The 101695-nt window shown below is 42.4% G+C and overlaps 1 protein-coding gene across 2 annotated transcripts; it reads left to right on the top strand.

Moving 5' to 3' along the window:
• Nucleotides 1–16148: 16148 nt before the first annotated feature.
• Nucleotides 16149–96340, top strand: TGFB2 (transforming growth factor beta 2; the record flags this gene model as incomplete). Of its 2 annotated transcripts, XM_079698405.1 has the most annotated exons (8): nt 16149–16494; nt 30853–30936; nt 67421–67584; nt 89528–89660; nt 89784–89894; nt 91423–91600; nt 92959–93112; nt 96182–96340. In XM_079698405.1, 8 exons carry the CDS (start codon nt 16149–16151, stop codon nt 96338–96340), a joined length of 1329 nt encoding a protein of 442 aa, XP_079554531.1. The 2 variants fall into 2 exon arrangements, with proteins under 2 accessions (XP_079554531.1, XP_079554532.1); XM_079698406.1 differs by lacking the exon at nt 30853–30936.
• Between the last annotated feature and the right edge of the window lie 5355 nt (nt 96341–101695).

The following is a 101695-nucleotide window of genomic DNA, read 5'->3' as shown; positions in this document are numbered from 1 at the left end:
ATTTAAGAAACATCAAATTTCTACTTTTATATTATTTCCTTTTATATGCTAAGTAATACATATAAATAATGGCTTAGACTTATTTTAAGTGTTAGGTTATTTTTGTATGAGAGATTTACTGAGGTGGAAAATCTCATATTTAACTTATGCAATGAGGCATAATTTCTTAGGAAGCATATTTGACATGTTCTAGTTTCTCTTATTTTCCCTAAATATTTGAGTTAGCTTAAATTCTTTTTTTATGGACTGGCTGACCAGTGAAATGGTAGTTAGACAACAGATAATCTGCATCAGATACTGCATCTGATTTGAGACTTGACTCCTTATAGTTGTCTTAAAGATTATTAAATTGGATGACTTTCAGAATCTAGGTGTTAAACAAAAAGAGAAGAGAAAGCAGGGCTATTTAATATCATTCCAAAACTTCTGTGAAACTGGGCCTAAGATGCAAACTTTGTAGGGGAATTATTTAATAAAAGTGATCTGTTCTTTTTTAAAAGGGTCCATCCCTTACTCCATCTTTCCATAGTAAAAATAGTTCCCTCCTACTACCAAATTGCACATGCTTGCATCTGTTATATATCGAAGGATAATCCTCCCCTCAAAACTGTGCTAGAGCAGAGACGTTTATATTTGCAAACCCATTTGAGTGTTACAAGTATTATGTAACCAAAGTTAAATTAGTCCATGGCCTGGTATTTGTTACCCTAAAGGAAGGTATACATCTAAGATATCAAATGATTAAACCAGCAGAGCTCAAAGTACATTTTTGTATATATCCAAACTTTTGAAATTTAGTGTCTTCTTAAATTATAGAACTGCTATTTTGTCAGTGTAATATAAGTAAATGTGAACAACTAGTCCTCAGTAGTAACCTGAGCATGCTAAACATCTCAGTATAACTTAACACAGATAAATATTTCAATACAACCTCACACGTAGATAATTTTGAAAAACAAATTTGCAGCACCTAAAAACTTTTATCTTCTCAGAATTAAAGATTTTACTTTTTTTTTTTTGCTATTAATCTGTTTCTGAATCATATTCAAGCTTTGCAAAAATTCTTCTGAATAGGACATCAGGTGATAGAAATGGGTAAATAACTTCTTGTTTAGTAAAAAAGTTGTTTTTTAACATAAACTCATCGTATAGTCATTAGTTTAATTTAGAAAAATTGAGCAAGATTTTCAAACTGAAAGGAAGGAAGAGAATATTGGCAGATTTTCTTCTTTCAGAAATCATTTTATTCCAAAATAAAATTGAGTTGCTGCTATAAGAAAAAAAAATGTATCACTTATGTTAGAAGGTGTAAAGCATATGTAAATCGCACGAAACAATTTTTATCATAAAGATAGGATGTTTTATATGTATTAATATTTCTGCATATTGGCAATCAAATATTTAAGCAAAATACCACCATATATGAATCTAAGGATGAGCATATTATTTTAAAAACTCTGTATCTTTAGATGGATATTTAAAATAATCTAGCTCTGTCATCTCTACCCTAAATATTTTACCTACATTTATTTATTTATTTTAAAATTTTATTTATTTATTTATTTGCTTATTTATTTATTTTTGGCTGCGTTGGGTCTTCGTTGCTGCATGCGGGCTTTCTCTAGTGGCGAGCGGGGGCTACTCTTTGTTGTGGTGCGCGGGCTTCTCACTGTGGTGGCTTCTCTTCTTGTGGAGCACGGGCTCTAGGCGTGCAGGCTTCATTAGTTGTGGCTCGTGGACTCAGTAGTTGTGGCTTGCGGGCTCTAGAGTGCAGGCTCAGTAGTTGTGGCTCACGGGCTTAGTTGTTCTGCGGCATGTGGGATCTTCCGGACCAAGGCTTGAACCTGTGTCCCCTGCATTGGCAGGCGGATTCTTAACCACTGCCGCCACCTGGGAAGTCCCCCTACAACATTTAAATTCTGACATCAATCAGATAAATAATTCTGCACCTAATTTCTGATATTGTCTTTGAGTTCTTTATGGAGGGAAAAGAGAAAGAACAGCATTACTATACCCCTCCCCCCCATAGTTATCTAAATATAACAATATTTGGATTTTATTTTTGGTAACTATTTAGGGTAGTAGAGTAATAAAAAGATTTTATTTTTGTTTGTTTAAAAAGAACAATGGAAAATAGTAACCAGGTAACCAGTACCTAAGTATTATCTTATTCACTTATCTGGATATTCAGATGTCTAGGGTGAATGTTCTCAGTATTAGCATAGTTTAGTATTGCTTACTTTTTGCTTTTAGGCGTTGAAATCTCACAAAATTAATATCTGTTATAGACTGACAATAACTTAGAATCACTACAGTAGTTTAGTACTTAGAATACTGAATTTATTTTCAAGTTACCTAGACTTCTACATAGATTAAGTATTATTCTACTCATTGAAAAATATATCTTGGAAACGCTTTAGATGGACTAATTCAAAGGCTCTCTTTCAGTACTTAGAACCTGAAATGACTCCATAGGAAGTTCTGGAAGATTTATTTGAGGGTAAGTCCAATCCTTTAAAATATTTTGTCTTTTATAATATGAATAAGTGGGTGAAAGGGAATGTTTAAATTTTGGAAAACCTCTTAAGGCTTTCGGTCACTGTGTTTTGCACATATGAACATACTTAATATTCAGTGGCTGCCAACTAAACGAATCCTTCCTCCCGTGCTGGTCTTTAGGACATGTAAATACAGTACTTAACCATAAAGCCATTTAATTGCAGTTTCTAGACACCTAAAGAAGTCCCAGTTAACATATAACAGCAGAGAAGTCCTAAGGTTGAAGTGTGAACAGAAACATGGACAAACTGAGGACCTTGTAAGGAATTATAAGACCTGAGAGAATGCCTATAAAGGACTCATCATAGAGCATAAATATTTAGAAGAAATAGGAGGAGGTCAAATAAGTAGGTTGATATTACATCTTTTGGATAACTTGTTTCTTCCCTATACGGATTTACTTATTTTATGTTATTTTATTATAGATGTTTATTAATATAAAATTGTATTAATTTTAATGTATATAAATATTATATTAATATAAAATTATATAAAAGAGTCATAAGTGAAATGGGATGGAAGTTTTATTTTTTCAGTTTTTTTAATGATCACAAAGTACCATTATTGCACTTAGTATAGTGATATATTTGTGCCATGTGAATTTCACTTTTAAAACATACATTTGAAAAATCAGTAGATACTTTTTAACATTTGTAATTTCTTAAGGAAGTGTGCACGTGTGTGTGTGTGTGTGTGTGTGTGTGTGTGTGTGTGTGTGTGTGTGTGGTGTCTTAGTCCAGGACATTATACCAGATACCATAGACTAGGTGGGAAAAACAACAAATATTTATTTTCATGGTTCTGGAGGCTGGGAAGTCCAAGGTCAAGGTGCTGGCAGATTTGATGTCTGATGAGCACCCTCCTCCTGGTTTGTAGACAACTGACTTCTTGCTGTGTCTGCTTGAGGGAGACAGAGATCATCTTTCTCAGTGTCTCTTTTATAAGGGCCTCATGACCTGATTACCTCCTAAAGGGCTCCACCTCCAATATTATCATATTAGGAATAGAGCTTCTACATATGAATTGTGGAAGGTGGGGGATCAAAAATTCAGTCCACAGCAATGCATAAAATAGCAAATGATACATTTTTAACTTAGAGGTGAAATAACTTTAGCTACCATTGATCCTTTTTTTTAATAAATTATTTATTTGTTTTTTTTATTTTTGGCTGCGCTGGGTCTTCGTTGCTGTGCGCAGGCTCTCTAGTTGCGGCGAGTGGGGGCTACTCGTTGTGGTCTGCGGGCTTCTCGTTGCCATGGCTTCTCTTGTTGCGGAGCATGGGCTGTAGGCGCGCAGGCTTCAGTAGTTGCGGCACGTGGGTTCAGTAGTTGTGGCTTGCGGGCTCTAGAGCGCAGGCTCAGTAGTTGTGACGCACGGGCTTAGTTGCTCCGCGGCATGTGGGATCTTCCCGGACCAGGGCTTGAACCCATGTCCCCTGCATTGGCAGGCAGATTCTTAACTACTGCGCCACCAGGGAAGCCCTACCATTGATTCTTGACTTAGATTCCCTACTAGAATTAGAAAGTTAAGTGAAACATTTATCTGGCATTAATTGAGCACCTGTTCCAGGAACTGTACTAGAATCATTGGAGTGATATTGTTTATGGAAAAATAAGGGGTAATTTTGCTCCTGTAAAAAATCAAAAAGTCAAATCTCCTGTTCCTTTTTAAAGTCGACTTCCTTCAGTACGTGCCCACTGTATGATTTGGATTGTGTGGCGATTTGGATTAACAGTGATAACTTGAAATAAATCAGTTATCTGCCGTGACTTAAAAAATGTTTATTAAAAAATAACCTTTTAAAAAGCTATTATAGTGGAATCTAAGTTGTACATTAAAAAAACTACTGTAACAGAATTGTACAGTAATTGTACAGTCATAGGAGTCCTAGAATAATGAAGCTTGTTGAGGGGTGTGAAGAGGTTAATTTGTCGGTACTCTTGTCGATGTTAAGTTCATTTTTACTTGGAAACAGTTTTCAGTTGAAGGAAGCAGAGTTCTTAGTGCTCCTTCCTTAAATTTATCTATTAGGATCAACATGACTGATGTTTGTCTCCGCTCGGTCTATCTGTGATAGGTAGTGAGTCTGTTGAGCCCTGCAGATATTATGAGGACGAAGACTATTTGAGGTGAATTGGCAGTTAGAACAAATTTTGGAAAAAGGAGAGAGAACTCCTCCATGCCTACAAAAAGCTCTCTCATTCCTTCCCCAAGAAAGCAGGAGTCTGAATTTTGGCCAGCTGGATAGATGAATCTTACTGACTATTGCAGCAAAGGTAGGCCTCCTGGTAAATTTTTTCTCTGTGTGAGCTTTTCAGAACTTGATTAAATATATCAATCAAGAGGACCAGTGAACAGATTTGGAAGTAAAATGGTGTCTGAGATAGGTGACAGGACATGTAGAGTAGTGATTGGTGGTTAACAAAATACTGAGAGTTAAGAGTGGTAATAAATCTAATCAGAATTTTGTAGTTTGAGGATATCGTCCAACAATTCTTAAACAATTTTAGATTCTCTAAAGGATGTTTTCTAGCTTAGAACCACATTAATATTTTTCATCTGGTCTACTGAGTATACTTTCAGGGAGTTTTGATTTAGGGCTATTTATCTAGGTGTGTGATGAAACTTTTGTATTCAGAAGAGTTGTCCTCCGAGACAGAGTTACAAAATATGTTTCATTTTGCTTTGTTAGCAACATCTGGTCCAACACTGCTCACCTCATTCACCCACCCCTCCACCATAGCAGGAGTACATATTTAGCTTTCTGTCAAATGCTCTTTGGTTTTCATTCGAGTAGTTAAACAAGGGTATATGTTAGAGAAGTGGGCCTGATTCCTTATAATTTTAGTCTCTACATCACTACTGTCCAGTAGGACTTTCTGTGATGATGGAAATATATCTCCACTGTCCAGTATGGTAGCACAAGTGGCTATGGAGCATCTCCAGTGTGGCTAGGGAAACAGAGAAGCTGGATTTTTCATTTTACTTAATTACTTCAAGTTTTAAAAGCTGCACATGGCTAGTGGTGGTCTGTCTACCTAAGAAGAGAATAAAGTCACAGAGCATATATTTAGTCTAATAAAATACCAGTAAATTTTGGAATCATAAGTCTATCTTGAATTGTTCCATAAACATTTACGGATACAATTTAAGTATATACAAATACTGGTGTGAGTTTTATTGACTAAATTATGGTTGATGTCTTTTTCACTATTTGTATTTTTTAAAAGCTATATTAAGTTGCTTTATAATTATTTCCTGAGGTATAACTATTGTCCTTACATGTTAGGACACTGTGTATGACACATACCATTTGCTTTTTTAGTAGTATCACCTGCAGCTTTCAGAATGAACACACTAAACTTTAAGTCTCAGTGCTGTACTGTGAAACAATAGGTTTGTGATGCACGAAAGGGACATGCTGAGGACTGTCAGAGCAGCAGACAGCAGGTGCCATCTAAGCCAGTGAATTCCAGCGCTGGGGACTTCTGCCGGGAGGGAGCCTCCTTGTTTAGGAGGTTTCCTGAGGAAGCGCCTTGAGTGGCAGGGCTCCCGAGGTATCGAGCAGCTCCGATCTATCCCAGCACACACTCGACATCCTGCCAGAGCAAATGGAGGTTGCAGATTTGGGCAAAAAACCCGAAAACACAGAGCACCATGAGCGTTATTAGTACAGCCAGTTTAAAATGATGAGGTGTTAAACCACATTTGTATAAAGAACAGTTTCTCTAACCCCAGAATCATTACCCTGCGTCTTTAATACAGTCGGTTCATAAACATCAAAGCAGCAACACCAAATTTGTATGGGGTCAAGACCAACTGGGGCTCTGAATGCAGAAACAGCTGAGAGCCGTGTCCTTTGTGTGGGTGGCCTTGCAGCTGTTGATTCACCCTGAGGCTTCTAGACAGTTGCCTCTGCGTGCTCGCAGAGCCAGACTTCAGTCTTCGGTAAAAATGGAACCCCTCCCGTGGGATGGACATAAACAAGGGATTGACATCAGCTCTCAAAACATCAGCCAGGCAGCCAGACACAGCAGTTACCCTGAAATACTGAGTAGTACCAAGCACAACATCAGGGCTGTTTCTACATAATATTTGTCTTTGTACAATAACACTGGGATCTCTTAAGTGTATTATAAATAGTGAAAGCTCAGAGTCCAAAAGGTTCAAGGTGACATTATCCTTCTCTACAAATGGTAGGAATGATAAGAATATCTATTGCATGACACAGCTGCCATATTTTGGTCCTTACGAGGACTCCCTAGTACACTTTTTAATGATAAATGAGGTTATATTTACATGGAATATTTTTAGAAATATCAGTATTCATTGTTAGATGACAGAAGGCAAAATTTTGGAATCAGAACTGAGTTCAGAGTTCAGTTTGGACTCACATTAAGCCACGTGTCATTGCAAAAATGTCTTAAAACTTTTTAAGGCTAGCATGTACCTCAGGCACAGGGATATGTTTGTGTATATTGGAGGGACTGGAATAATGCATGCACAGCGTCTGTCTAGCACAGTGCCTACTCTGCTATGTAGTAGGGAGGGTCTCAGGAAACAGTATTATGTATTTGGAGGTTTAGATGCTGTGCATGTGGATTTGTTATTCATTTCTGATCTCTGTAATCATAAACATTCCTCTTCTAGATAATGAGTTCCTCCCACAAAAGTTTAAAGTCTGGCAGATAGTAAAATTTGTGTTCACCCAGTAATTCTACTTCTAGAAACCCTCCTCAGAAAAAGATCCTAATTACAGAAAATGCTGTGTGAACAGTATAATAGCATTATTTTTAATAACAAATTCTATACAGCCTACAAGTTCAGTGACTTGAGGACACACACAGACGTCAACTGTGGTACTTCCACTTTTGTGCTCCCATTTAACATGATGGCGTGAAGACTGGTGAAATCACGTGTCAAGAATTGCATGTAGACTGAAAATGTAAGATTAAAAAATTATGGATAGCATAAGTAAAATCTTCAAATGCCAGAAATTCATTAGATGAATAGAAGAACATAATACATTCTTTTTTTAAGAAAATAATTTTTGACGGCCTGAAAAGTCGAGTTCACACTGAGTACCAAGATCCTGACCTGTAATGAGAAATTAAGATATATTTACTGTCTACTTCAGCTGTTCCAGAACCAAAACTCTAAATACTGTCTTAATAGAACACTCCAGGGGGTTGACATGGAGAGGTGCAACTGATAACTGCATGAAGGTCAGCCCATCAACCAGTCAAGTATAAGTTGGACCAGAGCAAGTCATAAGAACAGCAAACATTTATACAGTAATTATTGTGTGCCAGATAGTATTTAACAGTTGATAATGCCCTTAACTCATCCAGTCAGTCTTCCTATGACCCTGTGAAGTAGGTGCTGTTATTGTCCCCAACATATAGTTGAGGAAACAGGCAATAGGTTCAATAACTTGCCCAAGTTCACAGTTATTAATACAGTTGAGTCCAAGCTCCAGTCATAGAGCTGTTAAACACAATGGTGATTCTTCACATTGTAGATGATACTAATGTATAGAAAATGACATTCTAGAAATTATTAAGGTCTTATAGAACAATGAGATTCTAGAAATTGCACTTTGCTCTGGGAAAAATAAACAGGCATATGACATTTTTTAGTTTCATTTACTCATGACACGAACCTATGGCCAGTGGAAGGTGGGGGAAGATGGCACATATCAAAAGGTGAACATTTTCCTGGCACTAGCAATTTAAAGGTAGCTTGTCAGCTCAGGCTTTATTTTGGTTGCTACTGTCAGTTTATTATACAGTGTACTATTGGAGAATTTATTATAGATCTTGTTTGAGTATGTCTGATAATTAAAACTTTGCTATTTAATTATCTTGATGCTGCAGAAATGGAACTACTACTAAGTACTGGAGTAGTGTCCAATAGTTTTGTCTATTGGAACGTGACTAGCTCCTTTTATACTAAGATACAGTATATTGCCCATAGCTCTGGTTGTTACTTAATGACTTTAGATGGCTCATAAAAGTGTAAGTGCTGACATTTTTGCTATTAAGAATTTAGATATTCAAATTATGCTTTGTAAAAATGAAGACTAGATTTTAGTTTAGAATGTTATTGGCTAGGAGATAACAAGTAACTAACCTTTATTTTTCCTCTGGGGAAAAAAAAGTCAATGGAAAATATTCTTGAGGTGAAAGTTAATTACAGTAGTTAAAAAAAAATTACAGCCAGATGATATTGTATCATTGTTTAATAGGCTGTGATGAAAATACCCAGGGAAATTGAGTATGTTAGTTTTCTCCAAATAGGAAGCTGTAGGACATACCACTTTTCTCCTCTAGGTGGCACGATTTAGGCTATCATTGAATTAAAGGATTCCCCTCCAGCCCTCACACCAGGCGAGGGACTAGTTTCTGAACAATCAGTACAACCGGGGTATCGATTCCATTTAACCGTTATAACTGGTCAAATAACCAGATTGACCTTGCAACAATCTGTTGTCTAGTGACCTTAAGTAACTTAATTAACAAAGACCTCTTAAAAAACAAAAGCTTATCTCTAATAACCAGGTAGCCAAAATCATTTTTGTGTATTGCTGAAATCTCTTTGGGTCATAGCACACGCCCATTTATGGATTTATTTCTTTGGTTTATGGTAAACAGCTTGCCATTTGATACTGACTGTAAAGATACTGCCTTTGTACTTGAAAAGACACATAGAGATAACTGAAATACTCTAAAATGAAACCAGAACTGTAGGTGACATTAACTTCCCAGGTGTCCCTGGTTTTGTTGCAGCCTTCACTGTTTACTAAACAGGGAAGATCAACATGTAAAAAGTCAGTATTAGGTGACCCGGAAGCAGCAAATGACAGAAACATTCTGTTCTTTCTGTACACTAAAACAGGAAGAGGACACTTTATTTTTACCTTTCAGATTCTTTTATCTATTGTTCACTTTCTAAAATTTAAAAATGAATTTGGCTGTACCCAGAATACATGAAATACTTGTTAATCCCCATTTTCATCTTCATCCTCTTCTTCCTGTCTGTGTGGGGGATGGGCTTTCATGGAGCTCAGAAGAATCTTGACCAGGCACCTCTCAGGAACTTCATTTTGGGGGTGGTGCATGTTTATGTAAATGCTAAAAATCGTACAAGTATTTTCAAATTATATATATTATAGCTCTGATAGTGATTATTAGAATCGGTAGCATAGGCACAGAAAAAAAAAGGCTTGGAAATACGCAACATATATCATACTGAACTGAGAAAAGGTGAAAAGTTAATTGATGCATTGTTACAGATTCCGATTGGGAAGTAGCTTCATTTTAGGGTGACAATCTGGGACAGTCCTGGTTTACCCCTGATGTCCTGTGTATTGATGAAAAGCATCCTCTTCACTCTTGAAAGTGCTCAGGTTTGTGTGATAAATTATATGGTCGCCCTTGATGTAAGAACTAACTTTCTTTTCTAAGTCTTGAAACAAACATCAGGAAAAGTTTGTGGCCCTCAGTCTCCATTTTTACAAATCATAACTACCGATACAGCTTTGTTGTCTAAAATACGTATTAAAAGTATAGTTACACTTTGCTTTTTAAAATACGTATTTACTAGTTTTTCCTTCTAACATTAAAAAAAACTACATCCAGGTTTTCTTTTTATCTGCAGTTGCTATTGCCTGTTGGTTTTTGTTTTATTTTCATTTTTTAATTGCAGGATAATTGAGGCAGCAGAAAGGCAAGGTTGTTTGAAATAGAGGTTGGTAACTTTGCTCATGGAAATTTACACATTCAGAATTTTCCACAATCTATGAAGCCCACTGAAATGATGACAAATTCATTTAAAGACTATATATCTTAAAAAGATAAAAATTCCACTTTATGTTGTCATACTCATTTTAATTATAACATCATTATGTTTTTCTCTTATCCTTCCTCATCTTTGAATTTTTACTTTGTTTGTACTTCTCTGTCTCCCTTTCTCCCCAGCATCCTAATTCCAGTCTCTTGCTTTGTGAAGTATCTGGGGACTGCTGGGCTGGTGGGGTCAGTGAAGTAGGAGCAGAGATTCTGTAAAGGCAAGTGTCAAACCCTGCCCTAAAAACTAAGAAAAACTCTGCTGCTGGCTTCTTTTGATCAGCATTAGCATTTTATCAAGCGTGTCTCCATATTTTAGTGTAAGACAGCTGTCCCCATAATGTTCATTTATTTATATCAATCACCAAGTGCTATTTTAGTGGCTGAATTTCACCGGGGGTAAGAAACCAGAATCTCTGGCTGATTTCAGTAGGCAGTGACAGTATCCAGGCCTCCGGAGGTTGCCCCCTGTTGGAAATCTCATGGAGCTGAAAATATAGAGGTGGAAGGGCCCCAAAGCCACCAGCAGTAATCCATCAACTAATCGCAATTCCAGAGGGTAAGATCAGTGTTCCCACAGTGTATCATCAAAGTGTGAGGAGTTTATCACTTTAAAACCTCACAACCTACTGATACGTCTGCTTTTCCCTGTCTCCTGAGTTCACCCCTTTATCTTTCACCACCTGTGATCTTCTCTTTCAGCCTTTTCCTCCCTGCCAGTGTGCCATCCTTTGTCCTTTATCACATCTTTCTTGGATAAACCTATAGATACAGAATGGAGACAATATTTGGATGATTTTTCTTGTGGAAATCACTAAACGTTTTCATTTCATTATTCTGAGCAGAAACTTGCATAAAAATGCATACAGAACATAAGACAAAAAGTGTTATGGACCAAACATTGTTTTTGAATTGTGGTATCAAAGATAAAATTACAAGTAAGAACTTAAAAGGCTTTTGGTATATTTTCACATTAAAGGGTTACTTTGCGTGTATCAAGTGTAACTATTGAGCGTATCTCTGTATATTTATTTTCCCCACCTCCTGGTTTTTGAGGCTTGAAACCATTGTGGAAAGCTTTCAAAATTGTTACAAATGAAGTTTTTATTTCGCCAGACTTAGGAAGGACCTATTACATTATAAACTCTTGTCTGTGATCCTTAGGGGTAAAACTTCGGGACAGGGATGAGTAGTTGTTTGGATATCAAGCATTTGTTTAGGCTCTTGTAGGACCTGCACATTAGTTAAGTGAATATACCCATTAATGAGCAGAGAAGGGCTAGCGGTGGAAACGGCTGTACCCTCTCCCACTGATCTGGAAAACAAAGAATTCCATTTTAGGGTGTTAAACTGGAATTTGGACTTAACTGGATTTTGATAATCATTTAGAGTTCTATTCACCAAAAGTGGATCTTCTTGCCCTTTCTTCCTACAATTAGTAGGGGCAAAATACCATAATGTTTAAAATAACAATGAAAATGAACTTACAGAAACTGCTAGGAGGCATAACCTTGAAGCAAATTCTAATTAGCATCTTCCCTGGCTTTTTCATTCTATTTATGTTGGAGAAAGAGCTGACAGAAATGAAGAAGTGAGAGGATACCAGAATGGTCGCTAACATTTAATGGGCACATATTAAGTGCCAGGTTGTGTTAGAAACTCTCTTGGTACCTTGTGTCATTTAATCCTCACAGTAACCTTAACTTGTTGGTACTATGTGTTATGCCCATTTCATAGATGAAGAAACTAACACAAGTGTCTGAGTAACTTAGCCAGGATCACAAAGCCAGAAAGCGATGGATATTTGAACCCAAGAAAACTTGAGTCTGGAACCTGCCCCTTTTACACGGTGCTCACCAGCCTCCTTGAGCTAATCAGGATGGTCTCTGTGGGTGAAATCCCCTCTTACCGCATGGCTTCGGTAAACCAGGGGGACAGCTCTTGAAGTCTTACCTGTTGCATCTTCAAAGGATTGCTCACCTGAGAGGTAGAAAGGGGCGCCTCCGCTCCTGCTACACTCAAGTCACTCTCCTCAGCCACACGAGAAGAGTTTACCATCCCCTCCCCTGTCCTCGCTTCCTGGGCTTTGGGGAAATTAAAAGTAGCCTCTTATGAACAGGCCAGGAGTCTGAGGGGTTGTAAAGTAAGCAGTACGTGTTCATCAAACTAAATACCATGGACAAAAGTGTGTGTGTTTATGTTGGGAAGGGGGTTGTCAGAAGGATTTATGGCTTAGATTGCTTTCCTAGCAGTGATGGAGATGGACTTTTGCTGCTTTACCCACACTCTAATCTGAATCCACTTAACCTCAGGTACGTTTGTGTTTCTATCTAGAAGGTAGTCTCCCTAATTTGAGGGGAGGCTGAGCCTATGTCCTTGGCAGAGCACGGTGCCTAAGGTTACCAGCCACCTTCCAAAGCCACATCTTCACTCAGTAGCTCCTGCTTTATTTCCTATAATTGCCCCACGTGTAGGAACAGTCACTTTTCCCCTTTGTGTATAGCTAGATTAGTGCAGTTCTCAAACTCAACTCAAAAGGGACGAAAACTTGGTGAAACTACTAGCCCCATAGCAGCACCTCTTGAGTATATTTTGCTTTGGCTATTGGAGTTGTAGCTGGTTGTCTAACTGCTTTCAAGTTGCTTCAATTTGAAATTGACCTCCAGGAAAGGAACGTGCTAATGCTGATTTACACATAATTTTCAGAATTATTCAGAAGGTCAGAGTTTTCTGATGTGTTTTCATAGGAAAAAATCCCATGTTCAAGGGAGTTCAGGATATGCTGGGTTAAAAGGGTTAAACAGTTTTATTTTCTGTAAGATTCTCAGAGCCTTTAACATGATGGAAACTATGAATCTGTAAGAAGGCAATAGAGTACCCAGTATCTCTCAAACTTAACTTCACCACACAATCCCTGTTTGTCAGACCTATTCTGGTACCAGTGCTTCTTAGAAATACGTAGTGGATAAGAACATAGACAGTACATTCTGATTGCAAAATCCAGCTCTGCTTCTTACTATGGTCTTGAACAAGGTACTTAACCTCTCTGTACCGCAGTCTCCTCGTCTGCAAAATAGAGATGATAATAATACCTACTTTAGAATGTTGTTGTGAAGATTAAATGACCATATATATACATCTGTCGATCTGCCTCACATTACTAAGTGTAATATGTGTTAGCTACTGTTATTGTAACTATTTACCCCTCTATTTACTAATGGTATAGGCCCCATACACATGGAAAGTGTAAATTCCAAAAGTTGAGAAAGTTCTTTGTGACCTTTCTATAATAAAAGGAACATCTGAACTAGGGAATGATATAGTGGCTTTGAGTTTGGGGGAAAACTCAACAGAGTTTCCAGTTTAAATCATCTGTCTAGTCGGTATGGCTACCATCATGATGAAATGAAAATGTTGACTTTGAGTAACTAAAGGTGAAAGAAAAGAAAAAGTGTACAGGGGCAAGAATTATTTTTGTATTTATCTAATCTGGACTAGGTTGAAATAGAAAATGTCAAGTTATGAGTAGTGTATAACAGCGACATCAAACACTTAAAATCCCAGCTTCCTGGATATATGCTGTGGAAAGAATGAAGCTGATTGCTGAGGTCTAGCTGGGGAAGAAGGTGAAGAGAAAGCCATGTCAAGATGTGGCTTAGGCAGCAAATTAAGAAGATAGCCATTCATTCAAACAGTAAAATAACTAGAATTCATTCTCCAGGTGCAAAAGAGAGAGCTCTGTTTTCAGCCGTTCACAGTCAAATGCAGAACTAGGCTGTAAACAACAAACCATAATAAAATAAGCTTTAGGATAGAGGTACCAGCACGGTGCTATGGAATCTCAGAAAATGATGCCACTAAGAAGCTAGGAGGTGGAGCTTGGATGACCTATCTCAGGGCTGGCCTGGCGCAGAGTCAACTGTTTGATGCTCATTTGCATAAGAGAGAGAGAGAGAGAGAGAGAGAGAGTGTGTGTGTGTGTGTGTGTACAATACAGGAGGGAAGACTTCCATTCTAGAGCAAGTGATCCCAACTGGGAGGCTGTGAGCCAGCGAGCCACACGAAGTAAAAATGGGAGGCTTGATCGCATGTCCTTCACCAGACGGGTCCAAAATGACTATATAAAGTAAATAGCATAAATCACTGTTGTCAGGGCGCACACCACCTCCTCCCTCCCTTCCCCACAGCCGTCCTCATTTCCACACCCCCTCAACGGTTCAGGGAGAGCTCGTGGTCTAAGTAAACGAGAGGACTTCTGACTGTAATCCTAGCACGTCACTTCGTTGAAGGCAAACACGTGGTTCAGAGAGAACTTATAAATCTCTCCTCCCAGGCAGGATCGTGATGTTATCTGCTGGCAGCAGAAGGTTCGCTCCGAAGGGAGCTCCAGAAGCTCCCGACCAGAGAGAGAGGGAGAGAGGGAGAGAGAGAGGCAGGCAGAGGCAGCGGGAGAGATACAGAGAGACCGAGAGAGAGGCAGAGAGAGAGACACACACAGGGAAGGGCGAGAGCGCAAGTGAGGGAGGCCTGGCGAGAGGGATGGAGAACCTAGGATAACGGTCTAGGGAGCCATTCGGGGGCAAGCCGAGGGGCTGCCTGGCTGCAGAAAAGAGGAAGGAGAGGATCTACTGCAGGCTGCCAAGTGCCTACTGCCCTCAGCGAGAAAGCCCAAGTGGGAGAGAAACCAGGAGTGGGTGGGCAGGGGTGGGAGTCCAAGGGGACCCCTTCGCAGCCCCCTAGGAATAAAACTCCCCTGTCGGCGCGTCCCGGGGCTGCCGCTGCGGTCCGCGGTGGGCGAAAGCCACGGCGGCGGCCGCCGCTCGTCTGTTGCCGGGTTGGCGTTTGGAGCGAGAGGAGAAGGAGCAGAAGGAGGGAGCTGGAGGCCGGACGCGTTCGCCAGCGGCGGCGGCGGCGGCGGCGGCAACGTTGGGTGACCGGGCGGGTCGGCGCGCCGGCCGGGGTATCGGCCCCCGCGCGCACCTCCGGGAGCAGGATCCTCGCCGCGGCCCCCGCGGCCCCCGCCGGACGCGGCCGAGTCCCGGGCGCAGCGCGAAGCGCTCCCGCCTCCCCGCCGGGGCCGGGCTCGCTCCCAGCGCGCGCACACGGGCGCGCGCGCGCGCACACTCACACACACACTCACACACGTGTGCGCCCCTCCGCTCCGGAGCTGCTGCTGCTCCTGCTCTCAGCGCCGTAGTGGAAGGCAGGGCCGCGCCGCTCCTTCTTTAAATATATAAATTGGAGCCGGCCGGCCTCGGCCGCCCCCCTGACAGCGCCGCCCGCGGCCCTCCCGCCGGCGCGCCCGCTGCCAGCCCCGGGACCTTTTCATCTCTTCCCTTTTGGCCGGAGGAGCCGAGTTCGGATCCGCCACTCCGCACCCGAAACTGACACACTGAACTCCGTTTCCTCCTCCTAAATTTATTTCTGCCTAATAGCCATTCGTCTCTTTTTTTGTCCCCATCTCGTCGCTCCAAGAAAACTTTTGCTGACTCCCCCAAGTGAAGCTTCCCCCTTGCCCGTCGTGTATTAATATTTCCACTTGGAGAACGACTTGCCTTTTCTTTTTAAAGGAATTCAAGCAAGATAGCTTTTTCGCTCGGACATTGACTCCCGATTGTTTGCAAAAGTTTCGCATTAAAAAAAAAAATCTACCTGATCCGTACTTTGAGAGTTGTTGGTTTCTTTTTTATTTTTCTTACTTTTTTACTTTTTTAAAAAAATTTTTTTCCACCTTAAAAAAAAATGCACTACTGTGTGTTGAGCGCTTTTCTGCTCCTGCATCTGGTCACGGTCGCGCTCAGCCTGTCTACCTGCAGCACGCTCGACATGGACCAGTTCATGCGCAAGAGGATCGAGGCGATCCGCGGACAGATCCTGAGCAAGCTGAAACTCACCAGCCCCCCAGAAGACTACCCCGAACCCGAGGAGGTCCCCCCGGAGGTGATTTCCATCTACAACAGCACAAGGGACTTGCTCCAGGAGAAGGCGAGCCGGAGGGCGGCCGCCTGCGAGCGCGAGCGGAGCGACGAGGAGTACTACGCCAAGGAGGTTTACAAAATAGACATGCCGCCTTTCTTCCCCTCGGAAAGTAAGTACCGCTCCCCGCTTCCACTCCCCGGGGCTTAGCGCTGCCCGAGGCTTCCAGAAGCGCAGCCACTCCAGGGATCGCCCTGCCCTCTCCGGGTCCCCAGCTCGCTCCTTCCCCTGCTCCTGTCCTCCGTCCCACCCACCTCCTTGCCAGTTGTGTGCTTGAGGACGTTAGGCTTTAAAACGTGGACTTGCGACTTTTAATTTTCTCCATTTCTCCCTTCCCCCAACGCCCCCGTCTTTTATAAGGCGTTTTTCTCTTTTTTTCTCTTCCCTGGAATTCTCAACTCGGCCACCGGCTAGGAGTCAGCCCTCTGTCAAACTTGGAGGCGCTCCCTGGGGCCGCGTTAAACCGGGAAACCTTGGTGGGTTTGTTTTCTTTGCTCCGATTGGCCTGAAGCCCGCCGAACTGGTGCACGAGGGGTTAAAAAAAAAAAAAGTGGCTCAAAACTAGCCTCTCCGGAAGGCGCCCCTTTCCGTGCCGACCTATCAGCTGATTCCCCAAGCCTTCCCTATTGTCTCTAACTCCCCGAAAAATGTCAGCGTCGCCAAGACAAAACCCGATCTGGAGACCCCTCCAAAAACCTACCTCCAACCCCTCAATTCTTGAATCTCCTGCCTCGGCGAGGTGTTTACATTCCCCCCAAGGCGAGATCTTGTAACCACGTCCCCTTTTGATTTCACCTGGAATGGTAGAAAGGACAGCTTCGTTGCTGACTACGTTTAAAAGGGTTTTTCCTTCACGTTATTTTTTTCAGAATTCACTCAAACCTGCCTCCTTAAAATCGCCGGTGTAGCAGATCCTTTTTCTTATGCGTTTATCGTTTATCTTTCTCACTCTTGAGCCCGGTGTTCCCTGCCCTTTCATAGGCTTCCTGCAGTCACTTCGTTGCATTCCTAAATCTCAGCGTAGAAGACAGCCGATTTTTTTTTTTTTTTAAACTGGCTTCTCTGAGGGCAGTGTCCTCAAAACCAGCTGGCATACAGTAGCAACGGGAGCAAATGATTTATTGTTGTGTTCTTTGAGGGGAGGGGAAGAGGGCAGTTAGCTTAGAATGATTTCCAAGTTCTTTAAAAAAAGAAAAGAAGAAGAAGCATATATTGATGCCTGAGAGGGTTAAATACCAGGAAGAAGAAAAAGAAAAGAAAAGAAAAAAAAGAGCTCCAACATTTGCCTATTCCAAATCCCAAGTCGTACACTTTTCATTGGTTGCCCATCTCTCTCCTCCCCTTTCCATGCCCTATATACTCCCTAGCAGCCTTCACGACGTCTCTGTGTCTTGCCTACAGAGATAATATGGCCATCTTGGTAATTTTATCCTAGAGGTTCTAATTGCAGGGTGGTGCTTTTCTTTTTGAATATTTATATTTAGTTTGACAAGTCGTAGTTCCGGGACTTGCCATGTCTTGTATTTGATGGTCTCAGATTGTCAGCTGAAGTATCCAACCCCAGGCTTCCTGGCGACCTCAGTTTTGCTGCAGCATCATCTCTTCTTGTTTAAGAGCAGAGCTGAGGCAGGAGATCCTGGCAAGCGGGATGATTTTATTATTGTAATTACGTCACCATACAAAACAATGGTGATAAATACACTCCACCCTGGTGATTCCCCCTCGGGGAGTGAAGGAAAGCTTTCTACCTGGGGTGGAGCCAAGGAGATAATTAGGAAAGAAAGTTCATTGTAATTAGTCCAAAGTCATTGAGACCCAACAGGGAGTTGAGTCAGTGTGCATTCTCTAGCACGTGCAAGTGCAACCGTTCTACTGGAATTTAGGCAGGCGGGCAGTTATGTAGAAGCAGAACAAGCCAAGCCTTCAGTGTTTACCTGCAACAGCTCTTATGAATTGCTGGCACTTTCATAACAGAGAGGAGGTCTGATCCCTTCACGAGATGGGTGTGGAGAGAGCAAACTACCCAAGAGGGTGTTCATTCTTTGTTCTTCAAGCACTCTTCAGTCTAAAGAACTGAGGTGATCTCACGCAAGATTATCATCATCACCAAATTGGAAAAAATTCTCAAATTATTAGGATCTCAGAGCTTGGCATCTCAGGTGCGTGTGTGGATTCCCTTCTGCTTCCTCTCCCAGCTACCAAAGAAATGAAAGCCTCTGATCAGTGCAGGATAAAGTATAAATGATCAGTCTTCCTACAAAGAGTACAGGCTTCTTAAAGCCTTAAAGGAAGTTTAGGAGCAGAAAGCCTTATTAATAGCAGATTTGATACTACTGTGATAGGACTGTGGATAATTTTATAGAAAGTAGGTTAACTGATTTTCCAGTACTTTCTAGTTATACTGGAATATAGTGAACCCTTCCAAAAAAAAAGGAAGAAAAGAAAAAAAAAATCACTCCACCATATTTTTAAAGGGCAAACTGAAAGGACAGCATTGGCTTATATACCAGCTTTCCATCTTTAGGACCTTTCCGCCTAACTTTTAACTCGGTCCTCCCTGAAGAGATGGTGGGGAGGAAGTGTGCCTGTCATTTCTTGAAGGGAATCTGCGGCGGGTCATAATCCCCAGAGATGAAGGCATGGGAAAGATCACTGGTTCACTTTTTACCACCAACTTATTAGCGTTCAGGGAGTGACTTCAGCTCAAATATTACAAATATGCTCTAATCATACTCAGTGAGCTATATATCATTACAGATTGTTGGTAGCCCTTTGCAGGACATTTTATACAGTTCAGACAAAATGTTTTTAGCAATGCAGAGTTTTAAAAGTAAAAATATAAGAGATATTGTATATGCCTTCAGGCATATTTTGTCTTAAATATTATCCTTGGCCCAGCATACTATATAAATACAGTAAATATGAATAGAACTGGCCAGGTGCCAATCTCCTAGGATGAATTTTAGTCAAGAAGGTATTTATGGGATATAAATAATACTGTGTCAACATTTGAAGAAGGGATCTGATTAGTTTTGAATTTATTCGTATTGATCTTTTCACATGCTGTTAGTTTAAGGCTCAAAGTGGAGTTATGCTAAGGTTTACCCATACTTTACCCAGTGGGAATTAGTGGACTTCTCGTCCTTTTGACAATCCACTTGAACTTCAAGCACATCTATTCAAAAGACACCGTACGGGGCTTTAGAAATTTAGAAAGAGTGATTCCACATAACAGAGTAAGAATCCAAATGATTAACAATTAAAATATGTAGACCCTTCGACAGTCAAAAAAAAGGAAGAGACAAAAAGTTTTATTTTCTTTCTTTCCCCTCTCTTTTCCATGTAACAGATCAGGCACGTGTTGTGGTTCTAACTGTGGTGATTTTGTCCCTTCCCCCACCCACACCCTCAGGGAACATTTGGAAATGTCTGGAGACATTTTGGGTTGTCATGATTGGGAGTGGAAGGGCCAGGGATGTTGCTCACCATTCTAGAATGCACAGGAAAGGTCCCTTTTCCACCCGCCACCCCCATACATCAAAGAATTATCCAGCTCCAAATGTCAGTAATCCCCACGTGGAGAAAGCCGGTAACCCTGGGATTTATTTGCAGTTGCTGAATTCTGCTAGTAGTACCATTTCCAAAGTAATAATCTGAAAGTAAAACATCTTTATCATCAAAAGGACATTAACATGGAATAGAAAGATAATCAGAAACTTTTCTGAAGTAAGTGGGATGATGAACTTGACTCTTTGGTATGGTGTATACTTTATTATTATGATCTTAAAGGGCCTAAATTAGAGGCATAAAAGCTCCCATTCATTTAGCCTAAGTAAGGGTGTCGCTCCACCCATCTGTAACTTCAGTCAGCAGCAATGTGTTGTTAGTCAGGACAGAGAAAAAAGAAGTGAAGGATTATCGTGGATTTTCCTTGCAAGGAAAATAAGCAGCTCATGTTAAGGAAGAGTGGAATCTCCAAGCTCGGCAACGGAAGAAAGTAAATCATCATGTTGGTTTATTCTATCGTATTGAATTAGTTAAACTAAAATATACAGCCTGAGACATTACGGTGAGGTTTCCTTTGTAATTGTTTCACATAAATGCTAAACATTTAATACCAAGCAATCTCTTTTTCTATTTCCCCTGTAGCTTTCCAAGTGAAATTGAGGAAGATAGAAAGAATACCAATAGCACTATGGTTTGGGGGGGGGATGCAACTTAACATTCTATTCATGGATATATCTTTCTGTGTACACATTGCTGGACTATCAGCCAATTGCCCGATGAAGGAAAATATTAGCAGTTGCTGGAACATAGTACTATTTTTGCTTGATGTTCAGGGATTTTTTTTCTGTTTCTTAAATTGAACTATAGTTGATTTACAATATTGTGTTAGTTTCAGGTATACAGCAAAGTGATAGGGATTTTATTTTTCAGATTCTCTGTGGATGTGTGAGAAAGAGAGACACACACACACGGGGTGGGGGGGAATTCTCTCTGGATGTGTGAGAAAGAGGGACACACAGAGAGAGAGACAGACTTGAACCCCTTCCCTAGACTTCCCCAATGATTGAGTTATTAATACACAGCAGACCCAACTTTAATTTCCCCACTTGTATTGCATCATTGCTTGTACTAACTCTAGTGCCTAATTGTGGTCGCGTTTAACTTTAGGCTACGTTCTCTTCCAGGATTTTCTCTCTTTTACTTTTCAAAGTCTAGGAAAACTCCTCAAAGAGATCTACTGGTTATAACTGAAGCAGTTGGGCCGTCTTTGTTGCCAAGGGAGGCCGGTCTCCTCTCCTGAGGAGACCCCCCTGGATGGAGGCTGGGCTTTGTGAAGCTGGAGGGGTAGATGGGGACCAGCTGACCTGGCAGAGGCTCCGGGAGCCTTCTGTGTCTCCACAGCGACCCCTGGGGTCTACTCAAGGAGCTGCACTTTCTGAACGATGCCTTCTCCCTGGTGAAGAGATGCTGATGTAACCCAGTCACAGCATCTTTCATATAAAAAGATATGAAAAAATGACAGATCCTGTTTCCTAGAGGAAACTGAGATGTGAGAAAAGGGCTAATGACTCACTGTTGATCCCATATCAAATCTGGGTTAGAACAAAGGAGGTCACTGACTCCTAGGCCTTTGCCCAGAGATTACAACACACTTCAAGCTGCATTTTTAGAAGGTTAGGGAAAATAGAGTGGAAGAGCCTGGCCCTGGGAGAGACGTACAAGCTGACCACGGAGGTGGGATTCTGGGGAGACTCCTCCCTCCCCACCGCCACCCCCAGCCCTTTACAGGTTCAGGATTAAGGTGAGCCGGGAGCAAAGAGCCTGCAGGGAAGAGCTCTGGAAACAGCCCTGTCAGCTCTCTTGATGTAGCATTTCCGGTCCTGAGGGATCCTGGAGAGAGGATGTGGATTTGCCAGATGTGCTCGCTCTCCTTAGGCAGCCCGACTGCCTGCCGAAGGGTGGATCCACTTTGCAGATTCTGAACAGCTTGATGAAATGTGCCTCTGGCCGAGATAAACAAACGTTTCCATTGTCATTTTGAAACCATATGGTGTGCTTTGGGTTTTTAATATTTTTTAAACAAAGATACTTTTTAACCTAGGAATTCAGTGTTCTCCAGGTAGTTTCAATTTAATCACATGCTAAGGATTCTCTGATGGGTTTGTTTAGACTGAAAAGCTTGTTTCCATCCTATGTTGGGGAGAAATTCACCTCATGCTGCAGTCACAAGTGGGTTTTGGTGGTTGTCATTGGTTTTGTTTCTTTTCCAACCTCTGATAGGTTAGAACTGCACTGCACTGTGACCACCACCTTGCTTCCGGATTGGCTTGGTGGCCTTGACTCTGCATCAGCACTCCCCCTTGACCAATTCCCCACAGGCTCTAAATTGCCTTCTTGTTCTTCTCTCTTCTGGAATATCTGTGTGTAGGGTGGTGAACTTCATTCAACCATGGCTCCATTTCTTCACTTGTAAAGATGAAGAAGATGCTGGCTTCCTAGGGTTGCAAAGGACTGACCATGACCTGTGTAAAGAAGTCCTGAGCTCTGCTTCTGGCACTTAGTAGACCTTCTTTGCATGCCAGCTGTTAAGCAGTGATTCTTAGACACCATCAATTTTAAGGTGCACTGTTATTTTATGTGCCACAGAGAAAGAAATATCACTGACAATTGACTATAATGTGCCATTGATTATGAGATATTAAAAGGAGATATTTAGAGATATTCCAATATGATTAAAAGTGATGCCCTGGGGACCACTCCCACCAGCAGCCCGGGATGTCTCGGGACCAACAACTCGCTCATTTCCTAGTAAGTTCCACTCAGTGGATCTGTTTCCCTGGCTCACTCAGATTGGTCCTTAGGTGACCTTTGCCACCTAAGGGGCTGGGAACAGAGATTGGCAGGGCTGGTAATCCAGCATGCCCAGCACTATCTAATCCTCATACAGGGAGGCCTTGAGAATTTAGGCTTCGTAGGTAAGATCTCAGATGTCTTAGATAATATCCAAGACCTTTCAGGGTCAGGCCCCTCCTCCTTGCTCAGCAGCCCCCCAACTAAATCCCCCCAAGAAAACTACACTCCAGCCAGATCACCCTCTTTGCCTTTACCCAAATGGGCCCTTTATTTCTGTGCCTCCCGCCCTCTGTTTATGTCATTTCTTCCACTTAGAGATCCATCTTCTAACACCTTTAAATGTCCTTCGAGGTTTAGTTCGTACCATCTCCTTATGAAACCTTCGCTGATGTTCTTTGTCCTATGTAAGTAGCTCTTCCTCTGCACTCTCACAATACTGATATTCATCTCTAGCTCAGCCTCTTTTCTTTTGCTGTAGGTAAAATCTAGCTGTGTCCTGACCTGTCTTCTTCGTTGGTTGTAAACTGCCTCAGAACCCACTCTGACTTACCTATGTTCTTACAGCACATTGTTGTTGCTCCATCAATGCTTAATAAAGGAATGAGCATTTCCCTTTAGAGAATAAGATTGAGTTACCAGAAGAAGGATCAAGAGTTCAAATCATTAGGACCAGGAGATATGGAGAGACAGAAATCGACTCACCTCCGTTATTGGGGACAGCGTTCCTGATGGAACTTGTCCCTGTGCTGAAGGCAACACAGGCTTCTCAGAACCATTCAGTTCCTGTTTCCAGTTTTGCAGATAAAAATGAAAATGATGGCGATAATGATGATGATGAAAGCTAACCCTCATCGGGTACATACTATGTGCCAAGCATAGTTTTAAATATTTTACATGCGTGCACTTATTTCACACTCAAAAGTGACCCTATACGGTCCAGACTGGTATTTTCCCTGTGACGTATGAGGACATGGCTATAACGATTTCTATCAGCGATGTCTTACTGGAAGTCAGACTTTTAGGTACCACAAGTAATAGAGGCCCCAAATAGAGACCAGGAAATGGAGAGCATGACTTCTCCTGCCCTCTTGCAAAATGATACAGCCCCTGCATGAAAGGGTGGTGACTGTCCTCACCTGGCAGGAATTACATCCATAGAAGCTCTGCATTCTTTCCCTCCAGAAGGAAATATACTTCAGAAGCCTTTCCTACCACCCTGGGTCTCTCTTCTTGCCTCTAACACATTCTTCCACTTTTATCTCTGCACTTGTTTGATACAAAAATTGTGATTTCTCAAGTCTCCTGGTCTTGATCTTGAACTGCAACCATTTGCTTCACAAAGTGTTTATAAATTTGATTGATGGGTGATTCGTCTTGTCTCTCACAGAAAATTAATTTATTGAGGAAGGCAGGATGGTGTTGTACAGTGAGCACAGACTTGAGAGCCAGACAGCCCCAAGAAGTAAAAGAAAGAGAATAAATAAAAGGGAATTGCACCAGAGGAATCTCAGAGGCTGAAAGGGGAGAGGGAGCATCAAAGACAAGAAGTCCTACTCCAGGCCAATGGCAGTTGTTAACACGTGGTCTTGTTTGGGTTAGCAACTTGGCTGTCTCCGTGCAAGTTATTAAATCTGCCTCGTTGACATTTAAGCTGCTTCCTGCTGAATTCAGGTCTTACCTCTGCCATCACTGGCTTGGTGACCAGGCTGAAGCCCCTGCACTTAAGCTGATCTCAGTTTGTTCACTTGTAACGATGAAGAAGATGATATCTGCCCCTAGGGTTGTAGAGGATGGATGATGACATGCAGAGAAAGGCCAAGTGCAGCTGCTTCTGGCACTTAATAGGCTTGCTTTACACGGCAGCTGTCATTCACTGAATCTCAAACGCTGTTGATTTTACAGTGCACCATTATTTTATATGCCACTTAAAAAGAAATATCATTGCCGATTAATTGTAACGTGCCATTGATTCTAAGAGGGCACCAGGATTTGAGAGGTATGAAAAATATGTAAAATCAGTGAAGTCACATAAATATTTGTGGATTGGGAGAATAGCGGTCCACGTGCATGTAGCAGAGTGCTATGTCCTAGAAGCACATCGAAAATAAAATTAAGTGGGAGCATGATATCTGCCCTCAGAAAACGTTTCTATTTAGTAAACTTTAAGAGCCTCCGACAGGTAATCGCCACCTCTGGCACCAGAAGCAGGAGGTCCGCACCATGGATTCCTCCCAGCTGGAGTGTCTGGCTGTGCATGCTCAGTGCATTCATATCCAGTTTTGATTTTTTTTTTTTTGACATCTCAAGATGTTACCAGTTGTTTCAAAGGGCCTTTACATTTCTAGGGAAAAAACGTTTAAATTTATTTTAACGGATCTCTCTGAGTACATGTATGAGTCACATAGCACTCACCTCTTTATCTTTCTGGGCCTTAAAGGCTGAAATCCAACAAAGGATGGGGGGAGGGTATTGGTCAGAAAAGTCTAACATGCAGAAGGGACTTGTGGGCAACGTGCCTCTGGGCTGGCGCGGCCCCTCCTCCCAGGCCCCCTGTCTCACCCGCTCCCCTGGGGAGAGGCTCTGTTGAGAAGGAAGCCAGGACGTTTGGACCTCCCTGCATCTCCATGACCAGGCACCAGCCACAGCAGTTTCTTCGCTGTCAGGCGACTCATTTAAAAACAGACTTTAGCAGCAAAATGCCATTAGGGGGTAGAAGTCTCCCAGAGGAGGATGGATGGGAGGAAGGGGAGAGGGTAGTGGAGGAGTCACCACAGAGGATTTGAGGAGGAAATGAAAACTTAGGAGGTGATGTCAGAGAGGAGAGGCCGTACTAGGTCCAGGGTAGCTGTTAACAGAGCAGAATGCTCTCTGTGTGGGGTAGCATCCTGGCTTTCCCGGGGCGACCGAGTAAAACCACTTCGTTGGTATGAGAAGACGTTGCCGTCCAAGAGGAATTGAGTTTACTGGATTTAGCATCTGTTACAAGGAGGGAAAGACTGCTGGTGCCCAGAAAGCTCCTCTGTGTGGACCAGCCCCCATCCCTTCATTCTCAAAAATGAGCCCTTGGATTTGGTTCTGCCTGATAAGTCAAAAATGTGGGGCTTAGATGTTCCTTTAATCACAACAACTTGAGGAACTTAAAGCAAATGGAAAATGCTTTCTGGATGTTACAAAGCCCAGACCTTCTGAAAATAGTTCAAATGCATTTCCAACCTCCCCGGGCAGCTGTTTGCTCTCACACTGGCATGCTGCACACATCTCTGTCCACAGAGAGACTGTCACTCTCCCTTCGGGCCTTCCTCGCGGCCTCCATGTCAGTAATTAGGAAGCAGGACGTTCCTGAGGGAGAGACGTGGTGTTTCTGAAAGGAGAGTCATGGGGCAGCTGTTGGAGAGCAAGGCTGCTTTTTTGGAGATGTTTGTTTCAGGAAGTGCTGTAGCATCTTTCCAGTCTCAAGGAAGAAAAAGAAAAATGTTGTGACTTTGACCTTGGCGCTCCGTTCATTTGGCTTTTGCTATCTAACCCACACCACACTGACAAATACCACATCTGTCTTGACAAGCTAGTTCACAAATAACTGCTCATTCATAACTTCAGGCTGTTGTAAGAATCCTTATTTGTTACTTCAGCTTGTGAACGAGAATGCACAGTTCGGTTTTGAGAAAGACATTGAAACGATCAGAAGTCCACTGGTCTTTGCAGATCTCGGGGGAAGCACTATCTAAAAGAGAAGACCATATTTTTTAATACATTTTAAGAGCGCTAAAATATATTATTGCCCATAAGTGGGACTTTTCTGGGAAATTTAATGTTTAAGTTTTGGAGTCATTTCAGTATTGGGAATTCAACACTTCTTAGACCAAATTCATCAGGGGTTTTTCTCTCTAGACAACATGTAGCAGTCCCTTTGTCATTCCTTCCACTGGGGGGGTTTCTTCTTATAGGGTCATTTATTTCCCTATCCATTGACTTAATCTCATTTTCACAACTTAATGACCATGCCATTGAAGTTGTTTCTTCTTACTTTATAATAAACTCCTATAACTCAGTTGCTGGCTGAGAAAGGCCAAAATGGGGGCTGGCGGCGGAGGGAGAAGGTGGGTGACTTATTCTGATTCGACTTTAGAAGGAGAAAAAAAAGGAAAATCACAGACTGAGGACACTTCTTTGTAGAAGATGGATGATTTGGTAAAGGAACTGCCCACTTGGAGGTCTGTCAGGGTTTTCGGTTGGGGAAGTGTTTCTACATCCAAGTTCACACCTTAGCATCTGGGGCTCTGGAAGTTAAGGAGAGAGAAACAGAGGTAGGAGCTTTTACCCGGAAGTAGCCGGGCAGAACCAAAGGAGAATCATGGCTGTCACGTCAGGTTCTAAGGCAGCAGTTCTCACCCCGACATATGTCTATTACACAGTCATTTTGATCTGAATAGTATCTTAGTCATTCATGTGTACCTCCCCGGAGTGTCAAGCTTTAGGTTGTTAAGCGTATTAGTAGAGTTCACTGGTCACATCCGTGAACCAACCCACTCCTGAGCGAACGCTGTTTCACCTACTCAACTTTTGCTTTTCTCCTCCATGGAATTAGGTGGCAGGTGCTGGTTTGTCTTGTAGAGAGAAATATTTCAGAAGGATTCCACTGTCAGAAAACATCACCATCAATAATGAAACTATGTGTATAAGGTCATGTCTAATGTCATTCATTCTTTGGCAATTGTATCAGGATTCTAGAAAGAGGGTCTTGAGCCAAGCTGACCCCGAGTCCTTAGACACTGGGGATCAACGGTTTGCCCTTTCTCAGTAACATTTGCTGGGAATTCTCTAAGTGGAGTAGAAACTCATGGTCGTCCAGTGCTGGGAGGAAATGACAGTACCCACTTCCGGAGTTGCTGTTATCAGAGAGATGGTGTTTGCGTGGAGGATGTTTGGGTGAAGGGCTGGGGAGGGGTTGAGGGGCAGGACCAATGTGATGTGGAGTTCACTGCAGCATTTTTAATGACACTTAATTCTGCTTAAGCTATCATTGCGTTAAGAATGGCTTTCTCTCTGACTGAGAGACGCTTTCACGCTACATAAAACCGTTACTCAGAACAGGCAAATCTTAGGAGAGAACGGTTTCTCTGTGATCCACCTGGTTGGCTTGTTTTGAGGTCAGACGAGCTTTTTGTAAAAGGCCTTTCTAACCTCTAAGTCACAAAGGCCTATACCAATGCTTCTTGAATTTTACCAAGCAAAAGAATCACCTGGAGTGCTATGTGCGGGTTCCCAAACCTTTGCCTGCTACCCTCCATCCAGATTATTATTCAGTAGTTTTTCTTTGTTTGTTTTGTTTTTCTTGGCCGCGCTGCACTGCTTGCGGGATCTTAGTTCCCCGACCAGGGATTGAACCCCGGGCCCTCGGCGGTGAGAGCGCGGAGTCCTAACCATTGGACCGCCAGGGAATTCCCAAGATTATTATCCTGTAGTTTTAAGGTGAGCTCCAGACAACTGCCTCTTGACAAGAAGGCCAGGTGATTCCCAAGCAGGTAGTTCAGAAACTCACTCTGGAAACACCGTGTATTGGGGTTTTGTTGCTTTATTTCTTAGCTGTGTCATCACAGGCAAAAATGAGTCCCAACGCTTTTAGAGTTAGCTTCATTGTTTCTTAGTTATTTTGTAAATGACCCATGCAAAATTTTAATTCCAGGACTGTTTTTCTCTTATGACTTATGTGAGCCATACGAGTACCCCATTATTCATGACCAAGTGCCCAGGTCATTCTAAAAATTTTTATTTCTCTAGGACTATTCATGTCTCAGATTTTTCATAGGGTTTCATCTTTTGAAAAGCATTTCACATGGACGCCCAACCTTACTGATCTGAAAAAGTTTATGCATACCACAGTGCCACTTCAAACACATAGATGATGAAAGTTGATTTTTACGAAAACTAACAGTTACTTTCTTTGGCCTAAATCATCCCTATTCGCATCATTTATCTGCATCCAGTTCATGGGCTTAACTTCAGAGGCACTGGATCAGCACCAGAGCAGCCTGTTCTTTGGCCCTGCTTAAAAACAAACAAACCAACAAAACAAACAAACAGAAAAAGGAAGAGGAGGAAAGAAAGCATTTTAATACTGTAGCTTGATGGCGGAGAGAGAGTAAACCAAAGGTGCATACCTGAGGGCTGCAAGTTGGAAACGACAAATGATGACAGTTAGCTTGCCTTGTTTCCCCACAGACTTCTGTTTGACCCCGGTGACCTGGGGTGATTTCAGGGATCTGGATTCCAGTAATAGAAGCATCCCTCTTTGGCACCACAACACCCACTGGCCTGAAGAAGGTGCTGTTTCCCAGGAAAAGGAGTGAAATCCCCCCAAGAAGTGCACAGGGCCCTAGTCTGAAGAGAAAGCATTGCTAACCAAGCAATGCTTTGCGTACCCTGCCCGTCTCTGGTTCCGTTCCTTGAGATTTTTATTGAAGATGACTTCAGCATCTCTTTTTTAGAGGTCAGATCTGAATGAGAAGACATTGTGTGCCTTGCTGATCTTGTGACAAACAGTTTATACCCAGTCTGTAGCTTCCTGTCTTTGCTGACGGGTGATGTGAGGGAATTTTCTCTCTGTGAGGCTGTGGAGAGGGCTCTAAAAATAAACAACATGGTTACTTATTGGTGAGAACATGTGTGAGCAGATGTCAGCTGGTAACAGCATATGGTGGCAACATGATAGCAGCGTGTTACCAAGACCTGGGTGTTGGGCCTTCGTCTTCCAGGCCATTCAGGCCACGCAGATGCCACATCTCAATTAAAGGGGTTTTGACTGGAAGGTGGAATCCACACAAGTGTGAATATAGGTCCCTGGGATCTTGTTAGTGGGCTGAATATTGGAGATGGTAAGTTACAGGCCATGGAAAAAGTCTTCCTTATCTGTTTTAAAGTTGAGAGATAAAAGTACAAATCTGGCAAAAAAAAAAGGGGGGGGGGTGTGTATGGGGAGGGAGGGAATCCAAGTCAGGTATAAATAGTGGCCATGCTACTTCTAGAAGACATGCCCTAGGTGAATGGAAGGTGCAGGGACTTTAAATTGGTGTAAGGAGCTGGGAAAGAGGTATATTCATGCAGACCTAGAAGGCCGTCAGGGGTTAATCTATTAAATAAGTTAGATAACTAATATTATTACATCCCTTGAGCATCTTTTATTTCTCAGTTTCTTTTAAATATCTCATTTCAGTCTTTCAAAAACCCTCAGGGGTAACATGAGGTCAGTTTCATTTTATAGCAGCAGAGGCTTGGGTGCATCAAGGCACTTGTCCAGAGATTCCCAGGAAACTAATGACAGAGCAGGGTGTCCATCCACATCTTCTCATGCAAAAATCTGATATTTATTATTGACTCTATCACAGATAGGATAGCCTTTGAACACTCAGCAATGTTTTTAGCTGGAGGTATTTTTTGGTGTATTTTCGTTTATAAGAATATGGTGGGCAATATACAAGATCTAGTTGCTCCCTTTACTTTAAAAAAAGCAAAGTTCAGAATTTCAGGTTGTCAAAACTATCACGGAAGATATTTTCATGCATTCCAAGGAGCCCTAGATTTTTAAACTGCAGCTAAGCAGCCCCAAAGCAATATACACTCGGATTTTTGTTCACTGGAGAAGAAGTTTTCATGTGCGGGTTAGAAATGATGACAGGTGGTCTTAAGAAAACTGAAATCGAGGCCAACCAAATGAAAATCAGAGTTTTACTCTTAATAGGCAGTCTGTCTTTTGTCAAAGAGGTCAAGGCCTTTCTTATTCATCTTTAATGTAAGTCAAGGTATTTATTTTACCATTTCCGTATATAAATTGTACATTGCTGTTTTAGCACTAGAATGTGTGTTAAAGGGAACGCTGAATTCAGGAACCTGACTGCTGGTTAAGGGATGCCAAAAGATCTGGGGCGAGAATCCACAATCCTCCAAAGATCCCTCCTGCCTAGTCCCCTGGCCCTGAGTAGGGGGAACCTTCTATTTCTGGGGGAATGATAAGTAAGTTCATTGAGTCCCTCTTCTGCGTTGAATCTTTGTATAGCTCTGTACAAGGCTTCTCCTCAGTAAAATAGCTAATGACTGTGCTTTTTAAAACTCCTAGCTGTCTGCTCAGTTGTTACAACACCCTCTGGCTCAGTGGGCAGCTTGTGCTACAGACAGCCCCAGGTGCTCTGTGGGTACCTTGGTGAGTACACTCGTCTGCTTTATATACCTCATTTGACGTAGTGATAGCCAGCCCATCTTTAGTGTGTGTCTCCTGGGGGGAACTTGTCAGAGGCAAAATAGAATTCTGAAGTGCAGCCTTGTAGCTGGACAGTCACCCAGGTGCCCCCAATTTTGTAGTCAGAGTTTCTATGAGAAAGACTCATGAATGCTTTGAAGTGATATGTTGACTTGATTGTAGTATGGGGAAGAATGGATTGTGGGTCAATGAGATGTGTGTGATCCAGGGGTTAATGAGGGATTTGACAGATTGATCTCTTGACCCCCTGGGAGGATACTCTCTGGAGGGTTGAATGGTATGGCTAGAATGTCAAGGGTCCTTTTTTGGTATCTTATTTGAATCTATGTTCTTGTTTCTGGCACATAGCAATGGCTCAATTAATGTTTCTGGTACTGAACTGAAAGGGAGGAAGGAGATTTTCTCTCCTTTGAAGTTCTAGAGGGAGGCCTGTGGGAAACATATGCTGATCATTGTGACCTTTACATTGCCATTAATGGGTTGCATGAGAGAATGCGGTGGTCATGGTCAAGGCTTCAGTTGACTGAACCTGGGAGCTTGCCACTTCGCCCTGACCCTCAGAACAAGTGCAGACTCCTCGGAGCTAGGGCCACGTGTTAGGTCGGGGGCCACCGAAGCCGGAGGTCTCACCCCTTTCTGATTTGGAACATTAATCAATTTATCCAGCTTTGATTGAGTGCCATCTTTTATTGTATCCTGGGCCATGAGACCACAGCAAAGAACAGGTCTTAGATGATCTTGACACTCAAGAACTCTGGCCCAGGTTGTACCCTGATCCATTCAGGAAGGGAGGAAATGGACTTGCCACCCTGGCATTGGTTCCCGCTGCACTTTTGAGGCCCTGAGGAAGCATGGATTATATTGATTCTAAATGCAGGTGGAGGTCCCAAATAAGGACAAGAGAAATGTTTTTATTACCCCAGTAGATGTCTGACTCACTGGGTTATCCTACCATGAACTTTACCATGCCTAACCTTGCTTCTTAGGAATCAAGGAATCAAGAAATGAAATAGTTTATTTACAGTGGCCTAAGCTGGGCTTTCCTAAAAAAAAGAAAGAAAAACAAAAACTGATTCTATTGAGAATATACATTTATTCTAGTATAGAAGGCCTCAGAGTGGCTAGAAGCTGCCATGTGAATCAAAAGAGTGAATGGCTTGATCCATGCTTTTTTTTTTTTTTTTTTTGCGGTACGCGGGCCTCTCACTGTTGTGGTCTCTCCCGTTGCGGAGCACAGGCTCCAGATGCGCAGCCTCAGCGGCCATGGCTCACGGGCCCAGCTGCTCCATGGCATATGGGATCCTCCCAGACCAGGGCACGAACCCGTATCCCCTGCATCGGCAGGCGGACTCTCAACCACTGCGCCACCAGGGAGGCCCGATCCATGCTTTTAAAGTTCCCCTTTTTGAGGCAGATTATGTTTGGTTTTCCATCTCTAAATGTGTATTTTATTTCACTGTCTAAACCAAGGAGTTAATTGTCTGATTTTTTTTTTTTTTTTTTTTTTTTTTGGTCTCACCAGCTTTTTGGAAAAGACAAGGGAAAGGGATGAGAGAAGGAAAACATTTGTTGACTACCCCCTACATCCCTGGTATTTAAGGCACGTCATCCTGGGTGGGCAGGTGGGGAGGGCGAGTGTGACATCCCCATTTTTCCCCACAGGAAACTGTGGCTTGGAGAGGTGAATACCTTGTCCTTGGTCATCGAGCTAGCAAAAGGGGCAGAACCACAATCTGAATTCAAGTCTGGCCCTGGTGCCCTCCACCACACGGACCCCAAACTTCTTTTATTTTATTTTTTTGCCCTTCTTTTTGCTTTCCCTTTGGAATCCCATCCCATTCATTTTATAATTCTCTTACCTACCACTTTGGATTCATTTCCTTTTCATGTTTTCTTCTCATAGGAAACAAGTGGAGAGGCCTCCCCTACTTCTTGGCCTCAGACACGCCTTCTCCCTCGGGGTTATTTTCGGTCATTTAATCGCCCGCAAGCTTCCCTATTTCTTTGGCGAAAAAACACTGGAAACCCACCCTGCCCCTCCTGAGTCTGGGAAAATCAGGAGTGTCTCGGAGGGTGTGGCCAGGATGGGGGAGAGAGCCGCACAGATTCCCTATCGTGGGAGCCTCTCCCTCCCCACACAACTTCCCTCCTGGGAGGAAACCCTGCGGACCCTTCCAGACCTTCCATTCAAGACTGCTGAGCAGTGGGGCTCTGCATTTTTTTTTTTTTTGTCTCTGTTCTTAGAAATAGTAATTGAGTAAAAATGTAAGTGAGCGGATGCCAAGGGGCAGGCGTCCAGGGTCAGGGTGAATTTCTCCATGCTGACTGTGATTCTGAACACTCGTTAAGTGGAGCCTGGCTCGTGCCAAGCGGCTCAAGGGCCATCCCTGTCACCTTGTGTGAACCGCCTCTCCATTCCAAGGAGATGTTGGGAGTGGCCGCAGGGAGGGCGGGGGCCGGTGGCGCCTCTGGCTTTCCTCCCTCCGTCTCTAACTGGGTGTAGTTATCACTATGTGTCCTGACACCCATGCTTGGACTGGCAGCGCTGATGCTTCATCAGCTTTACATCAAATGGCCTGGAGGAAGAAATAGTCCTTGCCCCTCACAGCCCATGTGGCTGCTGCGTAATTTTTCTCCCTTTAAATTCACTCTCCCCAAAAATGTAGGTTAGGATGAGGTGAGCCTGCCTGAAGGTTTTTCTCCTGAGATAGAAGAATCCAGAAGATAAGCAGCTGAGACAGTCTCTATATGAAGAAATGGGTTAGAAGTCACGAAGGGAAATTCAGCTTCGTTCTTCAAGTATTTACTGAGCGCGATGCTTTTTTGTTAGCTTGGTTCAGATTTAAAGATGGGCTTCTCAAAGTGTGGCCTACATTTGTATGTCCCGAAGGGTCATCAAAAGCAGATTCCCTGACCTATCTCAGGCCTGCGGAGTCAGAATCGCTGGGGTGGGTGGGGCTGGGGAGTCTGTACCTTTAAGAGGCAGCACAGGTGAGTCAGGCCTCACTAAGGGGAGGATGCTCTCATTCTGCTGGTCTGTTTACTCGAAGTCCTTCAGCTTGAAGGATGCAGATCCAGTGGGGCCTCTGTTTGATCAGCTGGTCCTGCAAGTGTGAGACCTTGAATCCACAGCGTGGCTGAGTTTTCACGTTGTGCTCCTCATGTCCCCAAATGCATACAGATATCAAGGTAGATCTGTGGTTAATTACACTTCTCACACACAACCCCTGCTCACCATTCACCACAGAGGAGGCCCTGAATGTGCAAGCAAGTGATCACACAGCGGGTGGATGCCTAGTTGGGATGTTATGTACGGGAGCGAATGCCTCCATTCAAGTGTGGATTGGGAAGGGAAGTTTCAAAACTAATGTATAATGTGTAAGTGATGCATAATTTATAATGTCTTAGTCAATGTATAATGTTTAATTCGCTGAGGTAGTGTTTGGTCAAAGCACTGCTGACCTCTTCGTGGCCTGAATCCTGCTCTGAGACATTCCATGGGGTAAGGATCTCGCCAACAATGGAATGTAAACTCTACTCTCTCAGCCAAACTCAGCCACAAGTAACTGCAGTTTTCTCTTTCCAAATAGTGTTTTTTTTTTTTCAACCAGAGGTATTCGAGCAGGTGAAAATCTGACCCAGATATTAAAAAGAAAAAGTTAATGATAAATTACTTGGTATTTTCTTTGGGCAGCCCTAGACCTCCTGTTATTTTGATGTTGTTTTGGAACCATCCAGTATTTTGATTCCAGCCATACAGTGTGGATATTATGTAGTGTTTTTGACCATCAAACTAAAGAAGCAACCAGTTCTTCTACATGGTCTGTATCACTAAACCAAAAAAAAAAAAAATTGTTATTTTTTTTTATAAACATGCCCAGAAAGTGTCCTTGTGCCCCAAGTGATTTCTCTGTTATTTCTACCAGTTTGAGAACTAGGTTGTTTGCTGTGTGGTGAAGGGTAAATGTAACAGTCAACTAACACCAGAGGAAAAGGCATTAACTACAGTGGTTACTTTATAGCCACCCTAGGATTATACTGGTCAGGCTTAATAACCACTAGAAAACATGAAGTTTAAAATATTAATATTATAAGAACTCTTATCACTTTGCAGATTTAAACAATGGGAAAAAAGCATTTTTCTATTGAAGTAGGAAAAGAATGTCTGGTTATATTCATTCTACTTCCCAGCAAGCCTTCCATTAAAAGGTCTTTACATGCACTACAAATATAGATCGAGTTTTAAGATAAACGTCAAATGCATGCAGAGATCGTGGGAAGACAGAGGTAAAGACAAGACATTCTTACGCTACTGTCTTTCACTCCACAGTGTTCATTGTCCGCTATGTAATAAGCATCCATCTAGGCACTAGTGATGCCATCAGTGAATAAAACAGCAGAAAACTTTGCCCTGGGAGAGCTTCATATTTTGGAGAAAGAATTTAGACAATTTGTTCAAAGGACGAGATAAGAATGGTAGAATTTGACCAATGCGATAGGGGAGAAAAGCAGTGTTGGGGGAATGGGGAGGTGAGTTGCGATTTAAAGGAGGCTGGGCATGGAAGGGCTCATTAAGAGGGTGACATGGAAGCAAAGACTTGAAGGAGGGCATGGGACAGCCTGAGACAATGTGGAGAAGAGCATTTCTGGCAGAGGGAGCAGTGGGTACCGTTGCTTCCACACTCAAGGATGATCAAAATTATCCTAGGAGATGAGATTAGAGAGTTAATGATGGGTCAAGTAGGGCCTTGGAGGCCACTGTAAAGTCTGTGGCTTTTCCTCTGCATAAAATAGGGAGAAGTGCGGTTCTAGCCAAGGGGTTCCTGTGGCTAAATTGAGAACAGTGCACAGGTAACCAAGGAGGAGTATGAAGCCCAGTGAGTTGGACTTGGCAATGCATGGGAAAGGCACTTCACAGCTGCATTTCTAGGTGAAGCTGCACCAAGAACTTCAACCAGACCTCCCTCGTGCTGAGTTCTTTCTTTAGCAGATAATTTGATAGGCAGGCTACAAGTGGGTTCTGTATGTAGAATATGGGGTTTTTTTGTTTTGTTTTTTATTGTTTTAAATGAATACTCCTGAGTTATTGGCAACCCACCGCCTTCCTTTCGGGAAAGAAGCTATCTTTGCACCCTTCTGTGTATGAAAATAACCTCTTGGGTCTCCCATCTTGTGCTGACCAGTGTAGAATGGCAGCTGTTGGAGGCTGTACTTGCTGTACTGCCTAGTCATGTCCACCCTTGATTCAGTGACCAGGGACACAAGGCACTAAACTCATAGGTGACCACGGTTGGCCTCAGAGCATGACAAACTATCTCTCCCTGTGCGAAGTGAAAAGTTGGGCTTGGAAGTATCTTTGGACCTGTCCAGCCGTGCCTCATGCCTTTGCCTAAACTTTGAAATGAGGTCATAAGCCAGGGAATTTGTAAGACTATGTCCCTTATCAGTCAAAAAGCATTTCTCTTGGATGAGACTTTGAATTCTAATGTTTAAGTCTTGAACAGCAAGACTTTACACTGAGATGTCGATTTGACTCCTTCATCCATCTGTATAAGACATGTCTACCGAGTCTATAGTGCATGCAGGTGCTGGGTGAAGTTGCCGTTGGATGGAGGCATAGAGCATAGTCCCCGACTTCAGGAGAACTACAACTTACTGAGGAGCTCAGGCAGACCAAACCAACCAAACCAAACCGAGAAGCTAACACCATGTGGTTGATTATTAGTAAGGGTCTGAAAGGTCAGAAGAATTGCTGAACTTGCTTGAGAGAGGTCAAGAGAGCCTTCTTGGGGAAGGTGGTATCTGCTCCTTGAAAAGATGGCCTTTGGGATGATCGTTTGGCCGTCTCCAGTGCCCGAGGAAGCTGCTTCAGTTTTCTGGAAGGAGAAGATTTGCCCTTTCATGTCGTTTTCTTCCTCTGTGAGCTCACATGACTACCGTCTTGATGAATCATGAGACAGCAGAAGCACTTAGTGTAGTCTTTGAGAAATTGGATGTATTCCTACAGGAGACCCACTGCGAAATACTGAGGCTGGAGAACAGGGCAAGATCATTATATCAGGTATTTGTTATTCAAAATTGTTACATTCAGGAGACATAAAGGACCCATGGTGTATAAAATCCATTACACCACGATGTGCTGTTGTGTAATGGGACTCTGGAATATAACATTATTTTAGAAGCTGAAAGTCACTAGAGCTTTTCTTCTTCATCTTGAAGGCATATCACAACGATTGGTCCCTCACTCATGTACTATGGATGTGTGGGTTGGCTGTACTTGTGCTCCATGACATCTTCATTGCAGGACACAGGCTGAGGGAGCAGCATCTAACCCGGGCAGGCTGACCTCCTGGCTGGACCTCAGGAGATTTGACAGTTATCCCCACCCCATTCCATTGGCCAAGCCTGATTTCAGTAGGACAGTAAGAGGCACAAGAAAGGGTCCATGTGGCCATGGACCCAGGGGAGAAAGACAGACCACATTTTGACCAAAATGGTGCAGTCTACCGCAATGTAGGTGCAGAGTTGGGGAAAGACAAAGATTTCACCCATGTTAAAAACTGTCTGCGTTGGGCTTCCCTGGTGGCACAGTGGTTGAGAGTCCGCCTGCCGATTCAGGGGACACGGGTTTGTGCCCCGGTCCGGGAGGATCCCACATGCCGCGGAGCGGCTGGGCCCATGAGCCATGGCCGCTGAGCCTGCGCGTCCGGAGCCTGTGCTCCACAACGGGAGAGGCCACAACAGTGAGAGGCCTGCGTACCGCAAAAAATCAAAAAACAAAACAAAAAAAAAACTGTCTGTGTTGTGGGTATGGCTTGGCTGGAGCCACACTATCGCTTTATCTGTTGAATTATGAGGAGCTTTATAATGGATATTTACTGAATAATTAGTAGGTTGGCCTTATAAGACAGACATCAATGTCCTTCTCCTCCATTTTTATGTATGACTTGTTCCTCCAACTGAGACAAGTTTATTTGGTGTCAGAGGCACAGTTGGCAGTACTAGGTTTAGGAAGCAAGTCCTGATGTGTTATGTGAAATTTATGTATGTCAGGGAAGCTCAGGCTTACCTCCAAAGCATGTACTCAGTCCCCTTAGCCTTAGGGTCTCAGGTTGCCACTGTGGTCCTCACATGCCCGGCAATATCTGGTAAATGTGCTTCACAGTAATGATCCAGGCTAAGTTTCCATGAGACTATAAGTTTGAAGATGCTTAACTGTTTGCTAGAGGGACCATGACTTTCCTGTTTCTTCTCTCTCTTGTGTGAGTTCCATGCCAATTGATTTAAACATCGTGTACCACGTGGTTCCCTAGAATTCTGTCTAACCTGAACCTTAGTCTCCTGCCAGTGACCTATTGGGTCGATGCCTTAGATTCAGGCTCCTTCTTGCTGTGTCCAGTGAGAAAACCGGAGAATGACCCCGCCTGGCTTGAGGCATCTTCTGTACCACTCTCAACCCAGGGGCAGCCATCCATCCCCTCCGAGCACCCCTGAGCATGCTGGGTAACTCCGTGCTTTCAAGTTCATTGTCATCTCCACAGTCTATTCTTAGTAGCAGCAGATGCTGAGCTTTTCCATCCTGTCTTGGGGTCAGCAGTGGGAAAGAGCAGAAGAAAATGAAAGCATTGTTTTGCCCCTGGCTGGACATCTGTATTTCTGAATTGCCCTGTTGTGTGGATGATGCAACCACTGGAGCTGTTTTGCTGAATGTGAACTTTGTCCACCGACTGGACTTTAAAATTGGTTTTGGATCCTTGTGAAATCCAAACGGTCAGACCACATTTTTCTAATCTTCAGTTGGATTGTATCTTTGCTCTGAAGCGGAGCTGATTCGTATGTGTTCGCCTTCACGGCAGGGGTTGCTTCTCTGTTTGCCTGGTCTGCGTTGCTTGTTTTCTTAAGGCTGCTACTTACCTCGTCCATTGTGTGTAGGCAGGAGAGCGGGAGGGCAGCTCCCTGCGGGAACTGAGGCCACTGTGGCTTCAGGGATGGTTTCCTCAAGTGTTATTGTTAGGGAGAGAGCAGACTGGCTTTCAGAAACTAAACACGGGAAGCACCAAAACCAGCTCACCCACAGGTATGCCGGGACCACGGCAAAGACTTGAACTTGGGCTTCAGATATCAAAGCACTCAGATCCTTTATTGGAAGCGTTGACCTTCAGGGCTGTGGTCTCTACTTGGGTGTTCTAGTGCTGGGATTCTCAACCTCACTGGTCATGAGAATCACCTGGGAGATATTTAACATACATTCAGGCTGAGGTCCACCTCCAGAAATTCTGAGTCAGTAGGTCTGGGGTGGGATCTGGCATCTTTAGTTTTAAAAAGCTTCCCAGGGCATTCTAATGTGCAGCCAGGTTTGAGAACCTCTGTTTTGGGGGTTTACATAACTTTTACTACTATGATTTTCTGTCTAGCTATCCATGTTCTAATATGAGTGAACTTCTGCATGAAGAAAAGACATATACCTGCTTGGGGGTATTGATAGATAAAAAGGGGGGATTCTGGCTTTAGTAATAATAAGATGAATAATAATGATACCAATAGCCATTAGTTATTGAATACTTATGTTTGGCAATGCACTAATCTTTCTCTATTAGCCCTATAGGATAAACACTACTGTTATTCTCAGTTTTACAGATAAGGAAACTGAGACTTACAGACATCATGTAATTTCCCCACAGTTACACAGCTAATAAGTGGCAGAGCCAGAACTTGAACTTGGTCTGTCTGGTTCCAAAGGTCCAACTAATCACTCCCCTAAGATGATAAACTTAAGTATACACAAGAATATTTGGGGGGAGGGGATGAGGTGTCAGAAAAGGAGAATTCACTGAGTGAGAATAATATGTATCTGTATTTTAAAGAGATCATTCTTTTCTGAAAAAGGAAAAATGATATGTTTGCATGCTTTCTTTTTTTCTTTTAAATCCAGTATTTCTCTCCTAAAAACCTATGGAAATTCAAAGCAGGCAGCAGAACCCAAGGGCTTGAACACAGGTGTTGGAATTAGGCAGTGGCTTCTGAGTTTAGCTCATCTTTATTCTCTGGGTTCCCTGTTTGAAGAACGGAAATGGTTGCTTCTTACATGAACGTGTATGAAATATGGTGCATCCTTATGTGATTCTCTTGTCCACACTGGATAATCACTGGACCGTGCAGTGTAAAATCCTGGTGTTTTTCTTTTTTTTTCTCCCTAGATAGGAACAACTGTTTTTTGGCTAGTAAATCTGAGTTCTTGCTCAGACTACTGCATTAATCCTTTAATGCCTATTAAAAGATCAGAATGGTTCCAGGCCAAGGCCCTAGAAATTCCATCTCCAGTTCCAGGCCTTCGTATGTATCCTCATACATATGAAGGAATGTTACAGATCAAGGCAGCCAATAAATATTTGTTAAGTGTGGGAGTGAGTGAATTTTGCAAATATGGACCATAAGAGAAATAGCACCTTGCATATTGCTAAGGACTTCTTGGGAAATGAGTGATGTCTTAGTCCACTGGTCTGCTCCCAGTTTCTCCATGGGGCCACTTGGTCTGTTAGCCAACTCCTAATTCCCACCTGGGGAAAGTTTTTGTACTCTAAGCAAAGCAATACTAATAGGATTAAAAACATCTTATTATCACCAACCTCTGTTTATATCTCTCAGCCTGGATGAAGGGATACTGACTTCTTCTTTACTGTCAGTAGCATTTTTCATGTTATAACTTAGGAAAAATTCAGAGTCCTTGGGGGCACAGAAAGAACACGAGTGAAGCTACTTGCCAGCCCATATGAAAGCCAAGCCTATATTTGATGCACTCTTGTTGTGGATGGTCCCACGGGGACGCCTGGATCAACACTTGCTCCCTCTGTGAGTTCGAACTGCTGTCCCTGGAGTTATAGTGGGACAGTTGGGCCTGTGTTCTTGGGTCCTCAGTCAGACAGCACAAGTATTTTTAGGGTTCTTCTTGTTTCAATCCAATTTTTGCTTGAAACTTTAACACATGCAGGCTGCACTGAAACAACTTTTAAACTACTCTCTGGGTAGTGTAGGAGGGCTTGGATTAGTACTACAGCCCTTAAGCATTTTTTTTTTTTTTTTTTTTTTTTTTGCTAAATATCCAACAGGCTGAACAGAGGAAATTTAAGTCTAACCCTAGGGGGACCCCTGTTTAGTCATCTGTCTAGACAGAAGAGTTCATATAATGGGCCTCTCTGTTTCTTTTGCTTTGTTATAACAGACGGTGGTCCCTTCCTTTCAACTTTGTGAGGATGTCAACCTTTGGTTTTTTGATCCCAGTCTACCACTGATAAGCCAAGAAAGTGACTCATACATGAGCCAAAGATGACTCTTGAGGGTGACACTTAGTCTGTGATATAATAGAAAGAAAATACAGGTTTTGCATAAAGGAGAATCCTGGGTAAAATCCTGACTGTGAAACATTGGGCAAGTCAGTTACCCTCTCTGAGCCTCATTTTTCTCTTCTCTGAAGTGAGAATTGATTTTTAAAAATAGTGCTTCTTAATTGTACTTTAAAAAAAAAAGAAATTAACACATAAAAATGTCTTGCATGTGGTAGGGAATGAGTATATTTTTTATTCATTCATTCATTCATTCATTCATTCACTTATTTCAAGGTGATCAGTGAAGACTTTTTCTTGCTTTTGTATTCTGAGAACTATAGGAAAACCACAAATTCCAACCCATGTTTTTAATATCAAGTTATACATTGAGAAAAGCAAGTGATATATTTTTTAAAGCCTAAGAAAAAATTAAAAGTGGTACCAATTTCTGTCAGAGGAAAATAATACTGAAGATATCATTTAAACGTTGGTAAAAGTAAAGAAGGCAGAATGATATTCTTTGTCTTATCAAGAGGGCTCAAAACTTTCAGAACCTGCCTAAAAGAACTCTGTGTGTTAGTAACTATTTCTACAACTAAGTGGTACATCTCTCTCTCTTGTTATTTCACTTTAATCCCTTCCTGGATTGTCCCTGAAAACAATGATGTGGAAAATATTGTTTTATTCAATTTAATTCAATAACTATTCACTGAGCATGTACTGCCTCAAGCGCTTGCTGCCTGAATCACACGAGTGGATAAAAATGAGGAGAGTAGGGGTGGATCCCCCCAGAAGAGGCAGCACAGACAGCCCAGAGGAAGGCACTGGGGTCACATAACGTAGGTGTAAGTGGAGGCGCCCTATTTCTAGTTATGTAACATTGGATAGGGCACACGCCCTCTTTAAGCCTCAGTTTCTTAGCTTCTGCCAAAATGGGACAATCATGGTGGCCATGTGACAGATAGCATGCCCCTCAACACTTGTAGTGTTACTTTTATCATTGTTCTTCCTCTTTTTTTGTTATTCTTATATTAGCCCTGCCCTCAAGTAGCTTAGAGCCTATTTGTGAAGACAAATTGATACACCCACTGCCCTACACAAAGCAGAACCATTAAAAAGTTGCTAAATGATATTTACAAGCCAAGGCCAATGGTAACACAAAGACAAGGTGACTGGGCAACGAAACCAACTTTTTAAAACATCGATCCATATCGTACATAGAATGGATATGTGTAGCTGAGCAGTGAATAGCCAGAGCCTCAGTATGAAAAGGGAAATAGGAAAGTCAGCATCTCCTTCATCTGTTAAAGGACAGAAGCAAGTGACGTCTGTGTTGATAGCAAAGCTTTTCACATTACAGAGTACAGTTCTTGACGTTTTCATACATTGAAATTCCATTAGAACCCAGTGCTTTACATGGCTTCGGATATAGTATGTCTGAGTCATGTCTCTTTCAATACAACTGCAATCAATAAAAAAGCCCAGTAAAATGTGGTTAGCCACAAGGACATCCCTCCCGACCGACCCCACCCCTGATCAGCACTGTGATTCATTCAGTCTACTGCTCCCTCCCCCCAACCTGCCCCCATAGACTCTGTATTGAGAGAGGCTTACGCTTCTTCAAGTACAAAGAACAGAAAGGCCCACTCTTGTGCCGGTTGCCTGCCCCTCGTGTTGTCTGGCTTGCCCCACTCCTGACCCCTGGGAAGCCCCGTCCTGTCCCGTGCCTTGGGTGACTGTGGCCAGAGAAGAACTCTGCCCAGGGTCATGGGTGCACAGAAGAGATGTGTCCAGAGGATGTGGCCTGAGGCTCCAGAAGGCCCTACTGAGTAAAAAGTCGTGTCCTTTCTCTTACTGATAACAACTGGCTTCCTCCTGTATCGTCTGTAGAGTGAATCTTGAGGCCCACACAGGCCATCACCTCCTTCGTTTTAATTCCTTATGGATCTTGTAGGGTTTTTTCCTTCTTGCTCTTACGCACAAGTGACCTGAGGCAGCAGCAGGGGTTGTGAATGCACAGGGAGGCCAGAGGGGAGGGGATGAAAGGAGGGTGGGAGCCACACAGGTGTGCAAAGGGCAGAGACAGCTGTCGCCTGCTTGCTGTTTGGACTTGGCCGTTACCTGCTGGAGCAGCGCGTTCCCAGGCCGGCAAAGCAAGAAGGGTGTCTGCCAGCAGACTCGAGCTGTCATCCCGGAAGTCCTTGACCTTCCATCACCCACAGGGGAAGTCGGGCCTCCCCATCACCTTTAACTGTCAAAGCAAACCAAGAGAATGTGCTCCGTTTTCTTTATTCTTAGGAAAATGGTGCCCCTTTCTTTGTTTCCACTCAAAGTCGGCTTTGATATTTTTTCTCAAAGTTGCCACTTGGGAGGAGGTTTTATCTAAAAGTTCTGAGGTTAGATATTTGGAGAGGAAGATGAAGCCAGTGGAAAACAGTGTCCTTTTTGTGTTCTTAACCGAGGGAAGTTCAGTCCTGACCTCTGAATCAGTGAAGACCAAAGTTTGTCACTGGCTGTGATATAATCTAATTTTACCACTTGCCACTACTTGCTTCTAGGTAATAGAGAGAAAGGTGGACCTAAATATGTCTAACTACACTGATTTTACTTACTGGGGGAACCAGTTACCCTTTGCTAAGGATCTGTATCTAGTTTCTTTTATTCACACTTGGTGTTTGGTCCATAACAACAATGACAACAGCAACAAGAATAATATTTATAATAAAAATATTGATTACTTACACCGATGTGGTGCTTCCTCTACCCCAGGTACCCTCCTAAGCATTTAGGGATATTGACTCATTTGATCCTGGCAGTAATGGATAAGCATTATTATTTTTTTCCATTTCACATAGGAGGAAACCAAGGCACAGAGATAGATTAAATCACTCCCAAGATCAATAGCTAATAAGTGGAAGAGCCAAGGTGCCCCACCTCCCGTATTTGTCGCTGTCGCTGTCACCATTACTCACTCCCGTGGATTGAAGTTTGAGCTGATCACGTGACACAGAAGGAGCAACGTGGTGTAATGGTTAAGGGCATAACTCCAGAATGAAAACCGCTTAGGCCTGTTTGTTTGGGGAAAGGCAGTGCACTCTGAAAGTAGAGTCCACCTGGCGTAAAATATAGAAACCATTTATATTTGAGAAACCTATGCAGTACGTACACACGCAGTGCTCCTTTGGGTCTAAACTGAGAAGAGCAGTCAACGTGCCAAGTTCTCATCAGGTGACTTTCTTAAACGAACCCCTTTGATTAGCAAACAGTACAAATGTTGACAGAGTTGGAGGATTTTTAATATCTTTATTTGAATGGCACAAAGCAGCCAAATGTAGCTTGGCCCTGGGCCGCAGCCTATATGTATCTGGATGCCAGGAAGCAACTGTGCTCCGCCTGGGATGCCGAGCATTCCAGACCTGTTACCTTGTAAGTGTAATATTTACCAGATTTTCACTTCATCTGGAGATGAAGAGCAGAGCTGCCCTGAGTTGGGGAGCCTGCAGCTGCTGGGAAGGGAGCTCCGTGTGCAGAGGCATCCCTGAATGACCAGGGAGCTGGGAAGATGAACAGAGGTCTGCCAGAAACAAGCCCTTTTGCTGGCAACTGGGAATCTAGGAAAAAATAACAGAAGCTATGACGTTGGGGTACCCATCAAACTCACGGTGCTGAGTGCTTTTGCTTTCACAGTCCTAGTTTATCCTCACATCTCTAGGCGAGAGATGCTGTCTTGTCCCCATTTTAGAGACGGGCAAAGTGCGGTTTAGAGAATTAACTGGATTGCCACATAGCTAGCTCTGTTCCAAGGCCTATCTTTACTTTTACATTAGTAAAGCTGGTTTAGAGCAAAGGGTGATGGTGGCCAAGTGGGGCTGAATCGTTCCCTGTAGCCTCTCTTGATTTTCATTTCCTCTGACCTTCCCAACCTCCTTGCCAGGAAGGTGTCCCGCACATTTTACAGATGAGGAAACTGAGGCCTAGAAAGGTTAAGAGATGTGCCCAGGGCCAGCTTTTACGTGGCAAAGCCAAAGCAGAATCTGGGTCCACTGAGTCCCAAACCTTAAATCTCCTCGTGTTACAGCGCCAAGATTACAAACAAAACCCCATCCTAAAACTCTGGACAAGAGCAGCTCTCTGCGGTGTTCCTAAATTTTGAGAAGGGCCTGGAGGCCGAGTTCCAGACAGTCTGTACTGCACCCTGTATGTCAATAAACAGAGCTAGTAAATGACATATTGTTATTGTGTGTGTGTGTGTGTGTGTGTGTGTGTGTGTGTCCATGCACACACAGTGGGGCAGTCGTAGGCCGGAGCAGGTGAGAATCATTTTCAAGTCAAAAAGATCAGCAGTTGCCAGATCAGCACATGTGTAATGAACCATACTTTACTTTTATCATCACTTCATTCGATGAGTAAATGGTGACAAGATCCCCAAGGTCAGGAAAAGGAGACGGTGAAAACTGCCTCTAGTTCTTTCTGCTCTTCCCGAATGGGGGCTGCCACCGGGACCCTCGACACAGTTGTCATTTTGTTCTTTTTCTTTTTTTGGCGGAGCGTTCGTGTGAAAATGAAGCCAGAGCATTGGAAGCAGCCCCCTGACCGCACCCGAAGTGCGCAGGGCTGTCTTCTGATGAGGCTGGAGTTATAAACGGAAGACGCAGCTCGCCTGGCGCACCTTGCAAGAGCCCTTATTCGCTATTGCTCCCTTTGCTTTGGGGGATGATGCTTTGGTTGAATCTCACCCCAAAAGCAGTACTTTTCGCCGAAGGTGGAAAATTATAAAAGCAAAGGTGTGAAATGAAGCTCTCTGGTGGGTGTTGTCAGTGGAAGAACAGTCACCCCAGCATAGAGAAAGTTGCTCCAAGATCCGCGTCCAGACTCGGGGCCGGCCCCTGATTCACCGAGGCGCCGGCTCTCGCGAAACCGATGAGGGGACTAGTTTTAAGCCCTTGGTTTCACTTCTACATTGAAGTAGGTAGGCAGGTTTTTTTCTCTGCGGAAGTTCAGAGTTTTTCTCTACTGGCTTCACAGTGCCACTGTGTCCTGTGTTGGACATTTGGTCACAGGAACTGAATCCAAAGGATGATTTTCCATCATTTCAATTTCTTTTTTTGGGGGGGTATAAATACAACAGACCTTGGTTATGCTACTGTTTTGTTGAGTGGGTTTTGTTCCATGAGTGGATTTGGTCTATACATTCCCTTTTCTGATACCGTTTTGGTATCACGGTTATACTGCCTGTGTAAGTGAGTTGGGGTATCTCCCCATTTCTTTCTCTGGGATAGTTTGCATAGATTGGAATGATATGTTTCCTAAAAGTCTAGTGAGATTCCTTTGTATAACTGCCTGGGACTAGTATTTCTTTGTAGGACCTTACATAATGATATTATTTTTTAAATATTTATATGCATTTTCATCCTTCTAATTTCTTTTTTTTTCCCATTTTTTTTGGGTTTTTTTTTTAATTGAAGTATAGTTGATTTACAACGTTGTGTTAGTTTCTGGTGTACAGCAAAGTGATTCAGTTATACATATATATTCATTTTCATATTCTTTTCCATTATGGTCTATCATAGGATATTGAATTTAGTTCCCTGTGCTATACAGTAGGACCTTGTTGTTTATCCATTTCATGTATAATAGTTTGCGTCTACTAATCCCAAACTCCTAATCCAAACCTCTCCCACCCAAAAATACAGAACGCTTCACGAATTTGTGTGTCATCCTTGCACAGGGACCATGCTAATCTTCTCTGTATCATATTCCAATTTTAGTATATATGGTGCTGAAGCAAGCACTCCCCATTCTTAATGGATGTACTATTTACATACAGCAAAATGCACAGCTCTTAAGTGTGCAACTTGATGAGTTTTGACAAAAATATACCTTCGACACAATCTTGAAGCAGAAGAGAGTGGAGTAACTTGCCTGCAGTGAAACAGCCAGTGTTTAGGGAAAGGAGTCAGGATTAGGAAAAGGAGGATGAAAGTTCCCAACTTCTGCTCCCAATATAATGCTAAGATCATCTTCAAATACCATCTCTAGTTTCCTCAGGAGCACAGGTCTTGAACGGGCTTTCCTTTCCAAGGTCTGGTGCTATATGGAGCTATGATGTGCTCTTTCTCTTTTAATCCCTCATCTCAGTTTTTACAAATAAATATTTATGGGGGCGAGGAGGTTGTCAGATGACACAAGCCTACTGGAAATTGTTTTTAGAGTCTTCTCAGAGATAACTGGGTTTCTTTTTTAACATCTTTATTGGAGTATAATTGCTTCACAATGGTGTATTAGTTTCTACTTTATAACAAAGTGAATCAGTTATACATATACATCTGTTCCCATATCTCTTCCCTCTTGCATCTCCCTTCCTCCCACCCTCCCTATCCCACCCCTCCAGGTGGTCACAAAGCACCGAGATGATCTCCCTGTGCTATACGTCTGCTTCCCACTAGCTCTCTGTTTTACATTTGGTAGTGTATATATGTCCATGCCACTCTCTCACTTTGTCACAGCTTACCCTTCCCCCTCCCCTAACTGGGTTTTTTAATCAAACACTGCATGTTCAGGAAAAGTCTCAGGAGAAATAAAATGCAAAAGGAAAGGCAATTCCCAATCAGGAGGAAAGAAAACTATGTGATAGAGCCTCAAACTTGGGGATTCTGCCCTGGGATATTACAGGAGAGCTGTGGAGCTGGATTTATGATCTAAACAGAGGGTTTAATGGGAAGCCTAGCAGCACAGATGCACCCACATTTAGACAGGATATCGAACTGCTGTTTTGTGGCTGTATAACCCTCCTAGGGTTTGTAAGTGATCTTTTAGGAAAGTTGAAACTGCAAGGTGGGAAAGCATGTGCCTTTTTAAAAAAGTGTATCATCTACTCTAAATATGAATCTACATTAAGAAAAACACAAGAACATTTTGAAATGCAGTAACAAGATTGCTCTTTTGCCCTTCAGAGGTCCCTTTTCTGTTTGATGGGAAAGCAGGTGACATGGGGGTGGGGAGGGAGTCACAGGCTTTCAGTGTCACACAGGCTCCTATTGGCTTTAGAGGAGGTAGGAATTCTTACTAAGAAGTGGCAGCCCTTGCATACACCGTTTATCCCTTTAACCATGATGTCTGGGAGTTTTTTTACCAAAGAATTTTAACACAGCTACCTGTCAGAGGATTCGCCAGATTTGGTGATATGTGCTATGAGTCAGGTTTCAAGGAGTTAGAAGTCGCAACAAGATTAACCACAAACTTCTGAAGAACTTTCCATGAAACACATTTGCAAGTAAGAAATGTTGCCTTTGGGCCTCCCTGGTGGCGCAGTGGTTGAGAGTCCGCCTGCCGATGCAGGGGATACGGGTTCGTGCCCCGGTCTGGGAGGATCCCATATGCCGCGGAGCGGCTGGGCCCGTGAGCCATGGCTGCTGAGCCTGCGCATCCGGAGCCTGTGCTCCGCAACGGGAGAGGCCACAACAGTGAGAGGCCCGCATACCACAAAAAAAAAAAAAAAAAAAGAAATGTTGCCTTTGGATTTCCCAACCTAAAAAGGTAGAGCGTAAACACACACTGACCAAGAAGTACCACATTCTGGTGCCTCCCAAAAATTGTGACATGGCACAAGAATGCCTTTCCTCCACCCTTTCCTTCAGTCATGCATGGCGATTTTGTGGTGGGGTGACAGTTCTGTAGAGATGAGATATAGGGAAAGTTTATTTAAGGTTTATTTAAATAATATAAAGTAATTCACAGGGGTTTTCCCCCCTCTTCCTCGAGAACATCTTGATTCATTTTCAAAAAAAGAAAAAAAAAAAGGAATTACGTAGCATAAGCGTTTTGAATGCATTGGGTATGTGTCTTATTTTTAGTGAGAGTGTATTGTCATTTATTATTTTATAGGGTTAGAAGTTATCATCTTTTTGACATAGATAATTTAAATTGCTATGTATGTTGGAATAGAGTCAGGATAACTTGACATGGAAAAGGCATTAGCAGGTGTGTGGTCTATTTGCCAAGCTGAGAAAAGTAAGTACGTTAAATACTCTACTATGTGTTATAAACAAGATTGTGCATAAATGGGTTCATCTTACCTTATGAAGTGAAGTGCTAAAAGTAGTCCATTGTATTGATAAGTCACTTTCACTCTGGCACCGCCACTTACTGGTTATGTGACCTTAGATAAATTATGTAATCCTCCTAAGCCTTAGTCTCCTCGTCTGCAAAATGGGAATGAAAAGAGTGTCTACCTTGTCCAGTCTTTGTGAGGCTTAGATGAGATAATGCAGGTAGGACTCTGAGCTGCTGCTGTTATTATTGGCATATTACATATTGCGAGGCAGACTTTCCAGGCAGTGGATTTACCATGCATTTGCTTCACCTCATTCTTCCTTAAGCTCGGGGCCGTGGACAGTCCTTCACATGCCTAGGGTCTGGCCACAAAGGGAGAGAAGGCAAAACTCAAATCTGTTGGTTAAAACTCAGCTTGGAGGATGACCTGTAGGGGGTTCAGGGAAGCCAGGGAAACAGATGAGGGTTGGCTACAGGTGCTTCGGAGGCTGCCCATGTGCATGTTGAGGTCCTGGGCAGGCATGGCTCATAGGACTGATGACACTGTGATCGCACAGCCTCCCGAGAGTGGCTCAAATTCTGTGCACTGTAACCTGAATGGACCCTTCTTAAGTCTGAGGCGATGTGATGAGTGGGAAGAACACCTGTTGGGAGTCAGGATTTGGGTCTGATAATCCACTTACCAGTGTTTTCTGATCACTAACTCTGAGCCTTGGTGTCCTTATCTTGCAAAGTCGGAGATCAACCTCAAAAGTTGTTTCCGGGGGATTAGATGAGCTTGTGTCAGCAAATGCTTGTTGTCTTTGAGTGACCTCTGGGGAAGTGTGGCTAGTACATTCTTCTTCAGTGACAGTGTCAGAATGGCTATCATCAAAAAGACAGCAAATAACAAGTGTAGACAAGGATGTGGAGAAAAGGGAACCCTTGTGCACTGTTGGTGGGAGTGTAAATTGGCGCAGTCAGTATAGAAAACAGTATGGAGATTCCTCAAAAAATTAAAAATAAAACTACTGTATAATCCAGCAACTTCACTTCTGGGTATTCAGCTGAAGAAAACAAAAACATTAATTTGAAAAAATAGATGCACCCCTGTGTTTATTGCAGCATTATTCACAATAGCCAAGATAAGGAGGCAACCTAGTTGTTTATTGACAGACGAACAGAAAAAGATGATGTGGTATATATACAATGGAATGTTACTCAGACACCAAAAGAATGAAATCTTGCCATTTGTGACAACATGGATGGACCTAGAGCGTATTATGCTAAGTGAAATAAGTCAGACAGACAAAGACAAATACCATATAATTTCACTAAAAAACAAAACCAATGAGCAAACAACGAAACAGAAACTGACTCATAGATTCAGAGAACAAACAGGTGGTTGCCATAGGGGAGAAGGGTGGGGAGATAAGTGAAATAGGTGAGGAAGACCAAGAGGTACAGACTACCAGTTTTAAAATAAATAAGTCATGCGATATTAATTTACAGCATAGGGAATATTGTCAATTATATTATAACTTTGTGTGGTGACAGGTGGTAATGAGACTTATCATGGTGATTATTTTGCAATGTATAAAAATGTTGAATCACTATGTTGTGCACCTGCAACTAATATAAAATTGTAGGTCAATTATACTTCAATTTAAAGAGATATTAAAAAAGAATAAGTGTAAATACAGTCATGCCACCTTGCACGTATGAATCCCTTTGCATTTAACAAAGCCCGTTCACATACATCATCATATTTGAGCCTGACCAGAGCCCTGTCAAGTGGTCACCAGCTCCCAAGGCACAGAGAGGTTCAAGACAACACAGCTTCAGAGGTAAATGGGAATTCTTACCAAGAAGTGATAGTCCTGTGTGTAAACCCTTCATCCCTTTAACCATGAGGTTTGGGAGTTTTTTACAGAAGGGTTCTAGCACAACCACATGTCAGGACAAAGACCAGTCTCCTCACTTAGCTGCAACAGACAATATTGGATCAAGAGCTAGAAAATCACACACAAAACGTATGCTTGACTTATAAGGAACCAAGGAGAAGAAGCAGACCAGCCACTTCTCTGTTCTAGCTGCACGCACAAGTGACTTGCCTGCTCTATCCCTCGGTCTGTTCATGTGTACAACAGGTGGTGGGCGGTGGGAATTATCTAGCTCATAGCAGACGCTGTCAATAAGACAGCAATTGTACAAGAGCGTATACATGAGATGCCATTAAGGTTAAAAATGAGATTGGGCTTCCCTGGTGGCGCAGTGGTTGAGAGTCCGCCTGCCGATGCAGGGGACACGGGTTCGTGCCCCAGTCCGGGAAGATCCCACATGCCGCGGAGTGGCTGGGCCCGTGAGCCACAGCCACTGAGCCTGCGCGTCCGGAACCTGTGCTCCGCAATGGGAGAGACCACAGCAGTGAGAGGCCCGCGTACTGCAAAAAACAAAAAACAACAACAACAAAAATGAGATTATATCCAAGAAAGCATGTTGTAAATTGCCTGTAAATCTGGGTACCTTTAATAGTAAAATCACTTGAAGTCTCCTTTTACACCTGGTTTTATGCGAGTGAGCCAGTGGGTCTACAAATCTCGTGACCCCAGAGTGGTTTTCTAAGACGTGTCCTGTTGAATTGGGCTCACGTATGCCCATAGGTTCCTGATATTGATAGTTATAAACTGAGGAGCAGAGGCGGAGCCAAGGACTGTGCTGGTTGGTTTGACTCTGTAAAGGCAGAGAAAGCGTCTCCCATCCACAGAGTTTCAGATACTGCTGCAGTTTTGACGTATGTGACCTTTTCTTCATTCCTGGTTAGGAGAGTCTTCCTGGCATAGGACTCTGAGAGTAGGTGTAGGCTTTTTTTTGGGGGGGGATGGAACGGTGGAGGGCAGGAATGTGTAGCAATTTTATTTTATTTTTTAAAATTTAATTTTTACTTTAGATTGGAGTAGAGTTGATTTACCATGTTGTGTTAGTTTCAGGTATACAGCAAAGTGATTCAGTTATAGTATATATACACATATCTATTCTTTTTCAGATTCTTTTCCCATATAGGTTACTACAGAATATTGAGGACAGTTCCCTGTGCTCTACAGTAGGTCCTTGTTGATGATCTATTTTATATATAGTTAGTGTGCATATGTTAATCCCGAACTCCTAATTTATCCCTCTCTGACCACCTTTCCCCTTTGATAACCACAAGTTTGTGTTCAAAGTCTGTGAGTCTGTTTCTGTTTTGTAAATAAGTTCATTTGTATCATTTTTTTTAGATTCCACATATAAGGGATATCATATGATATTTGTCTTTGTCTGGTTTCCTTCACTTAGTATGATAATCTCTAGGTCTATTCATGTTGCTGTAAATGGCATTCTCTTAAAGGCAGAGAAAATTCCTGCCATCCACAGGGTTTCAGGTACCCCTGCTGTTTGGACATATGTGACCTTTTCTTTGTTCCTGGTTAGGAGAGTCTTCCTGGCATGGGGCTCTGAGAGTAGGGTGCAGCCTTTCGTCTTTTACTCTCAGTGGTCTGTTAATAATATAAGCTTACATTTCTTGAGCACTCACTGTGTTCATAGTCATTGCCTTAGTTAACCCTTAGAGTGATTCTTAGAGGCAAGAGTTGGTATTATCACACATTAAAGGTAAATGAATCTGAGTCCTTGCTCTCATGCTGTCATCTGTCAGGTAAACATCTAAAGACAGAGCTATCATACACAATAGGCTAATTGTTGTCCGGCCCAAAGAAGGGAGAGATTGCTTCTGCTCTGGAACAGCTGGAAATTCTTCTGATAAGAGGGGAAACTGGGCTGGACCTTCAAGAATGAGTAGAATTTGCCAAATGTAAAGAAGCAGTTTCTAGGTGAAGGATTCACGTGGCATGGGCGTGGTGGTATGTCAGCACTTGGCATGTTTGGAGATTGGAAGTCATATGGTGCATTTCGGGCTTCGGGCAGAGTCCACTGTGGTGGGTGTCGGGGGGAGGGGACATGGCAGCAGAAATGGTGACGTGCCTGTGAAGCTAGAAATGTAGGTTGGCGTCATAGGGGGCAAAGCAAGATACGTCTTGAAGTTGTCTCTTTATTTGAAAATTGTCCAAGACTTTTCACAGGTTAGAGTTTACGAGAGAGAAAAGGATGGCTGAGAATAAAAGTGGGCTTGCTTTGTACCACGGTGTCTGTGTTGCTAGAAAGGGCAGGCCAAGCTTATTAATCTTGAATCCCCGTAACCTCAAGAGTAGCCAGTGACTCTCCCAGCCTTAGAGTCTAGTCCAAGCCCAACATCCTTTTAGACATGAGGAAACTGAGTCCTGGAGAGGTTGCTGATGCCCCATAGTGAGACGTACCAAGAGATCGTACCACCCTGACCTCTTCAGGCTGGCATCTGACAAGCCCCTCCCATATTGTGCATTTTATTTTATTTTTTATTTTTTGCCTTTTAGTCTTCTAATTTTTTTTGATTATAGTTGCTTTACAATGTTGTATTAGTTTGTGCTGTATAGCAAAGTGAATCAGTTACACAGATACATATAACTACTCCTTTTGCAAATCAAAACTACAGTGAGATATCACCTCATGCTGGTCAGAATGGCCATGATCAAAAAATCTACAAACAATAAATGCTGGAGAGGGTGTGGAGAAAAGGGAACCCTCCTACACTGTTGGTGGGAATGTAAGTTGGTGCAGCCACTATAGAGAACAGTATGGAGGTTCCTTAAAAAACTAAAAATAGAGCTACCATATGACCCAGCAATCCCACTCCTGGGCATATATCCAGAGATAACCATAATTCAAAAGGATGCATGCACCCCGATGTTCATTGCAGCACTATTTACAGTAGCCAGGACATGGAAGCAACCTAAATGTCCATCAACAGAGGAATGGATAAAGAAGATGTGGTACATATATACAATGGAATATTACTCAGCCATAAAAAGGAACAAAATAATGCCATTGGCAGAGACATGGATGGACCTAAAGCTTGTCATACAGAGTGAAGTAAGTCAGAAAGAGAAAGACAAACATCGTATATTATCACTTATATGTGGAATCTAGAAAAGTGGTACAGATGAACTTATTTGCAATGCAGAAATAGATCCATATTGTACCTTTTAAATCCCTCCACCGTCCAAATGGCCGCCACCCGAGACCTGTTGTCACCTGCACTCTTTGCTTCCCTTCATTCACACTAGACTTGTGAGAAAAGCTGGTTTGATTGCAGGCTGGGGAAATAGGGCTGACTCTGTGTTGTCTCTCTATATATTAGACTCGTAAAATGCTTTTAGGATTCTTGGATCCTTCTCTGGGATATGTTATGTTGCTGAACACGCTGCGAAGTTCGTGTGTCTTTATGTGCACCACCAACCCCCATCATTCTCCCCATCAGTGTTACCCTTCATGGAAACAAAGCAGCCTGGGAGACCCACCAGGAGCAAGACCATGTTTCTGTCCTCTGCAAGATTAGAAGCTGTAGTTAGAGGATCCCAGGCGCCCACAGAGCCATGGACATGAGCTTAGATGTGTGTATGATTATAGTAGAGCTATGGAGAACACATATTTGTCTCTGAGGGCCCCTCAGCTTCCTTCCTACAATGAACAAGGAGTAATTAATGTATAATCCATTGGTTTCAAAAAAAAGAAGGAAGCAAAGGGATCAGCTGGTGTTTGTAAAAGTCCATCTGTGTTTGGGCTTCACTGATTGCCTGTTCAAGGCAGAATGACTTCTGTGAAGCCATCTTGAGGGAGGGGAGGTTACAGCTGATCCCCTACATCCAGAGGGAAAATTTTTAAAAGTGCAGTAAACTTCTGGGCAATTGTGGACTCACTTTATACACCAAAAAGTGATTTTGTCATTGAGGCTGAGGGTCAAAAAACATCTCTGAGTCTTTCTTCTTCTTTTTTATTTTTTTAATTGCTTTTGTAATTTTTATTTTTGGCTGAGCCGCGCAGCTTGTGGAATCTTAGTTCCCCAGCCAGGGATCGAACCCATGCCCCCTGCAGTGGAAACATGGAGTCCTAACCACTTGACCGCCAGGGAAGTCCCTCTGAGTCTTTCTTATGCCCACTGCTGTGGCTGCCTGTGGTCCAGTCTCCCCCTTACCCACCGTGGAAGACAGAGATGGCCTGAAGACATCTTAATCTCCCGCTGAAACATGGGGGAATCTGCTCCCTCCTTCTCTCTTGAATCTCTCTTGGTGTCATTCCCAAAGTACCAGTTCCAGGGAAGATCACTGAATGTCGTGATTCCCAAGGTAGCTGCCTGAGCATAAATCACTTCTCCATCTTGGTCCCTTCTAAGCGCCGTCCCTCTCAGGCTGCTGGGCATTTACAGGAAGATGCTTCTGCCCTTGGCACTAGAATAGCTATTTACAATAACAATGAACACGGCTCTCACCAGAGCATCAGAGCCAGTGGAAAAGACAATGTTTATTTTAGCGTTGCTGTATCTCTTCAAGTCGGAATACCACGAAGATCTCAGAATTGGTCTTCCCAGCCTTCACTTGAGGATGCCCAGTCTAAGAGATTGTGCTGCTTGCTCTGTCAGCTGCTTTATATCTTACAGGAAGGGTAGGTCCCAAGCCTGGTGTCAGAGATTTGCACTAAGAAGTCCCCAGACTCATTTAAATAAAACCATTTGGCTTCTGAACTATGGTTTCCTCAACAGTAGAATGGAGATAACACTACCGAGGAGTTACCGGGCTCAGATGAAATAATGTATGTGAAAGTACATTGTGAGGTATTAAAATCCTAGGAAGATGTCAGGCCTTGTGATTTACACTGGTCCTCATCATATGATTTAGCTGTTTGAGAAAAGAATTAATCTTCTTTTCCTTTGTGATAGTTATTGAGCGCTTACTATGTACTAGGAGGCCTTGGGGAGAGAGAAGATGAATGATTCAGCCCCTGTACTTGTGAGACTTACAAAGGCTTCTCTCTCCAATATAGAGCCAGTGTTCCCAGGGTCGCTCCTACAAGTGTCGGTCCAATGGGTGGCCTGGTCAGGAGGGTCTAAAAAGGAGCTCTCTGATGGGTGAAATAGATGTGCACAGATCTCTTCCTGGCCCTCAGGGATCTCCAGTCCAGTGCTCTAGCCAGGCAGCCACAGGACTTGCTCCCTGCTAAGGAGAATTCTTGGGGTGTCTAAGAGCCCTTGAAGGAATTGAGAGGAGTTACCGAGTTTCCCTTGTCAAACCTCCTCTGGCAGCAACTGTCCTCATGACCGTGTCTCATGGGTGCTCTGTTGTACAGTGTTCTTCATTGGTAACCTTCCTTCCCTTGCACACACAAAAGCTCAGTTAATTTATTCAGATGAGATTATGGAACTGACAATTTTCCCACTTTTCTGACATGGGGAAATCTTTCTGATGTGTTGTCTGGGCTTTAAAAACAGTCTAATGAAACCAATGTAATATGACAAGAAATGGAATATGGTGTGTCAAGGACATAACAGACACACCCTAACCTGGTGAAAGTTATTGCCCTGATTTTAGGGCGTACCTGCAGTATTCCCCGGGTACATGCAGGTAAACCCCACACTGGTGCTGTAGAAAGGTTCCATCTCTCTACCTTAGTTTGCTGCTTTTTTAATTCTGGTTATGCATGTGTGTATATATCACTATGGTGCCCTGGGAGTTCTATTTGCTTTCACCCTAACATATTTAAGAAGTACTGGCTTATTCAAAGAGCTCTTCTTTAAAGGGGACTTAGTAAATGCTTTTTAAGAAGCGTAGGAGAGCCATTGGCTTGTGACTAAATAAAGGCATTTGTCCTGTGCCATCTACACAACTGCCAGTGAGAAAAGAGAGTGGGGAAAGCTTCAGAAAGCACCTGAATTTTGACCCCTGCCACTAAGGCTTCTGAAGCCTTCAAAAGATAAGAGAGAGAGAGAGAGAGAGAGAGAGAGAGAGAGAGAGAGAGCTGTAAGACAGAGCTGAAGCTTCCCCAAAGAAGAGAAACTCTTTTTTTTTTTTTTTTTCCTTAAGAATTCTCCTTCCATTTTCAAAAATGACAGTGCCTTCTTCCTTTTCTGGGGTGTAAAGTAACTTGGGACCAGTTGGACTCACTCTTTGGATGTCCTGGCTGCTACTATTTAGTCAGTTTTCTCTCCCAGTGGCCCTAAGAGCAGAGGAAAATTTGTACATGTTGTACACCAAAGTCATGAGACTGAAACTAAAGGGTAGGGCTTGCTCTCAGATAATTAAATAAAAATAAGATACACTCAAACATTTCAAAGTACTTAGCTGTGGTCTAGTTTTGCCGTGGAGATTCTTACTGTAAAGACTGTTTTTTCTCCTCTCACAAGTGGTGTCCCGACCTTGAACAGAAAGCTGCTTAGCACCCAAATAAACATGAATTCTTAAAACAAGCGTAACACCTGTGGCTCCATTCCAGAACTCGGTCATGCCACAGTTCATCTGGATTCCTATAATTCCTGTATGTTCCCATATCTTAATTGCCCATAGCTGTGTTGCCAGTACAAACAGGATGGAGGAAGAGTCCACACCCTTAATGAATACATCTACTAACCCTAAGAAAGCACCATCTTCTGAAACTCTAGTATTCTTTTTAAGGTACTGAATGACCATCTACTAAAATGCTAATAAAGATATCTGATAACTAAAAATTCCTTTCAAGCAATTCTTACTCCCTACCATCTTTCTAGCTGAGGTTCAGGACTGGCATTCAGCATAAACAACATTTCTGATTTTCAGACTCTGCCCTCTGCAATGTTATTTAAGAAATGAATGCTCAGGTTCACCAAATCAGACATCAAATCCATCTCAGCATATTTGAAAAGAGGAGTCAAATCAAATAAATACATATTGGATTGGGGTATATTGTAAAATTTGCACACAAAAAAGCCTCAGGGTATAAAACATAAGATAATGACATCTGTAAAACAGGCTGTGTGGAAAAGACCCAAGACTTCTCATTTATTATGCATTCAAAACACATAGAAAATATGATACGAGTACAAACGTTAAAAAGAGAGAGAGAATGTGTGTGTGTGTGTGGGGTAGTTGGGAGGGAGAGAGAGAATGAGAATGAATGAGAATCATTCACAGTTGGGATGTATTAATACAAGTATAAGTTCCACAAGAAGGAAGGTGATAGTTCTACTCTATCCTGCCTTGAGAATTATGTTCAGATTTAAGGGTCTGATTTTAAAATTGGAGCCAAGAGGAGACCATCCACGAAGGGAAAAGGCTCTCACGAAAAATAAGAAAAGGAAATAGGAATGTTTGCTTAGAAAAGAAAGGAGATGGGGGCAGGGAGACATGAGATTTGGCTTCACAATTTCTGAGTAGGGTCAGTTGGAAAGGGGGTAAATCATCTTATGTGACAGAAACAGACCCAGTAGGCAGACCTTGTAGGTAAGCAGATCTCAGCCCAAGATAGGGAAGAACTCTGTACAGTCAGAGCTGTCAGAGACTGCAGTAGGTCAATCTGCCTAAGTTTGAGTTCTCCGTCACTGAAGGAGTTCTGGGAGAGACTGTCTTGTCTTGTCTTGTAGAGAAAACTGCAGTAAGAGGAATTCGATACCAGTAACACTGAGAGAGCACATAATAGGTGCCAGGCAAACCCTTTATGTGTTCTCATTTCTAAGTGCAATGAAGAGTTTCAGAGAGAATGAACGTTAGCTGTATTTGCTTTCCTTTTCAAACTAGATAATCCAGACCATCTCTTCCTCTTCACCTTTACTCACTCCCAAGTCATGAATTTAATACATTAGCAATAATAGCCTGTCCCACTTGGTGAAGTTGGTAAATAGCTTGCAATCCTAGCAGGGTGTGCCCTGTTGCTTATTAGTTGAGCTTCAGGGCAGAGCAGGAAAGCAGCACAGTGCCTCAAAGTAATTAGGCGATTGCCTGACAAAGAAGTTAGGCCACAAGCAAGAAGTTTACAGACAACACAGAGACGAGCTCCCGGTACAAGACACGCAATAACCATTACGTGCATCACTGCTATAATTTTAGAAAGCTTAGAGAAAGATTTTCAGGCTAATAAGGAGCCACTACACCCATTAAGCATGTCAGACAGTCCACACCAATCATCATGGAGCTGCAGGGAACATGCAGTAGTTTCTGGAAAGGGGAATGTTGAAATTTGTCTGTTCTGGGCTGAGAAGGCTCTCTGCAGTGGTGAGCAAGAATGTCCGAGAGGGTACATTTTTATCTTTACTTTGGCAATGTTTGGTGTAAGTCTGGCAAGATTTTACTCGTTTCTCAATCTGTAGAAAGAGATTAAAAATAAAGGGTGCTTCTCATCCATTAAGAGATTAAGGGCGAGATCCTACATTTCCAAGTTTAACTTGTTAGTGGAATCGATGCATATTGCCTTCTTTCTGTTGACCTTGTTGGGAGTCATTGCTGGGTTCTAGAATAGCTGTGTGGATAAATATGTCATGAGGTCATTGGCCTCTTTAAAGGCCATTAGTGGACCAAAATCATGGCGATTTTGCCCCTTCCCCCTTTTTTTAACATGTAAAAAAATTTTATTTATTTATTTTTGGCTGTGTTGGGTCTTTGTTGCTGCGTGTGGGCTTTCTCTAGTTGTGGCGAGCAGGGGCTACTCTTCCTTGTGGTGCACGGGCTTCTCATTGTGGTGGCTTCTCTTGTTGTGGAGCACGGGCTCTAGGTGCACAGGCTTCAGTAGTTGTGGCTCATGGGCTCAGTAGTTGTGGCTCAAAGGCTCAGTAGTTGTGGCTCGTGGGCTCTAGAGCACAGGCTCAGCATTTGTGGTGCACAGTCTTAGTTGCGCCGTGGCATGTGGGATCTTCCCGGACCAGGGCTTGAACCCATGTCCCCTGCATTGACAGGTGGATTCTTAACCACTGCACCACCAGAGAAGCCCCCCCCCCAGCTTTTCTTTAGAGAAAAAGAAGCACAGATTGAAGAGAAGTAAGAAAAGAGAGAAAGAAGATGGAGTAAAGGAAGGAGAGAAAATAAGGAGAGAGAGAGGAAAAAAAAACCCAAGAGAGTTGTATGGGCTTTAAAGAATGAGACGATGGCAGAGAAGAGTGGCTTCAATCACCTAGTCCAGCCAAGAGGACAGCCTCCCACTGTGACGTCATTCCAAAGGAACATGTCCCATTCGTGGTCCACCTGCCCACAAAAGTGGGTCCAGGTGCCCTCTCCATACACAGTCCTGAGCATGATGAGAAACATAGAAGAATCAAAACAAAATAAGTGTCTCCACATAAGTGGGGTTTTTATGAAGGTGATGGAAACTTTGGAGTAGACACTAGAAACACCATGTCTGTCATAGTTCAAGAAAACCAACCACTGTGGGCCAGCATCACTGTGATTTTACTTTTTTTTTTTTGGTTTTGTGTAAGAAGGGGCCAAAACGGTCCCGCTGACAGTGTGCACAGACTCAAATAGCAGTTAGATGAAGGCCAAGTCACATAAGCGGATGCTGACACAGTGACTCCCAACTGCCAGCAGCACATTAGGTCTGTCCCCTGCTCGGAGACACCCACTTTCCATCACAGATGCTCCGGTGCTGGGTTACATTTAATAGGAGGGATGGCCTGGGAGAACATCAGAAACCACTGGTGATGCGCTGTTTATTCCTCAGTCACTTTGTGTTAAATTGCTGTGACTTGAATGTCAGCAGTGTTTGGGATGTGGTAGTGAAATCAAATCTATCTCCCGTGTGCCAAGACAAATTTGAGAAAACCCCCAAACACAATTGTCTTGGTTTCTTGCTGGCTGTGTCCGCGCACATACAAATAGCAGCTCATTTCTTGCCCTCCCGTCATGTGGCGGGTTGCTTGTCTTGCTGCTCTCTGAGGAATGTCTAATGAACCCCAAACTACTTCCCTCAAAGCTGGGGATGTCAGGAATGAGGGGCCACTACACCCGTTAAGCACTGTCAAAAGTCCACGCCAATTACTGCAGAGCTGTAGGAAAAGTGCAGTCTCTTCTGGAAAGGCAAATGAAGAGTCTGTTCTGTTTGTCTGAGGAGCTTGGGGATGAGAGCCAGTGGATGCTACTGAAGATAGAAGCACCAGGCACATCTTGTATGGGCGTCCAAATGATCCTGGGCAGTCCTAGTATTAGCACAGAGCCTCTTGGGGGGGAACTTCCGCATGAACAAGCTCCAGATCTCCAAACCAGAGCCATTTTTTAAAGGAGTATCAGTGAAAATACTGGGCCTTGCATTAAAGTTTCTGGAGCTTTCCTGCAAGGTCAAACAGATCTCTAGTTATGCAGGAGCTACTTCTTTGTGCCCGTTTTTGCAACACTGCTCCAGTGAGGGTGTTGGTCTTTCTGCCTGGGGTGGGATTCATGTCTTCGATTCAGGGGACTCTTTTGCACGGAAGGCAGGATATTGTGGTGAAAAGCCAGAGCTTTTGATTGACAGGCCAGCTTCACCTTGCCCTTAGCCAGGAGTTATTTCACTCTCCTTGCTCTTGATTTCTGAATCTGTGAAATGGGGATGAAAAATACCTTCTTAGCAGACAGGAAGCATATAAAACTATTAGAAAATGGGAGGAGATTGTGAAGTAAATTCTGAGGCTGCAGTGAGACCAGGCCATTCTTTTTTTTAGGGCGGGGATGGTGGGATAGACATATTTTATTCATCCCTAACCAGTTCTTAACACTGAAGGGAAGGGAAGCCTGGCCAAGTTCATTATGGTTAGACATTGTCTAGGGCAGATGTTATCAAATCTGGATGTAAAACAGAATCTCCTGGGATTCACACAGTAGGTCTGGGATAGAGGCAGGTGATAAGCATATTCATAAACCCCCCATGTGACTCTAAAGCAGGTGGTGAGGGACAGTCATCTACTGTAAAATTTAGGGGAGAAAGAATACTTTTTGGAGGCTCCATCCGTGGAGAATATCAAAATGAGAATGATGAAATGGCAGAGCTGCAAGTGAGCTGGGTGGCCATCTAGCTCAACCTGCTACCAGATTCAGGACAGATGATCAAAGCCTTGCCTCCCTAAAGGCTGAGCTCTGGACATCCTTGGGGTATTTCTTTCAGGCTCCAAATCTACACTTTCTGTCAGAGCTCTTCACGTATTGGTGATGTTGTAAGACCTTTCTTTGGTTTCTGTTCAGAGTCATTTATAAACTGTCCCAGGACACTTAGCAGCTTCCGCTCCTTCTCTTCTAATTAAGTTAGGTGGTAAGAGAGTGTTCTCTCTCGGTGGGACATTCAAGGAAGGCCCAAGAACCATGTAGCATCTCTGTTGCAGGCTGGAAAGGGGGATAGGAAGGGACTTTTTTTTTTTTTTGGTGGGCCTCTCACTGTTGTGGCCTCTCCCGTTGCGGAGCACAGGCTCTGGATGCGCAGGATCAGTGGCCATGGTTCACGGGCCCAGCTGCTCCACGGCATGTGGGATCTTTCCGGACAGGGGCACGAACACGTGTCCCCTGCATCGGCAGGCGGACTCTCAACCACTGCGCCACCAGGGAAGCCCGGAAGGGACATTTTTGAGGGGAAATTTGTGCGAGACCCAGTGCTTGATGTTCTGTCTGCTCGCTTATGTGAACTGACAACCTGAGTCAATACATATGAGATAGGAAATTATTTCCTTCCTTATATAGATGAAGAAACAGGCTCAGAAAAGCCCACTGATGTCCCTGTTGCCCCATAGCTAGGACTTTTTGATTTGGGGTTAAAATTCAAATGGCCTTAAAGGTCCCACTGCATTCGGATCCTATAACTGTATGTGACTGTGGAAGGACTAGCCGCTTTCTCTCACTGGGCAGCCTCTGAATACGCTGCCAGCCTCAGCTGAAACAGCCACCCCCGTGCCCTGCCCGGAGATGTTCAGGTGTGGGCATCTGATGCCGGCTGTCCTGGGCGTGAGGGGCAGGGGGCTGAGCGCCAATTCCGGGGAGGCCTGGGGGTGACAGGAGGGTGGCCCAGCACATGAGTGAGGCCCCATGCCCCTGCACGTGCTCCGTTGTCCCATCAGACTTCACGTACGAAGCCTCAATTCAAAGGTGAAATGATTAAGGGTCTCAAGATGGTGACACAAAGCATCAAACTCCAGTGTGAGGCTTTTCTGAGCTTGGGACCCGGTACCACCACCCTGGTCACATGCCCATGAAGCCATCCCTGGGCCATGGGGAACCAAAGAACTCTAAGTGAAGCTTCCTGACCGCAGGGTGCTAACACAAGGAGAAGATGATTGACAAATGAGCTAATCAATAATTTGGAAGAGGGCTTCCCTGGTGCCACAGTGGTTGAGAGTCTGCCTGCCGATGCAGGGGACGCGGGTTCGTGCCCCGGCCCGGGAAGATCCCACATGCCGCGGAGCGGCTGGGCCCGTGAGCCATGGCCGCTGAGCCTGCGCGTCCGGAGCCTGTGCTCCGCAACGGGAGAGGCCACAGCAGTGAGAGGCCTGCGTACCGCAAAAAATATATATATAATAATAAGTTGGAAGAGATGACAAGTCAACCTAGAATGCCTATAAAAGTAGCTTGTGATCCTATGCTATGACAGGTTTAGGCATCCTGTACATGATTACTTTGTAAGTCAGTAGCTAGATTTCCTCCTTTTCTTTGTTTCCTCTGTCTGTTCCCCCAAGTGAGATTTAGCAGGGATGTGTGGCCAGGGTTGAGGGGAGGGGAGTACCACTCACTGGGTGGCATTCTGGAATGTCCCATATGAAAGCTTTTCCATAAGAGGAAGGCACGGGGGACAGTGGGCGGCAGGGAAAGGGAGGATGAGAACAAGCCTGGGTCTGAAATCCGCAGGGCTAGAGGAAGGTGCATCTGACCGCACCGAAAAAAGTGGGTCAGACATCGAGAGGAGGGCGCCAACTAGGATTAGTGTGGGCAAGTTAGCAAAGGTCAAACGCAAGTCCCCGACTACCTGGCAATGGGGTAGGAACTGGATCGGAATTCCAGAGGCCTTTAGAGACATGTCCCATTCCAAAGGGGGAAATGAGTTCTTGGAGAAGGTGGAGAAAAAAAGCTACATCCCTCCAAGGCTGGATGGGTGGATTAGGGCTGCCCAAGCCATTAACTACCTACCCAGCCACTCCGAGCCCAGGAAACGAGCCTCAGCATCCAGGCTGGGTGTAGCGGGGCCACGTTGAGCTCTTTGCACCAGGCGTCCAAAAGCCTTTATGAGGTAAGGGCAGGGTCACAGGCTAGGCCCCGGCACTTTGCTGTGATTTTTAGTTTTTCCCCCCAATGTAAGGATATTTGGCAAGTCGCTCAAGTTCCTCAGCCAGGCAGGGGACTGGTGACCCATAACAGAGGGAAGCCAGGGACAGCTGGGGCTGACCCTTAGAAGTGGTAGTCAGTTCTTTAGTTACCAGTCATTATCCAGTGAGCTCCCATTCTCGGGTGCTGGAGCAGGGGTGTGGGAAAAGCTGCTGTGTCCTGCTGGCCTGGCCCCTTCACTGTGGTCCCAAGACCAAAGCCGACGTGCTGGTGGGGAATGCTCAGCTGCCATTTCACCTCCCGTGTTAACTGCTTCGACTTATAAAGTAAGAACCAAAACTGTGGATTTGTATTATCAGGCAGTTGAAACAGCCAAGATGGTTATAATGGCCAGAAGGAAGGAGGGCTGTTTGCCAGGGTATGGGGAACAGAGCAGAACAACGTACTTAACTATCAAGCGATTCTTGTAAATATTTGCAAACACCCTTTCAAAGCTCGAAAGCCTAGGACAGGATCATTGGATGATTTGCTTAGAAGAAGGAGAAACAAAATTGACCTCCTGGTCCAAAGCGGCCATAAAAAGAAAGTGTGTTTATGGGCAGAGGACCAGAAAGGGAAGAAAATTGTTCAAAGTTTAATAAACACAAAAGAGAATAAAAATAAATCTCAAGAGCACTTATTTACAAACTTGATGGAAGGATAAGGTTGGGGTTGGCGGGTGTGAATGATGGGTGTCTGTGGAAGTAACACAGGCCTGAAGGGGGTTCCAATAAGAGGGAGAAAACCAATGAGATGTTTACTCTTGCTAATGACAGGAAATGCACTGAAGCAGCTTTGCGCTTTCAGGATGCTCTTTCAAAGCATGTTTGAAGCTTCTGCTGTCTAATGGGGAGGCCATGCGAACTTGAATGCAGCCACTAGGCCTGTGGAAGGTTCTGGCCAAACAAGAGAGTGTGTGAAGCCAGGAGGCCTGGCCCCAGCCCTCCCCAGGCCTCTCTACATGGGCCCCCAGACTGTTTTCAGCTGAGCTGATCAGGATGGGACAAGCCTGTCCAATCACCTGGGCTGGGCACGTTCCAGCGGAGAGAAAGGTCAGTTTGTTCTTGCAGCTACCTTTGCAAATTGCTAAGCTAGGGGGCTCCTCAAACCTTTCTGGCCGGGTGAATGTTTGTCTGCCTGAAACTGTCCACCAAGTATTTCACGGTAGTGATGCAGTGGGCCATCCCTGTGTCCACATGAATACCTTCTTTTCTCTGAAACGTGGGTGCTTTAGATTTGGGGGGTTTTGTTTGCTTGCTTGTTTGTTTTTGTTTCTGAGGCTTCTGAGCTACAAAGCTTCAATTCACACAGTCCTTTGTGAAGCAGTCATCGAGCAGGGCATGGTTTGAAATTCACCACTTCCCCATGAGCTGCTTTCCAGCAGTCACAGGACATGGGAAAGGGATCGGGAAAAGCCTCTATGAGGGAAAAATGTTCAGAGCTCTTAAGATGAGGAAATGTTGGTGTGTTCCTAGCATTGTTTTTTTTCAGTGTAATTGTCAGGGCATGGATTTCCCAGGAAATCACAAAAGGTATTTATTTCTATTTTAAGATCAGCAGGATGGTTCACTCGTTTAATAAGAAGCTGGTCTTGCCAATAGCCAGATGCCTGAGTCTTTCAAGACTCCTCTTGATGACCAGGTTCGTAAACAGTGGCTATTTGGTGAACTCCATGTGTGCAGAGCCCTGTCCTAGGTAGATGGGGAAAAAGAAACACCTGGAAAATATGGTTAGTCCTCAAGATTCTTAAAATTTCATGGGGAAACAAAATAAGCAAACATAATAATGAAGTAATAAAAACATTTGTAAGAAGCCTTAAAAAATGAATGATTATGTAGCAATGAAGTGACATAATTGAGGAGGGGGTAGAAAATCATGGAGCCACCAGAGTTGGATGGAACATTCCAGAATAATGAAAGTAAGTTTGCAGGAGATTTTGGAAGAGTATTGTAGAAATATACCTATTCTACCTATACTGTAGGAATGTACCTGTAACAGGTGGCCTGCCCAGTGTAGGTGCTTAATAAATCGGTGTTGTATATGAAGTATGGGGTTAGAATTCGGACTTGCTTTGGTTTGGGGGTAACCTCAAGTTGCATATTCAAAGGCAATGACAGGTTACTACAAAATAACAGCAAAATTCTAGCAGCCCATGAACTTGAAATTGCTGTGGGCTTTCTGCATCTCTGTATTTTTCATGGCTCAGAACAGAAGGCATTTGGGTTGATTATTTTTCTCTTCATTATCTAGGATTCCTTCCCACCAATGGACATTTATGCCAAATAAAGAATTTTAAGACTGGCCTGGTATAGCCAGTATCTGTGTATATTTATTCAAATGTCCTCTCCCTAACTTGTCTAGAGGGTGTATTTGGTCCTATGTGTGTGAAAGACCAAATTATCAAAGCCAAAAAAGATGCAGTCCATGAAGCTGGAGAGAGCAGAGTGTCCGAGTGCCAAAATTTCAAGGAAAAAAAATACATGGGCAAACTGCTTGCCATTAGGAGCTCTTTTCCTGGCACAACTGACGAAAGTGTACGCAAGCCCGACAGATCTCTCCAGGCATCCACTGTCATGAACTTGTTCCAATTTATAACCATCTAGGGTTTTCCACCATTCTGTCAACTTTCAAAGGAGAGGGTTAACTTTATAGCCTCAAATGGAGTTGGAAGTGGTTTGTTAATCCCTATTAATCGGCTGCTCCTGTAACCAAATGCAGATGTTTATATATTTTTTTCTGGCTCAATTGTTAATGATATTAAATTGGCCATTGGAAACGAAATCATTCTGTAGATATTTCTCGTATGGTTTCTTAAGACTATCTCATGCTGCGTGGTCTTTTGTGAGAGAACAATGGATTTTTATCATTTTGAATGATTGCCCTAACTTTTTACAGATGCCATCCCGCCCACTTTCTACAGACCCTACTTCAGAATTGTCCGATTTGACGTCTCCGCCATGGAGAAGAATGCTTCCAATTTGGTGAAGGCAGAGTTCAGAGTCTTTCGTTTACAGAACCCGAAAGCCAGAGTGCCTGAACAACGGATCGAACTGTATCAGGTAACTTTTGTTTGGGTTGTTTGAATGGACAATCAGTTTGAAGTCTTAGGATAAAGGACTTCCTACAGACTAAGATTTTCTGAACTGAGATACGCCGTTTTCTACACGCATAATCATGACATAGACCCTCATTTATTATTCCTCTCACAGTGACAGTTCATTCCTCACTTGCTCAGGAAGGCAGAACATTTAGAGTGAAGGGGGGAAGCTCTGGGCATGAATGGCTAGAGTGCCCACCCTCGGGAGGGCTCAAGTCCAGAAGTCCACCCCCTACTCTGTAAAGTCAGATGATGTAGGACCAGTCCCACCCCAAGGAGGGAAGTCAGCTACCTTTCTTTTCTCGTTTGATGGCCATCCCTTTCTCCTTTTCTTCCCTCGTCACTTCCTTCCTGTTGTCTCTCTCTCCATCTTTTTCACTGTCTTTTCTTCCTCTCTTTGCTACCTCCTGTCTCTTCACTAACCTCATCCTGCCTCCTTTTCCTCTCTGATTCTACCCGCACTTTCTAGTCCATCCCACACCAGATGCACATCTCTGTTCACCACTGTCTACCACGATTTCAGGCAGCCCTGATATCTCATCTCCCTAAGTACAGTTGCTAGGCAGCTGTGTCAAAAGATGATGATGGTGGTGATGATGATGATGTGATGATGATGATATGATGATGATGATATGATGATGATGATGTGATAATGATGGTGATGATATGATGATGATGATGATGGTGATGATGGTGAGGGTAATAATGATGGTGCTGCTGCTGCTGATGGTGATGATATGATGATGATGATGTGATGATGATGATGGTGATGATATGATGATGATGATGATGATGGTGATGATATGATGATGGTGATGATGGTGATGGTAATAATGATGGTGATGATGATGATGATGGTGATACCAAGTTACTGAGATGTGAGAGATGTTCTTAACAGCTTATTACTCACGTGGGTTATCGGGCAGTAGCATCAGCATTACCTAGGAGCTGGGAGAAATGCAGAATCTCAGGTCCCAGCCCAGACTTACCAAATCAGAATGCACAGAATGTAGATCAGAATCTAGATTTTTATCAAGATCTTTAGGGGATCTGATACACATGAAAACACTGCTCTGAAAGCCCTGAGTTGGGCAAGGGAGGCAGATCAGGTCATAGTGAATATGTCATAGTGTCGTATGAACAGTGTCTGTAGAGGGCAGAGTTGGAAAGATTTCACCAGGGACTTGACGTTTTCGGTGGGGCCTCAAGAAGCATCTGTTAAAACAGGATGAGGGATGGTCATTCTTGACAGAAGGAGCCACTTGTACCAAAACAGGGTCTTCTTTGAAGGGGCCTGTTGAGGGTACCAAAGAGATGGTACTCAGTGCCAGGAGGTGAGGAGAGACTAGGGCAGAGTGTTGCCCTCCAGGGAAGGTATGTAGAGGGAGACTGAATAAGAACAGACCCGAGAACCCCAACATTAAGGAGGAGGCATGTGAGACAATATGACTAAAAAGCGTGCTTCCTGAGGGAATGAAAGGAATTGACATCTGCACGTGGAGACCTCTAATTGTCCTGGATTGTAAACATCTGGAAATTTTGGTAATCTGGATAAAACTTTTCTTTGCATTTATTGGGAAAATGGAAAAATTCCCACACAAATAAGCATTGTACATGGAATCTCTGAGAATGAGTTTGAAGTTGTTAAAACAGTTTTCAAGTACCAGTTTACATGTGTGTTCATGAAAAGTAGTTCTTGCTTAGATCCTCAGGGACCTCTCCGTGGAGACCTTAAAATCTTAATGCGCATTCTAAGAGTATCAGACAGTGTCGGCTTTCTGTGTACCAGCCCCTCTGCTAAGCTCTTTATAAGTATTGCCTCCATTTGTATCCACAGCTCTCCTGTGAAGTTTGCATGATGAGGTATCTTTTTGTTTCATTTATTGACATACAACAGACATATAATGTTGTATTAGTTCAAGGTGTACAACCTTGAATAAGGTTTCGATATATGTATATATTGCAAAATGATCACTGCAGTAAGTTTAGTTCACATGTACCACTTCTCATAGTCACGTTTTTTTCCCCTTTGTGGTAAGAACTTTTAAGATTTACTCTCTTATTTCAAATATTTGATACACTATTACAAGCTATTGTCACCATATTGTACATTACATCCCCAGAACTTATTCATCTTACAACTGGAAGTTCGTACCTTTAGACCATCTTCACTCATTTCAAATATTCTTTCTACTACTGGATTCTTTCTCCTTTTTACAGAGAAAGATGCTGAGTCACAGAGAAATTAAGTCACTTGGCCAGGGTCACACAGCTAGGAGGAGGTGGGGCTGGGATCCAGGTCCAGCTCTGATTCTCAAGCACTCACTCCTCGCCACATTTGCTGTTTGTAGCAAATCCTTCCCTACCTCTTTGCCTCAATATCAGCCAGAATAGAAGAAAAATAAGAGAAACTAGGCTGGCCAGAGGGTGGAGTTGTATTAGGAGGGAAAGCAAAGACTGAGTTCTCTGAAAAAGCAGCTTGATCAGAGGTAGCCAGAGATATTGCAAGGTGATTTGAAAAATAAAAACAAAAACATGATTCCCCGTCCTCTTTTTTCTTCTTTTTCACTTAAGTCTCTCGTACATTCCTCTCTGTGCAGATAGATTGTTCTCTCTGGCCCTGTTTCAATTAGGTGACTTCAGTTCATTGAAGGCAAGGTCTGTTAGGTTTTGTTGCCCGTAACGTAAGCTGCTAAATCACCATTATTCTTTGGCTCCTGACCTTGCTCCGAGGAGTGGCCTCTGATAACGGGTTACTGATAGTTTGTCTTCCTCCCAGAGACCATCTCATCTCCGGGAGGGGATCTGTCCCTGGAGGCTGGTAATTTAGAGGACCTCAGTGAGTTCTCAGTGGATGTGTACCTTCCCAGAGGTTATTGCAGCACTGGCCACCCCATGACACAAGCAGCAGGCTCTGCTCCAATTAAAGGCCCCCAACTGGAAAAGATACAGCCCAAAACAGAAGCTCATCGTATGGAGAACATGACCTTGGGCTTGTTCAGTGACACTGAACACGGGATCCAGGAAGGAGGTAGTTATAGAAGAAAATAAGAATAACATCTCCTTATCTATCTGGAGCTCAGCTATGCAGCAATCTAACCCCCTGAAACACAGCCAAAGTCCAGGTAGTGAGTCAGAGAGATCCCTGAGCACCCTCACAGAAGACACAGCGCACACACACACACAGCTGACTCACCGGAAAGGCAGCCTTTGGTCCTGTCTGGGACCACAAGAAATTCGGAGCACTGGATTAGAAGGAGTGCTGGGGGAAGACACTCTGACAGGAGGAGATGACCCTTTAGACTTGAGATGTTTGCCCGTGCACCCCAGTAATGCTGGCCCAGAAGATCAAGTCATAGAATGCAGTGCCTGTATGGACAATTTGCCTAAATCTTATCCTGTTTGTAATTAACCCAATCTTTATCTCTGTGGCACCCTATCTGGATTCTGACATCTGCTTGTGGCCTTTTTATTTGGAGTCCCATTTTTGGCTTGTTCTTCTCCAACTTGCCTCTTGCCTTCCATGCGTTTGGAACTCCTTGTGGCCTTCAGTGATAAACTCCCTCTTCAAGTCCCAGGACAGAAATTGATGCTTACAATAACGGCTTTCAATTATGCAGGTGAGGCTAAATTATATTCAGGTAACTGAACACGTGCCGTAAGGTACTAGAGGGTTTTCTATGCAAAATTGCTGAAATGTTATTTTGAAAAATAAAATACTCAGTGCTTAAATGGGCAGATCTGTAGCTATGAGGAGAGCTCAACTATTCAGAAGAACAAAGCCTCTGAAGTTTCTAGATTGCCGTTGACTACTGTATTACTGGACACATGGTTGACAATCTACTTCCTAGAGGAAGAGAGATAGGATGACTAGGAATAGGTTTTCAGGGTGTTTAGATGATTGTATGGATGATTTCTTAAGATTCCTCAGGACATCAATTTTAAGCAGGGGGAGTGTGTGTGTGTGTGTGTGTGTGTGTGTGTGTGTGTGCGCGCATGCGCACGCGTGTGCGAGCTCACATGTGGGTGCAGGAGGTGCTTCCCCACCTCTAAATGCCCTGGGGAAGCTTCTACAAGGCCTGTCCACAGTCCCTTTCCTGGAGATTCTGATTCTCCCTGGAGAGGAAAAGATTTGCCTCTGGACAGACGTGGTTTCGAAAAGCTCTCCTCATGATTCAGATATGATCATTTTCCATTCTCCATTGGGAATCACAGATTTAAGGCATATCCCAAGTTTTGGGGGTCATTCTGTCCCATAAAATGTATATGGGTCCTCTTTCTAGAGTCTGAATCCCAGTCTAGAAAGACCTAAGATAGCATTTCCAGGAGTGAGTTCAGAGTTAGTTTTGTCCAGGGCTGTGCATCTGTTGATTTCTCCCTGCCTGGGAGAGTCAGGATACCCGAGCTTCTGTGGAAATCATGTTTAGTTTGGCAAGGCGACTCTCAGTCTTCTCCCCTCTACAGAATAGTCTGTCAGAGCTGTGATGAATGGTGGTAATATAAAACTGCACTGTCCTCCTGCTACCTCTGACTTCTGTTATGTTAACAGGCTCTAAAGAGCATATACTGGTGTGATCATAGTATGACTTCAGATGTACACCAGTATCAGAGGGAATACGAAAGGGATAAAGCCTTCTGATATGCAGGGAAAGAGGGCAAAAAAGAGGAAAACTGAAAATTTTTCCAAATAGGAGTGACCCTTACCATATTTTTAGAGATTTATGACAAAGGCAACCTTTATTGAAATATGCTCCGATAAAGCTCCAGGGCTCTGGGAATGCTTTTGAACCTACTAATATTTAGTAGAGCTCTCAGCGCATTTGGAAAATGGAATACATCTTTCTCTGATTAAGTTGTGCTTGTATTTATGATTAAAATCATGCCCAGAGTTATGAGAGGGAAAAAAAAATAAGAGAGGGGAATCTTCTTCAATTGAATATCACCAACAAGAGCAAGGGTATCTGCCATCTTGGAGGGGGCTAAGTCCCCAATTTCACAAGCAAAGAAATGAAGCACCAAGAAATTAATAACTTACGTAAGAGTGCCCATGACCTCGTGGCCATGGGAGACCACCAAAAAATACTTATGTTTAGGGGTGCTGACCTCAGAGGGCCTTGGAAATCCCAGCTATTTCTAGCTTTCTCTCACCAACTTACATCCTTTTCACACTTATTTCCCAATTCTATTTTTTTTAATTGAAGTATAGTTGATTTACAATGTTGTGTTAGTTTCTGGTGTACAGCAAAGTGATTCAGTTTTATATATATATATATATATATATATACTTTTATATGTATATATATATATATATACTTTACATATATATATATATATACTTTTTCAGACTCTTTTCCCTTATAACTTATTACAAAATATCAAGTATAGTTCCCTGTGCTATACAGTAGGTCCTTGTTGGTTCTCTATTTTATATATAGTCGTGTGTTAATCCCAAACTCCTGATTTATTCCTCCACGCCTCCCTTTCCCCTTTGGTAACCAAAAATTTGTTTTCTCTGTCTGTGGGTCTATTTACTGTTCCTTTTTAAACTTTACCACCTCTAGGATAATAAGATTTGTACCTTTGTAATGTTTCGATGATCTAGTCACTGTATAACAAACTACCCCCAAATTTCATCGCCTCAAATATCAATTATTTTATTGACTTTTAAGGGTCAGAAGCTTGGGCAAGACTTGGCTGGGCTGTTCTTCTGCTCCATGTGACTTTGACTGGGGTCACTTGATGGTATTCAAGTAGCAGCTGGTCTGGTCTGGAGGATCTGTGATGAGTTTGCTCATAAGCTTGGAGCTTGGATGGGATGACTGAGCCCCCCTTCTCTCTAAATGGTTTCAGGATGTATCCAAGCAGTCTTCCCAGAAGAGTAGTCAGGCTTTTTACATGAGGCTCAAGGGGCCAAGTGTCCAAGGTGGAAGCTGCCAATCCGCTTAAAAACAAGGCCCAGAACTAGCAGAGCATCATTTTCACCTTATTCTGTAGATCAAATGACCTACAGCCCAGCCCAGATTCAAAGGGAAAGGAAATAGACCCCAACTCTTGATGGGAGGAGTGTTAAAGAAGTTGCAGCCATCTTTAATCTGCCACACTAACCCACTGTATGGCATCGTAGTTAGCAAACTCCAAGTGAACACCTCCTAGCGTTGACACCATAACTGGTGCCAGCCATCTAGAGATAAATCAGACTCAGACTCTGCCTTCCAGTTGCTCAGGCTCTGGTGGAGGAACAGACGTATAAATGGTGTCTCAACAGTACCGTCTTTCCACTAATAGAGATATACCCAAGGGACTCCTAGAACAAAATTTGGAGAATCCAGAGGAATGCCTCAGAACTCATTCCTTCCAGAAAGGGAGCTGTGAGAATTTGGAGGCAGTCTGCCATCTTGTTTGGACTCCTTGGGTGGACAGGCAGATAATTCCAATACACCATGTGCCTGACTCAAGAGATTTCTTTGAGCCCAACAATATTTATAGCAGGAATATCTGAATGCATCAGATTGAGATAGGAGCAGGTTTGGTTAATTACTATGCACAGCATTTTCTTTTATTCACTCTTTCACTTGTCACCCTTAATGAGACAGCATGGTGTAGTGTTCACTGGTATGGGCGTTGTGATCCAAGTTTTTTTTAATAATTCCAGTTCACTTGCTGTTTATTGTAAGGGTGAAATAAAACAGTGTATATAACTGTCGGATGGAGAGTTGGCAGTCAACCTAGGTTAGTTTCCTTCCTTCCTTGTCCTCTCTTAGATTTTGACTTCTAAGTCTTTGATTCCTCCAAGAGGAAGAGCTCTCTACAGAATTACCTGCCAAAGTCAGTTGCCAGATTATCATTCAATTAATTTATTAGCTTGAGACCACTAAAAAAACCATGCAAAAGAACTCCCTGGGAGGCAATGCGATATACTGGGTTCATACATCATACATCAGGAGAAAAATGGCACCTTCTCACATGGGGCTGGTGTGAGGCCACAAATGTTGGTGTCAGATCTTGATAGAATACAGTCTGCTGGTAGTTCCCTATTAATCAGTAGAAGATAAACGTGCTGGGATGAAACAAGCTCTGTGGATTTCCAAGGCACCTTAGATTTCCCGACCATGGCCTTAAGAGGGGCAATGGTGGTGTTTATTTTGGTAGAGGTAGGACATCCAGCTTCAGTTGAAGTCACCTTTGCCTTAACAAAGGAACTCCCCCCTCTACAGAATACTCTATCAGACCTGTGATGAACAAAAGTAAAATAAAATCTGTCCTCCTGCTTTTTCTGACCTCTTTCTTTAATCCTTGGGATGGATTGATTGATGGATGTATTTATTTATTTTGGCTGTGCTGTGCAGCATGCGGGATCTTAGTTCCCCGACCAGGGATCAAACCTGTGCCCCTGCCATGGAAGTGCGGAGTCCTAACCACTGGACCACCAGGGAATTCCCAATCCTTGGATTTTAAGGCCTAGTTGGATTTGCATTTGTGCAGTAATGGGTTTGTCAAATGTGATGAAATCTCATCTTTAGAGATCCCTTGCAAGACTATACAAAACAGCGGCTAAATCCTAAGTCATTTATATCCATTTATCTTTGGCTTCAAGCTGTATAGTCCATATGAAATGATTTTTCAGATTTGAGGGTGAAAGAGTGAATTGATGTTTATGGAGCAAAATAAGTAAACAAAGATTTTAGTGTGGAGGAGCGAATCCCCAGCTACTTTTAATGGACATTGTATCTCATCTCCACGAAAGATTTTAAACGATGCACACCCCTAAGGCTTTACAGTGATAATTCAAGGTAGATGGCCTTGACCTGCTTTTTATTTATTATTTATTTATTTATTTATTTATTTATTTATGGCTACACTGGGTCTCTGTTGCTGTGCACGGCTTTCTCTAGTTGCAGCAAGCGGGGGCTACTCTTTGTTGAGGTAGGTGGGCTTCTCATTGCGGTGGCTTCTCTTGTTGCAGAGCATGGGCTCTAGGCACACGGGATTCAGTAGTTGTGGCTTGCGGGGTCTAGAGCATAGGCTCAGTAGTTGTGGCTCGTGGGCTTAGTTGCTCCGCGGCATGTGGGATCTTCCCGGACCAGGGCTCGTACCCGCGTCCCCTGCATTGGCAGGCAGATTCTTAACCACTGCACCACCAGGGAAGCCCTGGCCTGCTTTTTAAGGGACTCTAAAGCTGCAAAATGAAGGGTGAGGTTCCTGTCATTGCAAGGACCACAGCACTAGTGGGGTTAATGAAAATTAACCTTTTCCTAATCCCAAACATGTGCGCATGCACATGTGTATATGTGCCATTGTACATGCACATGCGTGCACACATACACAGAGTTCAGCTTTCAATTCTCATATTGCCCAAGGGTGTGTAAAATATAAAGGGGTCAGCCAAGAAACCCGACTGTCTGTTAAATTTGACTTGCAAATAGTTCTACCGAAAAAAAAATTTATACTGAGCTCCTGTTGTTCAGAATTTTACAACATACAATCCCCTTAATACTGATCCTAACTCTGGCGCCACATTGGAGACACACGAGGTATAGTAACCCACTTTAAAAAAAGCTGTGAGGTATAATAAACACTTTGTTTGTACAAGGCTATTAATATCTCAGGTTTTTGCAAACTGATCGAATGACATGTTTGCCTCGTAAGGAAATTGGATGGTTGTCATTTGCATTAGGTTATGACGTTACCCAAAGCCTATGAACGCTGTGAGCAGAGAGGACCCCAAAAATGGTGTGAACAGTAGTCCTTCCCCACTGTATTTAAAGAAATGTTAATTGTGCAATGGTAACTAATAATTCTCTGTTCTTTTGCATAGTGTGGCTCAGTAACCGTGTTGAGACTTATCGCTAACCCATGTAGTGCTTACTGTCTGCTGGGCACTATTCTAAGTGCGTTATAAAGATTGATTCATTTAATCCTTATAATAACCTTATGAGGTGGTTACTATTATTATCTTCATTTTACAAGTGAGGAAACTGAGGCACAGAGAGGTTGAGAAACTTGCCCAGGCCACACAACTTGGAAGAAGCAGTGCCAAGATTCTAACGCAGGCAGTCTGGCCCCAAAGGCCATGCTGTTGACTGCTTTGCCCTACTGGTGGGAGGAGTCCAGGGTTTGGAGTTAGGCTAGTGTGAGTTCCAGGTGTGGCTTTCCCCCTTGGGGAGTCTGAGGAAGTCACATCACCGAGATGATTTCTGTATCAGTAAAATGTGGATAAAAGCACCTACTTGGCAAGGATTTTGTAAGGCATGGAGAGAATGCATGGAAACTCCTAGCACAATATTAGTCGACTCAGTGGTTACTATTATTATGATTATTATTGTTTCCAAAGCATTGACTTTGAACTTTTATCAGAAACAATCTCTTAAATTTACGATCTGCTCCAAATCTCTTAGTAATGAAAACTCATCTTAGCCCCTATTGCTGCGGGTCCTGGGTTTGCAGTGGCTGCCCCAGAAGTTAGCTTCAGGACTTCCTTAGATAATATTTTCAACTCATTCTCTGTGTGGTGGTCTCATTCAATTACTGGTGAGTAGCTCTGGGTAGGAAAAAGAGGAACATTGCAGCCAGTCAGCCCTTTCACCTTTTTTATTTAGTAGCTTTCTGGTCTTCCAAATCACTCAGCTCTCTGAGCCTCAGATTTTCTTCATCCACTGGAGGTTGACAGTTCTTGTCTAATGAGTTGCTGTGAGGAGAACACAACTGTAAAGTGTCTGGCACGTTGGCTGCGTCAGGAGTGGATTATTTTCACCAGGGTTTTGCTGGTCATCTAGAACATGGTTTATACTTCCCCTAGAGTGGGTTTGTGATCGTAAAACTACTCCGTGATGATGTCAATTGTCTCTGGTTGGATGATGTCATTCATCTCTGATTGGATGAGGTGTCATCTGACCCATTTCCGGGGATCAGTGGAGCAGAGAAGGATTATGGGAACAGCCATGGTGTTAGCATTCTGGGTCTTTGCTTTATAAAAACTCCAAGGGCAGCTGCGATGAGTTGGGGGCTGTGATGTGTCTTGCTTTTCTTTTTGAAGAAACCATTACAGAGTGACTGACCCCAGTGGGGATGTCTTTTTACCTCATCCCTGGCCCCATAACTACCTCTCCCTGCCTCACCACCACACAATTAGGCTTGATACCTGCTTCCTGGATTGATTTCAGTAGTTTTATTTCCATCTTGTAAATGTCTGTCAACTTTTCGATAACTCCACCAGGGCAAAAGTTGTTCCAAGGGAGAATATGTGTTTATTTCCTGATAGCAAGAGTAATCAGAATATTTTGGGGGAACTTTGGGTTCTAGAACTGTGTTCACAGCCTACAAATACATAATTGAGAATTCCTTCAACGGGGACAAATCTGCATTTTTTGAAAGGTACTATTGATTTTTTAAAACTGCCAAAGTTCTAAATAAGAGAAACATATAAAGTAATTAAGTTGATTTTCCTATTTAATGGCAGTTTTTAAAAGATGGAACCGAAATCCAACCACTTCTCACATCTCTGCTGCTACTACCCTGGTCCCAGGGGTTCTTGTCTCTTGCTTGGGCTTTTGCAGTGGCCTCGTCTTGCTGTTTGCACCCTGGCCACCTTCGAGGCTGTTTGCAACACAGCAGTGAGGGCGATCTCTGCCGAGAGGTTGGTCCGATCCAAATCCCCTGGTCAGAGCCCTGTCGTGGCTTCTTACCTCACTCCACGTAGGAGCTAAAGGCCTTCTTGTGCCTTCTGAGGCTTTCCCTGGCTAATTGCTCACTCGCCTCCCCAGCCGTGACTTCCCCCACTCAAGGGGCTCCCCCATCCTGGCCTCTTTGCTGTTCCTCAGACACCCTGGGCTCACCCTCTTCTAAAGCCTGTGGCTGCTGTTCCCTCTGCCTGCAGTGCTCTTTGCCATTTTCCAGAAGGCTCCCTCTCTTCATTCCTTCAGATCTTTCCTCGAATGTCACCTGCTCAGATACCTTCCCAGCCAACCTGTCTGACATCTCAGGGTCCCTCTTCCCGACACTTCCCGTCCTTGTTCTCCACATTTCTCCTCCATATTCTTGTCACATGCTATACTTGATCTTCTCCATCTTCATCTTGTTTATGGTCTTGTCTCTACCTCTAGAGATAATCTCGCAGAACAGCACCTGGTGCATAGATGATGTTCAATAAATGTCTTTGAATACATCGAAGAAACATTTCAAAATAAGATTTAAGTACAAGGATTATATATATTTATAACTGCATCACTTTGTTGTACACCTGCAACTAACACAATATTTTAAATCAACCCTACTCCAATAAAAATTTAAAGAAAAAGAGTTGAGTACAAGGAACATTGTGGAAATAAGCGTGTAACATCATCAGGGGACTCTTGAGAAACATCAATTATTTGGATTTGGAAATTCTGCTAGATTTGTTTTAAAGATACCTCGGTAGCTATTAATGAAGAAAGCAATGTTGATAGCTACCCATTTTCTGTTACTTATTCGGAGCTACTTCTGGTTAAGTGAATAATAACCATGTAGGAAAAATACATATATATATATATAATACAGTAATGAAACTGATCCTCTTGGATAACCCATAAACACGGTAGAAAAACCATGCTCTTTATTTTTTTAGATTCATTACTTTAGAATCACACCCTCTAAATTAAAGGGCTCAGCTGAAGATAAGCAGGGACTTGAATTACAGTACAGATCATGTGGGTTGTTGGGAGCCTGGAAGAAGGAAAAGGGGGTTGGAAGTGTGTTCCCTAAGTATGTGTGTGTCTGTGTTTAGTCAGAGCAGAATTGGAAGGGGATATCAAATGAGAAAATCAGAAGATATGGCAGCTCGAAGTTTTGTTGGGGACACTCATTCCCCCTGTGGTAGGAAACAACTGGGTAATTATTAACATCCTTAGGACTGAGCTGTGTGGTTTGGTCCCAAGGACTGACTTGACCTGTGGTCTTGACTTCATTTCTCATCAGATTCCATCATTGACTGTTGTGTGGCACATGCCTCTTTCCTTGCCTGTGCGGATGTGACTTGTGTCTGGTTGAATCGTTTTCTCTGCTGTGTGATTTATATCTGATGCTCTTGTGAATGAGGTCGAGCTGCAGCATCACAGAGACTTCTGTTTACACAAAGGACTCCTTCATCCCTCAGACCTGTAGAGATGCATTTGCTTGCTTATGCACATGTGCAGTCAGCACAAAGGCCCGTGTGTGGAGAATGAAAAAAGTGAAGGAAAAAATAGGGAATTATGAGGTGTTTTCATCACAGAGGAGAGGCTTTCCTGTGTGTGTGTATGTGTGTGAGTGTGTGCATGTAGCTTGCTGGTGTCATTTCCATAAAGGTCATTAAAGACCTCTGTATGCCATACTTTTACTGCACATGGATCTGTGTAATACAGAAACATACCAATGTACATTACGTTGTACTATAACGAGAAAGAGTTAATATCGGGACATAATAATGTAGATATCTCAGCTCCAAAGAGACTGTATTTTTAACGTGAGTCTTTCTTTTGAAGCTGATGTGTATTCCATAAGTGTGTGCTATGCAGGCTCTTGTGAAGCTCTTGTGAAGTATGCATTCCTTACGACCTCTTAGAGGGATGCAGTCACAAAGGGGCCACGGCAATTACAGGACGTGGTAATGGGAGAAGTAGGATAAGAGCTGGGTCTGTTAGGCCACTTTCCGAAGGGTAATCATGCAGTGTGTCAGTTTGTTAGACACGCCCAAGGTGACCCAGCGCTGTTCAGGGAGTCTAAAATTGAACAAGGACAAAGGGCTATGTTTATGCCTCAGTGGAAGAGAAGCCGTTTACCCAGTTCTGATTCTAAGACCCCACTTTCTAGTACTTGGAAATTCTACTTTCTTGCTTTTTCTCGTCATTTTCATTCCCACAAGAAAATATGTTAAGTAGAAAGGGTAAAATACATATAAAATTGTTTACATTGTCAGGTGATTCTTTGTCATCATAGATAGATAGATACAGATATGGATATATAGATATAGATGTCTGTCTGTTTGTTTATCTATGAAGTCTCTGTGAGGTGTATGTCCATGTGTATGTGTAAAATTCTGAGAAGTAGTTTCTATCACTATAAATGTCTGATTGTTCAGCGGCTTGTATGTCACTTGATCATATATGTCTTTCTAATGAAGTCTGTTAGTCAATAAGGATTTACCAAGGATGGACTGTGTAAACTACAGTGGAAAAACCTCTGTGGAAGAATAAGAAAGGAGTGTTTTTTGCTTTGAAGAACTTCCCCTTCAGATCAAGCATCAGAACCTACACAACCCACAGTAATGCATGAACACCTACTGCTATAGGTTGAATTGTGTCCCTTCAAAAAAGATACGTGGGGCTTCCCTGGTGGCGCAGTGGTTGAGAGACCGCCTGCCGATGCAGGGGACACGGGTTCGTGCCCCGGTCTGGGAAGATCCCACATGCCGCGGAGCGGCTGGGCCTGTGAGCCATGGCTGCTGAGCCTGTGTGTACGGAACCTGTGCTCTGCAACGGGAGAGGCCACAACAGTGAGAGACCAGTGTATCACAAAAAAAAAAAAAAAAAAAAACAAAAAACCAAGATATGTGGATGTCCTGACCTTCAGCAGCCCATAACGTGACCTTATTTGGAAACAGGCTCGTTGCAGATGTAATTAGTTAAATTAACATGAGGTTACACCGGAGTAGGGTAGGCCTCTAATCCTATATGGTCAGTGTCCTAAGAAGACAGGCATGTGCACATGCAAAGATGCTCAACACCCCTAATTATTAGAGAAATGCAAATCAGAACTACAGCGAGGTATAACCTCACAGCAGTCAGAATGGCCATCATTAAGAAGTCCACAAATAACAAATGCTGGAGAGAGTGTAGAGAAAAGGGAACCCTCCTACACTGTTGGTGGGAATGTAAATTGGTACAGCCACTATGGAGAACAGTATGGAGGTTCCTTAAAAAACTAAAAATAGAATTACTATATGATCCTGCGATCCCACTCCTGGGCATATATATGGAGAAAACTCTTACTGGAAAAGATACATGCATCTCAGTGTTCATAGCAGCACTTTTTACAATAGCCAAGACACGGAAGCAACCTAAGTCAACACTGACAGATGAATGGATAAAGAAGATGTGGTACATATATACAATGGAATACTACTCAGCCATAAAAAAGAATGAAATAATGCCATTTGCAGGAACATGGATGGACCTAGAGATTATCATACTAAGGAAGTGATGGTTTATGTTTGCCTGACTTCAAAGTCTATGAGCCTTTTCCCTACACTAATGATTTCCAAAGGCACTTGGCAAGCACCGTGGGTTCTTCAAAGAAACCTAAGGAACCACAGAGGCTATGGAATGGATCCACAAAGATGGGCAGGACTCTGGCTTAAACTGGGCCTCACACCTTACGTACACTAGTGAAGTTCTACTTTGTTCTACTGTATACAACACAAGACAGGATGTTGATTAAAGAAAACAAGACCAACCAGAAAAGAAGTAACTATGGATACAGCACCAGGTTATGGCTTTGGCTCTATACAATTTAATACTGTTATCATCAAGCTGATGAAGACATTGCATGCACAGTGGTTGGTACTATGGCAAGGATAGTTTAGATGTTGAAGAGCAGACAAGGTTCAGAGAGATTCTAAAAGGCTAAAAACCCAGCTCAGATAAGAAGTTCAAAGTTAACGGAGATATATGTGGAATTTGCATTTAGGTTCAAAAATGAATTGCGTCAACATAGACTAGAACAGTAGTTCTCCAAGTGGCCCTTAGACCAGCAGCTTGTGCATCACCTAGGAACATGTTAGAAATGCAAATTCTTGTGCCCCAGCCTCATCCCTATTAAATCAGAAACTCTATAGATGTTTTAATAAGCCCTCCAGATGTGTCTAATGCAGGCTAAAGTTGGAGAACCACTGGTTAGAAAAACCAACCTTCCTTCTCTCTTTGCCTTCGTTCATTTCTTTGTCTTTATTCCATGTCTTTCCCAAGAAAGGACTTGGGGTGGAAAATCTGAATGATTTGTGTAAGAACAAAGGTTTTATTTTACAAAAAGTTTGGAATCAATGATGTGATGTGGCTCCTGCCAAAAATAAATAGTTTGCATTAAAAATAGTGACCAGAACAAGGGAAGCATGAGGCTCCCCCCGCTCCCCATTTGGCATATTCTGTGTATTTGCCATATTCTGCTAGACTGTACCTTGAATTTGTTGAGGAACTGATTTTAAGAGGGACATTGAAAAGGGGCTTGACAAGGGTGGAGAGCACCACAAACCTTGTCTTGAAGGAATCAGTTGGGGGAAGCCATCTCCTGTGATGAGGGGCTGACATAGAGAAGAAACAGAGTTTTTCATCTTGTTCCAGAGAGCAAAATATGTACAATGTTCAAAAGCCCCCTCAACTGGTATGAACAGGGCAAGATGTTTCCAGGCTTTTCCTACGGGGCTTTGGTAACCCAGATAAGTCCTTCAGGCTTCTTCTCCTTCTGCTGTAGTATTGAGATAATAAGGGCTAGGATGTCGACCTCACAGGGTTTTGTGAAGAGTGAAAAATGTGAAAATGTTTCACATTTTTGAAAAGCTAACATCACTGTATGAAGGTGAGGCAATGGTACTATTATTAACGAGTTGATGGAAAGTTTAAGTCCAAGATAAAGAAAAATTTCAACCTACGAGTTGGCCCAAAGTGGGATGATCTTTCTCAACAAATAGCAAGTTCACTGTCGTGAGAGGTCTTCAGATAAAGCCAGAGATGTTAGAGGATGAATTGTTTGGGGTTGGAGAGATGGCCCCTGAGTGCCTCTCTGACACGTGTTTCATGACATGGACCTTAGTGCGTGAGGTGAGGCAGATCTAAGAGAATGGTGCTCAGAGCCAGTGGAGTGAACATTTAATTCAGCATTTCCTCATCACTCCGTGCACACCACTGCAAACATTTTAAACACTGAAATATATTTAAACATTAAGTACATTAAAAACATTTAAAAGGAACAAGATGGGCCCACACTTGTTAACCTGGTGTCAGTTTTTCTTTCCAGCCCTATTGTTAAATTTCTCTTTCCATTAGAAGTCTGGTTGAATGGGCCCCTGGGTCCTTCTGTAGATCTGTTGATGTCTGAATATGGAAAGTAAAGTCGAATCCCCAATGCTTTCTTATAGCTTTTTGCGATGTCTCATAGGAATGGAAGAGGTGTCTTTCACGAGGTCTGAGCCAAATCCTGAGTTGATTTATAGCATTATTCCTTTAAGACTAAGCTCTCCTCTGGCTATAATTTTGCATCTAGAGTTCTGTTTCTTTTATTTTTTTTTTCTTTTGGCCCTAAACTATTGGGTAACATTAACGACTTTTGCCTCTGCCCACTCCCTGATTGTCTGGTTTCCAGTGGCAGAGAGATGAATGGATCCTTTTGTGTAGGGAGTTTTGTAATTCAGGGAAGAACTGAGAGCTTTGCCAAAGGCGATATGCGGGTATTTTACACATATTACAGATAATGTGTATATATCAATAACATAATGAAGGTACCATTCAAGCATGGCTGTGGGTGGTAGCTAAGCAAGAGACAGCTAAATCTCATTTTTAATATATTAGAAGCTCTCTTCTAATTCAATCAGGAACAGTTGTTGTTCTGTTATTTAAAGACAAAAAAGTCAGTTAAAGCAGGGAATTATAAAAACATGAGTTGGGGGGCAAACTTTATATTTTAATTTAAAACATATGTATGTGTATATATGTGTACAACACACACACACACACAAACACAATTTAAATGTTGAGTTTTTTATAAAATACCAAGGACTTTTCATTGACTGTGGCTCTGCCTATTGCCAGTCCATGTCTTATTTTTTGCCTAAACCACATCCATAGTGCATCATAGATACTTTCTTGTTTTTAGTTTCTTTGAAGAAGAGAGAGCCGTTTCAGGACAATTGCTAAGCAAACCGAGTGCAGGATCCTTCTAGATTTTTAACATATTATTTCCTTCTTTGATAGTTATCTCTCCCACATCTAAAATCAGAAAAATATATATATTATGGTAAAATATACATAACATAAAATTTACCTTAACCATTTTTTAAAGTATACTATTCAGAGGCATCAAGTAAATTTACAGTGTTGTACAACCATCACTGCTATCCATTTCCAGAAATTTTTCATTATCCTAAATGGAAACTCTGTGCCCATAAAAAATAACTCCCCATTCCCACTACCCTCAGCCCCTGGTAGCCTCTAATTCTACTTTATACCTTCATGAATTTGCCTATTCTAGTTATCTCATATAAGGGAAATTGTACAATATTTGTCCTTTTGTGTCTGGCTTATTTTACTTGGCATAAAGTTTTCAAGATTCATCCATGCTGTAATATGTCAGCATTTCATTACTTTTCATGGCTGAATAATATTCTATTGCATGTATATACTCCATTTTGTTTATCCATATATCTGTTGATGGACACTTGGGTTGTTTTCGTCATTCAACTATTGTGATTAATGCTGCTATGAACATTGGTGTACAAGTATCTGTTTGAGTCCCTATTTTCGATTCTTTTAGGTATATACCTAGCAGTAGAATTGCTAGATCATATGGTAATTTCATGTTTACCTTTTTTGAGGACCCACCAAACTGTTTTTCAAAAAAAAATTTTTTTTAAGCAACTTGTCTTTATGAAGACTTTCTAAGGCATTCAGCTTGGTTCTCACAGAAGCAACAGCTCTCTTTACGTTTGGTCCTATATTTCATCAGTTTCTAGACCATCTAATTAACTTGTATAATTACAATATTATGGATTCCCTGGTGGTCCAGTGGTTAAGACTCCACACTTCCAATGTGGGGGGGTGCGGGTTTGATCCCTGGTTGGGGAACTAAGATCCCGCATGTTGCGTGGTCAAAAAAATACAATATCAAGTCCAACAATCATAAACAGGTTTAGAAACATATACAATTGATACTTGCTAAGCACGCAACTCAACTGCTATGACCAGAAGTCCTTGGAACATACTAGAGAGTAGCTTTCCAGCAATAAGCCCCAGGGTGCTCTGGGCATCAGCCAATACCTATTACAGAACAAATGGAGAATATTGGTTAATCTGTCCAGTCAAATGGAGGCCAGTTAAGAGAGCTTTTACCATTCAATTAAATTACCTTTGTCATGATAAGATATATAAAGGAATTTAGAAATGACTGTGGCTCTAGAAAAAAAAAAAAAAAACAGCTGCACATCCAGGACTGTTAAAATTCAATACACTTGTTGGGAGACTGGAAAAAGGTCCACAGCAAAGGCTAAAATAGAATGGGAAGTTGACCGAGGTGGTCATTTTTGTATCAACTCTTGAATTTAAGAAAGTTCTAATCGATAAGAGCCGTAGGTTAATTTTCTTCCCTTACAGCTTCACCTAGAGTGGGTGATAAATGGAAGATAAACAAAGAATAGGGAGATTGTGCCTATTCTTAGAAGGAAAATACATTCAGGTTAAGATTCAAGACTTGAGGATATGGGGAGGCGGAAGGGTAAGCTGTGACAAAGCGAGAGAGTGGCATGGACATATATACACTACCAAATGTAAAATAGATAGCTAGTGGGAAGCAGCCGCATAGCACAGGGAGATCAGCTCAGTGGTTTGTGACCACCTAGAGGGGTGGGATAGGGAGGGTGGGAGGGAGGGAGACGCAAGAGGGAAGAGATATGGGAACATATGTATATGTATAACTGATTCACTTTGTTATAAAGCAGAAACTAACACACCATTGTAGAGCAATTATACTCCAATAAAGATGTTAAAAAAAAAAAGACTTTGGGATGTGATTAGAAGGTTTTTAGCCAGTTCTGAAATGAAATCACCAAGCTGTAGGAGGAGTACTTTTATACAGCATCATCCATCCTTGTTGGCGACCCAAATGATTAAAGGTTTGGGAAATTGCCCCTCTAAATATGGGCTAAAGGAACTGGGTTTATTTAGCTTAGAGAGGGAGACTGAGCATGCTGAGGGGGACTTAATAATAGTCTCCAAGAATATGAGGGATATTCTATGAGTGATGGAAAGCAGCTGTTTCCTGTTTCCACTGAGGGCTGGTTAAGAAAGAATAGAGTTAAATTGCAACAAGTGGGTTTAAGAACTACTTGGCCATAAAGTTCAAGACAACAAACCCACAAGACCAAAGTCACTTCTCTGTTTCAGAATTATGTAGCTCACTAGCTATCTTTCTTGGGTGGGTTCAACTGGCCTGTTCTTGAACTAGTAAAAAGATATGGAGGACCTTTCCCCTGTGTGAGAGTATGAAGTTGTCCAGTGTCAGAACTTACCAGTGTTCTGTGACTGAGGAAGCACTTATCTTCTAAGGAGATTTAAAAAGAAAAGAAATTCAGAATCTCTTTGCTCCCCCTTCATCTGCTTTTAAAGCCAGATAATCTAGATTTACTTCTTCTGTATGAGATGAAAAATTTCCATAGATTTGCCAGTGTGTGTTTTTTTCTGCCCACTTGGTCAATGTGGTCATGGCTTTAAAAATAAAGTTCTGTGTTTTTAGTGAGATTGTGCATACACATACATGTGTATACATACATGTATATAGGCATGTGTGTATATATGGTGTCTTAAGATATGAGATATATACACATATATCTCATAGATATTGTAGATATTTGCTATATGATATAGATATATATTTATCATATGTAATTAATTCAACAATGAAAGCAATGTTTCATTCTAGACAGTGTGTCTGTGTGTGTTAGGGATATGAAGATGAATAAGATATACACCATGCTAATTAGGAACAAAGCAAATAAATACACAAAGCATTATGAAATAATGCATCATTATAGAAAGTCAGGTAGGGGAAGAAATTTAAAGACAGAAAAGTGAGTTTGGGGAATGTTACTAGCCTTTAGTCAACGAGGCAGATGGAAATGCCTGAAACTTCGTCTCAACTATTGTTTCACCATTGTTATCCTGTGTTAGGTGAATTTTACTGTTTATTCTGAATTGGATAAAGGGGTGTCTTATTTGCCCAACTAGGAGTGTTTTCAAGGCAAGGTTTCATTTCCAGAGGATTGACTGCTGTCAGGTTATATCTGGAAAATTATAGGTTTTTATCAGCATTAACTGCGTATGTGTTCCACATGGGATATTTTCAACTTGTACCAACATTTACTCTAAGCTTATTAGAAATGTTTGCCTCTGTCGTTGAGTGTTCTCTGGCATCTGGGAAGGGGTGGGGTGGACCATAATCCAGCCTGACTCCCACAACTCTTTTGGTCTTCAAAAATCCAGCATTGAAGGAGGAAAAATGACCTGGGGTTGCTTTAAATCACTCATTCACTGTGAAGCTTTGGGCAAGTTACTTAACCTCTCTGAGTCTCACTTTCCTTCATCTACCTGAAAAGAATGTTTTCAGGACTAAATTAAATGCAATAGTATGCTCCAAGCTCAGAGCTCATGTGCCCAGCCCTTAAGTCATTGACTCACAAAGGGCATCTCTTGCCTATGGTAACATCATGATTGCCCCAAGATTCTCTTCCCTCGTGGGCTTTGCTGGACCTTAGGGGCAGGTTTGTAGAGTAGGGTTGGTTTAAAATTCATGAGGGCACCCGAAGTCCAATTGTATGATTTTTCCCCCTTTCCTATACTTAATCCAGAAAAAAAAAAAAAAGTCCACTATAATGCCAGATGTTCCAGGAAGCGTTTGTTGTCAAACTACTTGAAACAAATTATGTGCACACATGGAAGGAAAGTGCATTGTAAAATCAGCAGGGAGATTATGCTTTTTTTTTTTTTTTACAAGGTTTAAAGGAGAATAAATCAGTCTTCTAGATATGCAGGTAGTCATTTAATAGACATTGATTAAATCGAGTGCTGTGCTTTGAAATGATATCAAATAGAAGACATGATCCTTGCCCTGGGAGGGTTTATGAACTTGTTGGAGAGGCCAAACATGTATATATGAAATGACCACAGAATGGTTAGACTCAATCTCAGGAAAGGAAGTATAAAACAACAGGGCTTGAGCCCGTAAGTACTGAGGAAAGGCAGGATACAGGTTTGGTTAGGGATTTAATATAGTTCTTGGAGACTTAGGGTCATGGTTTGATGTGTTCATAAAAGAGTATCATTTAAAGACAGACAGAATTTAAAAAAAAAAAACCCAACCTAAAATGTTCACTTCCTATAGAAACCTAAGAACATACTGCAGTTACCCTTAACTTACTTGAAATAAATGCATCCTTCTAAATTCTCAGCGTTCAGGCTGATTTCCTTTCAAACTCTCCCTCCACACTGTGCCAGACGGCTCCTGCCCAAATTTGTTCTTTGTCTGCGGGATATGGAATATCTTTATAAATCATAACAAGTCACAGGGAGGGTAAAAATCCCAGCTCGAGACCTACCTCAAAAGCTGAGGCGTGCCACGTATTTTAATGGCGGTGGATCTAGGAACCAAGGTTAGGACCTTTCTCTCTCTATTAGAAGAAGATTTATAATTCAGAGCCTTCTGAGGGTGAGCCTGGATCCTCTGACCTGGACCCATACTCCAGCCCCTCCCCACATCTCAGCTCCCCAAATGAAATAAGCAGGGAAGCAGGACAACAAAACCATTAACTTAATAGTGTAGAATTTATGGCTGAAATCTTGCAAAGCTTATGTCAGCAGAGGAAAATAATTACTGTCACTTTCTTTGAGACACTTGGCTTTATGGTTCCTGTCACCTTTATCATAACACACAGCTGATTTAGTAGCTCTGTTTTTCATGGCACATGGCCTGGCGTTATGTTTTTATGCATGTGGACATGCTAGTGAGATGACAATGCATGGATAGACTGGAGTGGGACTAAATTTAGATAATGAACTGGAATACTGTTAATGGTTTGTGTTTAGTCATGCTGTCAGTATGCCAGCTGAGCTTTTTTCACTTGCCCTTTCCTCCTCTAGATTCTCAAATCCAAAGATTTAACATCTCCAACCCAGCGCTACATCGACAGCAAAGTCGTGAAAACCAGAGCAGAAGGCGAATGGCTCTCCTTCGACGTCACTGATGCTGTTCACGAATGGCTCCACCATAAAGGTGACCACCGCCCTCTGTTCTCCTCCTTCGATGTTCAGTGATCCTAAGTTACTGCAAGTCGATTGCAGATTGAGGGGTATTAGATGCACAGACAAATGACCTCCTTAACTTAATGTTTTCCAGACAGGAATCTGGGATTTAAAATAAGTTTACACTGTCCCTGCTGCACCTTTGTACCATCGAATAATTACATCATCCCCAACAAAAGTGAAGAACTAGAAGCACGATTTGCAGGTAACTGAAACTGGGGCGCATGAGGTGGGGGAGGGAAGGGCCTCTGTTGATAACCTTCTGGGGGGATGAGGTCAGTTTGCATGTGAAAATGAGATGGCTGGGTGAGGCCTGGGGAGTTTCATTTGTTTGGGCAAAGATATGGTTGGGGAAAGATATATGAAGGCAGAAAGGATTGGAAGAAAGGGATTTCTTTCCAGTTTACGCTGCTTGATGCTCCGTGATGACTTGGCAGTACTAACTGACAGACTTACCAACCTTCCAGACTCTTAAATAGCCTGTTCAGCCCTTTATTCTTCACTTGAGTAAACCAACATTCCATCTATGCTAGTATTATAGAAGAAGAAGATCACATGCATTCAAGGACATCCATTGATTATCCTCCCCAAACCCCACGTCGTCGGGAAGCCACCACTGTATCTCACAGAGGACGTCCTCTCCCACCACAGCCTCTGTAACTAACCTGACCTGTACCAGAACACACCCCCTTTTCTAGCTGGTGCCCCATATTCCAAGTGGCTTCCTTATCAGACTTTCATAATAGTTTATAAACACATAACAAGGTTTTAGTTGCCCCCCTAGTCTTGCTCACCTTTTAGTGAATTAGCCAAAAGTCAAAGAGGATGAGGAGATGCCAAGGGTTCAAGTCATGTCTTATGTTAGATAACAAGTCATTGGAGGACAAGAGGTGAGAGGGGAGTCTGGACCAATTGTGGGCACAGCACTGGCTCCACACCACCAGGTTAGGGAGCTGATGGCCCTTTCCTAACTCACCCCACCTGGGACCTCCATCCATTGGCAGAAGGCTCCAGTGGGCCTTGCTCATGGAAAAATACTCCCAGCGGTCTAGAGATTTATTTCAGTCTCTAACCTAGTCATGATTCTCTAGAGTATGGAGATTAAATGCTTAAGCTGGCAGTCTCCTGAGTGTGCTTTGGGGAGCTTGAGTTTCTCCATCTCAGATGGAATCAGGAAGGTGTTGAGAATGTCATAAAATCAATGAAAAAAACCCTTTCTTCACAGCTTCCCAAAATAGCATTAGGTAAGGGTGGGTGACTTCTGTTTCACTTGAACCTCATTCACTGCAATTTAGTGTAAGTCTCAGTTTAGGTTCATCAGGGAAGTCTTTTGACTTGAGCAGTCCTAGGAAGAGAGGGGACCAGTGGGTGACACGTCCTATGGCCGTGTCATCAGTCGTTGAGGGGTTGAGCAGAGCCTACACTGAGGACTGACTAAAATAAACAGTCGAGATTGCCCTTGGACTAGTGGTCAAATACTTCTTCTGTAGTGACTTTCATAACCAACAGGCCCTGCCATGGACACTGAAATGCCTTCTGACACGAGCCCCATTTAGCCGTGTTCCTTGTCACCTGCACTAGTCCTATCCCTTGCCGTGGGGAGTGAGCCAGCTGCTGCTGCTGTGTGGTCATCACTGCTATTTGTGACAATAGACAAAGGAAAAAAAAATATGGCTGATTCTATTTGATGAAGGTGAAGCTAAATGTTTATTACCCGAATGCATTTTTTCAAGGTATTGATGGCACCTCCACATATACGAGTGGTGATCAGAAAACAATAAAGTCCACTAGGAAAAAAAACAGTGGGAAGACCCCACATCTCCTGCTAATGTTGTTACCCTCCTACAGACTTGAGTCACAACAGTCCAACCGGCGGAAGAAGCGTGCTTTGGATGCAGCCTATTGCTTTAGGTAAAGGAAATAAAAAGAAAACAAAAAGTAACTGTGTTTGTTTAACTTTTGTACTGCTTTTGCCCCCTTTTTCTTTCTTTTTTTTTTTTTTTTTTTTTTTACTAAAAATGGACTTGAACTGCAACTCATTGCATAAAACCAGGACTAGAAAAGTAGAGCCATCGTATTTCGTAACATCATCCTTTCCGGAGGTTTAAACAGTTATTTCTATGCTGTATTCATCAGTTCTTTAACAATGAATCTACTGTGAAGGGAGAAAACTAGCCCCCTGGACTTTTTTCCCAAATCCCTCCAAAGTACTATGAGGCTGAAGAAGAAAAGGAGCTGTCTGTTCCTCAGAGCAAAGTTAGGTTTATTTGAGGTGCAGGGTGGCGGGTCCCTAACTGGGGAGACTCACCACCTGTAGAAGCCTTCACTCTCCCTGCAAGGTACCCATGGTCAAACCTTCTTCACAGTAACAGTGATGAGAGAGACAGAAGAAGGATGCTATTTGTCGTGTCTTTTACTAGAGAATATGAGAAGGGAGGGTAACATAAATTTATCTCCCATTTCCACATGAATTCATGGAGGGAAAGTGTGAATGTTCTTCTGTATTTTTTCTTTTTCTTTTTTCTTTTGGCCGTGCCACAGGTGCAGCTTGAGGGGGCCTTAGTGGCTTGCGGGGATCTTAATTTCCTGACCAGGGATTGAACTCGTGCCCCCTGCATTGGGAGCACGGAGTCCTAACCACTGGACCACCAGGGAGTTCCCCTTTTCTGTGGTTTCTTAGCAAGTGTGGTAGGAGCTGTGGAGTGGTGAGGAGTCCTCACTGATAAAGTGCTCAAAGTGTCTGAGTTCACAAGAAAAATGGTGTTTTTTGGTTACCAGAACCAGTGGTTGCTCTTGATCTCTGGTTCATTCCTAGATCCAGGAACAGGAAATGAAGTAAAGGATTTCTTCTCAAAGGAAAATGCCTTAGATTGTTCTCTGTAAATACCTATTGTACTTCATCCATTTTGCATTTGAAAAGGCAATAGAGGATGGATGGCAAAACTGTGCACTGTAGGTTGGAAGGGGCTTGGTCTCCGTCTGCCACGTCTCTGCTTATATCTCATCATTTAAGGGAAGGGTTTGATTTTTGAGATCACAGATAAGCGGGTCGGGGCATAGAACTCGCAAGGGAGTCCAGCGAATCACCATCACACCTCATCATGACAGTCTCTTGAGATTGCAGTTCAACCATTAAAACCTGGCCCGTGGTATTTGCTCATACATATTTGTTGAATAAATGAACGAGTCATTTTCCTGGTTTGGGATGAGGGGCAGGGGGATTGGGGTGAAATCAGCTTCAAAATCTCCATTGCTCTTTCTTTTATCAGAAACGTGCAGGATAATTGTTGCCTACGCCCACTTTACATTGATTTCAAGAGGGATCTTGGGTGGAAATGGATACATGAGCCTAAAGGGTACAATGCCAACTTCTGTGCTGGAGCGTGCCCATATCTGTGGAGCTCAGACACTCAGCACAGTAGGGTAAGTACGGGCCTCACTTGTCTCTTCTATTCTTGGGCTGCTAATATGTACCTGCTGATAGTATTTCCACATGAATTCTAAATAGCCTGGTGCCCTTTTGTCATCACACGTAAATGGGTGCTGGAGACACCGGTTTGAATGATGAGAAAAAAATGTAATCTGTAGGTGAACTCAGAAAGTAACACTGATGAGTTTGGACAGTAGGTCTGGCCTTCCCAATTAGATTACAATCAACTTGAGGACAGTTTAATTTTTTCTTTGTTTTATATTCTTAACAGCTGTAAGCATAAATAGGTAGGATCAATATATCACTTAGTGTCATGTGCTGTTAAGATGTGCAGGGACCCAGGTCTCCAGCTAAAAAAAGGATCCGTTATCACCTTCATCAGGGACTGTCATATTTGAAAGAACATTGAGGACTTCAGTAGATGCTTTGGCAGAGGGATTCACTAGTGTATGACAGTTATAAAATCATTTAACTTCTCTGAACCTCAGTTTTCTTATCAGTAAAAAGGAATGTCTGTATTAAAAATTATTTTTGAAATAATAATGTCCAACTCAAGAGTGGATGTGAAGAACATAAAGATGATATATGTAACAGTGATTTGAAAATCAGTATCTCCCAGTCTTTTTGAATATAACCCAAAGTAAATGAGAATCTGAATATTTTATTAAGTTACTTCAATGAGGAATGAAGGCTAATTCAGAAGGCAGGTCCTAGATTGGATGCCATGGGTTCCCAGCCCAGATTAGCAAAGACTTTTTCTATGTAATAATGATATTTGTCCAAATGCGTCTTCCTGGTGCCTAGTCATGGAGGATTTTTAGAGATGGAAAGGACTTCATAAGTTATCTTGTCCCATCCTGTAGTACTATATATAAAATAAATAAACAACAAGGACCTACTGTATAGCACAGAGAACTATACTCAATATTTTGTAACAATGTATAAGGGAAAAGAATCTGAAAAAGAATATATATATATATGTATACACACACACACATAACTGAATCACTTTGCTGTATACCTGAAACTAACACAACATTGTAAATCAACTATACTTCAATAAAAATATAGAATAAAATGAAGTAATAATAAAATAAAATACAAAAAAATAATAGGCTCTCTTGTTCAAACCTTTCATTTTTTTAAAGAAATTGAAGTCTAGATCAAGTAGATGACTTGCCCAGGAGCAAACAGTTGGTGACAAACCAGAGCTTGGAACGCAGGCCTCCTTGTTTTATAACCAGGCCTTCGTTCACTTCGTCTTTAATTCCTGAAATGTGGCTACACGTTGGGGTTATGCCTCTGTAAATCTCCTTATTAAAGAAACATTAGAAAAATTGCCTTCACTGCAGGATAGGAAACTGAATCTCCTGCCAAAAAGGTCACATAATGCATTCAGCTGAACTCAAGAGTTTGGGGGATATCAATGATTTTAGATAATCTGTATTATAAAATTCCTCTTGAACTCAGCTGAAAAAATCTTGTGTTGGTGGAGCATGAAGTCTATTTATTGATAAACGCTTACATATGCTAAACTTTCAATTGACAAATACGGCTCCCTTTCCTTCAGCTGTTTTCCTGACACCCCTGGAGATTTTGGCTCTCTGGGCTGACCACGTGCTTGGCCACGTGAGGGAAGCTTGCTCATGCCTGTCCCTTTGGTCTGAGCTCTCTGGCCAGGCTGCTTCAGCTGGGCTGTGGCAACAGTAGCTGTAATGTGGGCAAGACCCAGTTGCCAAGTAGAAACATAATTCTCCTCCCTGATACACAGAGGGAGTGTGTGAAGGCTGAGACCATGCTTGTTTTTCAAGGAGAGAGGAAGAATCACTGTCATGATCACAAATATGTGGTTTGGACAGTTACCCAAAAAGCCAGAGGTAGCTTAATAAAGTAGTCAGTGTTGCTGTGCTGAACAGATCTTCTGTCTTAGGCTGAAAACATTGCAGTGAATCTCGAGGAAAAGGTCACTCGCTGTTTGATTAACACATTAATGGCATCCTTGGAAATGTCTCTTTATCATCACTGGGGAAGCTCCATACTTCCGTTGGTAGAAGTCACATACCCCTTTGATATATAGGATGGGGTTAAAGGTATAGCACTAACCATAGAACTTTCTTTTCATTCTAAGACTGACTATTCACTCCTCCAACTTAGCCACTACCATTTACCACATGGAAAGCTAAATGGAGGATTGATTATTATTATTATTTTAAGAAAAATGTAACAAAGTGAATAATTAAGAATATAGATTTCTTCTGAGGTTGTTCTTAGCATGATTGTATTTACGAAGCAATGAAAAATGAAAAGGCTTTGATCTTTCTTTTATTTTAAATGAAAATTTAGGTGACATTAAATTGGCCTGAGAAGACACTTAGCCTAGGAAGATTTCACACTGCAGACAGGTGTCTTTTGCTCTACCTAAGGGTAGATTAAAGCTCTGATGAGAGTTTTAATAAAAAATATTATTCTCCTGTTTATCCATGTATTCATTTCTTCACCTAGCATGTGACTCTTGTTTTGATTTTTGTCCAGAGAAGACTCACTAGGGCTATAAGGTTAAAAAAAGATGTGTGTAGAGTCCCTGACCTCAAGCGAACTCTTCATCTAGGTGGGGATTGAAACTACTCATGAAACAACTTCAGTTACAAAGAAGTGTAGACACAAGGCGAAATACCAAGTTTGGTATTTGGACCAAGTTTTCTGAGGGCCTGGGAAGTATGGGCAGCAAAGTAGTGATCAAAGTAAAGACTCCTTGGAAAAACTGGAAAATCTGTTGAATGAGCAATTTTGTCTAATCTGACTTTTACAGAAGTATTTGTTTACAATGTATGAGAAAAGGATTCTGTAGGAAAATGGTGAATTCAGGGATTCCTCAGGACGCCTACCCATTTGACTATAATTGGAAAATAAGTAAAGGGAAGTGTAAACCCCAAATAATCTAAATTGCCTACGTAGTGCTGTGACTGATAAGATAACCATGTGTGATGGTTCTATTAAAAAATAATGGCCTTTTTTTTTTTGGTCTATTCCTATGTTTTCTTTCTTCTCCTGTGTCCTTTCAGGTTCTCAGCTTATATAATACCATAAATCCAGAAGCATCTGCTTCCCCTTGCTGTGTGTCCCAGGATTTAGAACCGCTCACCATTCTCTACTACATCGGCAAAACACCCAAGATTGAACAGCTTTCTAATATGATCGTAAAGTCTTGCAAATGCAGCTAAGATTCTTGGAAAAGTGACAAGACGATAATCAAAGAGTGATGATGATAATGATGATGATGATGATGATGATGATAGTGACAAAGGCAATGTTTGTAACAAGACAGCACAAGAGAGCCTTGCTTCATCAGTGTTTAAAAAAAATTTGAAAAAGCGGTACTAGTTCCAACACTTCGGAAGTTTGTGTTCTGTTTGTTAAAACTGTCATCTGAAACAAACAAAAAAAAAGTTGAAGGCTTTATTCTATATTTTACCTACTCTGTAAGTGAGAGAGACAAGAAGCAAAACCTTTTTTTCTTGAGAAAAAAAAAATAAACACTGGAAGAATTTGTTAGTGTTAATTATGTGAAAGAAAAAAAAAACAGGAAAATCCCGTTAAGTGGAGTTGCTGTACATACGTTTTTATCCCACGCCTCACTTGATTTTTCTGTATTGCTATGCAATAGGCATCCTTCCCATTCTTACTTAGAGTTAACAGTGAGTTATTTATTGTGTGTTACTATATAATGAACATTTCATTGCCCTTGGAAAATAAAACAGGTGTATAAAGTGGAGACCAAATACTTTGCCAGAAACTCATGGATGGCTTAAGGAACTTGAACTCAAACGAGCCAACAAAAAAAAAGAGGTCATATTAACGGGATGAAAGATGCAAGTGACATATTATATGACTGAGCAAGTCTGCATGAAGACAAGACCCTGCAAACACATGCTCTCTACCAACTGCCGGAGGAAGCTTCTTGTAAGGTTCAAAACTGAAAAGCCTGTTAATAAAGGAAACTTTCGGTCAGAATAAGTCTGTAAGATTTTTTTTTCCTTTTTAATTGTAAATTGTTCTTTGTCAGTTTAGTCAACCAGTGAAATGTTGAAATGTTTTGATATGTACTGGTCAAACTTCAGACCTTAAAGTATTGCTGTATAGCTATGCTCTAGATTTTTCCTTCATTTCGGTGTATGTAACCATATCTATATTACTACAATAGATGGGTATAGAAGCCAGTATAATTGGAAACACATCTGCAGATCTCTTTTGCAAACAATGAAATCAAAACATTAACTACTTTATTGTGTAATGTATAAATTTTTACCATATTTTTAATGTTCTGTAATAATGTCAACTCTGATTTAGATTGGACTTAAATTTGGGCGCTTTTTAATGATTGTTCAGAATTGTGTGTTTCCTTTAGCTGGCCAGTACTTTTGAGTAAAGCCCCTGTATTTTGACTTGCACTACAAATACATGTTTGATAGTATTTGTTCCACCTGTGCTTTTGCATTGTCCATTATTATGACATAAGCTACCTGAGTCCACTTGTCCTTTTTTTTTTCTTTTATAAAAACATGTAGTTTTCCTTCATTTTCTAAGCATCATTACTAATCAGTTCAGACATTAACAATCTTCTATTTTAGGGAAATTGGGGATTATAGATACATAGATAATTGAGGTGAAATGTTCTAGTTTTAGCAAGGGCTTAAGGATCTGACTGGAACTCAGAATCTTGGTGACTGGGTTAAGAAAGTTTTCTCTAACTTGGTTTAATCAGTATCTTCACAGAATTCTACTGTTATAAAAGAGCAGACAGTTCATAGGAAACAACTTTTTCTTTAATCGAGTTTTTAGTGTTCAGGGAGAAATGGAAAGATTTGCATTTTAGTTGATTTTTTTTTTTAAAGGAAGAAAAAAAGCCCAGGTCAGCATAAGTCATGTAGTTTATTTCACTGAAGTTAAGGTTTTTATAGATGTTCTTTGAAGGTTGAAAAGGCACTAGGCAAATTCTCCCATGATCAAAAAATCCTTTCTTTCCTCTGAATGAGAGTTATCAAATCAGAGGTTAGAATTTACCTTGCTGAAATACATGATTTGCCACATTTTTGCAGAGGAGGTAAACTTATGTCAGGGGTTGTAGGATATGTCAGTTTGTCAGTTGTCTCTTATTTAGCTTTAGGATAACAATTAATAGTAAGTCAATGGAATATTTGCAGTTTTACCTAAAGAGCAGCACAATGAGGTGTGAATCCAGCGTGAAGTTGTTTGTTTGATATAGTGTACTTCTTTTTTGGAATTTCCTGACCATTATTAAAATGACAAATTGGATTTGTTTGAAAACTGGAAAAGCAAGAGATAGGATGCCACAATACCAAACAACCCTTGGGTTGGATGTAACCCAATCCCAGATTGGAGTGTGTTGATTTTTTTTTCTCTTCCACTTTTCTATCTATTCTATGTAAATCACTTTTATTTCTGCAGGTATTTTCCTCTCGGTAGAATGACATTTTGTTTTGTATTATTTTGTCTTTCCTCATGAATGCACTGATAATATTTTAAATGCTCTATTTTAAGATCTCTTGAATCTTTTTTTTTTTTTTTTTTTTTTTTTTTTTTTTTTTTTTTTTTTTTAGTTTGGGGTTTTATAAGGCCTTTATTTCCCATAAGTAAATATTGCTATGAGAGGGGAGGGAGTGGGGAAAATGTTAGTATGTGGGTGGGTTTGGCCTGCAGTTTTTCTGTGATAAACAGCAATACAATTTTATGGTTGGCATGATTTTTTTTTTAAAAAATGGAACATAAGAATAGCTGTTTTGTATTTTGATGACTGATTACGCTGTATTTTAACACAATGTATGTCTGTTTTTGTGGTGCTCTAGTGGTAAATAAATTATTTCAATTATATGTCGATGTGTTTTTCCTGTCCTGGTATCATCCTGGAGACCAGAGAACACTTCTGATTCAGGGAGCATGATCTCAAGCTAGAAAAGTCATACGAGCTTTAAGATCTTGCTTTTTTTTTTTTCCTCAGAGAGGTTCAGCCCAGAGATGTCATGCTTTAGAGTTCAAGAGCCAGGATGTATCTATCAAGGCCTGAAGAAAGCCCTGTGCAGTCTTTTTATTCCCTTGTTTATTGCTATTTGGTAATTGTTGGAGATTTAGTTTCCATCCAGCTTGACTGTCTACCAGAAAAAAAAATGCAGAGAGTTGTTTGGACCATGCTTTGGCTTTCTAATCCTATGTTCTGCCAACCCCAGGGCCAAAAGAACGGTCTAGACAGTATCCCCTGTAGCCCCATAACTTGGATAGTTGCTGAGCCAGCCAGATATAACAAGAGCCACGTGCTCTTTGGGGTCGGTCTTTGAGAGCAGCTACTCCTCTATTTCTCCCCTACCGCTGCACCAAAAAAACCCTATTCCCGCAAACTTCCTTGGCTGTTCCCTGCAAGACCAGAATATGCAAGTGAGTTGCCAGTCTCTCAATAAATCAAAGTAATAAAAAAAAGTCGTTGTGGCTCCATCTGGCTGTCCTGCTTTATCTAATGAAAGAACGAATTTGTGACTGTTTTCTAAACATCACCTAGAAACAAACCGTCCATTCAAACGTCTAGGTAGAACAGAAAACGGTTCCCTTTTCTACACCCTGTGTTTCATCTTTTATACTCATCTGTTATAGACAGAGGAAGTGTTTCGCTGGAAAACAATTTGTTCGTGCTTCTCTGCGGACGGCCAGTACCAGGCCTATCACCCCAGCCCCCATCACCTTTATTTGAAGTGTGAGAATAAGAAGGTATCATAGGGTCATGAAAAGAGTCACCTAAGAACTGTATCAACTTGGTAAGTTTGTCAGCCACTCTGAGCCTCATTTCCTTATCTTTAAAATGAAGATGAGATTTACCTGCTTTATGGGGCTTTGTGTGTTTGTTTTTGTGCCCTTGCTATTGTTAAGTAAATGGACATGGGAAAAGTACTTTGGTGTTTGGCCTGTAGATGATGGTCAGTAAATCGTGGTCTTAACAGCTTTTTAACATCTATTCAGACTGTAACCAGGGGCCACACTCTTTCCTCTTGATACTGAATGTGTAACCTCCAGACCCTAATCTCATCAATGAGTCAGGCCATCAGTTATTCCTGAGAATATTGTCACTCAATTTCTTAACCTTTTGGTTACATGACTGACCAGAAACTGTTTAAAATCATGGGGAAATGTTCAGGTGAAGCTTTGCTTCCAGTCCACCGACTGAAATTCAACGTAACAGAGACAAGGCGGTTAGTTGACGGTCCCATTTTCTAAGATGATGATACCGAGAACCCCAGTTTTTTGAGCACCCACCAGCTACTGTTCTCTGTTATCCTAGGTAACCTCACATGTCACCCTATGATGTAGGCTTTTTTGATAGAACTCCATTTTACAGGGAAATGAGCAGACTCGGAATGGTTAAATTACATGTCCAAGATCACCCAGTTTATAAGAGGAAGGTCGAGAACTTCATTGTTCTGTACACTAGCTACTTGCCACGTGTGGCTTTCAAGCAACTGAAATATGGCAAATCTGAATTGAGACATTCCAAGGTGTAATATCCAAACCATATTTTGAAGACAGTACAAAAGAGAAAGAATATCTAATATCTCATTACTTTTTTATATTGATTACATGTCTAAATAATACCATTTTGAATATATAGGATTAAATAAAGTATATTATTGAAATTATTTCACCTGTTTCTTTTTTACTTTTTTAATACAATTACTAGAAAATTTAAAAGTACATATGGGGCTCGTATTCCTACCCTATTCTATTTCTCTAGAATTGTTTTTTCAGTTCTTTCTTAGAATTTCCCCATCTCTCTGCTTACATTGCCCATCTATTCTTGCGTGCTGTCTACTTTGTCTATTAGAACCCTTAGCATATTAATCACAGTTGTTTTCAATTCCAGGTCTGGTAATTCCAACATCCCTGCCATGTGTGGTTCTGATGCTTGCTCTGTCCTTTCAGATTGTGTTTTTTGCCTTTTGGTGTATCTTGTAATTTTTTATTATAGCTGGACATGATGTACTGGGTAAAAGGAACTGCTACAAATAGGCCTTAGAAATATGGTGGTGAAGTGGGAGGGAAAGCAGTCTATAGGTCTATGATAAGGTCTCAGTCTTCCAGTGAGCCTGGGCCTCTGGACTGTGACATTCACAAGAGGTGCTCAGATCTCTTCTCCCTCCTTAGCTGGGGCAGGATGGCTAGTATGTTGTAGAGTTGGATATTTCCCTTCCTCAAAGTCAGCAGTTTGTTAGTCTCTGATAATACTCCAGCAGGTTAGCCTCTGGTTAACTGGTTTCCCCAGAGGGCTTGATAAGAACAGAGTGCTCTGGTGTATTGCAGAATGATTCCTTTGCCCCATCCCCTGCAGGAAGTCCTAGATTTTTCTCTGGTATTTACTGTGGGAATCTGGTGGATCTCCTGGAGGTGAATCTCACAATATTGTGTGTGTATGTAGGCGTTGGGAGGAGGCCGTGGGTGGGTCCCCCAGAGTTTTTAACTCTCAGAGGTGCTCACACTGAGTCTCCAGCAATTCATAAATTACCATTCAGGTTTTCCTA

Source organism: Hyperoodon ampullatus (assembly GCF_949752795.1).
Source record: "Hyperoodon ampullatus genome assembly, chromosome: 2".
Taxonomy (NCBI): Eukaryota; Metazoa; Chordata; class Mammalia; order Artiodactyla; family Ziphiidae; genus Hyperoodon; species Hyperoodon ampullatus.
The sequence above is the reverse complement of the archived record's forward strand: the minus strand, read 5'-3'. Positions and strand labels throughout refer to the sequence as shown.